General features: G+C 42.5%; 6 protein-coding genes and 2 pseudogenes across 17 annotated transcripts; 4 read left to right on the top strand and 4 right to left on the bottom strand.

The window, feature by feature from the left end:
- Nucleotides 1-1,385, bottom strand: part of LOC111957609 (outer dense fiber protein 2-like) — a 2,434-nt pseudogene extending 1,049 nt beyond the window's left edge.
- Nucleotides 1,386-3,252: 1,867 nt separating this feature from the next.
- On the bottom strand, nt 3,253-10,218 carry seta (SET nuclear proto-oncogene a). The gene is made up of 8 exons (XM_023978842.2): nt 9,858-10,218; nt 8,678-8,735; nt 6,639-6,781; nt 6,445-6,548; nt 6,229-6,342; nt 5,042-5,212; nt 4,182-4,310; nt 3,253-4,082 (listed from the first exon to the last, which is right to left on the bottom strand). Exons 1-8 carry the CDS (start codon nt 9,928-9,930, stop codon nt 4,059-4,061), a joined length of 816 nt encoding a protein of 271 aa, XP_023834610.1. The 5' UTR covers nt 9,931-10,218; the 3' UTR covers nt 3,253-4,058.
- A 5,266-nt stretch (nt 10,219-15,484) lies between these two features.
- Nucleotides 15,485-22,935, top strand: LOC111958129 (serine/threonine-protein kinase N2-like; annotated as a pseudogene).
- An 18,658-nt stretch (nt 22,936-41,593) lies between these two features.
- slc25a25a (solute carrier family 25 member 25a) lies at nt 41,594-48,402 on the bottom strand. Its single transcript, XM_023979130.2, has 10 exons — nt 48,103-48,402; nt 46,011-46,137; nt 45,804-45,891; nt 45,560-45,674; nt 44,059-44,217; nt 43,182-43,334; nt 42,885-42,992; nt 42,549-42,716; nt 42,296-42,446; nt 41,594-42,150 (listed from the first exon to the last, which is right to left on the bottom strand). Exons 1-10 carry the CDS (start codon nt 48,259-48,261, stop codon nt 41,966-41,968), a joined length of 1,413 nt encoding a protein of 470 aa, XP_023834898.1. The 5' UTR covers nt 48,262-48,402; the 3' UTR covers nt 41,594-41,965.
- Nucleotides 48,403-59,712: 11,310 nt separating this feature from the next.
- On the top strand, nt 59,713-84,761 carry eeig1a (estrogen-induced osteoclastogenesis regulator 1a). Of its 2 annotated transcripts, none has more exons than XM_070436870.1 (12): nt 59,713-60,022; nt 60,206-60,374; nt 77,354-77,474; nt 77,729-77,758; nt 78,549-78,665; nt 80,607-80,653; nt 80,780-80,925; nt 81,068-81,175; nt 81,273-81,468; nt 81,640-81,761; nt 81,880-81,949; nt 82,917-84,761. In XM_070436870.1, the coding sequence occupies exons 2-12, from the start codon at nt 60,229-60,231 to the stop codon at nt 82,960-82,962; spliced, it is 1,149 nt and encodes a 382-aa protein (XP_070292971.1). In that variant the 5' UTR covers nt 59,713-60,022; nt 60,206-60,228; the 3' UTR covers nt 82,963-84,761. The 2 variants fall into 2 exon arrangements, with proteins under 2 accessions (XP_070292971.1, XP_023834798.1); XM_023979030.1 differs by lacking the exon at nt 82,917-84,761 and adding an exon at nt 82,039-82,843.
- Nucleotides 83,953-87,088, bottom strand: LOC111957927 (uncharacterized). The gene is made up of 4 exons (XM_023979031.2): nt 85,690-87,088; nt 85,423-85,532; nt 85,125-85,340; nt 83,953-84,993 (listed from the first exon to the last, which is right to left on the bottom strand). The coding sequence occupies exons 1-4, from the start codon at nt 86,028-86,030 to the stop codon at nt 84,845-84,847; spliced, it is 816 nt and encodes a 271-aa protein (XP_023834799.1). The 5' UTR covers nt 86,031-87,088; the 3' UTR covers nt 83,953-84,844.
- Nucleotides 87,089-104,052: 16,964 nt separating this feature from the next.
- On the top strand, nt 104,053-124,349 carry LOC111957361 (phosphatidylinositol 4-phosphate 5-kinase-like protein 1). 4 transcript variants are annotated; one of them, XM_023978137.2, is made up of 11 exons: nt 104,053-104,380; nt 120,556-120,607; nt 121,206-121,433; nt 121,649-121,699; nt 121,828-121,982; nt 122,096-122,220; nt 122,760-122,794; nt 122,874-122,929; nt 123,032-123,144; nt 123,260-123,422; nt 123,628-124,349. In XM_023978137.2, exons 3-11 carry the CDS (start codon nt 121,206-121,208, stop codon nt 124,064-124,066), a joined length of 1,365 nt encoding a protein of 454 aa, XP_023833905.1. In that variant the 5' UTR covers nt 104,053-104,380; nt 120,556-120,607; the 3' UTR covers nt 124,067-124,349. The 4 variants fall into 4 exon arrangements, with proteins under 4 accessions (XP_023833905.1, XP_023833907.2, XP_070293057.1 ...); XM_070436956.1 differs by having other exon boundaries at nt 104,104-104,380; nt 120,556-120,602; XM_023978139.2 differs by lacking the exon at nt 120,556-120,607 and having other exon boundaries at nt 104,103-104,380.
- Nucleotides 124,350-124,413: 64 nt separating this feature from the next.
- On the top strand, nt 124,414-140,735 carry sh3glb2a (SH3-domain GRB2-like endophilin B2a). 8 transcript variants are annotated; one of them, XM_023978143.2, is made up of 13 exons: nt 124,414-124,571; nt 125,545-125,686; nt 126,463-126,591; nt 130,019-130,152; nt 130,374-130,466; nt 130,589-130,600; nt 132,713-132,775; nt 134,085-134,108; nt 138,077-138,166; nt 138,355-138,455; nt 138,614-138,628; nt 138,768-138,990; nt 139,166-140,735. In XM_023978143.2, exons 1-13 carry the CDS (start codon nt 124,509-124,511, stop codon nt 139,271-139,273), a joined length of 1,197 nt encoding a protein of 398 aa, XP_023833911.1. In that variant the 5' UTR covers nt 124,414-124,508; the 3' UTR covers nt 139,274-140,735. The 8 variants fall into 8 exon arrangements, with proteins under 8 accessions (XP_023833911.1, XP_023833914.1, XP_070293060.1 ...); XM_023978146.2 differs by lacking the exon at nt 130,589-130,600; XM_070436959.1 differs by lacking the exon at nt 134,085-134,108.
- Nucleotides 140,736-144,179: the final 3,444 nt, after the last annotated feature.

The following is a 144,179-nucleotide window of genomic DNA, read 5'->3' as shown; positions in this document are numbered from 1 at the left end:
AAACATGTCTTGAATGCCTCATGGTAGTCACAATTACTCACTTCTTGAAAACAGTGATTTCCACTTCAAGATGCCTTTTTGCAGTCATCTCTTTGGAGTGGCGGGTACACCAGCTCTCAGCTGAAAAAAGGGCCTCTGCCACCTTAGTATCCTGAATGATGGCACACAAATACATAGGGCAGTGTGACACTTGGACCGCTTGTTAATAGTGTGACACTTGGACCGCTCGATAATGTACAGTGGGGCAAAAAAGTATTTAGTCAGCCACCAATTGTGCAAGTTCTCCCACTTAAAAAGATGAGAGAGGCCTGTAATTTTCATCATAGGTACACTTCAACTATGACAGACAAAATGAGAAAAAAAATCCAGATAATCACATTGTAGGATTTCTTATGAATTTATTTGCAAATTATGGTGGAAAATAAGTATTTACCCACCCATAGCCTCATTCAGGGCTGTCAACTGTGTGGCCACTGCCACCCCATCAATATCTGCTTCTACCAGCTTCCTCAGTAGCATGTCTCTTTCCCCATGTAGAGTCCCCGACTCAGCCCTGCACGAAATGGAAAGATTAAAACCAAGCTAGTCCTAAACTGCCTCACACATTTTTACATTGTCTTGTGAATGTTTGTAAACGTATGCATGATGACTAAATGTGCTCATGTCATGATATTACTCCACACCTGTTGTGGCCAGTCTCCCACCTCTTCCTTTGGGAGTGCTGGAGGGAGATGTTCTCTCGTTTTCCAAGGTCTAGGTCTTTGGTGGAATCCAGCAGATCCTCCTCCTGCTCATCGATGACATGCTGGCATGCACCCAGATACTCAGACTGGTGCGCCAGCAGACGCTCCTTCTTCCGCAGCCTAATCTGATCATCAAAAGCAGACAGAAACACACACACACACCCACAGTTTCTTTGTTTACAGGACACATTTATGCAACAAACAATAAGGCACTGGATATTGCTGATTGCCAGTTAGATCTTTGCTCTGTATGTTGTGATAGTGGGATAGCCTCTTCTAGGGTTTGTTGGGTAAGGGGCAAACATTGAACTGTACACACTATACATTATCAACTGACATACCTCATTCTTCAGAGATCAAACATCCATCATGAGTCTATCAATCTTTTTTCCATATTTGTTACGCTGGGCATGTTCTCTGCTCTTGTTCATCCTCATGAGACAGGTCAGCCAACTGCTCCAGACAGTAGGCCCCTGAGAGACATGAAAATCAATATTGGTAGTATATCTAATGATATCATGCGTGATATACCTTTGGGAATAGTGAGCAATGATGTATGTTTATAAATGTGAAATGTAAGCAATGTCCATTGCACTGGATGAAAATGTATCTGTGAGGAGCAGATCAATTACTTGCAGGACCTCCCACTTGTGTCTTCCGGAGTAGAGGTTCTTCCTGGGTCCAGCACCCAGGGGACCATGGCACATAGGTGCCCAATATGACCTTTGATGTGTACCTCTTTGATTGGCAGTCATTGCTTAACTGTTATAGGCCCACTTAATTTCAAAGGTTGAATCAGTGTTTAGAACTCTATTGACTAAACGTTTACTAACCTGTGGCGTCTTTTCAGTACAGCTCTTCTGACACATCTTCAGGTGTACATTGTACAGGTCTGGTCTCTGGCACGTGGACATGCAATGCCAATGGTGGTGAAGAATCACGCGTTTTCAACCAATAACTTAATCTAGAATTGGAGCACACGATAGAGCATAATTTGCACTAGTAGGCCATCTAGCTGCTAGAAATTCACACAAGACAACCTGAGATAATCATACCACGATAAGAACAGTACCCGGGAGGGAGCATGTTCATGATCACTCCATGCATGTCCAGCAAGCTAAATCTCAACAGATGTTCTTTATTCATAACCGGATTATGAATAAAAAAACGGGTTTGGCAAAAGTGAGTGATTTGTTAACCTGCTAAATCTCTACCGACGGGATCGGATCCGGATCCGGTCATCTCTAAAGATATCGGTCTGGTGATTGGAGAACATTCCTTGGACCCGCGTTTTAATTCGCGTTGCCAATAGCAACGGGAAATCCTCTGCAACATGTAAAATTACCGCAAAATATTTCCTGCCTGTAGACGGAGACATGCGATAACTCATTTGACCATCCTTGTAAACATGACGTAGTTTTCCAGGCCATGGGGTGCTCAAACGAACCAAATTTGAGGGGTACATTTCGAATATTATATGAATTGGTTGGTAACGTCCTAAGCAAGCACCATTTATTTTCTTAACTGTTTCGTCCGATCTCGCTCGTTCCTGATCTGCATGACTGCACACATATGAAAGAGTAACTAGTATCATTGCATAAGTAAGTTGGCGGGCAGAGACAACCGTCGGAACTTCGGCTGCAAACACTTGTTTCACTGTATTTGTGTGTGATAATGCTCGTCGAAGCCTGTGTTGTGGATGGATTCGGTGACTTGTTCTAGTTAAAGCGTAAATAAAAGTGTTTACTTGTTCTGCAGGTCCAGCGGACAAGAATTGGCTTTTGAGAAAGATGACAACTTTATCCACTGTCGAATTGCGCCCTCTCACATGATACTGTTATAGGGAAACTAGGAGTGCCCGTGGAGCTGTTCGAACCCCCTCAGGGCTAACAGACATGACTTTCGGCGGAGACATTTCATCTGGTGTACTGGACAGTCGTCACGCGCACCTTGGTGGGTTGGGAGTTAAGATAGACTTCGGCATATGATTTTGGTGTGTCTAGTCTCATCCATCAAACGTGTCTGGCAACCAAGTGGGGGGTTTCTAAATTGAAGGAACCAATGCCATACACCTATCTACCTTATGCTGTTTGTTATGTAACGGCTTAAGTCTAACCAAAAAGCAATTCGAGGAATCGGCGCAGACATTTGGGGCTTTGATAACTAACCGATTGCTAAATTATTGTACCATCAACACTTCCTATGACTTTAAACATTCAGAAGTGGACAACTCCTGCATTCAAAGTTACAAAAGGATACCTGGCTCAGCTGGCTCTACCAATTAACTTTTGCATTTCATAATAAGTGGCGCCAACACAGCATGTAGTATTCTATGTGATTGTATACACTTCTAAAATAAACTGGTCATTAACACTAATATATACTGGTCCAGTAACACAAGTACACTATTTTAGTCATAACCACCAGACATTTAACATCCATGTAGTTTGCTGATTCTAGATAAATCGCTACAATTTACTACTATGGTTGGTTAGAAGAGTCACACACATTTGTGTACACATTAAGTTTTATTGTAACAAAACAACTTGTACACCGCTAAGTTTAAAACATGATTATTTCCCCCCCAGCGGAAAATAAAACTTTGATTAGATGTAAATTCCATGAGATAACAGGTTCTATTCCATGAAGCAGTGGGAGGCCCAAATTTACAAGCATTTTTTTTACATTTTTGTTTTGTTTATTAAAAATGTAATTTCACATCTCATGAATGTCTGTAAAACAATAATAAAAAAAATGATATAGTAATGGTGTCAAAATGCCCACCCCCCCCAAGAAATCCCTTCACCCTACCCCAGCATTGACCCCAAACATTACAGGTGATGGGAATAAGCTGGTATTTTCTGTTAACTTTTAACCACATAGGGGGGGACATTATTTGCAGGGATCTACTCGCCAACTGAACAAAATTATAAAAACTATAGAGGGGTCTGCTAGCGCTAGGTCACTGCACCATGGCTTTTGTTCATTTATCACAACCTCTAACAGCAAGAAAATTATATATATAAATTGCTATTTAATTCTACTCAAGATGGCATGCTGAATCTATTTTTTTGTAAGTTTTTATTTTTCTTCAGATGAATTTGGGAATTGGGGTGGTACATACAATTCAAGGCAGGAATTTGCCATTGGTTTTTAGATGAGACAAAGAAACTTAACATGGCACAGACAGGAGTGAGGCTTCAGAATGAGACAGCGAAGCACAAAATAAAAATACAAAATCTTGCTCCCAAATATGGGTGGATAACCAAATTGGGTGAAAATAGGAAAGGGTATTGGTAGATGTCATTTTTCAGTTTAGTCATCTTCTCCTTCTTCATCCTAAATAAAATAAAGGAACAATCATCAACACCATAAAAACAAATCTCACTATTCAATATAGCCAATTAAGAGGAAATTAAGCAATTATCTAGGGCATACCTCCCCCTCGTCTCCGTCATCCTCATCTTCCTCTCCATCATCTTCATCACCCTCCTCATCAATGTCCTCAAGACCTTCCTCGTCATCATCATCTTCACCTTCTGCCTCCTCATCATCCATGTCAGGAACCTGCCAATCAAATTAGCCAACATTTTAACTATAAATTCTTCATCTACACACGAGACTTAATCTCCTGGGTGACATCCAGAGAAGGAATAATAAAGTTGCACAATGGACATAGAAGTCAAAGAGCTGAGAACATCGATAACAGGGTGTGCTAGGCATTGGAGACCAGCGTTGGAAAAAGTACCCAACTGTCATACTTGAGTAAAAGTAAAGATATCTTCATAAGAAATGACGCAAGTAAGTCACCCAGTAAAATACTACTTGAGTAAAAGCCTAAAAGTATTTGGTTTTAAATCTACCTAAGTATCAAAAGTAAACGTAATTGCTAAAATATACTTAAGTATGAATCTTTTCAAAATCTATATATTAAAACAAACCAGACAGCACGATTGTTGTTTTTAAAATGTACGGATAGCCAGGGGCACAGTCCAACCCTCACACATAATTTACAAACTAAGCATGTGTTTAGTGAGTCCGCCAGATCAGAGGCAGTAGGGATGACCAGGCATGTTTTCTTGATAAGTGTGTAAATTGGACAATTTTTCTGTCCTGCTAATAAGCATTGGGTGTCAGGGAAAATGTATGGAATAAAAAGTACATAATTTTCTTTAAGAATGTAGTGAAGTAAAAGTTATCAAAAATATAAATAGTAAAGGAATGTACAGATACCACAACAACAAAAAACGACGTAAGTAGTACTTTAAAGTATTTTTACACCACTGTTGGAGACTTACCAGGTAGTACTGCAGGGGGTTTGGCCAGATGTCATCCTTGATGACCTCTCCCAGCTCATCTGCCCCAGCATCTGAGTGATCAGTGAACCAGGTGAAGAAGCTCTCTGGCTCTTCATGCTGCCTCTTCTTGCCGGCTTTATTCTGCGTCTGGCTGGAGCGCTTTGTCAGGTCCTTCAGAGACGTCACAGGGGTAACAAACCAACTTAGGTATTTGTTGTGAAACTGTTAGATATTACTTGTTAGATATTGCTGCATTGTTGGAACTAGAAGCACAAGCATTTCACTACACTCGCAATAACAACAACCAGGCATGAAAACCAAAATGATCTATATACACTGAAGTACAACATTCAGGTTAGGGCTGGGAATTTCCAGGGACTTCATGATACGATATGTATTTTGAAACTAAATTTATTGCGAATAAATACTGCGATTTGATGTTCCAAGCATATTGCCCACTAAAGAGGGAGCACGAACGAGAAAGTGAGTTTTGATCAGTCAGGGTAATAAGTGACAAAAACATGTTGGTTCACTATTTAAAAAGATGGAGAGCAAGCTAGCTATATGATTAAAAAAAACAGAGTTTTGGCATAAGTACAGCCAGCTAACGCTACCCACAGTAGAATTCTACATAGTTTTCACCTGAAATCAATACTTATGACAAAATGTATATTATCCTAAAATAATTTTGCTATATGCAACTGCAGAGATATTTCCCCCTCATATTCAGGTACGTAGTGTTAAAAAAGTCTGGTCAACATACTGGTTTAAGTGCCCTACTCGTTTCTGCCAAATGCTGTGCTTTTAAAGCAGCAATATGTAACTTTTTGGGCAACCAGACCAATTTCACATAGAAATGTGAGTTATTGATCTGTCACTCATTGAAAGCTAGTCTAAAAAGCCGTAGATATGTTCTATTTGAGCCATTTCTATGCTACACATTCGTGAGTTTAGTTTTTACGTCTTACTTTGTAGTTGTTTTTTTACACCAGCTGAAAATACACTGTTGGGTTACTGAATATATATTTCACATCATTTTAGATTGTATAATGATTCTCTACACATTACTTGTTTAGTCAAACTAAAATGATTTAGCAACCAGGAAATAGCAGAGCGATTTCCGCATATTGCACATTCAGAGAATCTCCAATATGTCCATGCATGTGAAAAGAGGTGATGTGAAATACCTTTCCTGATTTCCATTTGATTTCTGTTGACTTTGATGATGGGTCTCCACTCTCATTCAGATGGAACTCTTTGGAAAGGACTTTGTTTTCAAAGTATGGGTTTTCATCAAAATACTAGAAGACAAAATAAATAAATGTAATTAAGCCAATAAATGACATATTGCTGCCATTAATGCAATATCCTATGAATGCAATATGATGGTAACCTTCACGTACAAAATCTATTCTGTAGCCTGACTTGATATCTTCAAATTCTGTAACCTCCACCCTGGTCAGATAGTGAAGTGCCTCCTCATCTTCCTCACCAAGAAGGGCAGAAACTGTAGGGGGAAGAATTAAAACAGTCAGAACGTCTGAGCATTCTAGGTTCCAGCGGTAAAATCCTGTGAGAGCCTACTAAAGAAACGCACCTTGCGGATGGTTGACGAACGTTGTGACCCAGAAGTTGGGGATTTTGGCGATCAGTTCTGACCTCTTCTGAAAGAATGGCTGACGGAGTTTGTTGTATTTCTGTTCTACCTTCAATATCTCCTCACTCGCCTGCTCATTCAGTCTGTGGAGAAGAGATTGCATATCAGCGTTTTTCCTGGATCAAAAAGGGCTTAGGTGGCGTTTCTCTTCCCGAAAGTTGTGTATATAGATTTTTTTTGCGTTTTACGTGAATTTCCTGAAATTAACAAAATTACTCTATGGAGACAAGAAATGTTTGCCATTTTAACACGAATTTCCTGAAATTCTAAACACTGTGCCATGGAGCTGAGAGAAAATTGTGCAGTTTTAAAGCTAATGTAAACGGAATTGTACATGTTCTGCCATGTAGCTGAGCGAAGTCATTTTAAAAGATAATTTCCTGCAATTCTATGCATTTTGCCATGGCTAATGTTTTTGCTCAAACGTAACAAAATCAATACTGTTAAATGAATTATAGGTCCTTTCTCTTTTCTACATACTTTATATTTGGTTTCAGTCATTTAAGTTTACACCGAAAGAGTTTACAAAAAAAATCGGCATGGCTGATTATTAGGGGGATTTTTGGACGCTGATCATGGCCGATTACATTGCAATCCACAAGGAGACTGTGTGGCAGGCTGACCACCTGTTACGCGAGCGCAGCGTCAAAAGGACCCTGTGGCTGCAAGGAGCCACGGTAAGTTGCTAGCTAGCATTATGTATCATATTAAAAAAATAATAATAATTCTTCACATAATCACTAGTTAACTACACATGGTTGATGATATTACTAGGTTAACTAGCTTGTCCTGCGTTGCATATAATCAATGCGGTGCCTGTATCATCGAATCACAGCCTACTTCAACTTCGCCAAACAGGTGATGATTTTAAAAAAGCACAATCTTTGCACAAATGTACATAACCATAAACATCAATGCCTTTCTTAAAATCAATACACAGTAGTATATAAAAATTTAAAAAAACTGCATATTACGTTAAGAAATTCATGTTAGCAGGCAATATTAACTAGGGAAATTGTGTCACTGCTCTTGCTTTCAGCGCAAGCAGAGTCAGGGTATACGTGAAAATTTCTTCATAAAAAAGAAAGTAATTAATTTTCCAGAATTATGACATAACATTGAAAGTTCTGCAATGTAAAAGCAATATTTAGACTTAGGGTTGCCACCCGTTCGATAAAATACGAAACGGTTCCATATTTCACTGAAATAATAAAACGGTTTATTTTCTAAATGATAGTTTCCGGATTTGACCATATTAATGACCTACAGCTTGTATTTCTGTGTTTATTATATTATAATTAAGTCTGATTTGATAGAGCAGGCCGACTGAGCGGTGTATGGCAGCAGCAAGCTCGTAAGCATTCATTCAAACAGCACTTGCCAGCAGCTCTTCGCAATGCTTCAAGCATTGAGCTGTTTATGACTTCAAGCCTATCAACTCCTGAGATTAGGCTGGCAATACTAAAGTGCCTATAAGAACATCCAATAGTCAAAGGTATATGAAATACAAATGGTAGAGAGAAACAGCCGACAAGTCACATTTCCTATAACTACAACCTAAAACGTCTTAATTGGGAATATTGAACCACCAGCTTTCATATGTTCTCATGTTCTGAGCAAGGAACTTAAACGCTAGCTTTTTTACATGGCATATATTGCACTTTTACTTTCTTCTCCAACACGGTTTTGCCTTATTTAAACCAAATTGAACATGTTTCATTATTTATTGAGACTAAATATATTTTATTTATGTATTATATTAAGTTAAAATAAGTGTTCATTCAGTATTGTTGTAATTGTCATTATTACAAATATATACAATTCAGCCGATTAATAAATCGGTATCATCTTTTTTTTGGTCCTCCAATAATCGGTATCTGCGTTGAAAAAGGTCAACCGCTAATATATAGCACATTGTTACACCTTTAAACACAAATGTGTTTAATACTGATACATATGCACTAACTTGAGTGGCTTACCTGTCAATTTCATTTTGAACTTCATCAATGTGTTCAATAGCTTCCTGTTGCTCTTTTTCTGTAATGAGAAATGCAATAATGTCAGAAAATATTGTAGTGACTCTCGGTGCAGTGCATTGGTGATATACATCAACATTAAATAGTAACTACCAAGTTCCTGCACATTTACCTGCCAATAGTCAAAGATGTAGCTATATCCAACAAAGAAAGTTACGAGCTAATGTTCTTGTTTTGAAATTGACCCTGAACTCCCAAGCTTCACTCAGGTCCATGGATGGAAAAGCGTTGCAGGAGTGAGCCGGTAACGATTTGTAGTCTGAATAAAGGGGTGCAAAATGGGCGAAAACATCCATCTTAATCAACAAATTGTTTTTGCCATGCATGACTGAAAGTGTTAGCAACACCTCTGCAACTAGCGATTTCAGAGCAGCTTGTAAACGGCGGTTCTTCCTGCTGGCTACAGCGAGGGCCGCGTGGTTTGAATGTGGGAGTCCGCACACTGCACTCTGTGCCTCCTTTTCCCAACACTGACTTACAGCTAGGTAACTAACGTTAGCTGCATTGCATCGAAACTATGCACAAGTTATTTGTTTATAACTAACCCTGCATTGTTGAATCAACGCATGTAATGCTTCCAATGGCATACTTCTCGAAAACAACGGCTCACTAACTATAGGTTAAGCTAGTTAGCCATGTTTCAAATAACACCCTCTCTGGCTAGTTTCATGGCGGATATGCACAACAACAAAGTAACGTTAACAAGGCCACGGTGGTTTCATTCAACATAGAATGCATGACTTCTCAATCAAAAATGCACTGTCTATTATACAAATGGTTGTACAATTGCTTTTACAGTACCAAGGACTAGACTTGCGAAATAAAATACTGAACAGGACATTCAGTGATTAAACAATTAGCTAGGTAACGTTAGCTAGCTATGAAATGTTGCTAACGTAGTTAGCTAACATGGCCTCCATCACCGGTCTAACGTAGTAGAACCTAGAACTACGCACTCACGGCAGACAATAGAGACTGCACCCAGAATCGGGCATATTCATATGGAAAAGCACAAGGACAACACATTACTGGCTGTGAACTCATTTGCATTCAAGTTGTACATTTCAATAGAACTAATAAAGAAAGTGAAAATGGCGGTTAACTGGAGGCCGCCATTCCTTACCGGAGGTCTCGTCCGCGCCGTCATAGTTTGAGTTCAGCTCCTTTTTACTCACTTTTGCCGCCGATGCCGACATGTTTTTCGAAGGCTGTGAATAACAGACTTCGGAAAAGAACACTGAATTCGTTATTTTCTGTTCTCTCCGAACAGGAGATGATTATTTCTACCTACGATTTCGGTGTGCCGTTACAACGTGTGCAGCCCTCCTCTACACAATAAAAAGCGAGTAAGCCAGACACCACGAAGCTCAAGGCAAGCCCACTCACGCGCTCCCTTTCACTACGAACGCGCCTCAGCAAATGGAACCAACCGGGCTCCGCCTCTCGAGGACAAGTCTACTTGCTCGATTCTAGTGTTGCTTTCTGATTGGCGAGGTCGCACACGGGCTGGCATATACTAAGGTGATTCGATTAATCTGGCCCGGGAAGGCGTGTTTTACACCGGGTGAAAGTTGATTGCATTCGTTTAGGAACCAGGCATCTAGTTCAAAGCCCAGGCGAGGACGGCTCAAAACAAAAGTGACGTAAAGAGTAGGATTCTGTTTTCACATGCAAAAGTGATTGCTTTTGATAACGTTTTATCTACCTTCCCAATGAAAACTAGTTTGAAAATGCAAACATATTTAATATAAAATACATGTATGTTTCTGGACGATGCAACAAAAACTGCCTTGTTGACAACATGACCGAGCGGTGCAGATTACTGTTCTATTTGAGAAAGCCACTCCCCCCTCACCGTTTTTGCCCGTTCAAGGCACGGGCCATAAACCGCTGCCCTGCAGGTCAGCATAATCAAATCCCCCCACTAACAAAAAAAGGCGGGATTTTGTTGAAAAAAACATCAACATCTTTGTAACATTTTGTATGTATTTACATAATCATTTTTACACGATCACAGCTAACAGTTTCTTCTCTTTTAAATATATAGTTATTTACTTGCTGTATAGCATTTTCCCTCTCAACTCTACCCTGCTACAAAGGGAAGGTAGGCTACTGCTATTGCAGAAAAAAATGTTTGTTATTTTCAGTTTTTTATTTATTTTTATTCACCTTTATTTAACAAGGTAGGCCAGTTGAGAACAAGTTCTCATTTACAACTGCGACCTGGCCAAGATAAAGCAAAGCAGTGCAACAAAAACAACAACACAGAGTTACACAAAAACAAACACAGTCAATAACACAATATAAAAATCTATGTACAGTGTGTGCAAATGTAGAAGAGCAGGGAGGTAAGGCAATAAATAGGCAATAGAGGCGAAATAATGACAAATTAGCATTAACACTGGAGTGATAGATGTGCAGATGATGATGATAGAGATACTGGGGTACAAAAGAGCAAGAGTATAAAAAACAATATGGGAATGAGGTAGTTGGGTGTGCTATTTACAGATTAGCTGTGTACAGGTACAGTGAGCGGTAAGCTGCTCTGACAGCTTATGCTTAAAGTTAGAGAGGGAGATATAAGACTCCAGCTTCAGTGATTTTTGTAATTCGTTCCAGTCATTGGCAGCAGAGAACTGGAAGGAGAGGCGGCCAAAGGAAGTGTTGGCTTTGGGGATGACAAGTGAAATATACCTGCTGGAGCCCGTGCTACGGGTGGGTGTTGTTATGGTGACCAGGGAGCTAAGATAAGGTGGGGCTTTACCAAGCAAAGACTTATCGATGACCTGGAGCCAGTGGGTTTGGCCACGAATATGTAGTGAGGGACAGCCAACGAGAGCATATAGGTCGCAGTGGTGGGTAATGTATGGGGCTTTGGTGACAAAACGGATGGCACTGTGATAGACTGCATCCAGTTTGCTGAGTAGAGTGTTGGAGGCTATTTCGTAAATTACATCGCCGAAGTCGAGGATCGGTAGGATAGTCAGTTTTACAAGGGCATGTTTGGCAGCATGAGTGAAAGAGGCCTTTTGGATTGGAGATGCGTAATGTGAGTCTGGAAGGAGAGTTTACAGTCTAACCAGACACCTAGGTATTTGTAGTTGTCCACATATTCTAAGTCAGAACTGTCCAGAGTAGTGATGCTAGTCAGGCGGGCGGGTGAGGACAACAATCAGTTGAAGAGCATGCATTTAGTTTTACAAGCATTTAAAAGCAGTTGGAGGCCACGGAAGGAGTGTATGACATTGAAGCTTGCTTGGAGGTTTGTTAACACAGTGTCCAAAGAAGGGCCAGATGTGTACAGAATGGTGTCGTCTGCGTAGAGGTGGATCAGAGAATCACCAGCAGCAAGAGCGACATCATTGATATATACAGAGAAAAGAGTCGGCCCGAGAATTTAACCCTGTGGAACCCCCATAGAGACTGCCAGAGGTCTGGACAACAGTCCCTCCGGTTTGACATACTGAACTCTATCTGAGAAGTAGTTGGTGAACCAGACAAGGCAGTCATTTGAGAAACCAAGGCTATTGAGTCTGCTGATAAGAATGCGGTGATTGACAGAGTCAAAAGCCTTGGCCAGGTCGATGAAGATGCAGTACTGTCTTTTATCGATGGCGGTTATGATATCGTTTAGGACCTTAAGCGTGGCTGAGGTGCACCCATGACCAGCTTGGAAACCAGATTGCATAGTAGAGAAGGTACGGTGGGATTTAAAATGGTCGGTGATCTGTTTGTTAACTTGGCTTCCAAGATTTTAGAAAGGCAGGGCATGATGGATATAGGTCTATAACAGTTTGGGTCTAGAGTGTCTCCCCCTTTGGGGATCTCAGATGATACGAAAGAGAGGTTGAACAGGCTAGTAATAGGGGTTGCAACAATTTCAGCGGATAATTTTAGAAAGAGAGGGTCCAGATTGTCTAGCCCAGCTGATTTGGCCATGTTTGGGGTAGCCAGGTGGAAAGCATGGCCAGCCGTAGAAAAATGCTTATTGAAATGATTGATTATCGTAGATTTTTACAGTGGCGACAGTGTTTCCTAGCCTCAGTGCAGTGGGCAGCTGGGAGGAGGTGCTCTTATTCTCTATAGACTTTACAGTGTCCCAAAACTTTTTGGAATTAGTGCTACAGGATGCACATTTCTGTTTGAAAAAGCTAGCCTTGAAACAGCTAGCCCTAACTGACTGAGTATATTGGTTCCTGACTTCCCTGCCAGCTTGTGATAGCTTTGACGTCATCACTGAGTTCTTAAAAGAACAGGCTTTCTTACACAGCCGCCCCGAATGTCTGCTACAACATTCTAACCAGATAGAAAGTCTGTTCTAGGTGACCAGGTTCTTCTGCATCGTAATCGAGGATGGCTGGGAGCTGCACCAGCCGGGCCACTGGTCGTAGGTAAGTCTAACCCTTAACCTGGATAGCAGCAGTCCAAATACGTCCATCAGCTCCAGGGTAAGTTTGAGTCACCTTCCCGACCAGAGAGCTCGAGGGAGCTGAGTGTTCATGATGAGAACCCACAGGGTTCACAGGAAGTTCGCTTCCATCCTTACCCCACCTCTGTCTTTCCTGTAGACTGGGCAAGTAATAGAGAATGAACTGGGACCAAATGTGATCGGCAAGGACTTGGCTATGCCTCCAGTGGCGTTTCACTAGGATGTTACTGGAGTCATACAAAACCTGAGGAAGAGATGCGTCATAGCGTCCCATGAGTAGGAGGCTCGATGTGACGGGATCTGGTTCCGCGACATCGGAGATGTTCCTTCAGGTGGGGGGCCATCACTTTGAAGGGCTCTCGCAGTTCTCTGTCTCTTCCAACGAAGTTCATACCATTGTCCGAAAGAAGCTTAAAAGGCTTGCCTCGAAGTGCAATGAAGCGTCTTAGAGACATCAGGTAGGCCTTGGCATTCAGGCTCTCCAGGAGGTCCAGGTAGGTGCAGCGGCTGGTCATGCATTTGTAGACGATGCCCCATCAGTTTTCGTTGCGACGTCCGATTTTTATGTTGAATGGTCCGGAACAATCCACTCCGGGACAGTAGAAAGGTGGCTTATACAGTCGCAGAAGAGCAGGAGGTAGGTCTGCCATTTGTATTTGTATTTATTATGGATCTCCATTAGCCAAGGCAGCAGCTATTCTTCCTGTGTTTTGCCAAGATTAAGGCAGTTATACAATTTTAAAAACATTACAATACATTCATAACAAAATTCACAACACACTAAGTGGAACATAAGGTTTTACACGCTCTCTTTGGCATTGCAAACAGGTGTGCTGAAACTCCCAGATGGCTTCCCTTCCCCGCAGAATCCAGTATCTATGATGCAGTTCCGCCAGAACCCTCTCTGGGCCGGGATGGAGGAGAGTCTTGTCGAACTCTTGAATGAGTAGGGGATGAAGGAGAGTCTTGTCGAAATCTTGAATGAGTAGCTTGGTCAGCGGATCCAAGACGATGGGGTGCATACCATCCATCTCCAGGTGCTCTGCTCTTCATAGTCTACCGTCAACTCTAAGGAGTCCTGAATCCTTATCATACTGGGGAGACAAGGGACCCAGATGACTGTTAGAAGACCGGTTTGACATGTTGGCCTTGACCTCTTCAGGAAACGATTCCATCTGAGCTTGCTTCAGGAGGAGGTTCTCTATGTAGTCTGCTGCTTCGCTAGGTGAACTGGAGAGTGGATTGGCCGTGCCGTGTAGGGATCTAGTTGTTGCCTTCATGAGGTCTTTCCATGTATCAAACTTGCTGATATCTGGGAGCTGAGGACTAGGACTGACAGACATGTCCGCAGAAGGCTGATTTCTTCAGTTCGCTGTCATCAGGCTCCGGGTAAGCAACAGACATTGAAGGCCACTGATCTGTTGGAGGAACTCAGGGCCTTGGTGCCATCGATCTGGTTGGGCCAGCTCTTTCAAGGTCTTGCCCCGAGTGACGTCATCAGCCAGGTTGTTCGCGATATCCATATACCTCCAGTTGGCTACATCCTTAAGGTTCTGAACCTCTGCAACACAGAGACATATCCTCTCTCTGATGCATAACAGAATATGTGGAGGTCTCTGGTCGACTTTGTATTGTCAGCATATGGTGGTGTATAAGTTCTGGGGAGTTCCATCTGGACAAGGTCAGGAATGTCTTGTTCCCAGACAAGCCATCTGTCCAGCAGGCTCTGAGGTTGAATGGGGTCGTCCCAACCTATCCCTTCCTTCCACAGGTCCTGGATGAGTACCTTGGCTCAGGTTGTGAAAGGCCTAATGGGTCGTATTGATGGGCGAGCATGCTGTAGATATTACTCATTGTAGGTTTGGAGCTCTCCGCAGTGCAGTGCTTGTATCCCAAGGAGTCTCTGAGGCAGTTCCAACGTAGCCCCAGGGTTGGTTCCTGGAGATCCGTGTTACTTTGGGAAAGCCACAGTTCGCTTCTTTCCTATCTTGCCTCGGGCAGTAGGTGCTCGATGACAGCTGGTACATTGCTAGCCCACTGGTGTATCTCAAAGCCTCCAGTATGGAGCCACTGCCGCAGTCCATTAACAATGTTTCTTGCTTCATCGGCAGAGGGTATGCTTCAAAGGCAGTTGTCCACATAGAATGACTCCTCGGCGGGCTTCACAAGTTCTTGGTTGACTCCAATGTTGTCCTGAATGTGTCCTTGCAGAGCGTAGATGGCGCAACAGGGACTACAAGTCGTGCTGAATGGCAAGACCTGCCACTCATAGATGCTTAGTTCTTCAGTTCTATTCATGTTCCGAGGTGAGCTGGGGGTTCATGTTCCGAGGTGAGCCGGGGGATGTCTTTCTCTCTGTGAACGGGGCCGCACGGATGGGTCAGGTGCGTTCGTATGTGTTGGATCCATATCTTCGGGTTGTTAACTCAATCCGGCTTGAAGAACCATGAATTAAAGGATGATGGCTCTGGAATTTTTACACTGATTGAGTAGTAAGTTATGGAGATTGTACTCTTATTAGAGAGACGGTGAGAGAGACAGTTCCTCAGTATGTGGACGATGGTTCTTTAATGTTGATTGGAGATTTACAATGTATGTTTTCTGATATGATCTGTGCTTGAAATCTGTGCTTTTTTTCTCATGCACCATTGACTCAGGAAGATGTGCCCTAGTGGGTGTCAATCCCCTGGACATTCGTGTGGCAGAGTTAAAATACTATGTCCAGAGAGAGACAGAGGTGGTGAAGGTGGCTAGGGATGTGGTGAAGGAGCTTGAGGAGCTGTCATCTCACGGCCAACTGGCCCTGGCTGAGGTGGGCTAGCTTGGTTATTTCTAGAAACACTTGAAACATTTTTTTTTACTATTCTATTAGAAAACAGTACAAAATTAGTATCAATTCACAGGGACTAAGGAACCTTTCGTAAAATGAGTTTAAGATTGGAAAAACATCATCAGGTTATTGGTTTTTACATTGGAACATTTGTTTTTGTTTCTATGCTATGTGTGTTTGAGGAATTGCATACAGTATATCTCTACCAGACCCGATTCCATGTGTAAGATTTGTCTCAGAAGCTACATCTTCTGCGTCTTTCTCTGGAGTATCGCCTGAGGGAGTCCTCCCAGGAAGCTGTCCAGGAGCCTGTCACCAAAGAGGGGCTCCCTACAGGATCCCCTCCCCCTGGGGGACAATGACAAAGTTGTTTACTCTTCTCCCTTTCCTCCTCAATCTCCTCATCCTTACTTAAGCCGGCCTCCCTAACAGGTAACCACTCTCTTCAAACCTTACAGATATTTTATGTATGTTTATGGATCTGAGGTAAAATCAGAATGATAATATTTATTTTAAGGTCTGTTCTCCTGATAAATGTAACATTTTACAGGCACAATTGAGGTCAGGCTTCTGGGATGTGAGGACTTGTTGAAATCCTTGCCAGGACGAGGCCAAATAACCAGTGCATCTTCTGCTCCGGATAGCCCAACAGATTCCAAAGTTGACAGCCAACCTGATCACACAGAAGACCTCTTCTGTAAGTTCCTGTATAAAGGACCTTAGCCCTACTCATCCTTAGTGCTATATTGAACATCCACTACCTCCTCCTCTCCTGCGGGGAGTGTACTGTGTATGTATGGTATTAAGTGCCCAGAGGGCTTGTGACTTCTTTGTTGAAGCTGTGGTTGTCGTGTTTGAATATCCCAAGTACTGTACCTGTAGAACCAGCTCTTCTACATGTTATTGTAGTCAAGGAAATACAGGACAGTAATATCTGACTTTGTGTCTGGCAGTGGAGATGAGTGCAGTGTTGAAACTGGATAACAGAATGGTGGGTTGCACCCACTGCAAACCCCTGAACAAGCAGGCCTGGAGACAAAGCTTCAGCATCCAACTGGAGCGGGCAAGTAGTGTCAATAGAGTGGGTGATTGATATTCTCATTGAAGTGGAAAGGGTGACTAGTAGAGCTAGTTCTTATACAGAACACCAGGAGGAGCCATTGTACTGCCCCTACCTGGTTGTATGGGAACTCAAAGGAATGTGTTGTACATAGTCTGAACATGTCTATATTGGTAAAAGGTCATATTAATTCTCAGTTGGGAGATTATAAATATATTTCATATTTGGACCCCCACAGTCTCGGGAGCTGGGGATTGGGCTCTTCTGGCAAAAATGGAGGGCGACGTATGCAGTCAAGTACCTGCGCCTGGAAGAGTTCCTGGACAACCAACAACATTTTCTGTGTTTGTGCCTGGAGCCCCAGGGTACACTGTTCACTGAGGTGTGATTTGTTTATAGTTCCGAATATGAGATGGCATAGCCACAGTGCGGCCTATCAATCAGATATCCATATGTAACACACTACTTGTTATTTTTCTGGTGGCTTTGCAGATTAATTTAGTCAAACCTGTTATTGAGCGCCAACCCAATGAAAGGTGGATTTTCTCAAAAGAGAAAGTTACTCTATGTCACCTGCCTTGGTCCTTTAGTCACAGATCGAATAGGCCTACTCCTGTTACTGTTGATGATAGGTACAGTATATTGGGTTGATGGATTGAACTCAGCGTTCTTTTCCCTCCACTCAGGGAAGAACTTCCTACGTGTTGCCCAGATGAACAGGAACTTTGCTACATGGGGCCATCTGATGATGAGTGTCCTGCCTCAATGCAGTTCCTTCACCACTTTGAGTCTGTTTACTTCCTCTGATGTTGTGGTCAACCCGCCACTTTCCACCAATAAGGCCACTCTCAACCCCCTTTCTGCCAGGGTGAGAGAAAGCACAGTGCTGCCCATGGAAACACAATACAGACAATGTGTGCATTAAGAACATCAATTGTAAAACAGGTATTGTGTGTTGTGTATTTATAAGAATATTTGGTTATGGGACTATATGTAATATCACTTTCACTGCATGATTTCCCTGACTATATACATGACCATCACTGTGTTTCTCTTGATCTGCAGTGACGTGCCGGTGATTAGGCTGAACATAAGTGAAGAGCAGTAATCTAAAACGTCTAGCACTGACCAGGGAAGATGCATCCCCAACATGATCTCAACAGCACAGAAAACACCACAAATTCCTACTCTGACAGAAAAAGTGGTGAACACCTTTATCAGCTCCACCGAACAGAAAACTGTGGTAGTCAAATGTCATTTTGGTAAAGTCATGTGCATAGAGTCCTTTAGAAGACTTTGATGAAATGTTATTCAAATGAATGACTGGTTTTGTGGAAATTCTTACATAGGGACACTCAGTCAATCTTAAACCAATTGTTTATTGATTTAAGATTGTTTATTGTTTATTGTCAGTGCGCTGGAGAGGGTCCAACAAACTTAATGCACCATAGTGAATGTCTGTCAGGAGCTCTGCTGGTGCAGTCCCAGCGGTTGTCTTATACAGTGGGGCAAAAAAGTATTTAGTCAGCCACCAATTGTGCAAGGCCTGTAATTTTCATCATAGGTACACTTCAACCATGACAGACAAAATTAGAATTTTTTTTCCAGAAAATCACATTGTAGGATTTTTAATGAATTTATTTGCAAATTATGGTGGAAAATAAGTATTTGGTCACCTACAAACAAGCAAGATTTCTGGCTCTCACAGACCTGTAACTTCTTCTTTAAGAGGCTCCTCTGTCCTCCACTCGTTACCTGTATTAATGGCACCTGTTTGAACTTGTTATCAGTATAAAAGACACCTGTCCACAACCTCAAACAGTCACACTCCAAACTCCACTATGGCCAAGACCAAAGAGCTGTCAAAGGACACCAGAAACAAAATTGTAGACCTGCACSAGGCTGGGAAGACTGAATCTGCAATAGGTAAGCAGCTTGGTTAGAAGAAATCAACTGTGGGAGCAATTATTAGGAAATGGAAGACATACAAGATCACTGATAATCTCCCTCGATCTGGGGCTCCACGCAAGATCTCACCCCGTGGGGTCAAAATGATCACAAGAACGGTGAGCAAAAATCCCAGAACCACACGGGGGGACCTAGTGAATGACCTGCAGAGAGCTGGGACCAAAGTAACAAAGCCTACCATCAGTAACACACTACGCCGCCAGGGACTCAAATCCTGCAGTGCCAGACGTGTCCCCCTGCTTAAGCCAGTACATGTCCAGGCCCGTCTGAAGTTTGCTAGAGAGCATTTGGATGATCCAGAAGAAGATTGGGAGAATGTCATATGGTCAGATGAAACCAAAATAKAACTTTTTGGTAAAAACTCAACTCGTCGTGTTTGGAGGACAAAGAATGCTGAGTTGCATCCAAAGAACACCATACCTACTGTGAAGCATGGGGGTGGAAACATCATGCTTTGGGGCTGTTTTTCTGCAAAGGGACCAGGACGACTGATCCGTGTAAAGGAAAGAACGAATGGGGCCATGTATCGTGAGATTTTGAGTGAAAACCTCCTTCCATCAGCAAGGGCATTGAAGATGAAACGTGGCTGAGTCTTTCAGCATGACAATGATCCCAAACACACCGCCCGGGCAACGAAGGAGTGGCTTCGTAAGAAGCATTTCAAGGTCCTGGAGTGGCCTAGCCAGTCTCCAGATCTCAACCCCATAGAAAATCTTTGGAGGGAGTTGAAAGTCCGTGTTGCCCAGCAACAGCCCCAAAACATCACTGCTCTAGAGGAGATCTGCATGGAGGAATGGGCCAAAATACCAGCAACAGTGTGTGAAAACCTCGTGAAGACTTACAGAAAACGTTTGACCTCTGTCATTGCCAACAAAGGGTATATAACAAAGTATTGAGATAAACTTTTGTTATTGACCAAATACTTATTTTCCACCATAATTTGCAAATAAATTCATTAAAAATCCTACAATGTGATTTTCTGGATTTTTCCCCCTAATTTTGTCTGTCATAGTTGAAGTGTACCTATGATGAAAATTACAGCCCTCTCTCATCTTTTTAAGTGGGAGAACTTGCACAATTGGTGGCTGACTAAATACTTTTTTGCCCCACTGTATATGGCTATACACAGACAAGTTATATTTGCATAATTTAGCTTAATTAATTCATCATTACTGTTTTGTTTCATTCATGTGACATACCAATACTGGTTCATAACATGTGACAGACCAATACTTCACGAGGCTTCTTCTCTCTAAACTGAGACCTTGAAACGGAGATATCTTTCGTTCTGAAAACAAGGTCTGGGTGTACTGCCAAATTGCAGCTACTGTTAGTAAGGATTTGTTCTGTCAGTCACTTGCATGAACACAAAAATTGGTTTATAGTAAAGCACAAACATAGAACATAGAAATTGGTAAATAGAAAAGCACAAGTATGACATTTCCATCACACTGGCCTTGGTGTCCATGGTTCTAGCTTTGTAGCATATCTGTCTGCCCCTTTTCAGCCCTCCATTGAAAACTACACAACAGAGAGAGCAAATGTATCTCTGTCCTGGGAAGGGGACACTTTGGAAAGGTCCAGTGTTTTTTGCCAACACAACATGATGTTAGAGTATTATATGATTTTGTAATAGCCCACTGCACTATGTACTCCAATATTCACCCTATCCAGGTACTTCTAGCTGACTTTAAGAAGACAGGAAAACTCTACGTCTTCAAAGCCTTGAAGAAGAGGAACATTGTGACCTGTGATGAAGACAGGTTAGTGTTCTTTAAGAATAGGAGACATAATGATACAGTATACCAATGGATAGGCTTGCTCACTTAACACAAATACAGTAGTACAGTAGTGATACCCACAGATAATAACTTATTTACAGTAAGAAATGCTCTCTCTGATGGCTTGACAGCCTTATGTGTGAGAGGAGGATCTTCGAGATAATCAACGCGTCGAGGCACCCTTTTCTGGTCAACCTGCACGGCTGCTTCCAGACCAGTGAGCATGCGTGTTTTGTCATGGAGTACTCACCAGGGGGTCATGATCCATATCCATAATAACGCCTTCTCTGAGGTGCAAACCAGGTGAGTTGTACCTTACACACTTAACAGTGCAAATTTGGATTGTCATGACTTCTCTTAGATTTTCTTGACTTTTCTTTAGGTTACAGGTTCTACTCAGCCTGTGTTTTGCTGGGTCTAGAGTTCCTGCATCTGAATAAGATAGTTTATCGGTAAGTCGTGTCTGAGTCATTTGACTCACGGGTGTTATAAACCAGCCCTAAATACAGCTATAGCTTGCATCTGCAGCTTATTTAAATTGGATGTGTTTTACACAGGAATTTGAAGTTGGACAACTTGCTGATAGACGCAGACGGATTTGTTAAAATCACAGACTTTGGACTTTGTAAAGAAGGTAAATTATGGTTTATCGTATCTCAGACAGAGTATGTGGGTATGTGTGGAAATGACATATTACAAACTGTATGTGTGTGTGTGTGTGTGTGTGTGCTCTATCTGCTGTTGACCTGGCAGGGATGGGGCATGGCGACCGGAGGTCAACATTCTGTGGAACTCCAGAGTTCCTGGGCCCAGATTCGCAAAACCTTCTTCAGAAGAAATGTCTTCTTAACTGCCATTTTAGACTAATGAAGAAAGTTAAGCAAAGTTGATATTCCTCATAAAGGTTGTTATTGGAAATGTTCTTGCGCTATTTCTTATGTTTCTCCTTAAGCAAAAAGTTAAGAACAAATTGGATTATTTTAAATAAGGTTTTTGAATTTGTTCTTAATTCTAAGATAGCTGAACCCTTGTCTTAAACTCAGGGTAGTGAGAGAATACGCTCATGAAAGCAATTGAAAGCAATTCACTCACAAACTTCATCTGAAAGCTTCAGTATTGATTATTTTAAACCCAATAATATGTTTTAGAACTAGTCTCTGAAGGAAATATGCTAACATGATTGCCATTGCTAGCTAGATAGCTAAATCAGTTGCCTAGCAACACACATCTTAAGAAGATTCGGAATAAGATATTTGAGAAGTTTGTAAGAAAATCATTGATTCTTAAGATATTGTTGAGGAATTGCACTTACGAACTATCTTATGAACTTCACATTTTTTTTCTTAAGAAGCTTCTTAAGTAATTGCGTAAGAAGTGTTTTGTGAATTTGGGCCCTGGCGCCTGAGGTGCTTACTGAAGATAACTGCACACGAATGCACTCCCTAAAACACAGACAGACTAAACAGTTTGTCACAAACAAGCAACACAAACATAGACATATGCATACAAACACACAATAACACACACACTTTACACATGTACACATGGATTTTGTGTTATAGATATGTAGTAGTAGAGTAGAGGTATGAGGGGGCACACTTAATATGTTGTGAAATCTGTTGTGAATGTATTGTAATGTTTTTAAAATGTATAACTGCCTTAATTTTGCTGGACCCCAGGAAGAGTAATGGGGATCCATAATAAATACAAATGAATAACCACAAATACACAGATATGTAATGTTATATAGTTTCAATGACTGGCCATAAAACAGAATAAAGCCTTCCCTCTATCAATCTTTTGCCAGTCTCCATTCCCAGGAGAAGATGAAGAGGAGGTGCATGGCAGCATAGTTAATGATGATGTTCATTATCCTGGATGCCTCTCTCCAGACTCCATCTCCATCACTCAAAAGGTAACCACCCTCCTTTCTCTTCTCATTTTGTCTCTCATATTTGTATATATTTGGAAACCGTTCAGAAAGAGTTTTGTTATGAAGATACCAGCGTTTGTTTTGAACCCTCAACCTGTCTGTACATGCAGCTTCTTAAGAGGAATACAGAGAAAAAACTGGGAGCCGGAGAGGGGGACGCAAATGAAGTTAAGGGCGAGCAATTTTTCAAGCTAGTTTAGTTCAAGTCATTTTCAATCAATGCTTTTAGATATACACTACTGTTCAAAATTGTTTATCATATCTCAGACAGAGCATCCCGGAGTTGCGTCTTCACTGTTGACGTTGAGGCTGGTGTTTTGCGGGTACTATTTAATGAAGCTGCCAGTTGAGGACTTGTGAGGCATCTGTTTCTCAAACTATACACTCTAATGTACTTGTTCTCTTGCTCAGTTGTTTCTTGGCAATTTCTCGCATAGAATAGCCTTCATTTCTCAGAACAAGAACAGACTGACGAGTTTCAGAAGAAAGTTCTTTGTTTCTGGCCATTCTGTAATCGAACCCACAAATGATGATGCTCTAAATACGCAACTAGTCTAAAGAAGGCCACTTTTATTGCTTCTTTAATCAGCACAACAGTTTTCAGCTGTGCTAACATAATTGCAAAAGTGTTTTCTAATGATCAATTAGCCTTTTAAAATGATAAACTTCGATTAGCTAACACAACGTGCAATTGGAACACAAGAGTGATGATTGCTGATAATGGGCCTCTGTACGCCTATGTAGATATTCCATTAAAAATCAGCCGTTTCCAGCTACAATAGTCATTTACAACATTAACAATGTCTACACTGTATTCCTGATCAATTTGATGTTATTTTAATGGACAAAAAATTTGCTTTTCTTTCAATAACAAGGACATTTTTAAGTGACAACTTTTGAACGGTAGTGTAGATGCATCAACCATATCTTTGAGATGCTTGTGGGAGAATAAGTTATATTTTGTAACTTAACCCATATGTACCATATCTATTTTTCCTGACAAAAATCACGGAGTCTGTGGACGTCAGTAACTTTGATAGCGAGTTCACGACTCTCCAGCCAACCCTGGCACCTCCTCCCGTGTCCTGCAGCCTCTCCCCTGAGCAGCAGGATGCTTTCACAGACTGACTTCTCAGCTCTGCATGGATGAAGCAGTCAGAGACAGAGGGTTGCATCCAGGTCATGAAACGGTTGCATGAACAGTTTCCTAGCACAACCTTGACTGACATTAACTGAATGCATGACACCCTAATGGTACATAGATGAAGCAGACTGTCATCAAAGTCAACAAACCCAAATAAGCAGGATAAATGAATGCAACCCTGGTATTGTTGTGCCATGAATGAGTCTGACGTTCTGGTTCTATGACTGTTTCATTGTTTATAGTACCCAGTGAAATCCAAAAATGAACACTACTGTGTAATGCTCTTTTGAATGGATTTCACTCAAATGAAAATGGCTGCCATCTACAAAACATAAAGGAATTTGATGAGAGGTCTATGGGGACAGAATTTGGCATGCTTTGTGGCCTTTGCTTATTTTGCTATTATAATGGGGACCACTCTGTCCCCATCAGAAAGATACACGCTGCTGTTTCTATGCTTCACTGTGAGAGGCTTTGCCCACTGCCTGACTGAGCAAATGAAAAAGGCTGTTTATTCTTGTTACAATACGTCCTTTTCAAAAAATAAATTGCGTCTTTAGATGAAAAATGCCATGTTCTCATACAATGGCAAGAAAAAGTATGTGAACCCTTTGGAATTTGCTGGATTTCTGCATACATTTTACATACAATTTGATCTGATCTTCATCTAAGTCACAACATTAGACAAACACAGTCTGCTTAAACTAATAACACACAAACAATTATAATTTTTCATGTCTATATTGAATACATCATTTAAACATTCACAGTGTAGGTTGGAAAAAGTATGTGAACCCCTAGGCTAATGACTTCTCCAAAAGATAATTGGAGTCAGGAGTCAACTAACCTGGAGTCGAATCAATGAGACGAGATTGGAGATTTTGGTTAGAGCTGCCCCGCCCCATAAAAAACACTCATAAAATTAGAGTTTGCTATTCACAAGAAGCATTGCCTGATGTGAACCATGCCTCGAACAAAAGAGATCTCAGATCTAAGAATTGTTGCCTTGCATAAAGCTGGAAATTACAAATAAATTAAACAAATTGGCAGATTAATCGGTATCGGTGTAACGTTCGTTCTCCTCCTCGTCTGAGGAGGAGCATGGATCGGACCAAAACGCAGCTTGGGTAGAATACATGTTTGATTTATTAACGAAAGACGAAGACGGAAAAACTCTTAACAAACTACAAAACAATAAACGACGTAAACAGACCTGAACATGAGAACTTACAGACAACGAAGAACGCACGAACAGGAACAAACTAACAAACGAAACAGTCCCGTGTGGCACAAACACTGACACAGGAACAGGAACAATCACCCACAAACAAACAGTGTGAACAGCCTACCTTAATATGGTTCTCAATCAGAGGAAACGTAAAACACCTGCCCCTGATTGAGAACCATATCAGGCTAATTGAAAAGAACCCAACATAGAAACACATAACATAGAATGCCCACCCAGCTCACGCCCTGACCATACTAAACAAAGACAAAATAAAGGAAATAAGGTCAGGAACGTGACAATCGGCTTATTTTGGTCCTCCAATAATCGGTATCGGCATTGAAAAATCATAATCGGTCGACCTCTACTCTGTAGTACATCTGGTAGCAGAACATGAACTGGGACATGAACTCCCAGGCGTTGGAGTTGATGGAGATCAGATAGAGGTGGCAGCCCAGGAGCAGGACCACCACCAAGTACAACACACAGCGCCGCCAGCAGAAACCCATTCACACTGAGCCACAGTTTCCAAGTGGCGGCTGAATGGAAACCTGACCTGAAAGACAAAACATCTGTCATTTAACAGTACATCAAATTATATTTACAGCAATAATACAACAAGGGAACCATTGTGTATGTTGGACCAAAAGCATTTCAACACATCTCAGGTTAAATCACCCACACTCACCAAGCAATCTGATGGGCCCAGAGTAGAGCAAGCAGCTGCACAGCCAGATAGATGATGAACCTGCAGTAGTTCCTCTCACCCACACAATTCTCTATCCATGGACAGTGATGGTCAAACCCCCATATACAGTGTTTACAGGTCTGGCAGTACTTAGCTCTCATGGGCTGCTGCTTGAGACCAAGGGGAGAGAAGAAGCCATACATACTAACAACAACATAACACACACCCAATATGTTATTTAATCTGTGATCTGAGATTGTGGTAATGTAAGTATATAAGTTATTCCCCATGTAATGATCTAACTGCAATTGGATGGTAATCTACCCGCTGTCCTACCTGTTAGTAAAAAGGAGCCACACCGGCACAGACAAGGAGTGGGGTTTTGAGGTATCATCTCCAATTCTTCACTTGAGCCCTGAGCACACTAACACATTCAAGGGCAACGATAATGTAATAGCAGAAAGGAATACATATTATAAGAAGGGTTTTTGGGTGGTTGGTTGAGGATATTGCTCACCTTGACACAGAGTGAACAAAGCCCAGGTGCATCAGAGAGAGTGTAATACAGCATCACTGACAGCAGGACCAGCAAGGAAAACACCACATGCTACATAAACTCTCCACTCTCCTCTTGTCTTTGCATATCTTAACAGGCAAGATATAAATTCACCAAAACACCACAGAAATCCAGCACAGCAACAAGTGGAAGGTTGTTAAAATTGCTATTGTATTCACTTTGGCTAAATTATAAGGCTGGCTAGCCTGCAAGCTATCACTAGCTTTTATTGTTGTCATAATGTGACAGTCTCCCAGTCGGTCTTGCCTGGCATGCTAACGTTAGCTAGCTAGCTAAATGGCAAATTAAATTGTTTTGTCTCAAAGAGTAATTTGCCAGTGTCCTGTAAGAATAGTATCAGTGTGATAACCCATGTAAGGATGACATGTACGGTCCTAATTAGTCAACCAAATCGAAACACGTTTTTAAACATCATGGCACAATCGAAGTCGAACACTAGCTAACTAACTTCAGCTAGCAAAGTTATTCGTCTTCGATGAGGTTTAACGGCGGTTGGCATCCAATAAATGTTGCCTTACTACCACCAACTAGACTGGGGTATTAACCCATAATACTTTGCATGGAAAAAGGGGAAACAAAATCAAATCTACGCTACACTCATAAAAATAAAAAAAACACCACCCTATTCCACCATTTAAACCGGCCTGAGAGGACTGGACTCCACTAGTCAACACACCCTGTAACTCTTGACACCAAGTCTCGTACATCCAAATACTTTTCTGCAGCTGCTGCCACAACTTCTATTTTCTGCAACTTTACGTTCCATCCCTGCGGTACAGTTGATAACCATTACTATGAACTAGGGCTGACCCCAATTTAGTCAACTGGTCGATTGTTTGGTTGTTAGGCTGTTGGTCTACCAAGATTGTTTTATGCGCCCATCTCAGGAACTAATCCATTGCAGAGGCCTAGACTAAAAGATCGATCTGCTTTCATGAAAATGTGGTCAGAAGCTGCATATGGAGGATGTAACGCAATTGCAGAGGCTTCAGACGCATGCAGAGGCCAATTCGAGCTCCGTGCCGCATCGTCATGTGCTCCACATTGACAAGATTGGTTGGCGGTAGAAAACACAAACTCACTTCCTTGGCAACAGCTCTGCACTGCTCCGGGAAGCGCAAGAAGTATAAATGCCCTGACTTCTGCTGAGGCCATATCACTGTAAATGCTGCATGGCCAATGCAGACGTCAGATAGACCATGCGCTCAAATCAAATCAAATGTATTTATATAGCCCTTCTTACATCAGCTGATATATCAAAGTGCTGTACAGAAACCCAGCCTAAAACCCCAAACAGCAAGCAATGCAGGTGTAGAAGCACGTGGCTAGGAAAAACTCCCTAGAAAGGCCAAAACCTAGGAAGAAACCTAAAGAGGAACCAGGCTATGAGGGGTGGCCAGTCCTCTTCTGGCTGTGCCGGGTGGAGATTATAACAGAACATGGCCAAGATGAGAACATGGCCAAGATGCACAATGCAGTTCTCTCCAGAATGCGCTCTCTCCTGACAATTTGTGCACATTCATTGTTTCATAACTTCATTGTGTGAGTTGTTTGGGTTTGATTGTCAGTCTATATCAATTCCCCATTACATATATCACCAGCAGTATATTTACCGTTAATTCCTAATCTACAATGTTTGTTACTTTGGTTATGGTCATTTCTGTTAATGCATTCAATATTATTATTCCAGGCTTCCAGTTATTGTTGGAATAGAAACATTGTTTGCAGACCTATGCTACACTTGTGAGAAACAAGTTTTGGTTTATTTCATTTAATTTGAGTTTTGTCAATTTAGTTGGAGCGCTCCTGTCAATGTTGAGTAAGGACACACACACATAGAAGTAGGTTTATAGGCTACCTGGCCTGCGTGCAAATGTAGGCATATAAATGTTCTCATTTGGGGATCTGATAGTATTTCTGATTGGCTTAATGCACCACCACTAATGACCTGTGGAGCTTCTCAAAGTAATGTTTTCTTCACCTCAAACAACAAGCAAACAAAGTCTGTTTTTACATCCATTGAAAATTACAATAGTTCCTCGTTAACCACTCAGCGTGATTGGGAAAAATGTCATGCTCTGATTCAGTGAAAACGTCACAAAATAGGCCTACCTGATTACTTCTTATCAGTGCTTGACCTGGACTGAAATAGGTTCCGGTATTCATTTTGGGTGCTGGTACTGTTTATTTTTAGGTGCAAAGGAGTGCCACAATACTTTTGAGCTAATATTCTATAAGAGGGAACAGGAGCTCAAGCAGTAGAACATTTTAGGTGCTGGTACTCAGCTCCAGTGAGCTCCTGCCCAAGTCAAGCAAATGCTTATCCCTTGTGCAAATAGCCTACAGCTGTGTCTGTTCGGAGTTCACTGGTGCTGGAAACCCTGAGGGCCCAGAATATTTTGTACAATGTTGCAAGTTCACTAGTGCAAGCTTCAGGCAAGACCCACATTAATAGTTGATACAATGTTTCAAGTTATTTGCAAACAGGCCATATGTAGCCAATGCGATTTATTGGATATTTATACCTGCAGGCTGCAATGTTTTTATTTGTTGGCTTTATGTAGGCTATTTTTATATAGTTGGCAATAACAATAGAATTAACTTTTTAGGCTTGTATCATTTTCATTTAGACTTGGATAGAATTTTGATTAACCACATGAAATTGACAGAGATATGAAGACGTTATTATAAATTAAATTGTTTCACACAAATGTGCATAGGAAAACCATAACTTCACGGAAATCGGTAGAAATTGTAAGATAAATTGGCATTCCACATGAGAAAGGTTGCCGATTCCTTACCGGAAACTTCAGGAGAGTAAAGGCAGAATCTGTGAAAGCCAGCAGGAGCGGGAGGAGAATAGCTGGGTCATCTTACTGAAGACTGAAGCATATATCACTTGTTGGCCTATCCCTCTGTGCTGGAACAGATCTACTACTCATGAGAATCCTCTCAGGATCCTTCCCCCTTGACCCATCTTCCTCTAATTTCTTCACGGTTTCAGCATATGACATCATATGCACTACTCTAACACTGGTAACCTCAACCTGCCTCTCTCTCACCGTCACTTCTGACCCCCAACCCCATGGGCACTCCTACAACTAACACATACCGCTTCTTTCCCAAATACTACACAATCTTTCTCATGCCCTTCTGCACACTTCTCACACCTAGGAACCTCTGTGCTCCTGTAACAGACGTTAATAGCACTCTCCTTGCGTTGTGTTTAGTTCAAATAAATCACCCTAGCCAGTGGTTCCAGTTGAGCGTTATTTATTATGTGATTAAATAGGAAACAGCATGTTAGTTGTGCAGGGCTTAATGATGTTGATGGCTGTCGATGGTAAAATACCTTGCATCACATTTTCATACTGGGGAGACCTGACGTTCGCGATATTCCCCTATCTACAAGCGGGGCCAATAACAACATGGCTTATTGTCATCGGAATTGAACCAATCAATAAGAGTGCTTGAACATTAAATACACATTTCTTCAGAGGCAAGTGGAAACATAACTAACCCTGTTACATTCTGCCCTGCTGAATTCCACTTGCATACTATAAAGAAATAAAAACAAAATGAGGTATGCAATACACATATAACTCAGCAAAAAAGAAACGTCCTCTCACTGTCAACTGCGTTTATTTTCAGCAAACTTAACATGTGTAAATATTTGTATGAACATAACAAGATTCAACAACTGAGACAAACTGAACTAGTTCCACAGACATGTGACTAACATAAATTGAATAATGTGTCCCTGAACAAAGAGGGGGGGGTTAAAAGTAACAGTCAGTATCTGGTGTGACCACCAGCTGCATTAAGTACTACAGTGCATCTCCTCATGGACTGCACCAGATTTGCCAGTTCTTGCTGTGAGATGTTACCCCACTCTTCCATGTCACGAACCGGCTCGAAGCCCGTAACAAAAAGGGAGACAACGTGGAGATAAGGAATAACAAAATATCTTTATTAACTTAGGTAACCTATATACAAATAAACAATAGTGTGTCTGCATGGAGAGAGTCTCCCAATGAATGTGGAAGAGGTCCATTTATCCTGGGACACACCCGGGCCCAGGTGTTTCCCATGTCGCTGACGACCCTCCCGGCTCCGCCCACCGGCATCCTAATAAGGAAACAAGAGCAAAAGAGACAGAGTGGGAGGGTAGACAGAGTGGGAGGGTCGTCACATCCACCAAAGCACCTGTAAGTTCCCGGACATTTCTGGAGAGAATGGCCCTAGCCCTCACCCTCCGATCCAAAAGGTCCCAGACGTGCTCAATGGGATTGAGATCTGGGCTCTTCACTGGCCATGGCAGAACACTGACATTCCTGTCTTGAAGGAAATCACGCACAGAACGAGCAGTATGGCTGGTGGCATTGTCATGCTGGAGGGTCATGTCAGGATGAGCCTGCAGGAAGGGTACCGCATGAGGGTGGAGGATGTCTTCCCTGTAACACATAGCGTTGAGATTGCCTGCAATGACAACAAGCTCAGTCTGATGATGCTGTGACACACCGCCCTAGACCATGACGGACCCTCGACCTCCAAATCGATACCGCTCCAGAGTACAGGCCTTGGTGTAACGCTCATTCCTTCGACGATAAACACGAATCCGACCATCACCCCTGGTGAGACAAAACCGCGACTCGTCAGTGAAGAGCACTTTTTGCCAGTCCTGTCTGGTCCAGCAACGGTGGGTTTGTGCCCATAGGTGCCGTTGTTGCCGGTGAAGTCTGGTGAGGACCTGCATTACAACGGGGTACAAGCCCTCAGTCCAGCCTCGGACAGTCTGAGCACTGATGTGCGTTCCTGGTGTAACTCGGGCAGTTGTTGTTGCCATCCTGTACCTGTCCCGCAGGTGTGATGTTCGGATGTACCAATCCGGTGCAGGTGTTGTTACACGTGGTCTGCCACTGCGAGAACGATCAGCTGTCCGTCCTGTCTCCCTGTAACGCTGTCTTAGGCTTCTCACAGTACAGACATTGCAATTTATTGCACTGGCCACGTCTGCAGTCCTCATGCCTCCTTGCAGCATGCCTAAGGCACATTCACGCAGAAGAGCAGGGACCCTAGGCATCTTTCTTTTGGTATTTTTCAGAGTCAGTTGAAAGGCCTCTTTAGTGTCCAAAGTTTTCATAACTGTGATCTTAATTGCCTACCTTCTGTAAGCTGTTAGTGTCTTAACGACCGTTCCACAGGTGCATGTTCATTAATTGTTTAGGGTTCACTGAAAAAGCATGGGAAACAGTGTTTAAACCCTTTACAATGAAGATCTGTGAAGTTATTTGGATTTTTACGAATTATCTTTGAAAGTAAGGGTCCTGAAAAAGGGACTATTCTTTTTTGGCTGAGATATATATATATAACCAAATATTCTAGTGCAAAGACTATTCTCTAAAGAGAATTAGGGGAATTTAAAGACCCTGTAGGAAAACATGCCTGTTACATGTTCAGTACACTCAGTGACAATAAGAACCTCAGACAGAAAAACCTTGGCCTACTTGACCCCTGACCCATTACCTCCATGGGGTCTCTTGAAGGTAAAACCAAAAAATGGGCTAAAGATCTGGAAATCTACAGGCCAACTTGGATTCTAATCCTACACTCACACAGGTATTCCAATGAACTCTGTATGAAAAACCCTGTCAGCATAGTCTCTATGAGTCTCACTGGGCGTTTCCTAACCCAACCAGCCGCTGACCTGACAGGCCTAACTGAGTTATCATTACGGTTAAGCTGTTTAACTACAACCACCATTGGTGGGTAACTGTCCACAGTCAGTGGATAGTCAAGGTCAAAGGTTATGTGACGGTTGCTGGAGCTTGTGCTATCAGTGGCATCTTCAGAATGCCTTTCTTCTTCAGAGGGTTCGGACATTTCTTCTCTAAAGGTTAGCTCTGACACACTTGCGCCACCAGTGGCACCCTCAGAATGTGGTGAGTTCTGAGGTTCCCTCGCCAGTGGCCCATCTTCCAGCACATCTGGGGTCTCTTCTTCAGAGGGGTCTGACTGTGTTTCACCAGAGGTCTGCTCGGATACCCACACACTAGTCCTCTCACCCAAGTCCATTTCTGGTATATCATTCATGGATGAGGCCGCCATCTCTTCACTCTGATCCTCACTGTCTCCCGTATTAGGTGTCTCCAAGGAAGTGTCAGGGAGAGGCAAGAGGTTTACAGGCATTATCAGATTACGGTGGACTGTTTTCTCCTGGCTAGTCGACATGTTCTGTATCTTGAAGATGTGGATGTCACTATTCTTTCCCGTAACAATATAGAGGTTGTTCTCCCAACGATCAGCCAGCTTCCTCTTTCCAAGTTCACCCTTATTCGCCAGCAGCACCCGATCACTGACCTCCACAGGAGCTCCTCTGATCTTCCTGTTGTAGAGGCCTGCATGCCTCTTCAGCTGTTTGGTTGCCGACACCTGTACTGTCTCCATGGCCTCCCTCAGGTCTCTCGTTAGGGACTTGACGTACTCGTCATAGTCTACAACCTCTGAGTCTTGCAGCATGGTACCAAACAGCATGTTGACAGGCAGACATGAGGTTCTCCCAAACATCAACTGGAATGGGGCGTGGCCCGTGGTTGCATGGACTGTACAGTTGTAGGCGAAGGTCAACGACTTCTGCTTCGCTCTCGTAGGTAAGGCCCTGATCATGTTTCCCAGCATTTTGTTGAACCTTTCAACTCCCCCTTTCCCCATCGGATAGTAGGGAGTCATGTGCGATTTCTGGACTCCTGCAGCACTTAAAAACTCAGCAATCAATTTACTTTCGAAGTTGGTCCCTTGGTCAGAGTGGATACGAGGAAAACCAAAACACACAGAAGATGTTGTTCCACAGCTGAAGGGCCACTGCTTTAGCTGATTGGTTCGAACACAAGAAGGCATGGGCCATCTTAGTAAAATGGTCAGTAACGACCAGAACATCCAAGGACTTGATGTTGGAGTCTTCAGCAGACCAGAAGTCCACACACACCAACTCGAGGGGCTCAGTCACAATGATGTTCTACAATGGAGCTCTGGTCTCTTGCTCGGGGGCCTTACTGAACACACACCCCTTGAAGCTCTTGATGTACTCTCTCACATCAGACTCCAGACTATGCCAGAAGAACCTCGTCTCGTCAGGTACAACGTCCGCTGTTGCCCCTGATGACCGGCTTCATCGTGGACACCCTTCCAGACTGTCGCCCTTATGGAGGTGGGTACTACATATTGGTATGTCTTCTTTGACAGTGAACTTTTGGTAACACGATATAGTACACACATTTTCAGAGTGAGCTTCTCCCAGGTCTTCAGAATCTGCAGCCTCGATTGGTTCATGGCCACGTTCCCTCCTAGAGGTCTCCAGCCCATGTCCACGTAGAAGACAACTATGGCTAGTGTGTCATCTTGACGCTGCTTTGATATCAGGTCATCATAGGATAGCACTCACATCTGACATCTCAGATGGCACCAGTGACTGAGTGAGCTGAGGCAGTAGCAGTGCACAGTCCTGTAGACCAGCCTTCCCTTGCGACTTCAGGACTGCTGACACCGCTTCCTCTGACAGAGAACCAGGAGAGGGATAGGAGGTAGTTTGGCAGCTCATTACAATTTCACAGGAATATGCCTCAATTGACGGTGAGCAGCTCTCGAGGTCAAATGGGTGGTTCGACCAGTGGAACACATCTTGCACCTTCTCAGCATGTACTCCCATAGCTTCTTCCAGCAACGCCTTGTATGGAACCCTTGTGATGCGGTGGAGAGCGCTCTGCTGCACAAATGGCTGTTTACTGAGTGCATCAGCAATAAAATTCTTGGAGCCAGGGATGTTCTTGATGTCCAACTCGAATGGAGCGAGCTTAGCAACCCATCTCTGTTCAGATGTCCAATTTGGGCTGGGAAAGGATTACGTTAATGGGTTGTTGTCTGTCCATACAGTAAAATACTTGCCCCTTAGCCAATGACTAAACCTCTTACAGACAGCCCAGCATAAAGCAAAAAACTCTAACCTATGGGCAGGATACTTTGACTGTGCACAAGTAAGTGATTTACATTTACATTTTACATTTAAGTCATTTAGCAGACGCTCTTATCCAGAGCGACTTACAAATTGGTGCATTCACCTTATGATATCCAGTGGAACAACCACTTTACAATAGTGCATCTAACTCTTTTAAGGGGGGGGGGGGGTTAGAAGGATACTTTATCCTATCCTAGGTATTCCTAAAGAGGTGGGGTTTCAGGTGTCTCCGGAAGGTGGTGATTGACTCCGCTGACCTGGCGTCGTGAGGGAGTTTGTTCCACCATTGGGGTGCCAGAGCAGCGAACAGTTTTGACTGGGCTGAGCGGGAACTGTACTTCCTCAGAGGTAGGGAGGCGAGCAGGCCAGAGGTGGATGAACGCAGTGCCCTTGTTTGGGTGTAGGGCCTGATCAGAGCCTGAAGGTACGGAGGTGCCGTTCCCCTCACAGCTCCGTAGGCAAGCACCATGGTCTTGTAGCGGATGCGAGCTTCAACTGGAAGCCAGTGGAGAGAGCGGAGGAGCGGGGTGACGTGAGAGAACTTGGGAAAGTTGAACACCAGACGGGCTGCGGCGTTCTGGATGAGTTGTGGGGTTAATGGCACAGGCAGGGAGCCCAGCCAACAGCGAGTTGCAGTAATCCAGACGGGAGATGACAAGTGCCTGGATTAGGACCTGCGCCGCTTCCTGCGTGAGCAGGGTCGTACTCTGCGAATGTTGTAGAGCATGAACCTACAGGAACGGGTCACCGCCTTGATGTTAGTTGAGAACATTAGTTAGAATTATTAGAATTAGTTGAGAGATTTGCTAGCGAATACTACCAGTCTGGCTGCAGACCCTTCCTCTGGCACCTGGGAGAGGACAGCCATTACTAGATGCATCTACAGACCACAAAGAAAGGTCTACTAAAGTCAGGGTGGGCTAGCATGACCTGATCGAGGAGAGCTTGTTTCAACTGACTGAAGGCCTGTTTGCACTCACCAGTCCAGTCGCTGCAAGTTTCCTATTGATAGGAGAATTTTGTTCTCCAGGTACATAACACAATTCAATTATTATTACTCAGTCTGCAAACCAGAATTTGTAAGATCCTGGTCGAATGAAACAGACGGAGGCCCAGCTAAAATAGATAGTCAAAAAGGTTTATTCACGGGAACGTTCTAAAATCAAGAATAGAAAACAATACATTTTATACTGACTTCTCACGCCCACACACACACAAACAGACGCACACACATACACACAAACAGACGCACACACATACACACAAACAGACGCACACACGTCCTGCTACCCAGCCGACAGAGATTAGTGACCTTGTACTTGACACGTACTCCCTGTTCTCTCCCAAATCTCTAGTCAGGTCGGCACCAAGCTCAGACAGTCTGTGTTTAAAATACCATAAAGACATGTTGTCTTTACCCTAATTCTGACTAGGACTACACATTTATTGATTATGATTTTATACATTCTAATCAATTCCATACAATTATATGTTTCAGAGCGGAATATTCTAATCATTCAATTAACAGATAATTCTCAACTAACACCTATGTATTCCTTGTTTTTTCTTGCCTTTTCCATAGCGTGGCGCCTTCATTCCAGTTGTCAGCTCATGCAGCAGCTTAGCGATGGTGGAGCACCCCTCAATGAACTGCTGGTAATAGACTATCATTCCGAGAAAGGACCGAATCTTCCCCTGGGAGGGCACGTCCGTGTTATCCTCAATGAGATCCTCCTCTGTCTGGCAACACCTCCTTCACTGATGACATGCCCCAAGAACCGCACTGACCTCTTCATGAAATTAAATTTCTTTGGAGTCAATTCCAGATCATGGGCTTTGAGACGCTCAAAAACGGACTCCAAGCGTTTCAATCAAAGTTCTTCAGTCGGGGCAAAAACCAGGACATCGTCCAGGTAACAAAGAAGGCTAGAAACATGTTGATCCCCAAAAATGCTCAACATCATCGTCATGAATGTAGCTGGACTATTGCAAAGGCCCTGTGGAAGATGGCTATATTCATATAACCCAGAAGGAGAAGTGAAGGGTGTAAACTTCTTGTCGTCTTCATGCACCTCAACATTGTAGTAGCCAAGAGGTCAAATCCATCGTAGAGAAGAAGACATTGCCACCCAGGGCCGCCAGAGCATCAACTTGGTGAGGTCGCGGCCTCCCGGGTGCCGCAGTGGTCTAAGGCACTGCATCGCAGTGTTAGCTGTGCCACCAGAGATTCTGGGTTCGAGCCCAGGCTCTGTCGCAGCCGGCAGCGACCGGGAGGTCCATGGGGCGACGGACAATTGGCGCAGCGTCGTCCGGGTTAGGGAGGGTTTGGCCGGCAGGGATATCCTTGTCTCATCACGCACTTGCAACTCCTGTGGTGGGCCGGGCGCAGTGCACGCTGACCAGGTCGCCAGGTGTACGGTGTTTCCTCCGACACATTGGTGCAGCTGGCTTCCGGGTTGGATGTGCGTTGTGTCAAGAAGCAGTGTGGCTAGGTTGGGTTGTGTTTCGGAGGACGCATGGCTCTCGACCTTCGCCTCTCCCGAGTCCGTACGGGAGCTGCAGCGATGAGACAAGACTGTAACTACTACCACCAATTGGACACCACGGAATTGGGAAGGGAGAAAAATACAAAATAAAAACTTTGTGAGGTCGAGGGTGAGCCTCCTTTACGGTGCAAGCATTGAGCCATTGGAAATCTGTACACAGTCTCAGATCGCCAGACTTCTTCCAGACCAGCACGAGCGGGGAGGTATACTCACTGCTGGATTTCCTGATTATCTCTCGCTCTTCCATCTCATCCAAGGCCTGTCTGAGCTTGTCATAATGGTTAGGGGAGAGCGTATGGTAAGGTAGGCTAAAAGGCTTGGTGTCACTGAGTCTGTTGCGATGGACATAACCAGTAGCCATCCCGTAATCTAGTTTGTGCCGGGAGAAGATAGACTCGTAGCGGGCTAAAAGATGAACTAGCTTGGCCTTACACTATTGTGACACCTGAGTGGACTCAATGTCAATGTCACCTAGCCCTAACTCGCGCAACACCTCACTTGTCACTCTGTGCGGTTTGAAGTCAGTCAATGGTCAAGCTATCTGCACTACCAGTGAGGGATTGAGGGATTGACAGGAACCCAGCCATTGCTCCACAATGTCGCTTCTGTTCTCCCCACTAGAATGTTTTTCGGTCTTGATCGTGCCCTCGTAGGCTCAGCAACAACAGCACTGCCCGCGGATACATTTCGAGGCGTACACAGCCGGCCCCAGACCAAATGCTCCTGCATAGGCTCCAATGTGACTGCCCGCTTCAGCCTTACCGTGCCCACTCTTTCTGGCACTTCGGTTCCTTTCCATCTCTCTACATTAGCCAGCAGACAGAACAGCTTGTCATCTCCATTGTGTTCAGATGATGACATCTTCTCCCAGAAGTCACTGGTTGTCTTCAGCTCCCTGATGAGGTGTTTTATCAAGTTGCTGCCTGGGATGAGCTCATCACGTTGGTCATCCACTACTAGAACAGGGACAGAAACACTGCTGCCATACACAGACAGATTCAATTTGCCCACACCTACAGGGTGGTCTTCAACCCCCCCGCAGCCAACCAACACCACTTCGGTCGTACTGAGGGAGCTAGTTTTCCTGCCGCTGAGCAGTGTTGCTGTTTGATGGAATGACGGGAGTTACTGATGAAGCGCGTGGACATTCTTGACATGTGTGCCCAGCTGTATAACAGAGGAAGCAGAGGTGGTGTGAATAACAATGATCTATTGTGCTGTGATTTGCATCCCCACACACTTTTCATTGCAAAGATGGATTCGCCCTTCTCCTGGGCCTCCTCTGGAAACAGTTATCATAGGTTGCTGTGGCCTCTGCTCCAAGTCCCGTTCAAGCATGGCAATCAAACAATCCAATGCCTTGGATGAGCCATTTGTGGGCTGTGGCAAGGGCTCCGGACAGTTTGCAACAGCCGACACTGGCCTACTTACTTCCTGCATCAGTGTGTTGACCAGTGGTGGCAGGCGCAAGGGACGTAGAGCCTTGCACTTCCTCTGGTACTCTTCCAGCCTGCCATGGACCTCTGCAGCCGTCTACTCATGCAATGGTTTGCACATGACTATCAATGACAGCTCTGGGTTCAGACAGTGCTTGATAAACATGACAGTCAGAACACGTGATGGATTGTCTAGCTCCTTGTTCTGCCTCTTCAAACAGTCCTCTGCCACCTCTCTGCCTTGTTCAGTCTAATCCAGTAGTCAAATGGAGTCTTCCCTTCCATTGGCAACGTAGAATAAACATCAGCTGGGGACATGTCAGAGTTGTGTCGCTAAAGTGATGCTTCAGAATGTCAAAAACCAGTCTAGGGCCCTGGCTTAAGTCAACTGGGTTACTGTGTAGGATTACTCTTACCACATCCCGTGCCCGTCCCGTCAACTTGCACAAAACTTAATCTGACCTCTCCTGCCCACCATAGCCCTTCATCTGCATGTACACTAATATGATCTTCTCCCACTCATGTACTGTGCATTTCTCTGAACAATCCCCCCTAAAACACACTGGTTCCCTGACATAATTTTTCACCACAACATTTAGAGTAGAGCTGGCCCCAACCTTGGTACCCCCAACATTATCATCCTCCTGAAGTTCCACTTTATCTCCCACAGCCTTTGATTCCAAAGAGGTAATATTTTCACCTATGGAGTGACCTATCTGCTTAACAATGCCTGCAAAGAAATCCATAGACACATCCCCATTTCTAGGACTAGGTCAATTAGCTTGAATGCACTGAGTTGAGATAGCTCTAAATCACGTGGAAGGTGCACACTTGCCTGTGCAGTTGACCTGGCCAGAGGTGTAGAAGTGGAGAAATAGTTGCCCCTCTACCCACTGACGGTGAAGGGTTAAACATAAGAACTCCCCTATCTCTCCCAAAACCAAACTCTTATTGTTTTTGTTGTTGATGGAAATAAAAATCAATATCAATATCAACACACATAAAATAATGCACTCAAAACAAAAGTTAAATGGAAGTTGCACCCGTCTCTAACAAGACCAAGAATCGACACAGAAAAGTATAAAAAGAAACGTACTTATAAATAGCTCTGTCGCCACCGTTTGGCGAAAAGTGGCGTCGTACTCACGTTCATTGGCGTGGGAAAGTTACTAGCGTAACAGCGTCACTAAATAATCATACTATCACCACATACAAGTAATGAACAGTATATTATATTTACCCCACTCACTCATGCAGGAGCCTCCTGAAAATTCCGCTCGTGCAGAATGCGAAACAGTTAATATGCACACGCTAGGCCTCCGGTGTGCATCAGCAACCACCGTACTTCTTGAAGCCGGTTCGCGGATCCCTCCACGCGACGTCCAGCGAAGACAAGACGAGTCTTGGCACCAGTGTAGCAGATGTTAATCGTGCTCTCCTTGCGTTCTGTTTAGTTCAAATAAATCACCCACACCCCGTGGTTTCAGTTGAGCGTTATGTGATTAAATAGGAAACAGCACGTTCGTTGTGCAGGGCTTAATGTTGATGGCTGTCGATCCCTTGCGTCACATTTTCATGCTGGAGGGGCCTTCTGTTCGCGATTTTCCCCCATCTGCAAGCAGGGCCAATAACACACCTTATTGTCATTGGAATTGAACCAACCAATAAGAGTGCGTGAACATTAAATACACATTTCTTTAGAGGCAAGTGGAAGCCTAACACGGAACCCAAACCGGCTGCGCGCGTGCGCCATCGTGCATAAATGTATTTTGATATTTTAACCTGCGTGTCGTGATTGCGTTGTGTAGGGGGACAAAATACATTTATGCATGATAGCGCACCTGCGCAGGCGGTTTGTGTTCCGTCGCAAGCGCTCGTTGGCGCGCGCAATAATTGAATAACATGGATTTCTAAATGTATTTTGCGACGCTCGCGCACGCGACGTGTCCGGTCTGGTCAGCATGTAACCAACCCTTTTACATGCCCATAAGCTCGACACCTGTAAAATAATAGTCGGCTCAAGCTATTATGGGATAACTGAAATATCCTCACTTTAGTCAGGCAAAGCCTCAACATCAAAACATAATGAATCTTGTTTCGCCACAGTACCAAACAAGCATCACAAACACCAGGAATCTTCCCCTTCAATTGGTCAATTTTCAGCTACCCCAGGTTTTATTCCTTTCAATGGCACCCTTTTCTTGATAAAGCAATAACCAATACAATGTATGTTTCACACAAATAAACTCAACATTAATTTAAAAAAAGTATAAACACTGAATCTTTGAAATATCTTATTGAACATCCACGTCCAAGTGAAGGGACACACTCAAGGAGTCAAGAAATACACCAAAGACGTGAATATTACATATCCTTTTAATTTATTTGCTCAAAGAACATTGTACCAAATGGTCCATAAAAAAAAAAGGTTTAACCAAAGTTGAAGTGGTTTCCAACTGTGTATCTAAAGTTAATGCAAAACCTTCAAATGTGTCTCCAGCATTATTAAAGTGCATTAGTGTTAATCTACTCAAAGCTCTAAAATCAAGTTTTGGTTTTAGGTACAAAGACATTGATTAAGTGACCTGACAACCAAAACAGAAGCAATTCATTTCGATAACAAAACAACCAACGTAAACTAACAAACTATTCAAATATATATAGAGGACAAATAGGCAAAATTGACTCAATTTAAAGCTTTGCAAACATACCCACTTCTTAATACATAAATGGTAAATATGGCTCTTCAGTTAGTTTTCCATAACAAGTCAAACTTATGAGCATAAAGCCAGTTACTGCCGTGTTCTGAACAGAAACTTAACGCCATCATCTTCGCTCAAAAGAAAAAGAAAAAAAAGAATAAATATTAGATCGATATGGACATCAATAAATACTTCACTCAATCAGAAATACAGCATCATTCAGTCAGAAATGGCAGTGCGAATAAATTGTTCATCTGTAACGATTGAGAAGGGAAAATATTCACCACATGTGCTTTTGTCCTATTGCCTACATACAGGGAAGGGAACACTAATTAATATAAATGTTCATATCAGGCAAAGACAAAAGCAGGTGTGGGGAAAGAACCAATAACTACTCAGAAAACCTGTTAATGCTAAGGAAAATGTCTGAAAACATCATGTTAGATTGGGCATAACTGAAGTAGTTTCTACTTAAGGGGACTGGTGCAGTTTGAACTGTTGCTTAACCTGATTTACTGAGTGAAGCCATAGAAACAGGAACATTTTCAGAGGCACTATACCACAAAGTGGCAACAAGAACAAGAATTGGTCCCCAATTATGGAGTTACTCACTCAGTTGGGTAGATATTTAACCAACATTCAATATAGAATTCTGGTCCTAACTCAATAATTGAGCTTCTAAATAAACTATTAAATAATAGCAGCAATAGCAATACTGAGAGAAGCTCCCCTTTCCCTCTGTTTCAGCTCACAGATTTGATACCATTTCATTCTGTTGTCCCTTGTTCTCCATCTTCTGGCATTCACAGAATGAGATGGCTCCATAAACCTCAAGTACCAAGAGTCTCAGATTCCTTAGCCTCAACTGAGGGGTTGAAGATCCATTCAGATGTGAGTCACCTCATCGCGACTTAACTCCCAGCGATGTCTTCAGGTTCTCGTACACCACATAGCTGATGCTGACAGCTGGAATGACCTTCAGGAAGTTGGGGGCCAGGCCCCTGTAGAGACCAGTGGCCCCTTCTGTCTGGATGATTTGTTTGAAGAGCCCTGACATTGTCATCTGTGGGCTGCCCTCCAGCATGGCTATAGGAGATAAATGACAGTCAGCATTAGAGCCAAGGAACAGCAAAACTTGTAGTCATTTATAACCTCATCTAAATAAAATGAGGAAAATATTATATATTCCAATAAGCAGTGTAAATTAAGTGTGCATTGTTGAAGGTCTCACCTTGTGCCTGCATGCGGGTTCTGACAAGGGCCAGGGGGTAGCTGGCCAGCTGACCACAGGTGCTGGACACTGTGCCACATCCAAGCAGAACTAACACTCCCGGGTCAGTACTGTTGGCACCATACTTCTCTAACCAAGAGTTCTTCAATGTCTGTAGAAAAAGGAACATATTCAGAGGCTATTCCAAATGGAGCATCCAATGCAGTGAAAACATGTAACTAGAGATTTGTAAAGCCTTCTCTGGGTCTCTTACCTCATACACAGCCAGGTCCATTCCAGCATAGGGGATGATGCCCATCATGTTGGGGATGAAGCCCTTGTAAAAGGCACCTAGTCCCTCTCTCCTGAAGATGCTCTTTGCACAGTCAGAGATGCCAGAGCACTGACCTGTCTTTCGCAGGGCAAGCCGTGTTTTCAGAACCTGGTGAGCAGAAATAAACTGAAAATCTAGCAGGTGGCATGTAATCGAAACAAAAACATTACGAACTTTAAAATCATAAGTGTTTGTCCTCATCCTGATAACAATCACAGATGTAATCGTCCCAGATCTAATCGTAATGCTAGAGGGTGATGACTGACGGCTGCTCACCTCCATGGGGTAGATGGTGCTCTGAGCGATGACTCCAGCCATAGAGCCAGCTACAAAACGCTCCAGGATGCCAAGTGTCTCCTTATCACTGCCAATCAAACGCTTGATCTACACAAGAGAGTGTCCGTTGAAAGAAAAGTAAGGGGATGAGATAAGACAGGACAGACACTGTTAGAACATAAACTTGATCGTCACAGACAGAATTTAGATGGAGTTATAATTAACGGTATACGAGTCCAAACTCTCTCTACATTAAGAAAAATGATACAGGAGTAAGTGTTGCACTGCATGTAGTACCTGCTCATAGGCCATGAACTTGATGGCGGATTCAGGGGCGATTTTGATAATGTTGATTCCGTTCCCTCTCCACAGCGACCTCATCCCACCTTCTTTGATCATCTGGGTGAGCCCACTCATGATGCACATGTTGTTGCTACGGGAACCGTGGACCTGACAAATCAAGAATATAAAATGTTTCTCATGCAGAAGTCAAACGACCAATTAGATAATTAGGGCCGTATTCCGATTTGATCTGTGCGCTTAACTGAAATGTTCAGCCAAGTCTCCCATTGACGTCAATTAATGATTTAGATGAACGTTTACGTTGTGCAAGCTTATTATAAAACTCTGAATCGGCCCTTCCTTCTCAAAACATTTATTCAGTTATTTAAGTAATGAGGCATTAGCTCTGGGAATGTGAGTACAATGTGGAACAAGTCAAAGTGTACTGGGGTCAGTTGCACCAACCCACAGATGACTTGTTCAAACAGACCCACTGACGTCAATCGGGGGTCCACACTTTGCTATCACATAAAATCCTATCTACGCACTCCTGACTTATCTGCCACTGCAGCCAATCACATCTCAACAGAGAAGGTGTGCTGGCTCTCTGCCACAGTCATTGGTCGGCTGGATGAGCCAGGGAAAAACAAACAGCCCCTAGGACTCTTGACCCCATGTTTTGGCACATTTACATACTCATTAACCCATGTATGACGCTTAGGTAATCGCTCTTGCAACAGTTCTGTTATTTGCCTACAAGTTATGCAAGAAGCCCACTATCACTCAATGAATAGGTAATTGAGGGCAAGGTGTACCATTCCTAGGACTTCAAGTGTTGTTGGGAATACAGGGCTGAGGTGGTATCTAAGACAGTAGATCAAGGGCTTCTTACCTGCATGAGTACTTTGAGTCGGTCTAAGGGGGCGGTGAATGTTCGGGACACTGCTCCTGCACCTCCACCTGCTACCAGATGCCTCCACCACATCCCTGTCAGTTTCTCCTCTGTCGTGAAGTCATCAGGCACCATCAGATTGTCGCCTACGTCAAACAGCTAGACAGCAGACCGATTGAACATTAGTATAATTATCCACTACTAGCCCATTTATTTTGTCCCAATATACATTAGTTATCCAAGAGCAGCTGCAACAAGATGTTTAGTCAAGCTATAAGGGGTGAGCTGACATTTTCAGTGTGTGGGATTTCTAAGGCCTCATGTTCACACAAACCATTCACCTAGAGGTGACGAGGGACAAGCAGTATTGACAGCTAAATGTGCGTCAGAGAAGACTCTGCCCTCATCCCTTTAGAGCAAAAGTCACAGGTTATGAGGCTTTAGGTCAGTTGACTTAATGTTCCGAGTTAGGAAGCAAGTTGGATTCTATACGTTTCCTGTTCTGTTATTTCTGGGACACTGGTGTGTAATCAGACATTAAACCAGTTAAAACATAAGGGTGCTTCTGCTTTAATGCAGTGGTTCGGACTTGACATGCACTCCTGATATTATGAGGGTAAAGACTGAGGGAAATGTTCCCTCCTTGTAACATTGTTTGTTGCACAATGACCATCTAGGTCAGCCAGGGAGACTCCAGACATAGTTTAAGTCTCTAGAGAGGTGCCTTTGCAAAATCCATACCAGAGTACAGGCTCTATCCTTCTTTACCATGCCAGCACCAAATCACTAACTGAAAACTATTTAATGATAAGCAAGAACTTAGAAAATGTGAAATTGCCAGCACCTGTTATGTAAGTGTAATTAATACTACTGCCACATGTTAGTCTGGCCAAAGTGACTCTAGAGTGAATGCTGCTTGACATTTTGCCTGGCCTTTGTTAGGTGGTCATCTCATCTCCAAGGGAATACTTCTGAATATTTTTAGCCCCAGCTCAACCTACACAAGCTGTTCTGTAGCTTTTGGCACATTGGAGAGGTAAGCAGGCTAAGATTTAGAAGCAGCGTCGCTCATTCAGGCGTACAGTATTTCAATACCCCACCCACATGCTGCCCAAGATCATACTGTCCCGTGAAGGTGGTTCTAGGAACGCAGGGGATCATTTTATTCTCCTCCTACCACTTTACAAACATGATGATCTTACATAAGGGATAATTCAATTGGTATCGACATTTTATATAAGGGGTAATTAATTCAACCAGTAAATCTTTTAATTATAATCTTGTATTCAGAGATTCTGTCCTACCCTAATTAAGTCACGAATAAGATTAATTGGTGACACACCTCCATTGGTGTTGATCTATGTCATAGGATTAACATCCCCATTCACAATATTGAACTTTAAAGGCTTTTGTCAGTGGATACAGAGTGTACTCAAATTCATGTTAAATATAATTAAATTCTCTGCTTTGTGGATAGCTATTTCACATCCTCCCTCCTCACCGTGGAGTGTTTCCAGTATAGGGTGATCTCAGGGATGTTGTTCTCTTTGGGCTGTAGCAGAGGGTAGTTGCTCCACTCATTCCAATCAATGGTCATTGTTCCATTCTTATCCATGCTATTTAAAAAAAACATAAAAAGAAAACCATAAACTCTTGAGAATATGAATCAAACCAGTAATAATAGCTATATACAGACAACATTGACCAAAACCATAAGGAAACACTGTTTCATCCTAATATCTTACCTCTGTAGGACCTTCTCTGCATGCTGCTGGGATATGTGAACACCAAGGTCCTGGAGAGACTGCATGATCTCCTTAGAATCCATTTTATCTGAATCACAATGGAAGACAATTTATCATAATTCCACCTGAATCCAAATAAAAATGTGTATTTTATGGTAGCTTAGGCATGTTCTGAAACTAAGTTCGGATTTGTGCATAATAGCATACCAGTTCTTCTTCTGTCCAGGTTCTTGAAGACGAGTTTCAGATCTTTCTCCTGATCTTGTAAATAGTGAACAAACTCCTCAAAGACCATCTGCCCATCCAGGTCATTGTCTGCACTTTTCACCACTTTCTGCAGGGGCAAAAAAAACTAAATGATCAACAAAATAGCTTTCTTATAACAGACACCATGGAGGACAATAGAAAAGCAATCGACAAAAGTAAACCCAAGACTGGGGCTTATCTGGAGCTGACAGGAGGGTAAGGTGACCGTTGTGTGAATAATGTCAAACAGTGCATTCCTCAATGGTGTCATCACCTCAATATCCAGCCAAGACAAAGCACTTCAACAATGTCTCTGATAGGGCCTTGGTTCTTTGCCTCTGTTGAAAGCCATTGACTCAAACCTAGGCTAACATGTCCTTTATTTTAAACTAGTTTGTCCCATGTTTAAATGCCATTCTATGTGAGAGAGAACAACGTGTATTCACTTTCAAAATGTGACATTAGGCCTGTAACATGGACAGAAAGAATGCTCTCAATGGGAGCATTGTCACAGGTAACTGACAAAATAAAGGGAACATTTGAGTAAATGAGGGACACAAAGCATATTGAAAACAGGAGCATTCCACACAGGTGTGGTTCCTGAGTTAATTAATCCGTTAACATCCCATCATGATTTGGGTCATGTATAAAAATACGCAGTTGCCCATTATTTTGGCAACCATGGCTAAGAGATCAGTGACTTTGAAAGAGCGGTCTCAAAGGAGCATAGGGGGGTTAAAGGATGTGTGTGTCAGTCACCAGATCAACCAAATTGAACATTTATGGGAGATCCTGGAGCGGTGCCTGAGACAGCGTTTTCCACTGCCATCAACTCTCCAATAGAGTTACAGACACTTGTAGAATCTATGCCAAGGCGCATTGAAGCTGTTCTGGCGGCTTGTGGTGGCCCAACGCGCTATTAAGACGCTATGTTGGGGTTTCCTTTATTTTGGTAGATGCCTGTAGTTCAAGACAGTAGAGCAAATATCAACACCAGGCCAGCAACTCAACTGCTGATGCCTCAGTCTATTTTAGACCAGGTAGGTCGACAGGCTTAGCACAAGTTGGCAGGTCAACTTGTCATTAAGGATATAGATACATGTCCACGACACTAATACCCATGCTTGAAGACACGAGGGCTCAAATCACGATGCCAACCTCGGCCAAGAACATCATGTCTTGCCTCTGTGGGTCACGCAGTCTTGAGCGTCAAGAAACTCTAGTCTTGCATGCATGGGGCGGCAGGTAGCCGACTGGTAGAGCGTTGAACAAGGCAGTTCCAAGGCTGTCATTGAAAATAAGAATTTGTTCTTAACTGACTTGCCTAGTTAAATAAAGGTAAAATAAAATAATTGTAATTTAACAATTCCATCATGTTTCAGTGATTTCTTCATGTGCCTAATTGACAACACTGAATCTGCTGGTTTAGTGCTTAAGGTCACTGATATGCAATTAGACTATTAAGAGGCAAATTTAAACTTAAACTAGAAGCGGTTGCCAGCCAATAGTTTGAATGTGCAAGCCCAATGCACCATCACTGTAGAGAACAATAATAAATTGTCTATGCCTTCAGTGTTAGATTACAGTTAATGAATTATAAAACTGAGTCATTCAAAGAATTCTAACACTGATGAAGCAAATGCAATTCATTTTTCAAATATATTAATGAATATCAGGGGCCACATTCATCCCTCGGGGAACTCCTTGAGTAGGGGCTTAGAGTTTTTTAAAGCCTGTCTACATAATGTTATATGAAATGATGCGTTCTATCTTGATTTCCATGGGTCTGAATCATTGTTGCATTCAATTCCTGCTGAAACTTTTATGCATTATGGTCTGATGTGGTGGATTACATGCAACACTATGCAGTAGGTGAGACAAACCCTGACTACAGGAAGGAGGGGGTTGTACTTACAGGAAAGTACGACAGAATTGTTAAAAAAACGTATAGTTTAGGAAAAGCCTAATTAAATCACTCAAAATGTAAAACTTGCTGTGAAGTTCGCAGATGCATATAAATACATATGTTAAAAGAATAGAGTGCAAGTCTTACCTTTCGCCATTTCCGATAAATTGAACATTCTTGGGACGGTAGAAACACACTCAATTTGAAGAGCGATTTCAGCTCCGATGGTAGTCCATTGGACTCATAATACTCGAATTCAATAGGATCCGAATTCGGAACAGGCACATAAAGGCACAGGCCAAGCATGTTTAAATTTAAGATAAAGCCACTCCACAATAAATAAATAAATAGTACACCAAAGATTGATAAATTCCCTAGGCGTGTTACTACTAAAACGCCGGTAATGGAGTGCCTCGTGTTATAGAAATCTATGAAACCACACCCTTCTGAAAATAGACCAATTTTATTGGCTCCTATGATGATTTTTTGCCCCCCTGTCTCGGTAACGTCATTTGCTATCGACCAGTCACTGCATCATTCAATTGACAAGCCTTGATCTTGCGTAAAAGCTGCTCAATGACCCCCACCCCCTCCCTCAGACTATTGTTCCACATTCATGTCCTAGTCAGGAACTAAGAAACTCGGAAATGTCAGACTTGCGAACTGGTTGAAGTTACAAGCGTACTGCGTTCAACCAGTTAGCAAGTCGGATATTGCCGAGTTTCCTAGTTCTGACTATTTTAATTTTATTTTAATTTTATTTTTTATTAACAAATCAATACAGAAAGTACATAAGGGAACACAAGTATATATAGATTATATATAATGGACAATCGAGCTAGGGGGTACAAATATCACATTACAATTACACAAGGACCTTAAGGGACATACATACATTTACAATTCTAACAGCCTTTTTGTTAGTAGAGTATTTAATAGTCTTAAAATACAGTTCAATTTCTTTTTGTAGGGTAAGAAAATGTGTTTTTTTTGTTAGTAAATTTACATTTGTGTATATGAAATTTGGCCAAAAGAATAATGAAATTAATTACATAAAAATGTTTCAGCTTATTTTTATCGTATGTAAAGAATCCAAGCAGTACATCTCTCCACAATAGTGTAAAATCTTCATAAATGTGTTCAATTATAAATCTACTGATGTCTTGCCACAGTTTTCTTACATGTATATAATGCCAAAAAAGATGCAACACTGTTTCTGGGTGGTCATTACAAAAGGAGCAATTTGAATTTATGTTTTCCTTAAACTTCTTCATATAGTGGTTGGCAGGGTAATATTTATGAACAATTTAAAAGGAAACCTCCTTAATTTTGTTAACCAGTAGGTATGTGTGTGGCAACATCCAAACTTTTTTCCAACAGATATTATCAATAAATCCATTCCAATAAGGCATGACATAAGGTATAGATACAACATCCTGCTGAAACAAGGTTCGTATCGTTCTGTTGTTGAATGGACCAGAAGAGAAACAAATCTTTCCTACTGATGAGTCAACAGGGTCAATAGAAGGTAGGCTCTGAGGGTCAGGTCTTGACACGTTCCTGAATAACAGAGCAACACCTGAGGGAATGGCGTCTAAAACAATTGCAAAATCTTTAGGTGTTACAGGGACCTTGTAAAGAGATAAGAATTCCTTATAACTGAGTAAAAGACCCTCTGCATTTACCAGTTGGCTCACCAATAGGATATTATTTCGGAACCAATATTCTAAAAACAAAGAAGTATTTTTATACAATATATCCCGATTATTCCATATATAATATCTGTGTGGTGAAAAATTGTGTTTATAAATTAAGGACCATGACAAGAAAACCTGCCGATGAAAAGCAGAAAGTTTCACTGGAATTTTGTCAATATTATAATTGCACAACAACATGAAGTTAAGGCCATCAAAGTAGAGAAGACATGATGAGGAATACAATTCCAGATAGAAGTGGGTCTTCTTAGGAATTGTTTTATCCAAATTATCTCAAAAGTATTATTTAAAGTAGTAAAGTCCAGAAAATTCAGTCCATCATTCTCATAAGTGTTCATTACAACAGTTTTCCTAATGTAATGGGTACGGTTTCTCCCCTAGTTCTGACTACCGTTTGTTAGTCTACCCCTATGTGACGTATTATAGTGAGACTCGCTAGGCTAAATTTGGGGAAAATAACAAACATTTCCTGTTTGGAGATTCATCATGCCTTGATTGGAATTTGTGATATGTCAGTACTACAGGTTTTATAAGCAGAGTTTTACAAGAGGAAGGCTGCTTTGCAGTCTACCTCTACAATACATCATATATATGAGGTTATTAAATTGAAATTCATTCAATTCTTTATTTTCATCAATATTTGTCATTCTATATTGTCATTTAAAGCTGATTGATTCTACCAGCAAGATGGTCTGAGTTCAGCCAACACATCATAATAGCAACTTTCTGAGAATTTCCGGCTAAGACAGAACAAGCAGATCCTTAGATTGTTCCTTAGATTGTTATTTAGCCTTGTAGTAACAATGTTAACAACTGCAGGAATTATGAGATAACAAACTGTGCCTTTTATCAAATCAAATCAAATTGTATTTGTCACATGCACCGAATACAACACCTTACAGTGAAACGCTTACTTAAAAGCTCTTAACCAACAATTTAATTGTTTTTGGTTCAATAGAGATGAATTACATACATCTTTATGTGCACTAACCAATATCATAGGCTAATTCATTTGGGGTTCAACACATGAGGAAGTGGAAACACAAAACACATTAACTATAATACCCACTGCTAGTAGGCATTTTTCATCCAACAGCAAATGTAATGTCCTAAAAAAAACATTGCAGTTGTAGGCTACTACCCATGAGACATTTTGTGCGCCACTCCATATCTCAAAGCCATATTAAATATCTTGGTTGTAAAATACTTGCTACTGAGCTGTATATTGAGAGTTGAGAAATAAAAAATACCTACGGAAAGCTGATACCCTCCCCTCTCTTCGACAGGGACAAGGGGACGAAGCTTCCTAAACTGTGTGTTTCACGTAACTGCCTTTTGAAATGTTATACAATCAGAATGCATTTTTTTCTCGAGCGGGCCCCAGCAAGGGCACCTGCACAGGGGCAGACACATTCATTACAGGAATCATGAGGATAATATAATTTACTGTTTGATCAAATAATGCTTTTAGCTAGTTTTTATATTTTTTTAATAGTATTTTATTAGGATCCCCATTAGCTGTTGCTGAAGCAGAAGCTATGCATCCTGAGGTCCACACAAAACATAAAATATGACATAATACAGAACATCAATAGACAAGAACACCTCAAGGAATGAACTACACAAATTTAAAATAAGAACAATAGAACCAAAAAAGGTCCTACGGACACACATACATACACTAGTATATATAAAGTACTAGTCAAAAGTTTGGACACACCAACTCATTCAAGGGTTTTTCTTTATGTTTTACTATTTTCTAAATTGAAGAATAATAGTGAAGACATAAAAATTATGAAATAACACATATGGAATCATGTAGTAACCAAAAAAGTGTTAAACAAATAAAAATATGTTTGATATATTCTTCAAAGTAGCCACCCTTTGCCTTGATGACAGCTTTACACACTTTTGGCATTCTCTCAACCAGCTTCATGAGGTAGTCACCTGGAATGTATTTCAATTAACAGGTGTGCCTTGTTAAAAGTTAATGTGTAGAATTGATTTCCTTCTTAATGCGTTTGAGCCAATCAGTTGTGTTGTGACAAGGTAGAGGTGATAGAGAAGATAGCCCTATTTGGTAAAATATCAAGTCCATATTATGGCAAGAACAGCTCAAATAAGCAAAGAGAAAATGATAGTCCATCAATACTTTAAGACATGAAGTACATGAAGTAAGACAGGTCAGTCAATATGGAAAATTTCAAGAACTTTGAACTTTTCTTCAAGTGCAGTTGCAAAAACCATCAAGCGCTATGATGGCTCTCATGAGGACCGCCACAGGAAAGAAAGAAGTTCATTAGAGTTAACTGCACCTCAGATTGCAGCCCAAATCAATGCTTCACAGACTTCAAGTAACAGACACATCTCAACATCAACTGTTCAGAAGAGACTGCGTGAATCAGGCCTTCATGGTCGAATTGCTGCAAAGAGACTTGCTTGGGCCAAGAAACACGAGCAATGGACATTAGACCGGAGGACATCTGTCCGTTGGTCTGATGAGTCCAAATTTGAGAGTTTTGGATCCAACCGCCGTGTCTTTGTGAGACACAGAGTAGGTGAACGGATGATTTCCGCATGTGTGGTTCGCATCCGTGAATCATGGAGGAGGAGGTGTGATGGTGTGGGGGTGCTTTGCTGGTGACACTGTCAGTGATTTATTTAGAATTCAAGGCACACTTAACAAGCATGGCTACCACAGCATTCTGCAGCGATACGCCATCCCATCTGGTTTGCGCTTAGTGGGACTATCATTTGTTTTTCAACAGGACAATGACCCAACACACTTTCAGCCTGTGTAAGGGCTATTTGACCAATAAGGAGCGTGATGGACGGCTGCATCAGATGACCTGGCCTGCACAATCACTTGACCTCAACCCAATTGAGATGGTTTGGGATGAGTTGGACCGCAGAGGGAAGGAAATGCAGCCAACAAGTGCTCAGCATATGTGGGAACTCCTTCAAGATGGTTGTAAAAAGCATTCCTGATGAAGCTGGTTGAGAGAATAACAAGAGTGTGCAAAGCCGTCATCAAGGTAAAGGGTAGCTACTTTGAAGAATATAAAATCTAAAATACATTTTAATTTGTTGAATACTTTTTTGGTTACTACATGATTCCATATGTGTTATTTCATGGTTTTGATGTCTTCACTATTTTTTCTACAATGTAGAAAATATTAAAATAAAGAAAAACCCTTGAATGAGTAGGTGAGTCCAAACTTTTGTACATACAGTGCGTTCGAAAAATATTCAGACCCTTCACATTTTCCACATTTTGTTACGTTACAGCCTATTTCTAAAATGTATTCAATAGCTTTTTTCTCCTCATCAACCTACACACAATACCCCATAATGACAAAGCAAAAATTGGTTTTTAGAAATGTTTGGAAATATCACATTTACATAAGTATTCATACCATTTACTAAGTACTTTGTTGAAGCACCTTTGGCAGCGATTACAGCCTTGGGTCTTCTTGGGTATGATGCTACAAGCTACAAGCTTGGCACACCTGTATTTGGAGAGTTTTTCCCATTCTTCTCTGCAGATCCTCTGAAGCTCTGGCTGGGCCACTCAAGTACCTTCAGAGACTTGTCCCGAAGCCACTCCTGTGTTGTCTTGGCTGTGTGCTTAAGGTTGTTGTCCGGTGGGAAGGTGAACCTTCATCCCAGTCTGAGGTCCTGAGCACTCTGGAGCTGGTTTTCATCAATGATCTCTCTGTACTTTGTTCTGTTCATCTTTGCCTTGATCCTAACTAGTCTCCCAGTCCTTACCGCTGAAAAACATCCCCACTGTATGATGCTGCCACCACCATGCTTCAAGGTAGGGATGGTGCCAGATTTCCTCTCGACGTGACGCTTGGCATTCAGGCCAACGAGTTCAATCTTGGTTTCATCAGCCCAGAGAATGATGTTTTTCATGGTCAGAGAGTCTTTAGGTGCCTTTTAGCAAACTCCAAGCAGGCTGTCATGTGTCTTTCACTGAGGAGTGGCTTCGGTCTGGCCACTTCACCATAAAGGCCTGATTGGTGGAGTGCTGCAGAGATGGTTGTCCTTCTGGAAGGTTCTCCCATCTTCACAGAGGAACTCTAGAGCTCTGTCAGAGTGACCATTGGGTTCTTGGTCACCCACCTGACCAAGGCCCTTCTCCCCCGATTGCTCTGTTTGGCCGGGTGACCAGCTGTAGGAAGAGTCTTGGTGGTTCCAAACTTCTTCAATTTTAGAATGATGAGGCCACTGTGTTCTTGGGGACCTTCAATGATGCAGACATTTTTTGGTATCCTTCCCCAGATCTGCGCCTCGACACAATCTTGTCTCTGAGCTCTACGGACAAATCCTTCAACCTCATGGCTTGGTTTTTGCTCTGACGTGCACTGTCAACTTTCGGACCTTGTACTGAATACCATCTGAAGACCCTGTATATGTCATACATTACCATAACTGTTCCTGTATACTGCTGTATAAACTTACCTCAGTCTCCAGAGCAAATATATTGACAGACTAATCTACTTTTCTATTGAAACATGTTTCCTTGCCAACAAATCAAGTTTAAATGATACACCAACTCCCTGCGTCATTTGTTTGAGCAGTTAGACTGAAGCTAGTATATCCAAATGTATTTAATGAAAATCACAATTAATTGATCCAGGAGTTGAAGTCAACACTATATTCGTTTCTGATGCAGCTGGAATCATTTAGTCACTTGTCAGTACACTTGTAAAAAACAAGATTATATAAAACACTACTATATGCATATGTACAACAGCTAGCAATATCTATGCCACAATGCAGTTGAGAGCATACTAGGTATTATATATTATACAAAATCATCAAACTGAACATGGATGTTGTGTTAGTGTAATGTTCCAGGTAGGTTCCAGTCTGCTCTTCAGCTTGTGACCACAGATTTGTTTTGTGGCCTGCCGGAGGTCATTTTTCAGGGCTCTGGCAGTGCTCCTCCTTGCACAAAKGCGGAGGTAGCGGTCCTGCTGCTGGGTTGTTGCCCTCCTACGGCCTCCTCCACGTCTCCTGATGTACTGGCCTGTCTCCTGGTAGCGCCTCCATGCTCTGGACACTACGCTGACAGACACAGCAAACCTTCTTGCCACAGCTCGCATTGATGTGCCATCCTGGATGAGCTGCACTACCTGAGCCACTTGTGTGGGTTGTAGACTCCGTCTCATGCTACCACTAGAGTGAAAGCACCGCCAGCATTCAAAAGTGACCCAAACACAGCCAGGAAGCATAGGAACTGAGAAGTGGTCTGTGGTCACACCTGCAGAACCACTCCTTTATTGGGGTGTCTTGCTAATTGCCTATAATTTCCACCTTTTGTCTATTCCATTTGCACAACAGCATGTGAAATGTATTGTCAATCAGTGTTGCTTCCTAAGTGGACAGTTTGATTTCACAGAAGTGTGATTGACTTGGAGTTACATTGTGTTGTTTAAGTGTTCCCTTTATTTTTTTGAGCAGTGTATATACAATTTTTTTTAGCCTCCTGAGGGTGAAAAGGCACTGTTGCGCCTTCTTCACCACACTGTCTGTGTGGATGGACCATTTCAGTTTGTCAGTGAAATGTACGCCGAGGAACTTGAAGCTTTCCACCTTCTCCACTGTTGTCCCAAAAATGTGGATAGTGGGGTGCTCCCTATGCTGTTTCCTGAAGTCCACGATCATCTCCTTAGTTTTGTTGACATTGAGTGAGGAGGTTATTTTCTGGCACCACACGAGCCCTCACCTCCTCCCTGTAGGCTGTCTCATCGTTGTTGGTAATTAAGCCTGCTACTGGTTGTCGTCTGCAAACTTGATGATTGAGTTGGAGGCGTGCTTGGCCACGCAGTCATGGGTGAACAGGGAGTACAGGAGGGGGCTGAGCACGCACCCTTGTGGGGCCCCAGTGTTGAGGATCAGCGAAGAGGTGTTGTTAACTACCTTCACCACCTGCGGGCGACCCGTCAGGAAGTCCAGGACCAAGTTGCACAGGGCGGGGTTCAGACCCAGGGCCTCAAGCTCGATGATGAGCTATGGTCAATGAACAGCATTCTTACATAGGTATGCCTCTTGTCCAGATGGGACAGGGCAGTGTGCAGTGTGGTGGCTATTGCATCGTCTGGATCTATAGGGCGGTAAGCAAGTGGGTCTCGGGTGGCAGCTAAGTTGGAGGTGATATGATCCTTGACTAGTCTCTCAAAGCACTTCATGATGACAGAGGTAAGTGCTATGGGGCGATAGTAATTTACTTCAATTAACTTTGCTTTCTTAGGTACAGGGACAATGGTGGTCATCTTGAAGCATGTGGGGACAACAGACTGGGATAGGGAGAGATTGAATATATCTGTGAACACACCAGCCAGCTGGTCTGCGCAAGCTCTGTGGACGCGGCTAGGGATACCATCTGGGCCGGCAGCCTTGCGAGGGTTAACACGCTTAAATGTCTTACTCACGTCGGCCACAGAGAAGGAGAGCCCACAGTCCTTGATAGCGGGCCATATTGGTGGCACTGTATTATCCTCAAAGTGAGCGAAGAAGGTATTCAGCCTGTCCGGAAGCAAGACGTCGGTGTCCGTGACGTGGCTGGTTTTCCTTTTATAATCCATGATTGTCTATAGACCCTGCCACATACGTCTCGTGTCTGAGCCATTGACCTGGGACTTTGTCCCTATACCGACGTTTAGCCTGCTTGATTGCTTTACAGAGGGAATAACTACACTGTTTGTATTCTTCCATATTCCCAGTCTTTTTGCCCTCGTTAAATGTGGTGGTTAAATGTGGTGGTTCGCGCTTTCAATTTTGCGCGAATGCTCCCATCTATCCACGGTTTCTGGTTGGGGTAGGTTTTAATAGTCACAGTGGGTACAACATATCCTATGCACTTCCTGATAAACTCATTCACCGTATCGGTATATGTGTCGATATTATTTTCTGAAGCTACTCTGAACATATATCCAGTCCTCGTGATCAAAAAAAACATTGAGAGAATGCCAAGAGTGTGCAAAGCTGTCATCAAGGAAAAGGGTGGCTATTTGAAGAATCTCAAATATAAAATATATTTTGATTTGTTTAACACTTTATTGGTTACTACATGATTCCATATGTGTAATTTCATAGTTTTGATGTCATCACTATTATTATACAATGTATAAAATAGTCAAAATAAAGAAAAACCCTTAGTAGGTGTTCTAAAACTTTTGACCGGTAGTGTACAGAAGTATGTGGACACCACTTCAAATTAGTCGATTCGTCTATTTCAGCCACACCCGTTGCTGACAGGTGTATAAAATAGAGCACACAGCAATGCAATCTCCATAGATACACATTGGCAGTAGACTGGCCTTACTGAAGAGCTTAGTGACTTTCAACGTGGCACCGTCATAAGATGCCACCCTTCCAGCAACTCAGTTCATCAATTTCCTGCCCTGCTAGAGCTGCCCGGTCAACTGAAAGTGCTGTTATTGTGAACTGGAAAGTCTAGGAGCAACAAAGGCTCAATTGTGAAGTGGTAGGCCACACAAGCTCACAGAACGGGACTGCCGAGTGCTGAAGCGCGTAGCGCGTAAAAATTGTCTGTCTTTGGTTGCAACACTCACTACTGAGTTCCAAAATGCCTCTGAAAGCACGTCAGCACAAGAACTGTTTGTCGGGAGCTTCATGAAATGGGTTTCCATGGCCAATCAGCTGCACACAAGCCTAAGCTCACCATGCGCAATGCCAAGTGTTGGCTAGAGTGGTGTAAAGCTCACCGCTATTGGACTCTGGAGCAGTGGAAACGCGTTCTCCGGAGTGATGAATCATGCTTCACCATCTGGCAATCTGATTGACAAATCTGAGTTTGGCAGATGCCAAGAGAATGCTACCTGCCCGAATGCATAGTGCCAACTGTAAAGTTTGGTGGAGGAGGAATAATAGTCTGAGGCTGTTTTTCATGGTTCGGGCTAGGCCCCTTAGTTCCAGTGAAGGGAAATCTTAATGCTGCAGCATACAATGACATTCTAGACGATTCTGTGCTTCCAACTTTGTGGCAACAGTTTGAGGAAGGCCCTTTCCTGTTTCAGCATGACAATGCCCATGTGCACAAAGCGAGGTCCATACAGAAATGGTTTGTTGAGATTGATGTGGAAGAACTTGACTGGCCTGCACAGAGCCCTGACCTCAACCCCATCAAACACCTTTAGGATGAATTGGAACACTGACTACGGGCCAGGCCCAATTGCTCAAAATCAGTGCCCGACCTCATTAATGTTCTTGTTGCTGAAAGGAAGCAAATCCCTGCAGCAATGTTCCAACATCTAGTGGAAAGCCTTCCCAGAAGTGTGGAGGCTGTTATAGCAGCAAAGGGGGGAGCAACTCCATATTAATGCCCATGATTTTGGAATGAGATGTTCGATGAACAGGTGTCCACATACTTTTGGTCATGTAGTGTATATTAGTGATTTATTTTTCATTCATCTTAAAGAATTGTTAGAATGTTTCTTACAGTTTGACAGAGTATTTTGTGTAGATCATTGACCATTATTTTATTATATGCATTTTAATCCCACTTTGTAACATATTAAAATATGAAGATATCCAAGGGGGTGAATACTTATGATAGGCAGTGTACCTACCAAATACTGTATATATGAGGAACATACCCACCTCTGCAACGTGGTCTCAGAGCATTTCATATTATTTTGTACGTAAATCTGAGAGACTTCATTTAGTATGATATGTTCATTTTCGTATGGTATGTATTAATTTGTTTATGTCTATCATCCATTTCATTTGTACAATATGTTACAAATTTGCATAATGTACAATATGCTACAAATTTGCAAAACATATGATATGTTGTGAATTCCAATTTGATATGGTTGACACTAGCTAGGTGGCTAGGTAGCTAACACTAATTTTAGCTATCACTAGTGGTTAGAGTTTTAGGTTTTAGGTTAAAGGGTTAAGGTTAGGGTTAGGCGAAGGTTTAGTTAACATGCTAGGTTGTTGCAAAGTAGCTAAAAAGTAGTAAGTTGTTGCAAAGTTGCTAATAGCTAAAATGCTAAAGTTGTCTGTGATGAGATTAAAACATGCAACCTTTGGGTTGCTAGACGTTCGTGTTATAAGTCCACCATGCAACCTTGTGGATGCTGACGTTTGCTTTATACTCCCACCCATCCACCCCCTTAAGTAACCTTCTATCAAATCAAATCAAATTTTATTGGTCACATATACATATTTAGCAGATGTTATTGCGGGTGTAGCAAAATGCTTGTGATCGTATGTAACCCAGTGGAGGGTGCTGAGGGGAGGATGGCTCATAATATTAACCTGGAAACCATGTGTTTGATGTATTCGATACCATTCCACTTATTCCATTCAAGCCATTACCACGAGCCTGTCCTCCCAAATTAGTGTTCCACCAACCTCCTGTGATGTAACCATACCAAACGTAACATATTATACTAATTTGCATGTCTCGGATTTACATTTACTATGTTAAATCTAGTCTATGACACCAGTCCGACCTCTTATGCATAGCCACAAGGGGTCGTATTCAGGTCGTTCGATGGGAGCACGAGCCAACACTGTCAATGACGCCTGACCATACAGGGGCGGAGCTAATTAAACAATAAAGGGATTCGATTATTTGGTTGGGCTATCCCAGTGAGAGGAGTTTGCTCAGGTAAAAAGTGATTGCATTCGTTTTGGAACCGGGCAGCCAGATTCCACGTTCAAAGCCCACGGCTAAATCTGCTCAAAACAAAAGTTATGTAGCCTAGGCACCTGGAGAAATTAGTAGGATTGTGTGTTTTCACTTGCAAAAGTGAGTGCTTTTGATAAAAACTCGTTGCCAATGAAAACTTGTTAGAAAATTCAAAAATATATTTTCTGGAAAAGAAATGTAGGTTTCTGTATGATGCACCATATTGCCTTCTTAACAACATTGACGCAGATTACTGTTTCTTTTGAGAAGGGCGCTCCTCCCTCGCCGTTTTTTCCCGTCACGTCACCGGCCATAGACCGGTACACCGTGGCTCAGGTATTATTACTCCATCAACGGTATTGTTTCGGGGTAATAATACTGACCATTAGGGTTGTCTTTCTTTATGAGTGTGGGTCACCAATGGCATGTGAATTGTCTCTTTCCTAGCTTTAGCTGGCGATGTGTGAAAAAGAGATACATGTCAGGATTTGTATTTCATATAGCATCAGAAGCTGGTTTGAACAGAAAAGTTTCAGACAAATGTGTTGCTTGTTCTACTATGGTTTGTTCTCCAAGCTGGCGGGTCGTTAGCCCAACAGCATTTGAGCCCGCATTGCATCAAGCGCACAAGAAAAAAGTTGTGAGGTGACAATCTAAACTGTGGTTCGGTCTCAAGGTATGTAATTCATGTTTTGGGATGATCATTTTGTCAGTTTGCAAGTTTGTTTCAATGTGCTATATTCACCACATCGGTTTAGAATTTAATATGAATTAATATGTTATGTAGGCTGTCGAGTTTTTAATCTATGAACGAGGCTTATCAGCACCTTAATCATGTGTTTTTTATCATTGTTTATAGGTTCATTAAAATATCCTTCATCAATGGCTTTTTTTGTGAAAAAGAAGAAATTCAAGTTTCAGACACATTTGACATTGGAGGAGCTGACCGCTGTGCCTTTTGTCAACGGAGTATTGTTCTGCAAGCTGAGATTGTTGGACGGTGGAGACTTTGTTGCAACTTCATCAAGGTAAAATGTTATTTTGTGCTTGCTGTGGGCATGAATTGTGCGCATGTCGCATGGGCAATACAGTAGCCTACATAATAACCAAACTGCTGTCATAATGTTATAACTTGTTAAATGCCTCACACCACTCTTACTCTATCATAACCCAAAACACAATGTTGTTTTACTGCATTGTTTGTAAACAATGTCTTTGTAAACAAATCATGTTTAGATTCAAAGTAGCCTAGGCCTGACTAACATTGTCATGTTGGTCTTATACACTGTCAGTCCTTGCATCCATAGCTTCATCTATACATTTTAGTTGTTAACCAACCTTCAGCTTTATATCAGTGATTCCTCACGAAACAGTAGAAAAGAATAACATGATTTTGGGGATTTTCACGAAATGTAATCCATAGAATAGTGCATTGGAGAAAGTATTTTTGACAGACATTTGTATCTAAAAGCATGAATGAAATATAATTAATACAAGTTGGCATATGTATTACATTTTGGCCTTACCCAGGCCTCCTTTAAGACTCCATAATGTTTCATCTGTAGATGCCAAAAATGCAGAGTTGGCTTTACCACTTGCTCTGTAATATGAGTAGTATTATTATTTCAATAAAAATAATTTTGACATTAATATATGGAAGAATATAAACATGAATATTGAAAATATACCAAACTGTTCTATATATTGTTGAACATAACTGTACTGGCACACCAACGTTCCAGAGTGCGATCTCTGCTAGTTTTAAAGTTATGGTCCATTTTATACAGAGTAATTAGCATAGTAGGCAATGTAACCAATCACAGCCCTCCTTTTAACTATATCATTGCACATCCTACAAATCACCAGCAGAGGGACATCATTTTGAATCAATTTAAATAATTGGTATTCAAAGTCGGGGTCGTGACCGGAACTGCAGTGGGTTTGCTAAAATGTAAACCAAACAATCTTCTTTTTTTTTGAGTGGCGACTACAAATTAAAAGTACAGGTCATTGGACAATATACACACGTTTTTGAGAAAGATAATTTGAAAGATACATTTACTCAATAAAAATTGTATTTATTGGTTTCTCTTCATTTTGATGAGATGAAAATGCAATGAATTGAAGGTTATTTGTTGATGTAAAAATCTAAATTGATTGATTTTGAAGGTTTTGTAATAAGATTTGGGGTGGGGTCGCAAGAAATACGTAACAAAAAATGGGGTCCCCAGAAATTCTGGTGGAAAAAATGGGGTCCCTGCTGAAAAAGTTTAAATACCACTGATTTAAACATTCACTCTGTTGGTAATGCTTACAAATTAGACAATAACCGTAAAAGTAACAGGGACCCCATCCAACAGGGATCCCACTATTATGTTCAACAATATATAGAAAAATGATCAAAATCCCAAATATTATATTTTCAATATTCATGTTTTATCTTTCTATACTCATAAATTAATGTAAAAATTAGTTTTTTAAATGAAAGTACTACTCATATTACAGAGCAAGCGGTACAGCTTCATATGACACCAATGTTTGCTTTGTAGCACCTACAGATGAAACACTATGGACTATTAACCTTTCTAGCGCAGACGTTCCGCTAGCGGAACCCCTCGACAACATTCCGCTGAAAAGGCAGCGCGGGAAATTCAAAAATATTTTTTAGAAATATGTAACTTTCACACATTAACAAGTCCAATACAGCAAATGAAAGATAAACATCTTGTTAATCTACCCATCGTGTCCGATTTCAAAAAGGCTTTAGAGCGAAAGCACAACATATGATTATGTTAGTTCAGAGCCAAGTCAAAAAACACACAGCCATTTTCCAGCCAAAGATAGGAGTCACAAAAAGCAGAAATATAGATAAAATGAATCACTAACCTTTGATGATCTTCAGATGACGCTCATAGGACATCATGTTACACAATACATGTATGTTTTGTTCGATAATGTGCATATTTATATCCAAAAATCTCAGTTTACATTGGCGCGTTACGTGCAATAATGTTTCGATTCCAAAACATCCGGTGATCTTGCAGATAGCCACAGAAATCCCAGAAATACTCATAATAAACATCGATAAAAGATACAAGTGTTATTCACAGAATTAAAGATAGACTTCTCCTTAATGCAACCGCTGTGTCAGATTTCAAAAAAACTTTACGGAAAAAGCATAATCTGAGTACGGTGCTCAGAGCCAAATCCAGCCAAAGAAATTTCGGCCATGTTGGAGTCAACAGAAGTTAGAAATAACATGATAAATATTCACTTACCTTTGATGATCTTCATCAGAATGCACTCCCAGGAAACCCAGTTCGACAATAAATGACTGATTTGTTCCATAAAGTCCATCTTTTATGTCCAAATAGCCACTAGTTGTTAGTGTGTTCAGCCCAGTAATCCATCTTCATGAGCACTAGGTCCAGACAAAAACTCGAAAAGTTCCATTACAGGTCGTAGAAACATATCAAACGATGTATGGAATCAATCTTTAGGATGTTTTTAACATAAATCATCAATAATGTTCCAACCGGAGAATTCCATTGTCTGTAGCAAAGGACTGGAACGAGAGCTAACTCTGTCGGGAGCGCGCGTCACGAGCCTGAGACACTCTGCCAGACCACTGACTCATTCAGCTCCCATTCCCCCCTCCTTTATAGCAGAAGCCTGAAACAAGTTTCTAAAGATGGTTGACATCTAGTGGAAGCCTTAGGAAGTGCAACTTAACCCCATAGACACTGTGTATTCGGTAGGCCAAGCTTTGAAAAACTACAAACCTCAGATTTCGCACTTCCAGGTTTCTCAGGTTTTCGCCTGCCATATGAGTTCTGTTATACTCACAGACATCATTCAAACAGTTTTAGAAACTTGAGTTTTTTTTTATCCAATACTACTAATAATATGCATATATTAGCATCTGGGACAGAGTAGCAGGCAGTTTACTCTGGGCACGCATTTCATGCAAAAGTGAAAATGCTGCCCCCTATCCCAAACAGGTTTTAAAGGAGGACTGGGTAAGGCCAAAATGTCCAAAATTTGCCAACTTTGATAAATTATTTCTCAATTATGCTTTTGGATCTAAATGTCAAATATATGTCAACAATCCTTCCTCCAAATGACAATTCTATGGACAAAATGTTGTGAAAATCACCAAAATCATTGTCTCTTGTGTGCGTGGGGGGGGATCGTGAGGAATAACTCCGCAAACCAAATGGCTAAAAAACAAATGAACCTCTACAGGATCGGTGGGTCCCCCGCGGGACGAGTGAGCTAACGTAGGCTAATGCGATTAACAAGAATTTACACTTTGTGCCAATATCAGATATGTTTATGTCCTTGGAAATGTTATTGTTAATTTACACTTTGTGCCAATATCAGATATGTTTATGTCCTGGGAAATGTTATTGTTACTTACAACCTCATGCTAGTCTAAATGCACTGTCCAATTTACAGTAGCAATTACAGTGAAAGAATACCATGCTACTGTTTGAGAGTGCACAGGTATGAACTTAAAGTTATTAATAAACCAATTAGGCACATTTGAGCAGTCTTAATACAACATTTTCAACAGAAATGCAATGGATCATTGGATCAGTCTAAAACTTTGCACATACACTGCTGCCATCTAGTGGCCAAAATCTAAATTGTGCTTGGGCTGGAATAGTACATTATGGCCTTTCTCTTGCATTTCAAAGATGGTACAAAAAAAATAGCAAAAAAACGCATGTTTTATCTTTTACCAGATCTAATGTGTTAAATTCTGCTACATTCATTTCACATTTCCACAAACGTCAAAGTGTTTCCTTTCAAATGGTATCAAGAATATGCATATCCTTGCTTCAGGTCCTGAGCTACCCAAATCTATCTGCCTGTATGTCATTTTAGGCAAAAATTGAAAGAAGGGGGCAGATCCTTAAAATGAAGGGTTTGTGTCTTGAATATGGCAGGCCACTGATACACCATTAACCTCCAAGCTCTGGTTTAGAACCAAGCCAAGTGGGTCAGACTGGTAACTGGGTCATAAGAAAGAATTGAGTTGGAGAAAAGCCCTCTGCAGACATTTGTCTAAGCTCTCTGTCCTCCAAGTTGTACATTTCCATTCAAGTCACATACAATCCTTCCCCTCCCCAACCTCAACACATCAACAGCTTTTGTGTCTTTTCCATGTTGCCCCAGACAGAGTGGAGTGTAGTGGTTGGAGTTAGAGGACATTTACCAGGAGGAATTAGCTCACTTTGGGCAGACAGGGTGACTTGTAATGGTCTGGATCTGACACCCTTTGTGAAAACTGACACCACTACTGACTCCTTCCCTAAAGCACACAACATTAATTGTACAGAGATGGGAAAGCTTTTAGGAAAAATTATGGAAGTAGAGATTGTAGAATGTTGTTGCTCTTCCTCTCCTTCAGCTACACACCCAAACACGGGCATACTAACACCTGGTGAAATAAAACACATGTTTATGTGAGGGGGCATTGTTTACTTTAGTAATATAAATGGGAACACACAAGGAGTCCGGTATTTGATCTGGGAGTGTTTGTTGAAAAGTAGGCTGGAGAGGAAAGTGATGCTTCTCCGGGGCTTTCGCAGTGTTAGGTAGAGAGGGTTGTGTGACATCAGATGAAGGGTAGCTGTGCAAAAACATGATTAAGGGAACCTGAGTTATGTCTCAAAGAAAACTGTTTGGATCTGAGTTCATAAGCATTTGTCACGCCACATTTTTACTTTTGGTTATGTGGACACCAGCTTGTCAAACATCTCGTTCCAAAATCATGGGAATTAATATTCAGTTGGTCCCTCTTTGCTGCTATAACAGCTGTCACTCTTCTGGGAAGGCTTTCCACTAGATGTTGAAACATTGTTGCAGGGACTTGCTTCCATTCAGCCACAAGAGCATTTAGTGAGGTTGGGCACTGATGTTGGGCGATTAGGCCTGGCTCGCAGTCGGTGTTCCAATTCATCCCAAAGGTATTCGATGGGGTTAAAATCAGGGCTCTGTGCAGGCCAGTCAAGTGTTCTTCCAGCCGAATACACTAATTTGAAGGGGTGTCCATATACGTTTGTGTATATATATAGAGAACAGTAACTGTTCATGTCAGCCTCATTTTACACTACCAGCAGGACTGCACACAGTCTTCCAGGACATTTCCAAGATGTATATTTTATTAATATACAGCTGAGTTTCCTTTCAAACTTTGAATTTGTTATTGATTCCATATTACCAGTCAGGTTCTTCCACATCAGAATAGCTGGAGCATGTCCCGTCTGGTTGACCTGTGAGGAAACCATTTTTCTGGGCTTTCAGATAAGAGCTCATCTCTCTCCCCACTATGGAGAACCTTATGATGCAGTATGTCCTAACTGAACTTCCGAACTGTGGCCACCCTGTGTCCCAGGACTGTGTATGGCTTTTGTTTCTCTCCTATGCCTGTCATCATTGATAAACACACTTTTTTAACTCTGTTGCCCTCCACTTCCTTTTGCATGCAATGATACAAGACCTTGGTGTGCTGTGCACACATGAAGCCTGTTTTTGAGCATTATATAACCGGTTGTCTCCATCCAATCTGCTTGAGTTATCTGGCAACTCTGTCTCTGATTATCTCTGTTACCCGAGTGCAGAAAACAAGGGCTTCTTAGAAAAAGAGACTAATTTGGGAGGGTCCCACTGTCTCTGCTAGAGATGTCGTGTTATGTCACAGGGCCTGGGGAGTACAGTACACACAACTCCCTTTGTTCTGTTGTTGTGTCTGAAATAGTTCTGAAATCCATGGAGTTTGACCAATGAGCCATGCTCCTTAGTGTGGAAATGCTTCAGTCCTAATGGTTGTAACACAAGCCGTAAGCAAGGGGGATCACATGCTGTTAATGTGACTCTGGAAGCTCATTTTTGGGTCTTCTGATGTAGGTCTTGCTAAGAGCTACACTACATACTGTATATTAATTTCTGTGCTGAATAACCACTGTTCTTCATGCCAAATGTAGAAGGGAAAACAGCCCAGCCATTTGTACTCCCTGCATGAGTTTGTGTTTTAGCACCCATATCTGTTTTGTTCGAGTCTAGCTTTAAGAGCCAGCAGTGAGCAGAGCGTGTTTGATGTGGCAGTGGGGCCTGATTAGATCCATTTCCTGAACTGGATAAGATTTGGCCTGGGCTGCATGGTACAGACATGGTGGGGAATGTTCAGGTTCCCTCTTCCCTGCCTGGATGCCTGTTGCCTGCTGCACACAGACTGCTCTCCTTCCTGATTAACAGAGGACACATCTGATCATGGAGGGGGTTATAGGGACAACTAGATGGAAGAAGCAACACTCATGCCCCGCCCACACGAGTGGCATAGCAGTCTAAGGCACTGCATCTCAGTGCTAGAGGCGTCACTATAGACCCTGGTTCAATTCCAGGCTGTATCACAACCGGCTGTGATTGGGAGTCCCATAGGGCGGGGCACAATCGGCCCAGCGTCGTCTGGGTTAGGGTTTGGCCGGGGTAGGCCGTCATTGTAAATAAGAATTGGTTCTTAACTGACTTGCCTAGTTAAAAAATCAATAAAAATACATCTCTTTTTCAGCTATCTATTTCCTGTGTTTTGAGGGGTGCAAAATCAACTTGTCACTTAAATCATGCTGGATTGATTACTTTAATTTTACTCCTGCGACTCTTTCATACTCTTGCTTATACCTATTGTTTTTTCCCGTCAACGTTACGACAACGGAAATGTTTGTAATGACGTGTCAAACACACCCCAGTAATGGCTGAAATGGGCTCAATGGAATACATTGTCTTTCCGTTGCATCTATAAGAACGCTAACACTTCGTCTGGGATTTAACGCATCATCTCAACAATTACATCACAAGAAAGATCACTTTATTTTGATGGGTGTTAATTTTTTGTGTAATTGAAAAAGTAATAATTTATTACAGTTGAAATATTTGCAGTAAAATGTTTTATGTGCTGTAATTCAGTCAGTATCTGATGGATTGACAGGTTTGGAGTATCTTCATACATTGTCCAACTGTTGCATTTATTACAATTGTTTTATAAACGTTTTTTTTTTTTTTTTACAATTTTGATGACTGTTGTTAATGGAAGAATGAGTGAAGTAGAGAGTGGGGGAATTGGAAGAAGAGTAAAATTAGCGGATGTGGAGGTTGACTCACTGGGACGGGCTGCTGTCCAGCTGTTTCCTGTTTTCCCATCACCTCTTTTGCCCCATCCATAGAACAGAGACGAGGGTCTGCCACACCTCTTCTGGTCTTTGACCAGGTAATCAAGGAGCATCCTGTTTTAAAATGGCCTTCACTTTCAATGAATGTACAGTGTACATGCTAATTTAGGATTAGTGCAGGCTACTGACTGTATTTTGTATTGAAATGCCACATTGCCTACATTTGATAACTGCATTAATGGCCTGGACTGGAGCCTCATACGCCTTGATTAGACAAGGGCATTTCCATGTAAAAGGACCATAAGCACCAACATGTAAAGTTCAAAGGAGCATGTCATCATATCAGCTAGGATTGTATTTATATATTTTTTTTATACATTTTATACATTTTTCAAACATTTTCTATCCAAAATATTAAGAATAAGCAAAGGATTTGATTTCTCGTCACACAGATGGAAAAGGGGTATTGGAAAACATCTACCAGAACATGTTTTAAAGGGTGTTTATAAATACATCAAAACACAATCCTGTTGAAGTAAAGGCCCCTGCCAACTAATATCAACACTTATACTTAGTTTTGGATAAATTATTTGCCTTGTTTAAGAATTGGTAACAGAATTTCTGAAAAATCACTAACTGATTTACTGCATTTGAATTGGCTACAATGGGAAATCATATTAGTCACAAACCACAGTTGGGTCACCTGCAAAGCAAGTGTTAAAACAGTCTGGACAACCCCTCCCTCCACCTTTCTTCTCTCTCTAGTTAATGTCATCTCTCCCAGCTCTTACTGACACCTACCCATGAGCCCCCTCTTTGCATTTACTGTAACCAGCATCCTTATCCACTGTGCACCGACCGATACCGGACGTCCATGGATGTTGAAAAGTAGTTGATATTTGGTCAGTCCGCCCTGCCTTGTTTTCAACATCCACAGATGTAGTTTTTGGTCCGGGCGGCCTTGATTTGGCCCAAACATAGACGTCAATGAGTACGGTTACATTCACACAATAATGTAATTTATTGTGGATAGATTAATATAATAGTTCGATTTAAAATGTTTACATGCTTTGCAATAACGATTCCCCTAATAATCCTGTTTACATGGATTATCTGAAATCAGGCTACCTGATGGCACTTATAAATGCAGAAAATTGCCAATCAAGATGACGTTCTACCACAGCGAACATGTTATTTTTGGGGAGCATATTTGATTCTGAGTTCATGCATGTTAAGTTTGTATGTGAAAACTAATTCTACTACGCATACATTAATTTGTTCCGAACACACTTCACTTGCGCTAAAGAGGGAGGCTCGATCGGATGCCGCAAGCACATGCCCAGATCAAATACACTGCTGGAACACGAATAAAAAAATAAAAAAAAGTATTTATTTATTTTTATTTCATTTTTTAAAGATGTTTACATGTCATAATCATTTGAAAGATTGCTCAGAAAAACAGGTGTTTTAATCGGTTTATGCTTTGATTTTGACCTTATGACGATAAACAGAGTGTTGCATAATCTGCCTACTGCCATAATCCATTTAATATCAAACTATTAGTGTGCTTGTAAACTTACTCAAAGATTGGTTCAGGTTTGGACCGGACAAAATCTGAACCAATGATAGAAGTCTGTTTCACAAGTTTTTAAAATGTCAGTAGAGTTGAGTACACTAACTTATTGAACTGTACTGAACTCTACTCTGCTGAACTGTACTCTAGTTTGATGTCCAAAACTGTGTTACTTACACTGAACAAAAATATAAACGTAACATGTATAGTGTTAATCCCATGTTTCATGAGTGAAATACAACAAATCCCAGAAATGTTCCATACGCACAGAACTCTTTTTTTCTCTCAGTTTGTGCACAAATGTGTTTACATCCCTGTTAGTGAGCATTTCTCCTTTGCAAAGATAATCCCTCCACCTGACAAGGGTGGCACATCAAGAAGCTGATTAAACAGTAAAATTCATTACACAGGTGTACTTTGTGCTGGGGACAATAAAAGTCCACTTTTTTTAATGTGCAGTTTTGTCACAACACTATCACAGACGCCTCAAGCTTTGAGGTTGCATGCAATTGGCATGCTACCTGCAGGAATGTCCACCAGAGCTGTTGTCAGAGAATTTAATGTTAATTTCTCTACCATAAGCTGCCTCCAACATTATTTTTGAGAATTTGTCAGTACGTCCAACCAGCCTCCAACCGCAGACCACGTGTAACCACGCCAGCCCAGGACCTCCACATCTGGCTTCTTCACCTGCGGGATCGCCTGAGACCAGCCACCCAGACATCTGATGAAATTGAGGAGTATTTCTGTCTGGAATAAAGCCCTTTTGTGGGGAAAAATGAATTCTGATTGGCTTGGCCCAGTGGGTGGGCAGATGTCCTCCCAGGGCTGCTCCCCTGCCCAGTCAGGAAATCCATAGATTAGGGCCTAATGCATTTATTTCAATTGACTGATTTCCTTATATGAACTGTAATTCAGTAAAATTGTTGCATATTGTGTTTATATTTTTGTTCAGTATAGATATCATATTTGGTCCGGACCAGCCACATTTTTTTTTTTTGTGGGGCGGAGTTCATTAAAATAATAGCCAGTGTGTAGAATGATACCCTATATGCAGCGGAGGATATTGCATATTTCTAACTTTGTGTACATATTTAGAATATATCACCATGAAGAGAATGACATTCATATCCATAATAACACATTTCTGTGTAGTACCGATCAGGGACCCATGATGCAATTCTGTTACCGCAATTCTGTTACCGGGTGTAAATCCACTTCACTTACTGTAGTTCAATAACCAAAATAGATTTTTCAAAGTCAAGTGTAGGCTCAGTGTACTGTTTCTACCATGGCCTGAAGTCATCGTTCACTGCAGCTTCCTCAGCTCTCCACACTGCTCTCCCAGGGCTAGGCTGTTTATCCGAGTCCTGTCAGGGGCCAGTGGCTGACACAGGCCTGCTGCTATTTTGTGTTGCTACTGGAGAGGGCCTGAGGACAGCACCCAGCCTCTGAGACAGGATGGGAGATAAGAATCCCATAGTAAAGCATGCCTGACTGAGTCATCCTAAACTGGGGCACAGTAGGGGGTGACGGTGTACTGTAGCTCTCAAATAAACAAATTCCTTTTGATATAGCTACTAGTGGATATGACTGTGATTTCAATGTGGTGAACAACTTTTTGTTCCACTGACTTATTTCCTTTTTTGACAACAACATCTGCCCGTTGTGTAAACTTTCAATCCCTTTCAGTCAATAGTCATAGTTCTCACCCTTTTCCTTTTCCTGTGTGGTTTTATTGCCACAACTCCTGCATTTTCCTTTTTAAGTTTTGTTATCTGATGTTTGTGTTGTTTTGTGATCACTTTAACTCGCTCTGGGTCTGGATGTAACAGGTCATGCTGGTGTTGAGAACTGGGCTGGCCTCAATGAGGATTGTCTTTCAACATTGTTCAGATATTGTATATCTCCCCTTGTTTTCTCAGTGCGGTGTGTTGCGTTTCCTTGGTGAGGTCCCTGTTGATTACTCCCTGTGGCCTTGTGTATCTGTGAACTGACTCCGAGAATGTCTCAGATACTGCTGTTACAATGAGTTTGGTTGTTAAGTGTTGTCTCCAGACCCCCTCCCCCCCGTCTCTCTCCTCAGTGCTCTAGCTCTTTCACTCCTGTTTTGAATGAACGCTGTAGTCGGGGGTTTGAGGCGTGTGGTTGCCATGGTGGTTGAATAAAGCCATCTGGTATGTGGAATGTGGCTGAGAACGTTTTCAGAGACAGACCAAAGGGGGGCAGTGATTAGTGTGGCGCTCCTGATAAGAGCTAAACAAGTGTGTGTGGCACAGCATTAAGAACCAAGGCAAAACATGAAGGGATGACTATATAAAGAACCTATTAGAGAAGAAAAATCTAAAATGGTAGTGAACAAAAACACTTGCATAAAAAGTGTTTTAAAACATTTATAGAATGTACAAGATGAATCATTGAGAGAGGAAATGGGGAACACATGTATGTTAGACATTTAAGTATGACTGAAGGTTTATAGTCATGCAAGTTGTTGGCGTTTGTGTAGGCCTACTATTACTAAAGGTTTGTAGCCAATCAATTAGCTGGAATCTGTTTTTGTAATTCAAAGCAGCAGTAGTGGAGTTATGACTTGTTTTTTAATAGATTCTCCAGTAAACAACTATTTTATTTGGCCAATTGGCTTAACACACCATAGCTGGGTTTCAGTCATTCCTGACCTAAAGTGAGAGATGCATAAAAAGAAAAAAGAGAGACTGGGAAGGGAGGAAAAAGTGTTACTGGACATGCAGTGTTGGTGAGAGTTGCAAAAAATATAATGGGTGAAGGGGAGGGGAGTGTTAGCAGCAGCTGCCACCAGTTTGCGCTGATCCATAACTGGCCGTTAACGCTATACAAGTGGCACTTGCCTAGCAACGCTAGCCTCGCCATTGTCAGCCAATCTATTAGGAGCTTCGATTGGTCTCTCCCGTCGCAATATCGCAGATGATTTACAGTTGAAGTCGGAAGTTTACATACACCTTAGCCAAATACATTTAAACTCAGTTTTTCACAATTCCTGACATGTAATCCTAGGAGAAATTCCCTGTCTTAGGTCAGTTAGGATCACCACTTTATTTTAAGAATGTGAAATGTCAGAATAATAGTAGAGAGAATGATTTATTTCAGCTTTTGTTTCTTTCATGACATTCCCAGTGGGTCAGAAGTTTACATACATTCAATTAGTATTTGGTAGCATTGCCTTTAAATAGTTTAATTTGGGTCAAACGTTTCGGGTAGCCTTCCACAACCTTCCCACAATAGGTTGGGTGAAATTTGGCCCATTCCTCCTGACAGAGCTTGTGTAACTGAGTCAAGTTTGTAGGCCTCCTTGCTCACACACGCTTCTTCAGTTCTGCTCACAAATTTTCAATAGGTTTGAGGTCAGGGCTTTGTGATGGCCACTCCAATACCTTGACTTTGTTGTCCTTAAGCCATTTTGCCACAACTTTGGAAGTATGCTTGTGGTCATTGTCCATTTGGAAGACCCATTTGCAACCAAGCTTTAACTTCCTGACTGATGTCTTGATGTTGCTTCAATATATCCACATACTTTTCCTCCCTTATGATGCCATCTATTTTGTGAAGTGCACCAGTCCCTCCTGCAACAAAGCATCACCACAACATGATGCTGCCACCGCCGTGCTTCACAGTTGGGATGGTGTTCTTCGGCTTGCAAGCGTCCCCCTTTTTCCTCCGAACATAACGAAGGTCATTATGGCCAAACAGTTCTATTTTTGTTTATACTACGTTCATCTCTAGGAGACAGAACGTGTCTCCTTCCTGAGCGGTATGACGGCTGCGTGGTCCCATGGTGTTTATACTTGCGTACTATTGTTTGTACAGATGAACGTGGTACCTTCAGGCGTTTGGAAATTGCTCCCAAGGATGAACCAGACTTGTGGAGGTCTACAATTTTTTTTTTCTGATGTCTTGGCGGATTTTCTTTTGATTTTTCCCATGATGTCAAGCAAAGAGGCACTGAGTTTGAAGGTCGGCCTTGAAATACATACACAGGTACACTTCCATTTGACTCAAATTATGTAAATTAGCCTATCAGAAGCTTCTAAAGCCATGACATCATTTTCTGGAATACTCCAAGCTGTTTAAAGGCACAGTCAACTTAGTGTATGTTAACTTCTGACCCACTGGAATTGTGATACAGTGAGTTGTATTTGAAATAATCTGTCTGTAAACAATTGTTGGAAAAATGACTTGTGTCATGCACAAAGTTGATGTCCTAACCGACTTGCCAAAACTATAGTTTATTGACAAGAAATTTGTGGAGTGGTTGAAAAATGAGTTTTAATGACTCCAACCTAAGTGTATGTAAACTTCCGACTTCAACTGTAAATAAAGTTCAGCTTTCTCGAACTTTAGTCCCGGCTTACTCAGCTCCCTTACCCATGCTCGCATCGCTTTTACCGGTCCCCTCCTCTTCTCTCGCTTTCCTTCCATTGAAAATGTATGACTTCCGATGTTTCACCGCACGATGATAGATCCTAGTGTAAATCTAAAATGCTTGCTGTGGTGGGGTTCAGTTTTTGTCGAACCGACACTCATACTAAAGAAGGGAAGAATTTGTATAAACTTAAACAGTGCTATATATTCATTATGTGGAAGGCTGGATCACATCTCTTGCATTTTAGCCATTTGCCAATGCAGAGGGGACAGCCATGTACTAGTCAAGCAGTGTATAAAGTGTCACTGTCAGTCATGTGACTTCAGATAGTATGCCTAAAGTGTGGAATTGATACTCGGGGTCTACATCGTAAAAGCCATGTGTGCAGTTGGGGACATGCTGTCCCTGATGTAGAGGTACTGTAGGGATCACATGTGGCTCACCTGGAACTTTTCTTTGGGCAGATGATCCTATGACGTCACTCCCTTGCATGGCATGGAGTAGGAACACGTGCCTTGGCTTTGTGCCCTGCAAGGAGCCAACGACTACCCACCACTATACTGAAGCCCCTCTGCAGCTCCTATAGTTAATCAAATGTGTCAGCTGGTTAGGGACCATGTGCTAACTGACCGCTGTTCACATGGCAAATTCTTCCTCTTTGCACAACACCCAACCTGAATGGCAGTGAGTTTATTTTCTGTTGCTTGACAAAAGGGACTGTAGTACTCCCCTGTGCTTATTTCAGAACAGTGATGGTCAGTCTTAGGTACAGTGCCTTCAGAAAGTATTCATACCCCCTGACTTATTCCACATTTTGTTGTTAGTCTCAATTCAAAATGTATTAAATATATTTTTTCTTCTCACCAATCTACACGCAACACCCCATAAGTGAAAACGTTTTTAGAAATTTGAGCAAATTTTATTGAAAATGAAATGAAGAAATACCCCTGAGTCAATACTTTGTAGAAGCACCTTTGGTGGCGATTTACAGCTGTAAGTCTTTAAGAGCTTTGCACATCTGGATTGTACAATATTTGCCCATTATTCTTTAAATAAATCTTCAAGCTCTGTCGTTGATTGTTGCTCATTGCTAGACAGCCTTGCCATAGATTTTGCAAGACGATTTTAGGTCAAAACTGTAACTAGGCCACTCAGGAACATTCAATGTCGTCTTGGTAAGCAATTCCGGTGTAGATTTGGCCCGTGTGTTTCAGGTTATTGTCCTGCTGAAAGGTGAATTCATCTCCCAGTGTCTGAAAACCAACTGAACCAGGTTTTCCTCTAGGATTTTGCCTGCGCTTATAGCTGTATTCTGTTTCTTTTTATCCTAAAAAACCTCCCTAGTCCTTGCCAAGCATACCCATAACATGATGCAGCCACCACCATGCTTGAAAATATAAACAGTGGTACTCCGTGATATGTTTTGTTGGATTTGTCCCAAACACAACACTTTGTATTCAGGACAAAACTTTTATTTCTTTGCATAACGCAACCACTCTGTAACGGCGTTCCTCCTCCTCTTCATCCGAAGAGGAGGAGCAGGGATTAAACCAAAATGCAGCGTCTTGATATGACATGATTTATTTTAGTAAAGACGAAAACACGAACTTCACTTGAAACTAAACAAAACAACAAACGGAGTAGACGAACCTGAACATAAGAACTTACATAACACGATGAACTCACAAACAGGAAAATGACTACACAAAACGACGAACGAACGAAACAGTCCCGTATGGTGCAAACAAACACAGACACAGGAGACAATCACCCACAAACAAACAGTGTGAACAGCCAACCTATATATGGTTCTCAATCAGAGGAAAACGTCAAACACCTGTCTCTGATTGAGAACCATATAAGGCTAATTACAAGTGACCTAAACATAGAAACACAAAACATAGAATGCCCACCCCAACTCACGCCCTGACCAACTAAACACATACAAAAAGAACATAAAACAGGTCAGGAACGTGACACACTCAATTTTTCTTAACTGCATTCTTGGTTTAGGGCTTGTAAGCGTTTCATGGAAAGGTCTACACCTGTTCTTTGCTAGGCATTGGAAAAACCTCCCTGGTCTTTGTGGTTGAATCTGTGATTTGAAATTCACTCCTTGATTGAGGGACCTTTACAATTATCTGTATGTGTGGGGTACAGAGATGGTGTAGTCATTTAAAAATCATGTTAACCACTATTATTGAACACGGAATGAGTCCATGCAACTTATGTGATTTGTTAAGCACATTTTTACTCCAGAACTCGAGGGTGCCAGGTTGCCCTTCATTACGCATACCTGTCACCATCATTACGCACAGCTGCGCAATATTGGTCTCACCTGGACTCCTTTTACTTTGTTCATTGCCTCGTCTATATCTGTCTGTTCCTCAGTTGGTTCCCCGTGTCAGCATTATTTTCGTTGATGTCGTTATTTTTCCCCTGTCCAGGCGCTGTTCCTGTTCTGTTTCATGTCCGTTGTTTATTAAATGCTCACACCCTGTACCTGCTTCTCGTCTCCAGCGTTGATTGTTACAGAATGCTGACGCCACTAATGGAAGCATCTGGGAGTTTTTGGTTTTTGTTTTGGTTGGTGATGTCGGGTCCGGGTGCAGTCGCCGATGGAAACGGGGGTGCCTCAGCTAGCACGTCGGGCTTCCACACCTTACCTGGCTCGAGAGGTCTTCATGCCTCGGTGGGTTGTCGTGGGCTCCCCTCCCCGCGACGGCCTAGATCTGCCCTCTCTCCCCCCCTTTGTCCCCCGTCCAGACGCTGTTCCTGTACTGTTTCATGTCCATTGTTTATTAAATGTTCACTCCCTGTACCTGCTTCTCGTCTCCAGCGTCAATCCTTACAAATTCCTCTTTGACGTTGTGGGGTATTGTGTGTAAATCAGTGACACAAAATCTCAATTGAACTATTTTAAATTCAGTCTGTAACACAACAAAACGTGGAAAAGTAAAGGGAATACTTTCTGAAGGCACTTTACTTCTCTGTTGGATCAACCGCTCAGGAAGCCTGCTGCATTTACTGCCTTCTCACTTGTACAGGGTGCTTGGGTTTTGCCTAATTTTAAAGGATAGTTATGTTTCACTGAGTATCCTCTGGTGTAGTTGACTGCAGTCTGGTAATACCTGATTGTTTGAGCACTCCCAGAAGGTGGTACACACTACAGTACCCAGGCTGATCTGTCCACCATGGCTGTGTGTTTGCATTGAAGATGATGGGTTATGCATATCTAGCCCTATACATTTAGCTCCTCTTGCTCTGCAAGTTATTTATTCTTTCCATAGTCCACATTAAGCACTGAATTCACTACAGTTTCTACTGTGCATTCTGAGTGGCTGGATACTGGGTCCATGCCGTGGCATGACTGTGGTACTGTCAAAGCTTGCACTCAGTCCATCTGTCCAGTTGGGAGAAGGAGGGTTTGAAGCATGTTAAAATGGGAAGTAGATTATCACCAGGAATGTTTTATGCCAACCACTCTGTATTCTCAGCCATTTTCCTCAACGTATGAATGGACAGGGTGACATCAGGCACTGGCCTAATTACATCAACTTTCTTTTTACAGAAGCCTGCAGATTATTGTTCACCGTTTCCTCGACAACAAGTTTACTTTCTCTAAAACTGGAGCAAGACATTGAAGAGAGGCCAAATGCACAAGTGATGTCATATGCTACGTTGAATTAGTGACTTCTTTTTTTGAGATCACTCAAACAGTAATGACTGTCATTCACTCTCCACTTTCGATTTCTCTTGACACTAATAACAGACGTGTTAACCGATTCCTTTTTTATTGAGATTGATGCATCTGTGCTGTAGTGCCATCCCCTTGTTGATCCCTGTCCTCTTGTCACACAGAGTGGAGGTTCAGGAGAACTGTGTTCGATGGAAGAAGAGGTTCACCTTTTTGTGTAAAATGAGTGCCAACCCCACGACTGGAGTGCTGGATCCCTCGATCTGTCGGGTTTCTGTGCGGAAGGTCTGTGTTGACTGATTGGAGACTTTTCTCTTACCAACACACAGCTCTATGCTGTTATCTCTGTGAACATCCAGAGCTACAGTTTCCTGCATGTAATAATGGATTATGCATCTTTCCATGTACAATTAACACCCCCTAACTCTCTGTAGCCTCTATAATCTGATGGTAGAGCAGTGCTGAACACACACACTCCACTGCATGCCTGACTGTCAAAATCCTCAGGAGTCATCTCCCTCTTCCTGTTTTCCCTACAGGAACTCAAAGGAGGAAAAACGTATTCAAAGGTAAGAGCCCACTCCTCCTGAGCACTACATCCTATATCCATAAACACATTTAAACAATTTACTGTAGCCTGATGTCAACACACACAAACACTCCTGTTACTCCATTTAAACAGGAACATTAGTCACCCCACTTCTACAAACACAAGCAACAACTTTGGCACTCCTGTATAAGCATATGTAAACTATACCATGTTAGATGGGGAAAGTTTACAGAGAATGCACACTCAGGTTGCCAGGGACCCTTCCTGTGTTTTCTCACGTTCTGCTTCTGGATTTCCTTAAGCTAAATATAACCCCTTTCCTCCTTGGAAGTAGGCTTCCTTAAATACACACATCTGTAAACAGTAGCTTCGAGGAAATGAAACCTGGAGAAAGGGAAATGAGAGTCATCTCCTCTTGGATAACCTGAGATTAAAATGAGAAACAGTAGGGCTAAGTGTCTGGAGCATATACAGTCTGTCTCTACATCCAGATGGCTACATGTATGTCACAGTATATGAAAGTTTAAAACTACTGTACTTAAAGGTAGACTCAGTGAAATGACGTTGCCACAAGCAGCACCGCAGATATTGAGATGAGCGAGATGCAAGACCTTGCTCTCACACAGTTTCGGCTCATGTGCACGGGTTTGCTTCACGCTGTACACAGCGTGGTAGCCAGGGCAACAACACAGCGGAGAAATTGAGCCTCACTCTTCAGCACTCTTAGTTTGACCCACAATGCTGTTTACTTTCTTTATCTACGTCATATCGCTGAGTCTACCTTTAATGTAACTGTTGCTCTCCCTCAGCTGGGTTTTACTGACCTAAACATGGCAGAGTTCGCTGGCTCAGGCTCTGCGGTGCGCTGTTGTCTACTGGAGGGATACGACACCAAGAATACCAGACAGGACAACTCCATACTGAAGGTAAGTGACTGAGCTTGGGTGGATAGGAGTCGACTGTTGACCTTGGGACCTTTTCAGGGTTGGGTTTGGTTGAACAGAACAACTAATATATACTGAACAAAAATATAAAGTCAACATGCAACAAAGGCATAGGCCCACCCACTGGGGAGCCAGGCCCAGCCAATCAGAATTCGTTTTTCCCCAGAAAGGTGCTTTATTACAGACAGAAATACTCCTCAGTTTCATCAGCTGTCCGGGTGGTTGGTCTCAGACCATCCCGCAGGTGAAGAAGCCGGATGTGGAGGTCCTGGGCTGGCGTGGTTACATGTGGTCTGCGGTTGCAAAATTCTCTAAAACAAAATTGGATGCGGCTTATGGTAGAGAAATTAACATTAAATTCTCTGGCAACAGCTCTGGTGAACATTCTAGCTATGAAGTTGACACATCAGTCCAATCAAAGTTGGCGGGCATAAGACGTTGATTTATCTGTCGTTAACAGTGATGCCAACTTACCAATTTTGTTGCTAGATTTGGCAACTTTTCAGACTACCCTGGCAACTCTTTTTTTCAAACAGCACCTAGCAACAAATTTAGCTACTTTAAAACATTTATTTAGAACTTTTAGCAACTTTTGAAAAATGACTCAAATGCTAAAATGCACGCATTTTCCCTCTAAATGACACAAAGACGATTTTCTCTGTCACAACTCACGTGCCTGGCTGCAAAAGTGCATTGTGAGTGATGTCAGCAGCAGGCGCTCAGCTCGTGCACAGGCAGCAGCAGGCCAGCAGCAAATTGCAAATCATTGTTGGCTGACTGCAGCAGCAGTAGTACGGGTTCGATGAGCCAAACCCAATGAATATAGTTGGTCACGAATGTTTGATCTTGAACAGAACTTACAACATCAATCAACATGTCTCAATCAAAATTGTACAGCCAGAAGAACAGAAAAGAGTGGGAGTCTGTACCTGAACAAATGTCAAATCATATTTTTCGTTGAGATGGCCAGTCAATTTGAGTAACGTTATTGTGTATTCTACGCAATGACGCAGTTTTACGTTATCACGCAATGACATCACAATGTCATTTAGCAACTTTTAGCAACAAATCAACCTGCCTCTAGCAACTTACCCTGAAAATTAGTTGGCAACACTGGTTGCTAATGTCAAAGAGCCTTTTTGGGCGAGCACAAGCAGCAACAACGGAATCACGGAATCCAAAAACATGGCAGACATTGGATGAATATAAAATTGTAATTGTGAGAGATTAAAAAAATTCTAATAAACGTCCTCAGTGACAATTATTTGAATAATTCAATGGATGTTTTGTGCAAAGAGGTGATGACTATAGTGTCTTATTAAGAATTTTCAAATCTGACTTCCATCTATGGAAATTGTCTTTTGCCGGGCGTCAGTTAAACTGCAGTACCGAAGCAAAACTGTAGGAGTAGTTGAAACTGTGCTTCTAGACCAGAACCCTGGCCCCTGGGCACCGAAGAGGGGCTTTTGCTGGCTAGCTCTCCCAGCAGGTGCTGCGGTGATGTAGTGACCCCATGAGTGACCGCACCCTGTGCCAACGATACCTATGCTCTGTGCTTTCTCTGTCTGCCTGAAACTGCTGCATTTTTGAGCAGTCTTATTCAATAAAAATTTACCAAAACAACAATGCAATCGGAAAGCAACCACGTATGCTTTATTAGATCAACCTATGTAAAAAATATATATAACCAATGTTTGCTAACTGATATGTTTTGTTGTGACATGAAATACCAGAATTGCATGCAAATATCCTGGATATTGGTGGGGCTCTGGACCACTTGGGACACATGACAACTGATCACCCAGAGCTGTTGATGCCCAGCACCTCAGCAGAACTTTTGATATAGCTCCTGCAAACATGACTCACTGTCTTTTACTTTTTATATTGTAATAAAAGTTGTCTTTGTCTGGATCTTCTCTGAAGGTGACTATTGGGATGACCCTCCTCTCTGGAGATCCGTGCTTTAAAACGTGAGTGACCTGATAGATGTTCAAATCTCTGATCTGTCATTCATCATCATACATTTAGTAAACCTGATGCTGTCGCCACTTTTCCCACAGTATAACATGTGGACTGACCAGTCATGTTTTTTGCAGCGCCCCCAGCACAGCCAAGTCCATCTCGATCTCAGGCCAGGACCATACCCTGCAGCTAGACTGCAAGGGTGAGGGCACTGGAACCCCTAACCGGCCCCCTTCTTTGGGCCGGTCCATGAAGCCCAGACCCTCTGTCATCAGCTCAGGTATGACATGCAAGAAGGATCTGATTAAACCTGGTAACTGTGGGTGTTTTATGATTATCTCATCAACACTAAACAGTTAACCCAGGTCTGGGAGACATGGTGAGGGACTGACTAATTGAGGTGTGGTTCTGGTTGGTGTCAGGACTTCCAGAGGAGCCAGACCAGACCCAGGTGGCCAGCCCAGGAGAAGTGTTCCAGTCGGGTCACTCTCGCAACTCCAGCTACGCCAGCCAGCTGAGCAGGATCTCAGGTGTGTATTCCTGTTCCCCGTCTTCCCTCTCCAGAGGTCATATTTCTTTGTTACTGTAATTGCACCAATGGCAGTAATGTAAACTCTTGTTCCGCAGGCTACAGCACAGAGCACTCCTGCTCCTCCAGTCTGTCTGATCTCACACACCGGAGGAACACCTCCACAGGAAGCAGCACCTCTGGGGGCCTGAGTGTGACCGTAGACACCCCCCCAGAGAGGGAGAGCGACATCTGCCGGCCAGAGAGACCCCCTCGCCCCCCACGACCCATCCTGCCATCCAACAGACCCCCCAGGCAAGACCTATCTCCCACCCACCAGATGTGTTTAGCCCAATGTGTCTGTTTTGACAATCTATGAAACACTCCAATCCATCAGTGAAACACTACTGATATTGTTCTTTGTATGACTGCTGTTTGTCACCTTGCTGTTGAATGACTGGACCTTTCCCCTTCACCCTGTGACAGGAGGAAGCAGGATTCTGTGGAGAGCCATCCCTCCTGGGTGAATGACACCCGCATCGATGCTGACGATATAGTTGAAAAGATCGTCCAGAGCCAGAACTTTGGTGACATAAGTAACACTGAAGGTATGAAGCCTGCCCTTTCACTTGTCCAGCACATTTTTGCAATCTCTTTTGTACATAACTGCCTCTATTGTACTGTGTTTCATTTGGCTCTCTCTTGGTGTGATTGTTTCCTCTTCAGACAGTAACCTGCGACTGTTTGTCAGTAGAGACGGCACCACATCCCTGAATGGTTTACTGCGCAGTAACAGGTGAGAAACCAGAAAGGGTACACGCACACACAATAGTAATACATCAAACGTACACACAGGTCTTACTCTGCCACTTTTCATTCTTTCAGGGTGTGTGTGGGTGTCTATGAGCAAGTTGTGATAGAGAGCCATTACGACTGGTGAAGATTAATTTTAATTGAGGCCTCTGCAATGAAGCTTGTGGACTAACTCTAAAAATATATTGCAGTCATCCTGGAGCACTGGCTGAGCTGTGAGCCATGAGGAGGACCGTACCGCACAGTTTTCACAAATATGAATAAATAACTATCGGACAAATGTATTGGTATTTTCTTTAAAGTACTAAAAAAAAATTAAACGCTACTTTGTAATGTATTTTTCCCTTACATGACCCAAGGCACCAGATCCTCTCTGTGATGACCGTGCTAGTCTAGTCACTACTGAAGGAGACCTGGTGATGGAGAAAGTCCTCAGCACTGTCTGACTGGTGTTTGTCCAATTTAGACTGTAGTACTCTGGCTCTCCCTTGTGGAGAAATGGTTTACTGAGCGATCAGTCTCTTTCCTTCAACCAACTATCTCAATTGCATACTCCCAAGTTTCCTCTCCACTCGTTTCCTTCTCAAAACCCATTGGATGAGAAAGCCAGAGGTCCCTCCCTTCTGACCTTCTCTTCCAATGGGGTTTGAGAAGGAAACGAGTGAGGATTATGTTCCCAAATACAGACATCTCCTATTCTGTCCATTATTTTGTAATTACAGATCTCAAGGAACTGGATAGGTGTAGCAGTTTTGGGAAGTTTTATATGCTATAAGTTCTAAACCCATTTGATGGTTATTTGGTGCAAACACCAGAGGTAAGAAGCTAGGTGGTGTTCTCAGATTTGGGCATACATATTCAGCATACTTTTACACTAGTAGATGTNACACACACACACACACACACACACACACACACACCTCTTACTCTCCTACTTTTCGTTCTTTCAGGGTGTCCGCCGGTGTCTATGAGCCCGTTGTGATTGAGAGCCATTAGGACTGGTGAAGATGTGAGTTTAAGTTGAGGCCTCTGTGGTCAAGCTTGTGGACTAACTCTAGAAACATATGGTAGTCATCCTGGAGCACCAGCTGAGCTGGTTGCCATGAGAGGAGGACTGTACCGCACAGTTTTCATGTTTAGTTGTGGATCTGTTTACCCTATGGGGTCTGATTGATTGTAAACTGTTCAGTTTTTGTCTGGTCATTTTGCACTTTATTTCTAATGTGTTGTACCCCCAGAAGATGTGGCTTAAGTCTGAACTCATTTCAGCTGTATGTTGTTGCAGTATCTTTGTTTCCATGGTATATTTCTTGTCCTGTTGATCAGGAAGTGACATCATGCATTTCTCTATCCTCAGCCTTTCCACAAATATTGAGAAATAACGATTGGACAAATGTAATACTGTAAAGAAAATACACAATACACATTATATGCGCTACTTTAGAATGTATTTTTCTCATACATGACCCAAAGCACCAGATCATCTCTGTGATGACAGTGCTAGTCACTATTGGAGAGCTGGTGATGGAGAAGAGGGAAAGTTCTCAGCAAGGTCTGACTGGTTTCAATCCCATTTAGATTGTAGTACTCTGGCGCCCCCTTGTGAAGAAATGGCCTGCTGAGGGATCAGTCTCTGATCTTCAATCATGTCCCCAAAAAACTGGTAGGTCCTAGCCTGTCATTTTTAGTGTGTACAGATCTCAAGTAACTGGGTAGGTGTAGTAATATGGGGGAAGTTTTATATGCTATAAGTTCTAAACCCATTAGATGGCTATTTGGTACTGTCTGATTCTCTCAGATCTGCAAACACCAAAGGGGTAAGAAGCTAGGGGCCAGACTTGACTATACATATTCAGCAGTCTTTTACACTGGCAGATGTCTTCAAACATTATTATCTTATGAAGGATCATTCATCATTTGTTTGTTTTTCCAACCAGCTTGCTGGTTTGTTAGATTTTTTAAATGGAATTTATCAAGCACTACAGGTTTGGAAGGTTCCCTGTTTATTGTTTTTATAGAATTACATTCTCAGTGATGTTGAAAAATACAGAACAAATTGTTTTCCTACATATCTGAATGTAAACTGGGATATACTTTTTCTGTCATATGTGACTAATAGAGCTGTTATGGACTGAATTCTTGGAGGTTTGATACACTTGTTCAGAGTTAACATTTTGCAATGTGCTGATACATATTATCTGTCAGTTGTCTGCCTATGAATGTCTTAAATGAGATTCTGTATTTATTGCTGTGCATTATGTACAAAATATCAGTTATCACATGGGCTAATATTGAGCACAGCTGGGTTTACATTGAATGGTCTCAGGTGATGTGTGACGTTCATTGCGACAGCACTTTAGATTGAATTCTTTTTTTTTCCCGTTCTTATTTCCTATTTGAAGAGGGGTTTAAGCTATACACACAACCCCAGTGTCCTACACATAAATTAGCATTTTGTCTAATCTTGTTAAAACATTTATTAATCTTAGATTGTCATTTTAACAAATGCACATGTATACTAGATTTTAAAATGAACAGTAATTCTAGTCTATTTTTGTGATCCTCCCTAAATGTTTCATGAACAATAAAAATGTATTTGATTTTTTTTCTTCTGTTTTCAATCTTTATTAAACTAAATGGAGCAATAACTTTGTTTAAAATGTTAGTCTGGTTCTTAGTTATGCTGTTCAATGCTATCCCACTGCTATTAACCCCACTCATTAACATATACATGCAGGAGACATGATTTTCTATATCAGTCAAATCATTGGAAATATAATCGATCTCAAGCCCAAGTTTCCCTCAGCGTCATTTCATATGCAGTAGCTTTGTGTCATCTTCCACTTTCTCATTCCCCATTTATCCGATATCCCATGCTTCACAGGGTTTCCTCTTGCAGGGAGATGTATCTTCTCCTCCTACCCCCTCTGCGTTCAGTGAACATGTAACAGAGCATGCACCACAGACTTTCCTCTGGAGCGATCTGCACTCCACTGCCTGCCCTGAATGGCCGCAAAGCACAGGACCCTGTAGAAAGGAGCACAGAGAGGGAAGGAGCACAGAGGAGAGGTTAGAAGGGGCTCAAGAGGGCACACGGTAATATAGTAAGGCACCTGCTGTCACCAGTCTGTATCTACATGTGGATACACTGTATTTACCCAGGATAAAGTAGGCAGTGGCGCTGAGGGAGAGGATGATGAGGAAGATGGTGCCAGGACCCACGTCCCCCAGGGCACAGGCGTTTGGACATGCACAGGGACTCTCCACCCAGATTTGCAGGGGAATGTCTCCATTAAAGTGTAGGGCGAAAGAAGTGGATCTGTTGGGACTACAACGGTAGTGTACTACTGTCAGGGGTTGGGTGTACTCTAGGACTAGAGAAAGGGAAAGGTGATATCAATGTTGAGCGCACGGACCACAATAATAATGACGCTTCTGATTTACACTTCTGCTTACCAGAATATGAAACAGACAGTGTCTGCAAGCTGTTGTTGTAATGGAATTCGTTGCCCTCATGTCTCCCATAGTTTATGTAATGACTGATGTATCTGTTATTTCTGTAAAACCTGCTCAGTAAATGAATCATTTGATTAATCTTTGGGATCCTTTGTAAATACTTAGGCCTATATCGATGCTTCGCAGAATGTAATATTGTCCAAAACAAAAGACTGCCACTACTGTGTTTTTTTTTTTTGCTGTTAAGATTAACAAAAAAGTACATACCTGACTGTCAAACAGGCAGCCACATCTGTGCAGTCTGTCCCTGCGAGGTCCTCTGGCTCAGAGAACGGTTGACAGGGGCTGAAGGAGAGGAGGATTTCTGCATCTGGTGGTGCGTTCTCCGAGGGCACAGGCTTTAGGTGTCCCAAGAATCCGTCTGAATCCGCCATGGCTACCAGGTTTATCACCCCTGAGCCGTCCTTCATGATGCATCTACAGTTACTCATTTTTAAACAGCCTGTCTTTCTCTTCAAGTCCGAGGGCAAAGGGTTGGACATGGAGGGAGACGATGAAACGGCACCAAAGCAGATGGATAAAGTCAAGAGAACCATTTGAAACCTCATCTTGACAATGTTGAAGTGTAGACCTCGAGCTAGTTGTCTGTTTAGGAAGGTTCATTAAGGCAGCCATTTGTAATGTAGCAGCACAATGCCACTGACAAACTCATTAGAGCCCAACTGCTGACGCATTCCAGGCGGTTCACAAAGCTCACTCTGCTCCCAGACCACATAAATGACCATTGACACCACACACACAAACCCATGCACACAATTTGTTTTAGACTACTTCTGTATGGTGTATTACATCGACCCTCATACATAGAATCATACATTGAATGATTCCCCCATATAATGAGCAATTGTTGCAGCGTTACACTTTTCAGCTGGATGGAGGGAGGCAAAGCCAGACAGAGTAGGCTAGTGTATGGGGGTATTGAAAACACAGCTGGGACAGGGACTGGATAGATTAAAACTATTCAACAAATTTCAAATGGATTGTGAAAATAATAGTGCAGAAGACAGACTTCCCATTGAGCACATGTGTTTTTGTTTTTTTAAATCTCATTTCAACCAGTGTTGTAAACATTGAAATTAGGGTCAAATGTCAATTTAAATTCAATGAAAATCTGAATCAACGTCATTGTTTCAACATCATGCCATCAACTATTCAATGTTATTTAGGTAGTCTACGCAAATGAGTTTGGAAGCTGATCAATGCCTAAAGGTGTTTACATTAATGCTGAAACCAACACAGCTTATTTTCAAAGTTAAGCAGGGTAACGTTACCCAGACATGCATCTGGATGGTAAACTTGTTCTCACTGAAGTGCATTACCCCTCATACCAGTAGGAGTCATTGTTCAGGGATGAATCGCTGTTAGCTAGCAAGCTAATTTAGCAAGTGCTCTGTGATGCTAGCATAGCAGGCTAAAAACATACTTTTTTTTCCAGTCCGCTTACTAGCCAGTCCATCTAGTTACATAGACAATGAGCACACTGAGGCTGCGTGCAGACTGACCAGACCGACCAGACCGACCAGACCGACCAGACTGACCAGACCGCCCAGACTGACCAGACCGCCCAGAATGACCAGACCGCCCAGACGCACCAGCCCGCCCAGACCGACCAGACCGACCAGACCGACCACACCGCCCAGAATGACCAGACCGCCCAGAATGACCAGACCGCCCAGAATGACCAGACCGCCCAGAATGACCAGAATGACAAGAATGCCCAGACTGCCCACCACCAGACTGCCCAGACTGACCAGAATGCCCAGACCGCCACTGACCAGAATGCCCAGACCACCTTTGATCAGACTGTCCAGACCGCCACCTCCTATAGTGCCAACGACCACACCGCTGTCAACCAGGACGCTGACGACCCGATCAACCACAACGCCCTCAAACAGACCGCCATCGACCAGACCGCCCAGAACATCGACCACATTGCTGACCACACCCCTGACCACTACAGCAACGACAACATCTGGCATTCCTCAGATGGCCATAATGGGTCTGTGGCTGGAGAGCCTGTGTGATTAGGTCCAGAACCAGGCAAGCTACACAGAGCCTGTGTGATTAGGTCCAGAACCAGGCAAGCTACACAGAGCCTGTGTGAGCAGGTCCAGAACCAGGCCAGCTACAACGGAGCCTGTGGTGATCAGGTCCAGAACCAGGCAAGCTCACAAGAGCCTGTGTGATAGGTCCAGAACCAGGCAAAGCTACACAGAGCCTGTGTATCAGGTTCAGAACCAGGCAAGCTACACAGAGCCTGTGTGATCAGGTCCAGAACCAGGCAAGCTACACAGACCCTGTGTGATCAGGTCCAGAACCAGGCAAGCTACACAGAGCCTGTGTGATCAGGTCCAGAACCAGGCAAGCTACACAGAGCCTGTGTGATTCAGGTCCAGAACCAGGCAAGCTACACAGAGCCTGTGGGTGAATCAGGTCCAGAACCAGGCAAGCTACACAGAGCCTGTGTGATCAGGTCCAGAACCAGGCAAGCTACAAGGCAGCGATGCGCTGCCTAGAGAGGACCTGCACAGTAAGATTGCCACTGCTCTGCAGGGACTGGGGATGGTAGAAATCCCAAGCCAGGAGGGTCTGAGGTGTGCAAACTCAACAACAAAAAAGTCCTCATCCTCGATGTGTTCAGAGAACTAAATACCTGCCAAGTTACCCGTATGGATAGTGACAGTTAAAACTGAATTTTTTTGTTGAGTTTATTGCTCTAGCACAGTATAGGTCATGACATGGCTTTTGTTACTATGGTGTTATGTTTAGCATAGGACTACTTTCTACTCTTTTTGGTGCCGAAGGGACTCAGCACAGCAAAGGGAGGTAGTGAGTGTAGCGATTGTACAATCATTGCACCTCTGTGCTCACCCTGTGTGTGTGTGTGTGTGTGTGTGTGTGTGTGTGTGTGTGTGTGTGTGTGTGTGTGTGTGTGTGTGTGTGTGTGTGCGCACATTTGTGTGTAATCCTATTGGCTACTGTTGGTCATGGGTATTTCATATAGAGGGCATGCGCTCAGTGATGATCAGTTAACAGACGGATTGCTTGATGGTTTAACGACATGGGCCTGGTGCACTGCTCGTCTTGTGCCAATCCTAAAGCGTCCTAGCTAGCTAACTCATTGAAGTTTCACCCTAATTGGAATATTTACAACACTGGTTGAATTTAGATGAAAACAGTACTGATTGATGACTTTTTGCAAATCCAAATGTGTTTTCCATGTAGATTCCACGTCATAATAGGTTGACAAATGACGTTGAAACGATGAGTGGGTTCTTTGTTTATTCAGCTTTGTTTTTGTAGAGGTTCATAAGGTAGTGTGCTTGCCCTCATGCCCTGAAACAACAGGTTCAAACCAAGTTGTCAGTCCCCTGTATAAGTCACTACAATGGGAGGTAAGTTGATGCCCTCACTTAATTTTTTTTATTTACTTTTTATTTAACCAGAGCACATCACTGCACACACCTTTTGAGCCTCTGCACTGCAGGTGTAGAATCTTGCATTACTTCTCTGGACTGGAAAAATAGGTAAAAGAAGATCGACCATTGTCACGAAAATGTGCTTATTTTCTTTATATGAAAATTATGAATAGACTTCAAATACATCTCCAATGATTTTCACAGAATTCAGGTATATCCCTTGTACAGGAAGGCATCAAAAGATAAGACAACATCAGGAAACTAGGTTAAGGTAAGAACTGCCGTGAACACTGGGCACAGACATCAGTTCAACATCTATTTTTGATTTACATTTGCTTGAGTTGTCAATTAATGGGAATTCAAAGTGAAATCAACAAAAAAAAATGATTTAGGTTGAAAGATAGGTGAAAGAAGACATAATTTCATTGCGTTGATGATTTTTTGCAAATCCTATAAGTTTTCCATGTTGACTCAGTGTCATAAAATATTTTTGGTTGAAATGATCTGTAAATAACGTTGATTCAACCAGTTTCTGCCTAGTGGGTGGCTATCAGCGTTTGTCAGTTACAACAGTTAGCAATGTCTGAGCGTAATGAATATAATTGTGTCCATGTTATACCTAAAAGACAAGATATATTTCCAATTTATTCAAATAAAATAAACTCTCTAACTTGAAATTGAGCTATACAATATACACTGAGTGTAGAAAACATTAGGAACACCTTCCTAATATTGAGTTGCAACCCCCTTTGCCCTCAGAACAGCCTCAATTCATCGGGGCTTGGAGAAGGTGTCAAGCATTCCACAGGGATGCTGGCCCATGTTGACTGCAATGCTTCCCACAGTTGTGTCAAGTTGGCTGGATGTCCTTTGGGTGGTGGACCATTCTTGATACACACAAGAAACTGTTGATTGTGGAAAAACCCAGCATCGTTGCAGTTCTGAACACACTCAAACCGCTGCGCCTGGCACCTACTTCCGTACACCATTCAAAGGCACTTAAATATTTTGTCTTGCCCATTCACCCTCTGAATGGCACACATACACAATCCATGTGTCAACTGTCTCAACACTTAAAAATCCTTCTTTACCCTGTCTCCTCCCCATCATCTACACTGATTGAAGTGGATTTAACAAGTGACATCAATAAGGGATCATAGCTTTCACCTGGTCAGTCTGTCATGGAAAGAGCAGGTGTTCATAAAGTTTTGTACACTGAGTGTAGATCCACCTGTGTTTGCTGTGGCTTGGTTTATGTGTTTCCTTTGTGGTGACTGTGAGTTGAGTTTGTGTGTGTGTATGTGTGTGTGTGTGTGTGTGTGTGTCAGATGGAGAAGAGGAGGGGTCTGCCTCACTCTGGGACAGCCAGGTGGAGGCATTGGTGGGGTCTGAGGAGGTACAGGAGGATGCTAGGACTGTTTGAGATCAACCAGGAACATGACTTCTACAGCCTCACCTGTCTGATGAAAGAGGGCCTCCATGCTGCACAACACACCAGCATCGACACACCAGCACCTGTAAGCAAAACTATAGACTACACAACATTATTCACACTATTTAAACTGTCACTCAGAATACATTTAATTGCCATTGGAACATACGGCATTGACCCACCTCTGAGAAAAGTACACCTTACAGTACTTGCACTGTACATACCGGTAGTTTTTCCTTATTTGGTATGCCCTATATCTGCCGGCACCTGAGGGAATGGATACATTCATATTTATTTGTATTGTGTTGTTTCCTTGTCTATTAGGACTTTGTTGTGGCAGAATTGGGGTGAGCTGTTGTAACTTCTCAAGGGTTATGCTCTGTTCTGTGTTGGACTGTGATGTTATGTTTATAGACGCCTGTTATGTTTGCACCCTAACACAAGGCCATTTGTGTTCTGGAACTGTTGTTTCTATAAAATAACTTGTGTAACAATATGATTGTTTTATCACCTCTCACTATATAAGGGCATGTAACCATTTACTCTTCCAGCTCCTTCCCTGACTGAGATCAGAGGAATTACCTATCAGCAGCTTGTATTAAAGATTCACCATTATAGAACTAAATTAGTCTCTGCCTAATCTTTGAATGGAACTTTCCACAACATTTGGTGCCGTAACCCGGATGAGAGCGACCTGACTTTTTGATCTATTCTCTTGGCTTGGAACCAGACAACCCTCTGGCCACAAAAGGTAAGAGACCTTATTAAAAAATCTGTGAGGGACGTCTGTTTTCTAGCCAAGCCTTGATGTGAAAAGATCTCTTCCATGACATTTTGGGGTTCAATTTGGCAGAACTATTCACCTATAATAATGAATCTGGCCAGTGAACAGTATAACCTAAGGAAATTGGTTAAGAGGATCTAAGGAAATTGATCCAGAGTTAACACTGTGTCACGCCCTGACCTTAGAGATCCTTTTTATGTCTCTATTTGGTTTGGTCGGGCGTGAGTTGGGGTGGGTATTCTATGTTCTATGTTTTCTATTTCTTTGTGTTTGGCCGGGTGTGGTTCTCATCAGAGGCAGCTGTCTATCGTTGTCTCTGATTGAGAACCATACTCAGGTAGCTCTTTTTTCACCTGTCTTGGTGGGAAGGTGACTTTGTTTGGGCACATAGCCTTTGAGCTTCACGGTTTGTTTTTGTAGTGTTATTGTTTTGTTCGGCGTCATTTTGATTAAATAAAAGAAAATGTACGCTCACTACGCTGCACCTTGGTCCTCTCCTGTCCAGCCGTGACACACTGACAATGGGGGAACAGTAAAACCTAAGGAAACGGATTTAGAGAACCTGAGGAAATAGGTTCAGGATCTAAGAAATTGTTCCAGAGAGTAAATCTAACGAAACTGATTTACATTAAGTGTCTCCAATAATCAAATCAAAGTTTATTTGTCACGTGCGCCAAATACAACAGGTGTAGACCTTAGTGAAATGCTTACTTACAGGCTCTAACCAATAGTGCAAAAGGTATTAGGTGAACAATAGGTAAGTAAAGAAATAAAAACACAGTAAAAAGGCAGTGAAAAAAGTAGCGAGGCTATATACAGTAGAGAGGCTATACAAGTAGCGAGGCTACATACAGACACGGTTAGTCAGACTGATTGAGGTAGTATGTACATGTAGATATGGTTAAAGTGACTATGCATATATATGAACAGAGAGTAGCAGTAGCGTAAGAGGGTGTGGCGGGTGGTGGTGGCGGGTGGCGGGACACAATGCAGATAGCCCGGTTAGCCAATGTGCGGGAGCACTGGTTGGTCGGGCCAATTGAGATAGTATGTACATATGTACATGAATGTATAGTTAAAGTGACTGTGCATATCTGGGGGGGGGGGGGGGCACAATGGACAATTAGTCCGGGTAGCCATTTGATTACCTGTTTCAGAGTCTTCATGGCTTGGGGGTAAAACTGTTGAGAATCCTTTTTGTCCTAGACTTGGCACTCCGGTATCGCTTGCCATCATGCAGTAGTAGAGAAAACAGTCTAAGGCTGGGGTCTTTGACAATTTTTAGGGCCTTCCTCTGACACCGCCTGGTGTAGAGGTCCTGGATGGCAGGCAGCTTAGCCCCAGTGATGTACTGGGCCGTACGCACTACCCTCTGTAGTGCCTTGTGGTCGGAGGCCAAGCAATTGCCGTACCAGGCAGTGATGCAACCAGTCAGGATGCTCTCGATGTTGCAGCTGTAGAACCTTTTGAGGATCTCAGGACCCATGCCAAATCTTTTTAGTTTCCTGAGGGGGAATGGGCTTTGTCGTGCCCTCTTCACAACTGTCTTGGTGTGTTTGGACCATTCTAGTTTGTTGGTGATGTGGACACCAAGGAACTTGAAGCTCTCAACCTGCTCCACTACAGCCCTGTCGATGAGAATGGGGGCGTACTCTGTCCTCCTTTTCCTGTAGTCCACAATAATCTCCTTAGTCTTGGTTACGTTGAGGGATAGGTTGTTATTCTGGCACCACCTGGCCAAGTCTCTGACCTCCTCCCTATAGGCGGTCTCGTCGTTGTCGGTGATCAGGCCTACCACTGTTGTGTCGTCTGCAAACTTAATGATGGTGTTGGAGTCGTGCCTGACCATGCAGTCGTGTGTGATTAGGGAGTACAGGAGGGGACTGAGCACGCACCCCTGGGGGGCTCCAGTGTTGAGGATCAGCGTGGCAGATGTGTTGCTACCTACCCTCACCACCTGGGGGTGGCCCGTCAGGAAGTCCAGGATCCAGTTGCAGAGGGAGGTGTTTAGTCCCAGGATCCTTAACTTAGTGATGAGCTTTGAGGGTACTATGGTTTTTAACGCTGAGCTGTAGTCAATGAATAGCATTCTCACATAAGTGTTCCTTAGTCCAGGTGGGAAAGGGCAGTGTGGAGTGCAATAGAGATTGCATCATCTGTGGATCTGTTTGGGCGGTATGCAAATTGGAGTGGGTCTAGGGTTTCTGGGATAATGATGTTGATGTGAGCCATTACCAGCCTTTCAAAGCACTTCATGGCTACGGACGTGAGTGCTACGGGTCTGTAGTCATTTAGGCAGGTTGCCTTTGTGTTCTTGGGCACAGGAACTATGGTGGTCTGCTTGAAACATGTTAGTATTACAGACTCAATCAGGGACATGTTGAAAATGTCAGTGAAGACACCTGCCAGTTGGTTAGCAAATGCCCGGAGCACACGTCCTGGTAATCCATCTGGCCCCGCAGCCTTGTGTATGTTGACCTGTTTAAAGGTCTTACTCACGTCGGCTACGGAGAGCGTGATCACACAGTCGTCCAGAACAGCTGATGCTCTCATGCATGCCTCAGTGTTGCTTGCCTCAAAGCGAGCATAGAAGTGATTTAGCTCGTCTGGTAGGCTCGTGTCACTGGGCAGCTCGAGGCTGTGCTTCCCTTTGTAGTCTGTAATAGTTTGCAAGCCCTACCACATAAGACGAGCGTCGGAGCCGGTGTAGTATGATTCAATCTTAGCCCTGTATTGACGCTTTGCCTGTTTGATGGTTCATCGCAGGGCATAGCAGGATTTCTTGTAAGCTTCCGGGATAGAGTCCCGCACCTTGAAAGAGGCAGCTCTGCCCTTTAGCTCAGTGCGAATGTCGCCTGTAATCCATGGCTTCTGGTTGAGATATGTACGTACAGTCACTGTGGGGACGACGTCCTCGATGCACTTATTTATAAAGCCAGTGACTGATGTGGTGTATTCCTCAATGCCATCGGAAGAATCCCGGAACATGTTCCAGTCTGTGACTGCAAAACAGTCCTGTAGTTTAGCATCTGCTTCATCTGACCACTTTTTTATTGACAGAGTGCTTCCTACTTAAATTTTTTGCTTGAAAGCAGGAATCGGGAGGATAGAGTTGTGGTCGGATTTACCAAATGGAGGGCGAGGGAGAGTTTTGTACGCGTCTCTGTGTGTGGAGTACAGGTGATCTAGAATTTCTTCCCCTCTGGTTGCACATGTAACATGTTAATAGAAATTTGGTAGAACTGATGGGTAGGGATGGGTTTACCTACAATGACTTGAAAAATACTATTGGAACAGCATATTAGCAGGCCTGCAAGTAGGAATTGGATTCCCTACAATTAAATACAAATATAATATATACAGTGCATTCAGAAAGTATTCAGACCCATTGACTTTTTGAACATTTTGTTACGTTATAGCCTTATTCTAAAATGGATTAAATAAAACAAATCCTCAGCAATCTACACACAATACCCATAGTGACAAAAAGAAAACAGGTTTTTAGAATTTTTTGCTAATTTATAAAAAAGAAAAAGTTATTTACATAAGTACTCAGACCGTTTGCTATGAGACACAAAATTGAGCTCAGTTGCATCCTGTTGCCATTGATCATCCTTGATGTTTCTACAACTTGATTGGAGTCCACCTGTGGTAAATTCAATTGATTGGACATGATTTAGAAAGGTACACACCTGTCTACAGTTGAAGTCGGAAGTTTACATACACCTTAGCCAAATACATTTAAACTCAGTTTTTCACAATTCCTGACATTTAATCCAAGTAAAAATTCCCTGTCTTAGGTCAGTTAGGATCACCACTTTATTTTAAGAATGTGAAATGTCAGAATAATAGTAGAGAGAATGATTTATTTCAGCTTTTATTTCTTTCATCACATTCCCAGTGGGTCAGAAGTTTACCTCAATTAGTATTTGGTAGCATTGCCTTTAAATTGTTTAATTTGGGTCAAACGTTTCAGGTAGCCTTCCACAAAGCTTCCACAATAAGTTGGGTGAGTTTTGGCCCATTCCTCCTGACAGAGCTGGTGTAACTGAGTCAGGTTTGTAGGCCTCCTTGCTCACACACGCTTTTTCAGTTCTGCCCACAAATTTGCAATGGGATTGAGGTCAGGGCTTTGTGATGGCCACTCCAATACCTTGAATTTGTTGTACTTAAGCCATTTTGCCACAACTTTGGAAGTATGCTTGGGGTCATTGTCCATTTGGAAGACACATTTGCGACCAAGCTTTAACTTCCTGACTGATGTCTTGAGATGTTGCTTCAATATATCCACAGAATTTTCCTCCCTCATGATGCCATCTATTTTGTGAAGTGCACCAGTCCCTCCTGCAGCAAAGCACCCCCACAACATGATGCTGCTACCCCTGTGCTTCACGGTTGGGATGGTGTTCTTTGGCTTGCAAACTTCCCCCTTTTTCCTCCAAACATAATGATGGTTATTATGGCCAAACAGTTCTATTTTTGGTTCATCAGACCAGATTACATTTCTCCTAAAGGTACGATCTTTGTCCCCATGTGCAGTTGCAAACCGTAGTCTGGCTTTTTTATGGCAGTTTTGGAGCAGTGGCTTCTTCCTTGCTGAGCGGCCTTTCAGGTTATGTCGATATAGGACTAGTTTTACTGTGGATATAGATACTTTTGTACCTGTTTCCTCCAGCATCTTCACAAGGTCCTTTGCTGTTGTTCTGGGATTGATTTGCATCCCTGACTCCTCCATCAATGCCTCTGGTCCCGAGAGCTACCTTAAAAAACAAGCTCACCCAAAGTTTATCTATCCCCTTCTGAATTGGCTGATGAATTTTTATAATTTGGGCACATTGAATATTACTCTCAAAATAAAGTGAATATCCAACGGAAATTGATAAGAAATATAATATTGTTAGGGTAGACTAAAATACAAACAATGCCTTCCAATAAGGAGAAAGTAAAAGGGGAAAGTGGCATCCCGGTGAACAGAAGTTATCATATCTGTTTTGCAGAACATTGTTTGAGAGTGATCCGTGTGTATTAGTAGTAGTGATTGAGAGGGTTTTCCTATTGGAAAGAGTAGAAGGGTCCTAGTTGAAGGAAACAGACATGGAGACTAGTGAAAGTAAAGACAATGATAATGGAAAGATTCATGGTACTCATGGTCTATCAAATGTAATGAGTGTTGACAGTATGGTGAATGGTAATATGTTATTAGTAGCTTTCAGATAGCACTCTATTAATGCAATATTTTTGTAATTTGAAGAGCTACAGTTTCACTACAAGGTCACATGAAAAATATGAGTGTGAACAGCATTTGGTTGCCATTGCGAACAGAGGGATTGAGCCTTGGGACTGATATTGAATTAGAGGCTGCCGTCTGGTGTTTGGGTTAAACATAAGCTTCCTGTGGCCGGATAGATAAGCGGCCATTAACAGTGAGTGAACTCAAACAGGCTGTAAGGGACACAGTGGAAAAATTTGGAACAGAGGTATGAATAATAGAATAGGATACATTTGACAATTTCCAATTATTTCTCAATTCGATAGAGTTTGAATAAGTAAATAAGAAGGTAACGTCATCTAAAAACACTCTGTATTACGTGGAACACTGTCCAAAATTGAAGTGAGTAGATACAAATACATTTTTTAGTATGAAAGAGCTGATAAACCAGCACCAACTTTCTGAAGGCCCTAGCAGATTTGTTGAACAACAGGTTTCATATTTTGACTAGTTGATGTCCCAGGGACAGAAAGTACAGAACACAAGCCATATGTCAATTCAACAGGTCTAGATGATAATATTACAAGAAAGGGGCTCTGGGATTGTTTACTTTAGAAGATTCCTATTTCGCATAATGGGACCCTGTATCATCTGGGTCTCCAGTATGATTATATGTAGTATGCATGTTTTTATCGAGGCTTCCTCCCCAAAATGCAGTGAGCTCGATTGAAAATGAGAGGGAGGTAGATAGGCATAGTAGTACCACAAATTGCATTTTTAGGATTGATTAAGATGTAGAATAGTGAAAATTAATTACATGTTTATTTTCTCTTTCTGGACCACTACCAAGTTTTCTGATGAGTTTTAAAATTATTCTGTATTTCTTCCTTTGTAGTGTTTTCTGAGGCAGGTGCCTTGGGAAAGCAGTTAGTGAAATTCTGCAGTACTATAAAGTATAAAGGTACCTGGATCCGGCTGTTAAAGGAGCTCCCAAATGAAGTAAGGCCTGGCCATTTGTTTGTTTTTGCCCTATGTTTTACCGCACACACACACACCTGCATACACACACAAACCAACCGTCTATACTTATGAATATTTGTTAGTGCTGTTAATACTGTGTCTGATTTATTGTGTGGGGTTTTCTATTTGGTTTTAGTGGGTTCTTCACGGGTTAGAAATGATGCACCAAAACATGTACTTAGTCATTCTGTATTATGTTTCATGTTTTGTGTGGACCCCAGGAAGAGTAGCTGCTGCTTTTCCAACAGCTAATGGGGATCCTAATAAAATACCAAATACCAAAATACCTTAAAGGGCACACAAAGGACATTTTCTGAAGTATCTATTGTCGGAATTTTGGTTGCACACATTTAAGTTGAGAAATGTACTGAAACACCCAATGTAAACCTGGTATAGATAATATTTAACATGTTTTAAAACAATAAGTCTGAAGTACAGGGAAAGAAAAGGGAAAGAACAGACTCACTGGAAGGTTTTGAATGACCTCTGTTCTGACGAGGTCACCCTCACTAGAAAGATCAGTATATTTAAATATAATATGTAAACGCTGATAAGTATGAGGAAGTGTATTGTTGTTGAAACAAATATCACCTTTTTTTCTTTACCTTTATAATTCATTGATTAGTTCTGATTTGGATGGGCGAGAAGGAGAGAGACAGAGCGCTGCCCCTGAACTGTGAAGAAAGCACACAGGAAGGGGGCGGGTGAGCTACTCACACACAAGTACACAGTGTGAGTCAAGTGTCCAAAGGGGCAATGGTGGTGGCTGTAGAAAAGAATGTGCCCAATGTTTAATTTGTCAAGATCACCGCAGGAAAGGAAGTACCAACCTATTTGTCAAGACTACCAGTCCCCTGGGGCCCTTTGGTAAATATGCAAATTGATTTTGTTCACACGCCTGCCTTTAAAAGAAAAAAAGAGATGTTGGTAATGGTTGACAGCCACTTAAAATGGATTGAAGCCTTCCCCACATCTAATGAGGAAGCAAAGACTGTGCCTAAATGCCTGTTACATATTGTTGCACAATATGTAACAATATGTACAATAAAGTTTAGATAGCGATTGGGGTTAACATTTCAAGTCGAAGATAAAGAAAGAACTGTGAGACCTGACGCAAGTTAAGATATTTTTATGTACTGTCTCACCCGGAAGGTTCTGGACTTGTGGAACGCTATAATGGCGTTCTGAAAAATAAACTGGCAAAAATATGTGCCCAAACAGGACTTATCTGTGTGGATGCGCTACTCAGTTTTCAATGCGTTCCACCCCAGTCAGGAAAAGTTTCTGATGGCCCGTCCCATGACAACCCCTGTGTCACCACCAGCTGCAGTCCCAGATCTGCATTTGTTGGATGACACTATGATGAAGTACTGACTAACTGTATTCGTGCTGTTCACTCACGGGTCTCTGCTGCCCAAACTCGCCCAGACGACCGTCCCCATCACAATCTCCAACCTGGAGATTGGGTAATGGTCAGGAGAAACAACAGAGGTAAAGAACCTTTGGAAGCCAGGTGGAAAAGACCACATCAGATCACCCTCACCACCCCAACGGCAGTAAAAAGCTTAGGGAAACACCTGGATCCACGCCTCCCACTGTAAGCATGTAGCAGAGCCGGAAGAAGATGTTACTCCTACAACCCAGTAGAGGCACTCTGCTTACCCTGGGACCTCCTACAACCCAGTAGAGGCACTCTGCTTACCCTGGGATCTCCTACAACCCAGTAGAGGCACTCTGCTTACCCTGGGATCTCCTACAACCCAGTAGAGGCACTCTGCTTACCCTGGGACCTCCTACAACCCAGTAGAGGCACTCTGCTTACCCTGGGACCTCCTACAACCCAGTGAGAGGCCACTCTGCTTACCCTGGGACCTCCTACAACCCAGTAGAGGCACTCTGCTTACCCTGGGACCTCTACCCAGTAGAGCACTCTGCTTACCCTGGACCTCCCTACCAGTAGAGGCACTCTGCTTACCCTGGACCTCCTACCCAGTAGAGGCACTCTGCTTACCCTGGGACCTCCTACAACCCAGTAGGCACTCTGCTTACCCTGGGACCTCCTACCAGTAGAGGCACTCTGCTTACCCTGGGACCTCCTACAACCCAGTAGGGGCACTCTGCTTACCCTGGGACCTCCTACAACCCATAGGGCCCTCTGCTTACCCTGGGACCTCCTACAACCCAGTAGGCACTCTGCTTACCCTGGGACCTCCTACCAGTAGAGGCACTCTGCTTACCCTGGGACCTCCTACAACCCAGTAGAGGCACTCTACTTACCCTGGGACTCGCAGCCATTGTGGCTGTGGGCATCCTCTGGGTGGTAGCGGATTACAAGCCAGAGGCGGGTTAACTTCCTTTAACCTCTCCCTGACCTCTCCGCTCCAAAGAGGCCCGGCTTCCACAGGGTTAAACCCAGAAGTAGATGACCCCGCTGACTTGGACCTGGACTCTGATGACCCTGCAGACCTGAAGAGAAGAAAGAGAGGACATGAACATTATGGGGTTTCCCCCGGGTCAAACACTTTCTTACAATTAGCTAGTAATGTCTCTGTACTACAGAATGTATCAGATTGTTGTGGATGGTTACCAGACAGTGCTGAGACTATGCCATTACTAGCTATACCCCTCGGTGTTTATGAAATATTAATGTGGACCAAAGCAGTTACCTTACATACCGAGAGCTCGATTCAGTGGAGGATAAGGTGTTTTATATGAGAAGGTTTTAATAATCCCACCTCTGCCCAAGCAACCCATCACCCTGGCCTACTCTTCCCCAGGTTATTTGTGTTATATAGCAAATGGAACCGGTCTCCAGTTGGGGGAAAGTCATTGTAAGTATAACCTTTCTGTCTACAATAACATAATCCTGCCCTTACTGTTGAGAAATGGATCGGAACCCTAACATGTCATAGGGAATGCTAAACCTACTTCCTCAGTAAGTGGAACTACTGTATGTACGTGTGTGGGGGGGAAAGCCTACTATTATCTGCCTACAAACTGGTCAGGATCCTGCTATGCTGCCTATGTTGTTCCTGTGTGTACTATCCCAGTATCCCCAAATCACCCTTTTCTCCCGGCCCTGCAAAACTGTTTTTTTCTCTGCATTAATTCCCAATTATGGCATGACAACTGTGCTTGATTCCTTTAGAGAACTAGCAAATGTAGAAAGAAGGGGTAATGCTACTGCTATTGAATAATGAACCGTTGAACTTGTATAAGGGAGGGGTTTGTGCATTGGTGGGTCAAGAATGCTGAGTCAGTTGCCACTATCAGACAGGTGGTTTCTTTTGCAAACAAGCAAGATAACAAGTTGGGTTGGGATGTGTTTGCACGGAGTGAAAACTAGCCTGTGGAACTTTTGTTGCAATGTCCCCTGGTACTAGTTGGAGTCCTTTTGCTATCTTTTCTCAAGACGGACGACCTTGGTGAGGAGATTGTGTGAAACAGCAGTATCTCCTCCCCACCAGATCGTCATGACCACAGAAGTTAACTTAAATGACCTGACAGACCTCGTCACCGTTTCACCCTTCATTGGGTATCCAGATGGCCCTATTGGGGACAATAAAGCCTACTCGAAATGACCCCGATCCCTATGAACCTCCCTTTCCCCCAGATTATTATTATTTAGTTACGTTTCAGGAGTTCCATTCAGACCACCCCTTTCCGTGTAAAATACCAATTTCCCAGAAACCAAAAGGTTTTAAGTAATGTCTGACAACAGCTCGGGTATATAATGTAGGGTGATGCTTATGTTTCCCGTAGCATCAAAGGGGGAATTGTTGTGGCAGAATTGGGGTGAGATCTGTTCTGTGTTGGACTTTGATGCTATGCATTTCATAGACTCCTGTTATGTCTGCACCCTAACACAAGGCCATTGTGTTCTGGAACTGTTGTTTCTATAAAATAACTGTTGTGTAACAATATGATTGTTTTATCACCTCTCACTATATAAGGGCATGTAACCATTTACTCTTCCAGCTCCTTCCCTGACTGAGATCAGAGAGGAATCTACCTATCAGCAGCTTGTATTAAAGATTCACCATTATAGAACTAAATTAGTCTCTGCCTAATCTAATCTTTGGATCAAATGAACCACAACAATTTGAACAGAAAGTGAGATTAAGTGGTATTCACAAAGGTAAAAATCTGTCACGTATTAACAGATCAGCAGCGGTCCTGGCTTGTAGCTTACATTGAACTAGACTGTGCCTCCCTCCGTAGCCTCAATGTGCTTGACTACAGTATCCTGCCCATCAACCCTTCCACCAAGACATGCTGGACAGGAAGCACTCGGAGACTGTCAAATGAATAATCAAACAGCATTTTGTTCTGTTTGTGTCAGTGAACATTCTGTCTGTGTAATTACTTTATAAAACGCTTACATTCTCTGTAAAACAAGATTAAGAACAGTAGGTGGCATCACATATAGCTCCTGCTGCAGTGGTAGCCTATAGATATTTACTGTACATACACTTTTTGTCATTTAACTGTTATTCTATTTGTTCATAACATGGTATTTTGTGTGTTTTATGATTTAATAAATATTCTCAGGAATTTGACTGAAGAGACATTTCACCTGAAAATAATCTGGCATAGTTCTCATAAAAATAATTCATGCATGAATGCTTTTTGGGGGGGGAATAACTTGTTAATAGAGAATCAATAATAAAACAAATCACAGAGTGAGTGTGATGGGTATTGAAAACACAGCTGGGACAGGGACTGGGTAGAGTAAAACTATTCAACACACTTAAAATAGATTATGAAAATAATAGTGCAGAAGACAGACTTCTTTGTTCAGCTTTAGTTGTGTAGTTTAGGTTCATAAATCCTGTAAGAGATCAATGGCAAACAGTATAATTTGAGTCTGTATACAGTAGTTATGCCCGGATCAAATCAATTTGTCAGTGTCATGAAGGAGGAATCTTCTATTGATGTTTTATATTGCCAGAAAGATTACATTCTCAACTTTCAGCTAAAAATATGAATTTATGTCTGTGTATCGATAAACTTTTCAGTGTATTCTGACACACATACAAAAACACCCACACGACACACACCCACTGATTGACAGGGTTGTTAACTGATATCTGCATAGGGAGTGTTAGCTAGCTGAGAGTCTGAAGGGGTTTGGAGCCTCTCTGGTTGTTCCCTCAGTAATCTATGGAAGAGTATTAGGGCCAAGTGAAGAGAAAAAACAGCAACAGGTGGTGGTACTTTGACCGTTGAGCATTTTTGGGATGCTCTGGATCAACATGTACAACAGCATGATCCAGTTTCTGCCAATATCCAGCAACTTTGCACCGCCATTGATGAGGAGTGGGACAACATTCCACAGGCCACAATCAACAACCTGATCAACTTAAAAGGAGATGTTAAGTTGCATGAGGCAAATAGAGGTCACACCAGATACTGACTGGTTTTCTGATCCAAGGCCCTACCTTATTTTTTGTTAAGGTATCCGTGACCAACAGATGCATATCTGTATTCCCAGTCATGTGAAATTGGTCCCCCTTTGAGACTATAACAGCCTCCACTATTCTGGGAAGGCTTTCCACTAGATGTTGGAACATTGCTGCGGGGACTTGCTTCAATTCAGCCACAAAAGCATTAGTGAGGTCGGGGACTGATGTTGGGCGATTAGGCCTGGCTCGCAGTCGGCATTCCAATTCATCCCAAAGGTGATCGATGGGGTTAAAATCAGGGCTCTGTGCAGGCCAGTCAAGTTCCACACCGATCTCGACAAACCATTTCTGTATGGACCTCGCTTTGTGCACAGGGGCATTGTCATGCTGAAACAAAAAAGGGCCTTCCCCAAACTGTTGCCAGAAAGTTGGAAGCACAGACTCATCTAGAATGTCATTGTATGCTGTAGCGTTAAGATTTCCCTTCACTGGAACTAAGGGACCTAGCCCAAACCATGAAAAACAGCCCCACATCATTATTCCTCCTCCACCAAACTTTACAGTTGACACTATGCATTCAGGCAGGTAGCGTTCTCCTGACATCCATCAAACCCAGATTAGTCTGTCGGACTGCCAGATGGTGAAGCGTGATTCATCACTCTAGAGAACACGTTTACACTGCTCCAGAGTCCAATGGCGGCGAGCTTTACACCACTCCAGCCGACGTTTGGCATTGCTCATGGTGATCTTAGGCTTGTGGGCGGCTGCTCAGCCATGGAAACCCATTTCATGAAACTCCAGACTAACAGTTATTGTGCTGACGTTGTTTCTAGAGGCAGTTTGGAACTTGGTTTTATTTTTCTAACTTTAGTCTATTTAGTAAATATTTTCTTAACTCTTATTTTTCTTAAAACTGCATTGTTGGTTAAGGGCTTGGAAGTAAGCATTTCACGGTAAGGTCTACACCTGTTGTATTCAGCGCAAGTGACAAACACATTTTTATTTTATTTGATATGCCCCCTTTATTTATCCTACGATTCTGACTTGGTGTACAGTGGTGTTGGCTCCTCTGAGGAGGAAGGGGAGGACTATCCTTCCCAGTGGATTTCAGTATTTTTTTTAAATTGTAAAACATTTAGAAAGTTATACTTTTAGATAAAACTATACTAAATATAATCATGTCACCAAATAACTGATTAAAACACACTATTATGCAAAGAAGGTCTACAGTAGCCTCAACAGCACTGTAGGGTAGCATTATGGTGTAGCCTATCAGAGCTCTTGCAGCATGAAATGACATGTTGTCAACCCAATCAAAGGATTAATCTAGTACTGAAAGCATAAGCTACAGCTATCTTCTAGCACTGCAGTGTATAAAATGTGGTCAGTAGTTGACTCAGAGAGAAAGAATAGTTTAACAGTTTTGAACAAATGAATTTCTTCCAAAATGAAGGAGAAGCAAGAGACAAATAGAGAGACAAAAAAAAATCACTTTCAGTTTCACTTACTTAGCTAGCAAATGCAACTAGCTAGTTTAGCCTACTGAAACACCCTGCTCAAACAGAGGGATGCTATTTTAGCTAGCTGGCTATGACTTTCCACACAACACTGGAACTCTTCCAAGGCAAGGTAAGCTTTTGGTATTACTCATTTATTGCCACCGGGACCCGCTGGTGTAACTGCTTACTGACTATACACTGATGTTACTGCATGATTGTAGCGGTTTACTAAAGTGTTAACTTTAGTTCTATTAGCTACTCTAACTATGACGTTACTTTAGCTAAAATGGTGACAATGCTGTAGGCTGTGTGTAGCGGTTTGGTTTGGAAAGGTTATTTCACCTGGTCACATACAGCTGATGTGTTGCGCATTGAAGTCCACAATCGAAGGGAAGAGGTGAGAGGAGGAGAGTTCATGGATGCGAGAAGGAATACAATGTGGCTGCTATGAAAGTGAACTGTGTTTACGCGTGATCAGGGGTGCGATTCTGTTGAAAAAGTTTCTTAAAAGGAAGCAAACGGAACAAAACGTGGATAAACATACCTGAATTTGTCGAATAGAAACTCCTGTTTGCAACTGTTGGACTAATGATTCCCCCCTATATCAGCTAGATGCAGGCAAGAGCGTGCAAGGCTGAACTGGATGTTGTTGTCTTTCACCTCAAATGTGTCTCTCGACCTGTGTGCACACCTATATTGTAAACTTTCATTCAGAGGCTAGGTTGTAGCCACCTCATGATGGGTAAAGGGAAAATTTGAGTATCATGTAGTAGCCTAAACCTATCGCTGTTACATTGAACTGGGTGAATGGAATAAGAATAAGAGTCATCCAACATGCTGTAATAGAAATAAGGCCATGCTCATGAAAAGAAAATAACCTCACCAGTATACCGTATTTTATGACATACCGGTATTGACGCAGGGACCGATTTGGGTTTTTACTTTACCATCTATACCGGTATTTGAATGTTTGGTTTGTTAAATGTGATACGACATGTGTAATGTCCATTTGTTGAGTTTACTTCGATACTTGAGTCATCTCTCTCCGCGCCACTTTCCACACAGACCTAGCCACGCCCCCTGTCACTCAAGGAGCGCATTTGATGTTCCTCAACAATGAGACCCTTTAGTTCGGTCTGCATGGTCAATGCAGCACATGCAACAATGATGATAACAATGCTGTTTTCACTTTGCTTCTTAATATAAATCCACTAACCTTCTATAATGACACTATTCGTTTGTGTTTCTTACATCAGCAAACAGCTAGTTTGTCTTTTTTTAGCAAGTTGCCCTAAATCTTGTGAGATGCTAATTGTTAGCCGCTAATGCTAGCTAGCTAAAAAATGTACTGGGTGAGAGCAAACGTAGCTAGCTAATACAGCCTGATAATACCAGTGATGGTGTAGATCTAAATCAGCTTGTTGTTTGTGCAACAGTATCTTCTAAATCAAAGAGGAAAATGCAAAGCAAGAATATGTTAGCTACATGAAGTAGCCAAAGCTTATAGGGTCCCCTAGGAAACACTTATCAATACTTTAGTTTCTACCCTGTCACAATAACTCCTCCCTGGCATTTTAATTCGTTGTCATCTCAAACACTGTATTCAAAGTGCTCACTATTCTAACTATAGAATTAGAATAATCATTCTATTTCCATCATTCCAACATTTTGCTCTAATTCACAAGTCAAATCAGTTAAAAATAAACTAGATTATTTACCCATATCGTGCAGCCCTACGTGCAGCCCCACGTCTCAATTGATCAGTGGTGTCAAAGTATTTAAGTAAAAATACTTTCAAGTACTACTTAAGTCGTTTTTTTGGTGTCTGTACTTTACTATTTTTATTTTTGACAACTTTTACTTCACTACATTCCTAAAGAAAATACTGTACTTTTTACTCCATACACCCTTGACACCTAAAAGTACTTGTTACATTTTGAATGCTTAGCAGGACAGGAAAATGGTCCAATTCAGGCACTTGTCGAGAACATCCCTGGTCATCTACTGCCTAGCGATACTAACCATCTTCTGGTAGTTTTTTTTTGAGAAAGCCGTTTCTTCTCAATTAAATGGTAATGCTACAAAGTAGCCTATGCCTACCTGGAAGACGGATATCATGATTATTTGCATCAATCCAGTGGCCAATTGTTTTGCAAACTCCACCTCATGTGCACTGCAGAAATACAGCTAACCAAACAGTAGTGCCTGCACAGTTGAATTAAATGGTAACTACACTCAAAATCTAAATTTCTTAGATTTTTCCCAGACCTCAAAAGTGGTCTCTTGATGTGTTTAAGTATTGTTGTGGACTTAGAACATCCCATGTTTATGTTAAGAAAGTGTGATTTTGAGGGCGAAAACCAGAATATATATATATTAGCTAGTTGGCTTGCTATTGCAAGCTAATTTGTCCTGGGTTATAAACTTTGGGTTGTTATTTTACCTGAATTGCACAAGGTCCTCTACTCCAACAATTAATCCACAGATAAAAGGGTAGACTGAGTTTGTTTCTAGTAATCTCTCAATCTTCAGGCTTCTTCTTCTTTGGACTTTATATGTCACCCAGTAAAATACTACTTGAATAAAAGTCGAAAAGTATTTGGTTTTAAATATACTTAAGTATCAAAGTAAATGTAATTGATCAAATGTACTTAAGTATCAAAAGTAAAAGTATAAATAATTTCAAATTCCGTATATTAAGCAAACCAGATGGCACCATTTTCTTGTTTATTTTTTATTTACGGATAGCCAGGGGCACACTCTAACATTCAGACATAATTTACAAACAAAGTATTTGTGTTTAGAGAGTCCTCCACATCAGAGCTATTTTTCCTGTTGCTTAATTGTTTGAAACCATATTATGAAGCATGTCTAAGCTTGCTTCAAAGTACCCTATAGCCAAAATCCCACCATAGAAATGTGGAGGCAATTATTTTATAAAGACTGCCTCATATTGCCCTCCTGTTCTAATGGTTTTCAAATCAACTTTATTTCATTGTCTAGCAGCCAAAGGTATTATCGTAGTTATATTAGCAAACCATGAAAGGTGTGATAGCCACGGGAAGTAGGGATGCTGGGGGTGCTACAGGACCATCTGTTAGTTTTTATTTAAATTCTCATTTACAATGACAGCCTACCCCAGCCAAACGCTAACCCGGACGACGCTAGGCCAATTGTGCGCCGCCCTATGGGACTCCCAATCCCGGCCGAATGTGATACAGCCTGGAATCGAACCAGGGTCTGTAGTGACGCCTCTAGCACTGAGATTTTGTGCCTTTGACCGCTGCGCCACTCGGGTGGTGAGATGTTAAAACTGCAAATAATGTGTAGTTGCAATAAAAAAACGATTAAACAATTTTTCCCATTGCATTATTGATATAAAGGATAATGGGATTGGGGTAGGTGAGAGAAAAAAAAACATGGGGTATTTACATACAGTGCCTTCGGAAATTATTCAGACCCCTTGATTTTTTCCACATTTTGTTAGGTTACAGCCTTATTCTAAAATTGATAAAATTGTCCCCCCCCCCCCCCCCCCCTCATCAATATACACACACTACCCCATAATGACATTTTTGCAATTTATAAAAAATAAAATATATAATATTTACATAAGTATTCAGACCCTTTACTCAGTACTTTGAAGCACCTTTGGCAGCGATTACAACCTTGAGTCTTCTTGGGTATGACGCTACAAGCTTGGCACACCTGTATTTGGGGAGTTTCTCCTATTCTTCTCTGCAGATCCTCTCAAGCTCTGTCAGGTTGGATGGGGAGCGTAGTTCGATGTTCGATTGGGTTCAAGTCTGGGCCCTGGCTGGGCCACTCAAGGACATTCAGAAACTTGTCCTGAAGCCACTCCTGTGTTGTCTTGGCTGTCTGCTTAGGGTCATTGTCCTGTTAGAAGTCTTAGGTCCTGAGTGCTCTGGAGAAAATTTCATCAAGGATCTCTCTGTACTTTGCTCTGTTCATCTTTGCCTTGATCGTGACTAGTCTCCCAGTCCCTGCCACTGAAAAACATCCCCACAGCATGATGCTGCCACCACCATGCTTCACCGTAGGGATGGTGCCAGGTTTCCTCCAGATGTGACGCTTGGCATTCAGGCCAAAGAGTTCAATCTTGGTTTCATCAGACCAGAGAATCTTGTTTCTCATGGTCTGAGAGTCTTTACGTGCCTTTTGGCAAACTCCAAGCGGGTTGTCATGTGCCTTTTACTGAGGAGTGGCTTCGGTCTGGCCATTCTACCATAAAGGCCTGATTGGTGGAGTGCTGAAGAGATGGTTGTCCTTCTGGAAGGTTCTCCCATCTCCACAGAGGAACTCTAGAGCTCTGTCAGAGTGACCATCGGGTTCTTGGTCACCTCCCTGACCAAGGTTCTTCTCCCCCGATTGCTCAGTTTAGCCCGGATGGCCAGCTCTAGGAAGAGTATTGGTGGTTCCAAACATCTTCCATTTAAAATGATGGAAGCCACTGTGTTCTTGGGGACCTTCAATGCTGCAGAAATATTTGAGTACCCTTCCCCAGACCTGTGCCTCGACACAATCCTGTCTCAGAGCTCTACGGACAATTCCTTCAACCTCATGACTTGGTTTTTGCTCTGACATGCACTATCACGTGTGGGACCTTATATAGACCGGTGTGTGCCTTTCCAAATCATGTCCAATTAATTGAATTGACCACAGGTGGACTCCAAGTTGTAGAAACATCTCAAGGATGATCAATGGAAACAGCAAAGTGTCAGCAAAGGGTCTGAATACTTATGTAAATAAGGTATTTCTGTTTTTTGGTTTTTAATACATTTGCAAAAATGTCTAAACCTGTTTTTTTTGCTTTGTCATTATGGGGTATTGTGTGTAGATTGCTGAGGAAATTGTTTTATTTAATCAATTTTAGAATAAGGCTAACGTAGCAAAATGTGGAAAATGTCGAGGGGTTTGAATACTTTCCGAAGGCACTGTATTGTCCCAATTCTGCATGGAGAGCTCTCCCGTACACTCTGCTGTATGATAGACAGTTTAGTTTGAGTTAAGTCGGGTCTCTCTCTCTCTCTCCCTCGTCTCTTCTCTCCCCCTTGTGGTGGAGATCAAGTGATCTGGAGCAATACTCTTCCACTTCTATTTTCTATTAGTTTACCATTCTAAACTTGGCGAAAAGAGAATGGGAACAATATCAAATAAGGAGCATGGCATTCTCTCGCCCTTGGTTCGAAGGCCTGCTCCTGCCCATGTCAAACACGTAGGCGTACTAACCTACGAGTCTACCAAGCGACACAGTTCTGGCCGAGGCCCAGCGAGTGGCGCTTTCCACCCACTGGTGAACGATGGATCGCATAGCTGTCCATTTGTGCTCAGTTTTAATAGATACAATCTTAGTTATAATACCACTTTCTTTAGCTCTCTCTCTCTCTCTCTCACACAGACACACCCTTTGTAATTATGCAGTACAAATAAATGTGCACTCTGTTCACAACGCTCTTTTCCTAGGCAGCGAGTGAGTTTCAAGTTTGGGAGTTTCAAGTTTGGGGAAGCTTACAATTTATCCAACCATTTAACTACCGATCTGCGTGCCAGTTTTGATTTTCATATGCACGTTTTCGTGGAACAGTTTAATTTCAATAATAACATTTTAATTTCTCTGAATTATTGTCATGTGGTTAATAACACAAATTGGATTTTAAAATGATAAAAGTCTAAAAGTAAAAATTCCATGGACACATTGATTCACTGTAAGCCGCTGGCGGCTAAATAAATGAGTGCATGGAACTAAGAGATACCTTATATAGGCCAATGTAGCAGTAGGCCTATAACTTCCATTGTCAACTAAGTAAAAATACATCAAGCCGACAAAAAAATATATATATATCCTGATGAAAATGCTGGTTCTTTCAATTGCATTCATCTCTCTACTCCATCTGCCTGCCTCCCTTTCTATTTGTCTTGACTTGAGCTATCGCTAGTGAAGTGCAACATTGTATCAAATCAATCAACTGTGTCCACCCAATGACTGTATATATGAAGGTCTGGCCGGAAGCTTTTGCTAGCAAACTTACCACATTGTATCAACTAGCCTATTCTGGGCCCCCAGAGTTTCCTGCACCTGTGAGCTCGGGACAGACACAGCCGTTTTTGTGCAAAGGGAAATGTGTTCAGGTATTTTATGACGTTTCCACTGGATATATAGTATCCCAAGAGCATGACATTTTGCTCTTTCACAACGAGGCCTGGTGATAATCAGTATTTTTCAAATAATGTGAGGAACTATTATCATTCACAAAGGATGTAATAAAAAGAGACTTGACTTACTGTGTGAGGTTAAAAAAAAATGATGAGATGCTCCGCTGATTAGTGGTGGTGAGTTAAGACAATCAGAAATCAGACATCCCCAAAAGGGCACTTTCCTACTTTTGCGCACAGCAGGCCAGTTAGCCTACTGCTATGCCTGCTCAGGTGCGCGAGCTCCCTTCACATTAAGAGGACAGAGAAACCAGACACATGCTCATTGCTCACATGGAGCGCTCCAAACAAAATACAATGACAAAATTGAAAAAGCTCGTAAATGATGGTATGAAATAAATCCCAAATGCTTTCCCACAAGAAAGAGTAGCAGGTTGTGAACTCTGTAAACAATGTTTCCACTCTGAGAATAAGAACGGTAAATTACCTAATTAATCCATGCATTAACAGAAATGAATGTAACCAAATTAATGGTAAATGTTTTACTAGTGACATATGCAATAAGGAAATGATCAAAATAAACAAAGGACAAACAATTAACACAATAAAACAATGCATGCGCAAGAATTGGTGTGAGACAGCTTAGCGCATTCTGGAGAGAGACACGGCAATATCTTCGCCACTGTCTTGCCCGACTCAAGCATCTCCTTGAGAGTAATGAGCTAGCCTAAATTATCCCTGCTTCAGGTTTATTACCAACGGGTGTTGCCGTTCCAGCCCAGTCCCGATCCTAGAGACTTGCTGATACCAACCGCGGCACCGGCTTCCAACTCGGCTGCCGACGGCTGGGGTGGTAGTAACCTTTATTAAAAACCACTCAGCGAGACGTCTAGATCAGGGGTTGGGTGACCCATAGTTCATCAGGCTCTCCTAGGAATATAAGACCAGGATCATTCGAGTGGTGAGTATACTTTCTCAGCTCGGCAACTTACATTAAATAAATATTAGTTTTACACCCACGGGTGCGTGTCACAAACCCTTCACTTGTGGACCTGGAGTTACTCACCGTAATGGGACCTAGTGTCCCACAAGACAAAGAGGTATAGTCACCAATACGAAGAGGTATAGACATTTCTATACACACACCAAGCATGGACCCCACCGGTAGCAAGAAAGAGGAGACTCAGCTCTATTTCGGGTCAGTGGCCCCAGTCGGGAAAATCCATTAAAGGAAAGCCCTTTCCAATGACTCTAATTATCCCCAAAAATATCCTGTCTCTCATTTTTTTACATGACCTAAAACATTAACCTATTAAAAACAGTACTGTAGTAATGACGTTTGTGTAGTAGGCTATAGGCCCAAAACATTATCACAGCATATCAGTGTGGATGACGGATCACCACCTCAAGCTGAACCTCGGCAAGACGGAGCTGCTCTTCCTCCCGGGGAAGGACTGCCCGTTCCATGATCTCGCCATCACGGTTGACAACTCCATTGTGTCCTCCTCCCAGAGCGCTAAGAACCTTGGCGTGATCCTGGACAACACCCTGTCGTTCTCCTGTCTCTTATACACATCTAGATGTGTATAAGAGACAGGAGTACGACCCTGCCTCACACAGGAAGCGGCGCAGGTCCTAATCCAGGCACTTGTCATCTCCCGTCTGGATTACTGCAACTCGCTGCTGGCTGGGCTCCCTGCCTGTGCCATTAAACCCCTACAACTCATCCAGAACGCCGCAGCCCGTCTGGTGTTCAACCTTCCCAAGTTCTCTCACGTCACCCCGCTCCTCCGCTCTCTCCACTGGCTTCCAGTTGAAGCTCGCATCCGCTACAAGACCATGGTGCTTGCCTACGGAGCTGTGAGGGGAACGGCACCTCAGTACCTCCAGGCTCTGATCAGGCCCTACACCCAAACAAGGGCACTGCGTTCATCCACCTCTGGCCTGCTCGCCTCCCTACCACTGAGGAAGTACAGTTCCCGCTCAGCCCAGTCAAAACTGTTCGCTGCTCTGGCCCCCCAATGGTGGAACAAACTCCCTCACGACGCCAGGACAGCGGAGTCAATCACCACCTTCCGGAGACACCTGAAACCCCACCTCTTTAAGGAATACCTAGGATAGGATAAAGTAATCCTTCTCASCCCCCCCCCCCCTTAAAAGATTTAGATGCACTATTGTAAAGTGGCTGTTCCACTGGATGTCATAAGGTGAATGCACCAATTTGTAAGTCGCTCTGGATAAGAGCGTCTGCTAAATGACTTAAATGTAAATATTGACTTTGCTTGAATTGCCCTCCCAATGCATTGTTGTTCTTCTCAGACCATAAAAAATTATCAACATTTGAGGTAGGCTATATGATCACACTGGTAATAGATCAGTTGTTGTATTACTTGTGAGGCACAGCTGAGTGAGAATATATTTGAATAATTTGCTTTTTTTTACTTTACTGGGCTGATGGAGCCTGCATCTGATGGTCAGTCTCAGCGGAGGGAGAGGGCAGCAGACTGGTTCCACCTCTCAATGTCCCTCTGCTCTCCCTTTCCTCCGCTGACACTGACCAAAAAGGGACACCGGCTTTCAGCTGCTAGCGAAACTCGAGTTGCACTGGATTATTTCTACCTCGTGCACAAATTCATGTTGTTACGCCTATGACCAGAGAAAGTGAAATATTCCTAGATATTAAAAAAAATACCCAAGCCACTAATAATACCAATGCAAGCCTATGGATACACTTTCCTACTCATTCATTGCAGCTGCAGTGCTGATTGTAGCGTGAGTGGAAGTAGGGAGAACGCACATTTTATGGCTTATAAAAGTGTTGAATAGAAAGTGTTGACAGTGCTGAGGAAAAACTTAAACATGAACTCACTCATAAAAACAGCAGCTCTTTGCTGTTTTCGTTGACAGTCTCTCTCTTTAGTCATGGTTTTAAAACCTCAGAGCGTCAACTTTGCTTAAGCTTTCTTTTACGCCTGCTGCGTTACTGCAGGCGCGGTAATATGAGTCATCTGATTGGCCAGTGGTAGGCCTATACTGCACTTGATTTGCTTCCCCCGGGCCTGCCGGGAAGGCAGTTGTACCTTCAGACATATGAAATGGTTGAAAATGGGAACACTGCGCCTACCCCGTGCGCAAGGCATTTGAATCGGGTCCACCTAAAAATAGGAATGCAAGGCTTATCGTTGTTTTTTTACAGAAATGTTTGGCAATCGACTAGGAATGCCTTTGCAATCGACCGGTTGGTGACTACTGCCTTAAATCATGACTTACATACTGTCATATTCTCCCGACACAACTCCTCCTTCAAAACTGGCTACATCAGATTCATACAATACTATAATTTCCCCTTATTCAATCACTCCCTTAAAACCGGTTACATCTGGTCCATACTGGACTCCCCCTCCCCAAACTCCCAGCCCTTGTTGCTTGTCATCTACCAGAAGGACGTCAAAGAAGGGGTTTGTGGAAGTTCATGTTTCATCACACTTCCCTCTGCCTCCTGTTCTGGTAATTCCCCCAGCTCTACCTTTGGCTCGGCTGATGCTGGCCTCATTGGCAAAGTTGCTGACGACGACAGTAAGCATGCTGACTCGACCTTGCCCTTCCTGTTTTTCTTCTTTTCACAACAAGTCATGTCTTTTTAGCCTCCTGTTCCCTCCGACCCAGAATTAGCTGTATTGAAGGCAGGAGGGAGACCTACATCCAACCCCCAGGTCACGACGCCTGCTCCATGGATTAACTCTCTCTCCTGGTAGAAAACCTTTCCATCCGCCAAGTGAATGGTACGGATTCTGCCCCCACCTGGCCTTCCCCATGACTTCACCCTCCCCTCATGAATATATCCCAACCTTAACCCTCGAGCTCCCTCAGGCACTGGGAGGTAGGCTCCTCTCCACAGCACATTCCATCCTTGCTTAACGTTCCTACTATGCCCTGTTGCTGCACATTCTTGTTGCCCATATTCACACACACACACACACACACACACCACCAGGTATAGTCCTAAGTGCACCCCTACCTAGCGAGGTACCTAGTAAAACCCTCCAGTACGACGTGCCCCCATATCTCTAACGATACAGTGCAGGCCCTCGCTTCTTCACAGGTAGCATTAGTGTAAATCCTGTTAGAACCAACCCAGTCACTCAGCCACTCATTCATCCATTCCTGTGTGAACGTCTGACCAATCAGACCTCCACTCACATAGCCGCGGCATGAAAGTTTCCTTATTACCATTCAAACCCTACCTCCACCGGCTAACCTCTTCCACCTGGTTTCCTCGGGTGCCCTTTTTTTTCAAGTTTCCCTCTAGCTTCCTTTAGACTGAAACAATTCAGCTTGACCCTGGCTCATGCTATAACGGTCACATCCTTCTCCTTAGTTAACACTCAGGGGGATGGTCCTACACTCAGAGCATAGGGTACCTTAATCACTTGGTCCCATGTGTCTCCTGCTGAATAAACCATGGCCAGATACTGGTATCTATCCAGTAATTGTTTCTCCAATCCAGTTTATTCAGGCATGGTTTCATATAGTTCAGCACCTCCCTGGTTTGCAGACCGCACCATACACAAGCCTTATCAATGACAAACACCTGGGTAAACGATTTCAGTGCACCGTGTCCGATCCTCGTAGCCTTGTGCAATTATATCGCCATAATCCCTTCTCCCAGGCTCCACCTGGTGTAAAGAGAACCTAGAAGTTCCCCAGGACTTCCTGTCTCCATCCAAGGTGAAGTCCTTGCCTTACTCACACACTTATCCAGTTCCGCAAAGTGAGTTCGATTCACCCCCTCCAAATCCCCGGAGGTAGGTTGGGACTGTACCCACATTTCTATTCCCACCTCTCCAGGGGGTCGTTCACACCTAATGTGTACAGTGTAACAGGCCTCTTTCATACCCAAGGCAAGGTTTCATTAATCTCTCTATCGACCCCTACCTCAGTTATACTGCAGCAGGGACATTTTACACATGAGCCACTACCCGAGTCATAACTTTGGACATGACCTCCCATCCACGCATGAGCCTGGGTCCATGTCCAGTATCTTCGTCACACACTGTTCATAGTATCTATAGAGCCTGAGGTATTTACTAACCTGCCTATGGGCCTGTGACCTTGGGTCTCCCTCAGGCCTTACAGCCGAGGTGGTCTCTCTTGACCCGGGGCATGTCAACTCTAGTTCTCCCCAGAACCGGCTATCTTGGTGTATGCTCACAATGCATTCCGACCTCCACCCTGATCCACTGTTTCCACACACTCTCTTTCCCAGAGCGGTGTGTCAGTATCTCCCCTGGGGTTCTTAATACACCAGTCAGCATACTGACGAGGTAGTCCTCCCATTTCTCTAATCCAGTTCACCTGCATAGATCTGTCCTCCAGTTCGGACCATGACACGTGACCAAATACAAATATCTACGGTCCCAGTTCACATCCAAAATTCGGAAGCCAGTGTTATGATTCAGGTTGCCATCAGTGACCTAATTATCCAGCCATGATTACAGTTGTCAACCATTCTGTTCAACTCCTTCCCCACTACTTTGTTGAACCCACTCCACTTTTTGCTCACATTCCAGTGTCTGAATAAACAGCTACCATCTCCGAGGCCCCGGCCTTGTCCCCACCCACATACTGTATCATTGGTAGTGTGTATGCTTCAAACACAAGTTTATACTCCGTTCCATTAAATTGTCTACAGTAGCTGGCCTTATTCCTCCCCTAAAATGTGTGCATTCCCAACCAAGTGTCCCTATGATGTACAGCGTTACCATGAGCAGAGCCCTGAACAGCATGATCATGCTCATTTTGTACCCTCATTTACACCACTTCCTGCTTGGCTTTCCTTCGGGTCCAGATGGTAGGGAAGCTCCATCTTCCCTTTACCTCCATTCTTGCCATCTCTTAGTGTCCGCCGGGGGGCGTCCTTTTTTACCAGGTCAGTTCCAGCTCCTGGCCCTACCACTCTCACTTCTATCGAAAGAGAGCAGAAACCCGTTAACGCCACATAGACCGTCCTAAGCTTCTCCCCCAGCTGCGCAGGCTCCTTTCCTGCCAGTGGACCAGGCGCTCTGTCTGCCTGACTCCCAGGGACCTGCAGCACACCCTGTCTTGTTTCCTCGGCGACTGCCGTCAGACTCGCTTCCTTGCACCTTATTCGAGTTTCTCTACTCACTCAACCGTCTAATTTAGTAAGGACTTAGCGCAGCCTACTACTATTTTTCCCTTCCTCATCAGGAATTTGAATTCCCGTTTCCTCCCACGGGATTCGAGAATCCTTAATTATTTAATTTATTAACTGGTTCCAATGGTATAATTTGCATAGGACTGTCCAACCCTTAGCCATATCCTTATTAGCCACGGGGAGCAGGCTAAACTCCTCCCAAGCACCTTCCGGCCGATACATCCTGAACTGGGTCTCGGGCCTTTCCCAACCCAAGAGGACCTGGTTTACGTTGAACACACTGCTGGCCAGCAGCCATCGATGGCTTCTATCCAGTCGGTTAATTGTGTGACCCATATTTAGGTGTCTCCTCTCTGGGCACAGGGGTTCAGGCACTCCGTCCTGACGTGGCCTGGCCCACTGAGATACACCCCCCATTGAATCACCCCCAAGCCTCCTCCTGTGCTCGGAAGGGGTCTGGTAAATTTCCTAACCTGGTAACCATCAGCCAACTCGGCTGACATTAGCAGGCCTGCCCTTTTTAGATCACTGCATTCCTCACATCTCCCCAGCTGGGCCTCATCCCACTGACAGGAGCAGTCCTGGGGTCCTTTCTCCAGGCCCTCATTGCCACCCCGTCCTACCCACTGGGTGTACAACCTCAGCCGTAGAAGAAACTGGAGGCGGCAATAATGACAATATATGATCCTTCACCTTTACTGGACCTCATAAATTCCCGTCTAGATCATCAAATCAAATCAAATGTTATTTGTCACATGCGCCGAATACAACAACCTTAACGTCAAATGCTTACTTACAAGCCCTTAACCAACAATGCAGTTTTAAGAAAATAGAGTTATGAAAATATTTAGTAAATAAACTAAAGTGAAAAAATATACATTGAGGTGTAGTCAATGAACAGCATTCTCACAACCTAAGCCCTAGAAGAAACTGGAGGTGGCAATAATGACAGAATATGTGATCCATCACCTTTATTGGGCCTCATAAATTCCTGTCTATCCCATAGGCCACGTCCCTTTCTACACCAGGCATGACTGCAGGCCTTTTATTTCCTGGTCCTTCACATACATTGGGCAGGGCATATCCCAGGTAAACTGAGCATACTCCCCCAGCCAAAGGAACCCACCTAATTACTTCTTTCTCCCTGGTATCAATCCATTATTTGTCCTGTTCAGAAACCCCAACCCTCTACCGATCTATGCTTGGGTATACCCTCATCTCAACACTATGATCCCCTGTACAGTGGCCACCCCGGCCCAGGGGGAGTAGTGCTACAGTTTTCGCTGCCATATGCAGGGCCGTTGCCAGAACAAATCCGTTGGACGGCCATTTGATTTCCATAGAGCGGCAAAAAAAATTAAAGAAATACGGGACCTCCTATGTGGATATATATATATATATTAAAGGGTTCAGTGCAGTGCCTTTGCTACCACTATGAAACAGAAAGGATTGGTGTATAAGGTATAAGCTTATTTTTATCACAACAAAATACAAATAAATACCCCAACCACCAAGACACACGGTCAGCAAGATGCATGGTTGAATTGCAAACACATCAGTAGCCTAATCATCATTACAAGCGCCAAGTGTGCTTGATAATAGTGAACATCATCACAAAAGCAATAATGGCATTATAAATGTTATAAGTGTTGATATGACAGCAGTCAAAAAGTCAATGATCAGTTGGAGCATGTCCATGTCACATAGCCTAAACAGCGACAGCTGTTGAGTGCGTTGCTGATTTAGTTTCTTACTTGAGATGTAGGGCCTGCTCCCTCAGTGAGGACATTTTCTACTGATAATAGCCTGTAGAATTCTCACCGGCTTGTTCTATTCCAAACGGTGCCTTCCTCTTTCCGGTCTCACGGTTTCATTTGGTGGTGGTGTGAGCACTTCCTCAGTGCGCACAGTTCTGGCTTTTTTTGCGGTTAGGCCATGTAGGTTTAGGTTCAGGTTGAGGCAGGGACGCCATCATGATTCATGTCTTCCTCACCATTGGAGTAGTTTTCATTCATATTTTGTAGCAACGCTAACGAATATATATATATATATATATATATATATATATATATATATATATATATATATATATATATATATATATATATATATATATATATATATATATATATATATATATTAGGCTTAATCACTGTCGGAAACGGGGCCCTGCATTATTAGCAAGAAAGCATTTTACTGTAGGCCTACAGTGTGCACTTGATCAATAAACTTTGGTTTGATTAGAATACTAATTAGTTAGATCTCAATGAGGACATACCATAGAGATAAATAGAGGACTCATCATAGATATAACCTGTTTTAGCATGGACATTGCCATTGAGGACTTCCACCATTTTAAAGTAGTCAACTGTGTGGGGAATCCTATTGGTTGGGAGCAATCAGCGAATGATCAGAGCATTGTCTTCTTCTTCAAATTGGGTGTTATGGTTTGTAAATGGCTTTAACCTATATAACCGTCATCGAGTGGCCACAATAAATGAATTACACAAGATTTGGTTCAGGACTCCAGCACTGCAGGTGGGAGCAAATAACCAATATTAGCTTTACACTTTTTTTAAACACAAAAGAAGAAAACTGACTACTTTAAAATGGAGATAGCTTAAATACCTATGACTGTATATATGAATAGACAAAGCCATCGATCACGTGACACCATTAATTCCTATGTGAATACTCAATAGCACATTGAAGCCAAATTAAGTCGGTTAAGATGGCATGTCATAGAGACATAGTAACACAAAGGTTGCAAGATCGAATCCCCGAGCTGACAAGGTAAAAATCTGTTGTTCTGCCCCTGAACAAGGCAGTTAACCCACTGTTCCTAGGCCGTCTTTGAAAATAAGAATTTGTTCTTAACTGACTAAATTAAAATAAACATAACATACAGTTTGAGCTACTCCAAGAAGTCATGTTGCAGTCTTGGTCAGTGCTGCCCATCTCATTGAGGAACTCAAATTGAAGGGAACCGGGGTACTGCAGGCTGCAATTAGTAACTAAATTATCCTTAACTTCTTCTGTGCGATTTTAAAATAATCTGTTCAAGGACATACATCTGGTGTATTAGAAGCAATTATTGGTACCATGACTGTCTTCTAAAAACATTTTTATTTACACAAAGTTTTTTCCATTCACTATAGTGAATGTTTTAAGCTAACATGGCTTGCAGTATCGCCGTAGGCCTTGAACTTCCATTGCTTCAATGAAAGGGGGCACTCATTCCCCCTGGGCGCTGCCCAAGCGGTCACAAACGCTAGTAGCCTATAATTGCAGATACAGATACAAATCCTCTATCTATCTCTGGGACAAGCACCGAACAATGGACAACGTTCCTGAGATTCCAATCTTTACGGAGAATTTTTTAAAACAGAAATCAGACATTCATAAGTCAAATAAATAACATAGTAAAATCACAACCAGTTCAGTTTAGTTCCCGAATCCGGGCCTTTGTCATGATGACGATAACGTAGCAGTCTACTAACTGCAGTGGCAGATTCAAAAAGCATAAGTCATTACGACACACGTTTTACGCCTGCAGGGGTGTAATCATTAGTGCACACCTGAGTAAACAGTTGCCAATACAAAACGTTTTCCATAGAAAACAAGAGTTTCTATTGGGCAAATTCAGGTAGGTCACTACCAATGACGTGCGTCATTGGTCAGTTCCGTTCGCTTTTGTTGGCTGTTTGGTTTCCAGCTAGTAAATACAGCCCAGGTGTAACACACCCTGAAGATCTTGCCCAACCCGCTTACCATGGTATGCGGCACTCGGCCTACTCTTGGCTGGAAAAGGAGGCCGACCGCTGTCATGAAAATGTGTTTGTTTTTATCTTTTCGGTCCAAAATGCTAGCCACACGCATATGAAAATGGTAAAAGCATAGGCTTCAAATATATCTCCAATGATTTTCACTGAATTCAGATACTTCCCTTGTACAAGGCATCAAGGCATCAAAGCATAAAGGACAACACGAGGAAAGTAGGCTGGTAAGGTAAGAACGACGTGGTTGTCAGCTTTCATGACAGTTACAACAAATAACAATGTCTGAGTAGCTTCTCACATTCGATCAATGAATGTAATTATGTTGGTCAACTGTTTTTTTAATGTTATGTTGTCTCAGCCATGAGATGTAATTCCCATTTCTTAAAAAAAACATGTTAAGGGGAAATCTGCAGTTGTTACATCCATTTTTTGACTTGACTGTCACAACTCTATCAGAACCCAAAATATAAGCTTGTTTTATTCTGATGTTTGTAAACAAAGTAAATGTAAACAAACACTGTATAGCCCCAAAACATGGTTAAAACTATCATTTAGAAATCATGGAAGGTCAATCCTTGCATCTATAGCTCTGTCTATGAATTTGAGTGGTTACATTTCTCCAACCCCATCTGTCAGCTTCTTATGGAAACCGTGGCAGGTGTGTATTTTGTTATTGTTTTAACTGCACATTTTTAGCTATACAATGTAGATCCAGAAGTCTGTCTGTGTGTGTTGTGTCTGTCTGTCTGTGTACAGTCTATGTGTGTGGTACCCTCCTGGTGAGCCTCTGGTGACTGTGAGTTGTTTGTGGTGTGTGTGATTGTCAGATGGATAAGAGGAGCGGTCTGCGCCTGTGTCACTTTGGGACAGCCAGGCGAAGGCGATGGTGGGGTCTGAGGAGAAGATGGATTTACATTTACATCACATTTACATTTACATGGAGGATGCTAGGGGTGTTTAAGACCAACCAGGAACATGACTTATGCAGCCTCACCTGTCTTATGAAAGAGGGCCTGCATGCTGTCCTACAGACCAGCAACAACACAACAGTACCTGTGAGCAAACCTATAGACTACACAACAATATACACACTATTTCAACTGTCACATAGAATACAGTTTTATACCATTGGAACTTATGGCATTGACCCACCTCTGAGAAAATGACTCTACATACAGTACTTGCATTGTACATAGCTTTCCCTTAGTTACTTATATGACAAGAAACCTTTCATTGTGGTTTTATAATGAGTTGATCTTGTTTCAATCAGGATAAACTTTCTGCTGAACATTACAAATCGGCGGAGACTCAAGTCCATAAGGTGCTATTTAATCACTATTCAAACAAATATGTTAAACCAATCCCAACAGCATACTGCCTATTTGAGTAAATGTTTTTTGGGACACGTTTCAGTTTCGAACCATGGTCCTCTGTTGCCTCCCCCTGCAGGACTTGGAGATGCAGACGTTTGCAGGGCCTGTGTTTGCCGGCCTGCGGCGGTCCCTGGATATAACAGAGGAGGAGTACCACAGGTCCCTCTCTTCAGGCGGCTGCTATCTACAGTTCATCAGCAACTCCAAGAGCAAGGCTGACTTCTTCCTCACGTGAGTCCTGCTGGAGGACATCATAAACCTCATAAATGTACACACAACACACCTAATCTATGTCAACTCTACATAGTAGCACATCTAGTAAATGTCATTTTTTTCCTCTTTAGGAATGACAAGAGGTTCTTCCTAAAGACACAGAATACGCGGGAGGTTACGTTTTTTCTATCCAACCTGAAGGCATATATGGATCATTTGGAGAAATACCCCCACTCATTGGTGGTCAGGTTCCTGGGTGAGAGAGAAGTCCAACAGATTAAGATCAAAATATCAAATGACAGGGACTCCCGAGTGGTGCAGCTAGAGGCGTCACTACAGACTCAGGTTTGATCTCGGGCTGTATCACAACCGGCCGTGATCTGAAGTCCTATAGGGCGGCGCACAATTGGCCCAGCGTCGTCTGGGTTAGGAGAGGGTTGTGCCGGGGGGGGGGCTTTATTTGTCTCATCGCGCTCTAGCGACTCCTTGTGGCGGGCCGGGCGCCTGCAGGCGGACCTCAGTCATCAGTTGAACAGTGTTTCCTCCGACACATTGGTGCGGCTGGCTTCCGGGTTAAGCAGGTGGGTGTTAAGAAGCACGGTTTGGCAGGTCATGTTTCGGAGGACGCATGACTCAACCTTTGCCTCCCGAGCCCTTTTGTGGAGTTGCAACGATGAGACAAGATCAAAATTGGGGAGAAAAGGGGGTAAATTTTTTTTAAATTAAAAACAAAATATCACGAGAAATGGACTGTCACCTTTGTCAGATGTTCATATTCTTATTTTCTTATTTCAGGTCTCTATAGCATCCAAATTCCAAATAAAACAAAGGTAATTTTAATGAAACACCAAATTTCACAAACACAGTCGTTTTTTTACTTTAAGTAACTTTTCTCTCACTCTCCCTCAGAAGTATTTCATTGTGATGCAGAATGTGTTTTACCCGGACGAGAGGATTAATACCAGGTAAACATTGTTTGTATTGTAGTTATGTAGTTATGAAAGATGATAAAATAAATTAAATCTCTTTCTGGATTGTTTGTTGCCAATTTTGGCTTTGTCTCTTAGATATGACATCAAGGGCTGTGAGGTGGGTAGGTGGACTGACCCTGCATCTACGGGAAACCCAGTTACTAAGATTCTGAAGGATAACAACTTTGAAGGAAAGCACATCATTCTGGGTAAGAGTCTGGTATGTCCTATATCTGTCAGTACCTGAGGGGATGGATAAAGTCATATTGTGTTCTTTCCTTGTGTCTATTATCAATTGAAAGGTAAAAGCCCATGTGTTGACAGATAAGCAGCGCTCCTGGCTTGTGGATCAGGTTGAAATAGACTCAGCCTTCCTCCGTAGCCTCAATGTGCTTGACTACAGTATCCTGCTGGCCCATCAACCCTTGCACCAAGATGAGCTGGACAGGAAGCACTCCTTTAGTAACCTAACTATGCGCACTGTAAAGTAAGTGTTCAGTGGAGAACAATAATCTACTGTATGACAAAGTATGAAGAAAAAAGTAACACACTAGTTTTCTTTTGTGGACCTTCCAGACATGCAGCTAATGTAAAGTAACACAGTGAGAAGATAATTGGAAATCAGGTATTTTACTCTTAAGCTGATTGTTATCTCTTTGTTATTCAGTTCTTGAATGGTCTTTCCTCTGCAGGTCCATGGACCAAGACAGTCCCGCAGAGGAAGATCCCCCCACTATTCCGTTGTTGGAGGGGTACTCTGCTCGACTGGCATCAGATACAATAGACAGTGGGTCAGACCACGTCCAGAATACAGGAGAACACTCTGGCCATGGAATCCCCCTCCAGGAGATAAACCTACACTCCGTAAACTGTACAGATGCAGATCTCCTGGAGTTCCAAGCTCATCACCGTAGGCTGCTGCCTAATTTAAAAAACTCAGTGCATGTCATAGACGGACCAAAGCTGCGCTACTTTGTGGGTATTGTAGACTTTTTCACTGTGTACGGTGTGAAGAAAAGGCAGGAGAACCTGTGGAAGAGTCTGCGCTTCCCTGGCAGAGCCTTCTCCACTGTCAGCCCAGCTACCTACTCCCAGAGGTTCTGCCAGTGGGTAAAGGACCACACCAAGTAAAACAGGGGCACTGAAGCCCATTGAAAGACACAGAAGAGACTGTCAAGTGAATAATCAAACTTGTTTTGTGAACAGCATGAACAGTAGGTGGCACCAAATAGCTTCTGTTGCAGTGCTAGCCTATTATATAAAAAAATATCTAGAGGAATTTTACATTAGTGATATTTCCCCCAGACAATACTGTGGCAGGTTTCTCAAAAATCATGTATGAATGTGTATACAAATGTATTGGAAGAAATCGTGAATAGAGAATCAATAATAAAACCTGTCACTGCATAAGAAACCATAAACTCCATAAATTGGAAAATGGGTAGACGATCACTGATAGAATAATGATTCCAGGATGATGTGTAGATACCAGAGACAGTGACAGATACCGCTGACTGAATAACGTCTCCCTGGACATAGCTAGATGTGTGTTTAGCCAGATACTTACTACATAATGGATTTCAACGTGAAGAAATTAGCTTCGGATGCTGGAGTGTTTTTCACACGAGCTGTACAGGTAGGGTAATTTATGTCGTGTCTCCTATAAATTGACTAACGTTAAATGCTAGCTAGCTAATGTTCGCGAAATAGCTAGTAGCGTCTGGCTTAAATAAAAACTAGAAACGGCATGAGTTGGCATCATTGCCAAATACTTTAGCTTACGTTATTGGCAGAATACCCTCTATATCCTACACAAAACATTGGTTCAGCTGACGTTATCCTCCCTTTTTCATAGTAGCCATCGTACAGTACTGCTAGCTAGTTTTCCTGGCTTGTAACATAGACAGTTATATTGAAGGAAGGTTTCTATGCCATCTGTGATAGCCACTGCTAGCTTGATGCTATAGCTGACGTTCGCTAGTTGTGTTTTCGCAGAGGTCTTTCTTTGCTTTTCAGGTACGGTGTAGCTGTGGGGTCAGAGGTGACCTTTCGTGCCCCCTTTGCCCAACCCCCAAAAATTACAACACCAGATACACTGTCACAATAATGACAAATGTAACTAACAGGTCATGATGAAAATGTCAAGAGGGAATGACAGTGGGACTGATTTCCCAATGTCTACAGTAACGTTGCAAGGAAGCAATGGATGTCTGTTCAGCCCATAGAAATTCCATTCAGTTTGATTTCTCAGACTTTGTATCTAAACCCCTTGGCGGAGTATACTGGCAATGGGAAAAGACTGGTGAAACATTAATTAGACAGGGACTGGGAGACTAGCAGGTTTAGTGTTTCATGGCGTATGAGGGCGTGGTATTTAGTTAGATGGTTTCCAGTAGCGTATGAGGAGACGCATGGCGTGAAGAGCATCCCTACACCAGTGATAATGTTGAAGATTCAAGTGACATGGCATAGGGCAGCACCATGGACACTATAGAAAAGTTCCATTATACACAGAAACAGTGAAAATGCACTATTGATGTTGAGTCACTGCAATAGGCCTTGTTCACAGAGAAGTGAAAGTGATTCTTTCATTGTGTATTTTGACAAAGTTTACAGGGGAAAAGTTCGGACAGGTAGAGAAGACTGAGCTGGATGCCCATTTTGAGAATCTGCTCAGCCGTGCCGATTCCACAAAAAACTGGACAGAGAAAATCTTCAGGCAGACAGAGGTTCTGCTGCAGCCAAACCCAAGTAAGGCCCGGCATACACACTGAACTGATCAGGACAGAGGCCTCCACAACTCCCAACCCTACTTAATGCAGACACACACACAGGATAGAAGGACCAAAAACACATTAGATGAAAACCAATGAGTTTTTTTATGTGAAACATGGCGGTAGCATGGTGATAGAGAGCATTGTGCTCTAACCTGTGACTCTCTGATTCTCCATGCTACAGTTGACCACACTGGTGAGTATCCCTCCCTCCCATAGTGCCCTGTTGTGGAATCTTTTCATCCGTCTGGTCTGTAGTGCAGCAGACAAATGCTCTATGCAGTATTGGCTGTTTTCAAGCACCAGTCTGTTCTAGCGCTTGTTCTGTGGGTATGAAAACCTGTTGATTATCCTCTATTGCAAGCGGTAGCCTACTTATCAGTGAGCAGCTCAACAGCTCTGTGTGTTAAGCACACCAGACACTGACTCAGGCTTGTGGGTAACATGCAGCAATTCATTCCTCAGAAACATGCATTTACCGTGTGTGGGATAAATATGTTAATCTCTCTACAAATGCATTATCTGAGCGAAATAACATTTATCTCCACGACATCTTCATTCTACACCTCATTCCCACCATGTTGAACATACAATACTCTACTTTGTCATATTGGGCATTTTCTTACTTTCCTTTGGCATTCTTCTCTCCCACGAATTTCCATTCTCAGACTAGGTTTCATCGTGTCCATCTGTGACAACTGTTTTTGGCAAGTCCTCTCTTGAAGCAGGACATCCCCCTCTTTGTATCGGCAGGTGCCAGGATTGAGGAGTTCCTGTATGAGAAGCTTGACAGAACGATTCCATCCAGACCAAATAATGGAGAACTACTGGGTCATTACATGCAGGATGCGGCTAAAGATTTTGGACCTGGAACTCCATATGGTGTGTACTCAGGCTTTGTGTATACTTATTCTTCCCAGGTGGTCTAAATCTGGTTTGTTTGAGAGGATTGGCCAGTGATCATTTCATTTTTGAGAGAGGAAACCGAGACCGTGCCTTGAGCCCTAGTCAAGTCCATGAATTACATTTTCTGGAAAATGCATTTTCACACTTACCCAATACCTCTTCACCCTGTGCCCTCACCCTTGTGCTATAAGAAGTGCTCAAACCATTTGTGGTATATCCCTGTGAGAAAATATCTCCATAGTTGATACAGGATATTGATTTTAAATGACATTAGACGTTTAATGTACAGGGTTGCAGGTGTAATTACAGGGTACAGTGAACATCTTAACTTCCGAGCTTCAACATATGATCATTTTCCAGGAGTTTATAGTGTAGAACTCTTCCCAAAGCCTTTGTTTCTACTGATGATTTCACCCTAAGGTGAGTGAGCAGTGAGATTGGTGACGATAGCTGTTGTGAGCGTTAGTGAATTGGTCTCCTCCCGCCCCTGCCCTCCAGGCTGTCTCATGTTTGTCAGGCCAATAAATCAGCCTCTCTTTCACTGGCAGTCCTGAGGATCAATAGTTCGCGGTCGCTCTCTCTCTCTCTCTCCTATGTGAATGTTGTTGAGAGCTGCAGGCTTGGCTCTGATACGCAGAATGTTTATGCAGAAATTAGTTTATTAGGCTGCCTGTCTGGTGCTTTTCTCCTTCAGTTGGAATGGAGCTTATTCACAGAGACCTGAGTGCTGGGCCATGTACAGCTTAATGTAGAGCTCTGCAGTACTGCTGCTTAGCAAGGATTTGTTTTATACATTAATTCCATTATTTTAGAATGGCAAGCTGATGCCAATAAGTCCCCTTTTTGTTTTTTCCAAGAATAAAAATGCACACATACAGTAACCTATACTAAGTAAGAACAGGCATGTTTTAGTGATTTAAATAATTTGATTTCTAATTCATTCATTTGTACACCATGTCACAAAGCAGATAACTGTGTGGAGCAGTGGAAACCCCTTATTGGCGTACAGATCGATACATCAGTCATCAATCCCATTATTTCCTCTCCTGCAATAGTAGCTAGATGGGCACTCAGCTACTCTAATCAGGTCATTAGTGGCCTGTTTCTCAGTTGTGGGTTTTAGTGATGTAACCTTCTGTGTGTGTGGGTGTAGAAACTCTGTTGTAGTAGTGTCTCCTCACAGCAGTGACGTGTCGAAAACATGATTTCCTCAGTATACCAATTGCGGTCTGTCCATGCCTTCCAACAAGTAACCAACACAGATATGCATACTTCAAATTCCGCAAGTAGTAGGCCTGTTTGATGATATAATCCTTGCTGTGTGGTGTTATTCATCAGGTATTCCTGTACTCCTTTTGTCTGTTTTACATCTGGAGAAACCCCTACATTCGAAGGGGAAATTTGAGTTTCTGCCATGTCAAGAATGTTGCTACTCTAGGAATTCCCTCTCTGGTTCCGTTCCTCTTCATTCGCATGTATAAAGTAGTTGGGCACATAAAAAAAGACGCAAAAATGAAACTTAAGAACGGGAAGCATAGAAATATTGCACATAGAACAGATCTACCGCTTCTTAGACTTGCTTTCAATGAGAGTGACAGACTAATAACTCACATGTCTATGTGAATTTGGTTGAGTCACCCAAAAAGTAACATATTGCAGCTTTAATGTTTGAGATCCTGAACCGGTTGTGTTGCACTACCAAATCCTATTGGTCTTGACTTTGTCTGTCTGTAATCTTATGATAAGCATTAAGTCATTCCTAAGTAATAAGTTAGACTCTTATACCTACAATGGGTTCCAAAATTACTGGCACCCCTGACTGGCAATGCACAAGCAATACTTGAACTTAAAATATAAACAATATCATTATAGGGAGAAAATCAAAATAGCAACATGTGAAAAATACTGTACTTTATTAATGTTTCAATGGAAACAAAATCATTTATTGATTTAATTAAAAATCAATGTCCCCAAAAATCAACGTTTCACAATTAATGGCACCCTTAAAGATTATTGAAAATAACATCAACCAAAATTAAACCAGCAATTAAATTCTACTTATTTAAGTGTATCTATGACTTAAGGAACAATATTGAGCCATTACATCACTTTCTGTTTCATTAGGGTATAAAAATGAGGTAACACACGTGCAATATCCCGCTGTCATCCAACACCATGAAGAAAACAAAAGTAGTGGCAGTTCAAACGAGACAGATGGTCGTAGACCTTCATAAATCTGGTAATGCTACAAGAAGATCCACAAACGATTGAATATACCACTGAGCACTGCCAGGGCAATTATTAGAAAATTCAAAAGATATGGAACAGTTGAAAACCTCACGGGTAGAGGACGCAAATGCATTTCCCCCCCCCAAGATAGGGAGGGGGATGGTGAGAGACGCATCAAAATCCCCAAGAATCACTGTGAAAGAACTGCAGGCCTTGGTGATGTCTTTCAAAAAGCACCATCAGATGCCACAACCACAGGCTCTTTGGAAGGGTTGCCAAACGTCATTTGGAGTTTGCCAAACGTCATTTACATTATGACTGGGTGAAGGTGTTCTGGTCAGACGAGACCAAAATGGAACGTTTTGGTCAGATACAGCATCTGCACATTCGGTGTCGAAACAGAGATGCATACAAGGAGAGGCACCTCATACGCACGGTGAAATATGGTGGTGGGTCAGTGATGTTTTGGGGCTGTTTTAATTCCAGAGGTCCAGGGGCACTGGTTAAGATTGATGGCATAATGAATTCTACCAAGTATCAGGCAATTTTGGCTAACAATCTGGCTGCCTCTGCCAGAAGGCTGGGACTTGGCCGTAGGTGGACTTTCCAACAAGACAATGACGCAAACATACCTCAAGATCCACACAGAAATGGTTCTGTGACAGAATCAATGTTCTGCCGTGGCTATCTGTCGCCAAACCTCAATCCATTCGAAAACCTGTGGGCTGTGTTGAAGAGGGCAGTTGATAAGCACAAACCCAAGAATGTGAAGGATCTTGAAAGGATCTGCATAGAGGAATGGTCCAAAATCCCTCCAAATGTGTTCCTTAACCTTGTCAAACATTACAGGAAAAGACTCCATGCTGTTATCCTTGCCAGAGGTGGTGGCACTAAGTACTAAATGAGGAGTGCCAATAATTATGAAACCTTGATTTTGGTGAAATGTATTTTGTATTATATAATTGCATAATTTTGGTGGGTTCCATTGAAACATTAATAAAGTACAGTATTTCTCACATGTTGGTATTTTGAGTTTATCTCTATAATTATATTGTTTATTTTTTTAAGTATTGTTTGTGCATTGCCAGTCAGGGGTGACAGTAATTTTGGAGCCCACTGTATATTTCACATATTGTGTGTGGGTTCATCATATGCTCGTGTGTGTGTTCTGTAGGTAGCACCCTGATCAAGGTAGGTGACTGTGAGAGGAGACTAGGCGGTGCACAGAGAGAGTTCCTACAGACCTCCGCTATCAGCTTCCTTGCCCCACTCAGGAACTTTCTGGAAGGAGACTGGAGGACCATCTCAGTGAGTGGCTTTCTGGCCTCAGAGGGACATCATGAGATTGCATGCAGACCAGTGTATAGACCAGGATTTAATACAATGCTAATCAACACCTTGGGTTTTACTCTACTTCTTATTACTGTGTGGATGTAGCAGGGAATTAGGGCCTAGCCAAGTTAAACGTAGCCTGTATGTGTGGGGTCATGCCGTGCAGAGAGGTGCTGATCTTCTCCTCTCTGTCTCAGAAAGAGAGGCGTCTCCTGGAGAACCGCAGACTGGACCTGGACTCCAGTAAAGCACGACTGAAGAAAGCCAAACTAGCGGAGTCCAAGGCCGCGGTGAGTCTGCCCTCCACCACCTCTCGCTGTGCACCTTCAGCTGCATCATGTAACCAGGCTCCAGTTCAGAGTGAACTGCTACTGCTAACTAACATCTTTCTCTGTTCTAATTATGTTCACAGTGTGAGGGAGAAGTGAGTATTAGTGTAAAATATTGTCCACTTTTAGTTATTTTATTTTCCCTTTTTCTTTCTGACATGCTCATTGCCACCATGAAATCCAGTTAAGTGCATGTTTGTCTTCCAAGCTCAATGAGAAGCCAAGAGAGAGGGAGAGAGGGAAAAAAACAGACTAGAGTTCTCTTGAAAGTGAGTGAAATGAACTTGTGGCATGGTGTAGGGCCTTGTAAGAATTTTAAGCTTGTAAGTAAGCATTTAACGGTAAGGTCTGTATTCGGCACATGTGACAAAATAAACTTTGATTTGATTTACACTGGAGCAAACCCGTATATGACCCTAGAGTCAACAAAACTGAGTAGTACGCAAAAGTATTTGGAAAATGGTGAAACAAAAGTGGCTTTTAAATTAGACTCATTTGAGTCCGTGACAAATTGCATCCAATTACCAAATGTATCCCCTCATTAAATCACAAAGGCCTATTTGATAGCAGTAGTGAGAGGAGAGGCCCTGTCCCATGTGAGTGCAGATGACTGGAGTTGAGAGTCCTGATTGCTAACCTGCTTGCCCGATTATACCATGACCAACTTCTAGCTTCACTTCACATTCCCTGCTCCCATTCTATCAGAGCATTTCAAATGTTTAGATTTTTGGCTGAGTTTTTCCTTCAGGGCAAAGATCTGATTTGATAAGCCATTGTATTAGCCATTTGATTAGATCTTTTTTTCTGTAATAACATGAGTAAATAAACAGATGTATGTTCTTTCAGTTGTAGACTAATATCAAATCAGATATTTGAAACCTGTATGCATGGTGATTGCCACATGAACGCATGCTAATTTTGAAATATTTATGTATTTGTTTAGCCTACTTACACTATATATACAAAAGTATGTGGACACTCCTTCAAATTAGTAGATTTGGATATATCAGCTACACCCGTTGCCTACACGTGTATAAAATCGAGCACACAGCCATGCAATCTCCATAGAAACATTGGCAGTAGAATGGCCTTACTGAAGAGCTCAGTGACATAATGTGGCACCGTTATAGGATGCCACCTTAACAAGTCAGTTTGTCAAATTTCTGCCTTGCTAGAGCTGCCCCGGTCAACTATGTGCTGTTATTGTGAAGTGAAAAGGTCTAGAAGCAGCAATGGCTGAGCCGCAAAGTGGTCGGCCACACAAGCTCACAGAACGGGACCACCGAGTGCTGAAGCGCGTAGCATGTAAAAATCGTCTCTCCTTAGTTGCAACAATCACTACCAAGTTCCAAACTGCCTCTGGAGCAACGTCGGCACAATAACTGTTCGTTGGGAGCTTCATGAAATGGGTTTCCGTGGCCGAGCAGCTGCACACAAGCCTACGATCACCATGCACAATGCCAAGTGTCGGCTGGAGTGGTGTAAAGCTCACCTCCATTGGACTCTGGAGCAGTGGAAACGTGTTCTCTAGAGTGATATATCACGCTTCACCATCTGGCTGCCCGATGCCCAAATCTGTGTTTGGCGGATATCAGGAGAACGCTACCTGCCCAAATGCTAGTGCCAACTGTAAAGTTTATATTGTCCTCAGAAGAATAAATTATTTTCTACGTGCTCATACATTTACATAAAATATACATTTTAAAGATCAAACCAACAACTCATCACCCAGTATATAACATTCCAGTTACTCCATTATATTATAGTTTAGCCTCTGACAGGAAGACAGGAACTATTGTCTAGGTATACTTTGCAGGCTACACATTGTGTAAGCTAGTTTGAGGCTAAAATGGCGTAATGGTTGAAGGTCGGCTTCCTTTTTATGGGCTATGACACATGACAGGCTGTGTCCACACAATGATCTCACATCCTGCTGTGTTTATATACACATGCTGTATAGTCATTAACCTTCTAGTCTAACGCGGCTTGGGAATCACCAGGAGATATGCAGGTGTAGAAAGTTATTTGGACCGGTCTCAGACTTGTCTCTGTATATCAGCAAGCAAAGAACAAATGGTTTCGTTTTTGCTGTTGTGTGCTTTCCTGTCACATGACTTTATTATACTTTTTTTTGTTTTGTTTGATTTTGTTTCTTTGGTTTGGTGCACACCATACTGTATGTGTAAACTGCTCTGCCATGTCTGTAGGCTGTGCCTGATTTTCAGGAGACCAGACCCAGGAATTATGTCCTCTCTGCCAGTGCATCTGCGGTAAGGAGCTTAAACAGCCAGTCCACGCTACGCTAACACTACATGTAGCCTACTCTTGCTGACCTCAGTGTGCTCATAACCTCGAGCAGCCTCTCCATACACAGTGTCCACATGCGTCATGTTGCAGGCAGGTAGAGACTACAGCCATGTGTTGAGAGCCCCGCTCCCCCTAGAGGTCCTAGAGCAGTGTTTCCCAATCCTGGTCCTGCGGTTGCCTTGCGAGCCACCCTGATCTCACGAGCCATTCACGTAAGCTTGTGAGATATTCTCTACACAGATGCAGATATTTGTGTTGCGAACCATTTATGTAAGCTGACTGAGATCAGGGTGGCTGGCGAGGCTTGTCCTGGGGGGTCCAAAGGGGTGCACACTGTTTTTCCCTAGCACTAACACACTTGATTCAGCTGATCAACTCATCGTCAAGAATTTGATTATTTGAGTCCGGTGTGTTAGTGCTAGGGCAAAGACAACAATATGCACTGTCCCAGAGAGACTATTAAGAATTAACTTCATAGCCATTGAATATTGCTGTGCATTATAGGGAAATAATGCCTGCTCTAGAATGCGCTTCTAGCCAATCAGAATTGAGTATTCAACAATTCCATGGTATAATCCCAGTTTTAATTAAATAGAACGTTGTGGCCCCACCAACAACAAAAATGGACTATACAGCTACAACATGACGTGAATATCGACTTGGAGTATAAGTCACTATAATGTTAATCAGGTCTATCTTTGTGTTGTCACCCATGACAACCAGGGTTGTATACAAGACACACTATGAGACATTTTTTTATTCTAGACAATTCTGTGCTTCGACATCTGTAGCAACAGTTTATTTATTTAACTAGACAAGTCAGTTAAGAACAAATTCTTATTTACAATGACGGTCTATCGGGGAACAGTGGGTTAACTGCCTTGTTCAGGGGCAGAACGACAGATTTTTACCTTGACGGGGTTTCGATCCAGCAACCTTTCGGTTACTGGCCCAACGCTCGAACCACTTTATCACCAGATTGCTTTCGGCATAAAGTCCATTATCTATGTGACACTTTTCAGACACACCCACAAAAGTAGTGTAAAGATCTTCACATGTGTTTCACTTCAAATGATCCAGATAAGATTTACTCTGAGCACAGTACCAGAATATCTGGCAAATCTGCTGTCTTGAATGCACCCCTGGGTTGAAAACGTATGTTTCTTAACTGTCATGTCATCAGTCTCAATCTGAGAATGTGTGTGTCTCCCCTGTGATGTCATCAGAATGTGTGTCTCTCCCCCCCTCTCTTGTTGTCCTGCGGCTTTTCAGCTCTGGAGTGAGGAAGTGGACAAAGTGAGTACGACATGTTTGGATACCGTCCTCACATACTGTCTATATAAATTATATCTTTACTCTTTATCTTTTGTTTCTAGATAGTGTCTCTTTCCGCAAGTTATATCCCCCAGAGTACATACTGGTGGACACAAACAAAACAGCTGATAAAGGACAATGCTGTGAAGTAATATTACATGTAGCTATTACCGCCACACCAGCGTTCACGATTCATGAATGCAGTCAATTCCACGTGACTGTTTTAGTCATGGTAACTAGGCTTCTCCAAGCTCTGCTGCTGCTGTTCATTAGTAGCCTACCAACCTTCTAACTACCTGGTACTCCGCACTCTATTGTTCCTCTAATCACTCTGACATCAATGCAAATGTAATCGAAAATCTAATCAAATACTTCATGAGAGCTTGTGTTGCACAACATTTCTATAGGCTATGCAATTACGTGAGAAAACAGAGTGATGGCCTCTATTAAAAAGAGGAGGTTCCCATCAGCTTTCTATAGGCTAGGCCTACTATATTTATTTCTCAACTTTCCTAATATTAAGCACATTACTTATCTTTACAAAAGGAGTATAGCCTACCTGGGTTGCATGAAAATGAACCTTAGGAAAAGTGTCCTCCAATCGTTATTTAAGTGCATAGATGACATGTATTTTTTCTCGCTGCCCCTTTTTTGGGACAGGTGCATGATAATGGTCCATTCTAATTCAAATCAAATTTCACACACACACTATTTAATCTATAGTACCAGTCAAAAGTTTGGACACACCTACTCTATTAAGGGTTTTTCTTTATTTTTTAATTATTGTAATTAACAATAATAATATTTGTGGAGACATCAAAACTATGAAATAACACAGATGGAATCATGTAGTAACCAGAAAAGGGTTAAACAAATCAAAATATATTTGATATATTCTTCAAAGTAACCACCATTTGCCTTGATGACAGCTTTGCGCACACTTGGCATTCTCTCAACCAGCTTCATGATGTAGTCCCCTGGAATGCATTTAAATTAATTTGTGTGCCTTGTTAAGTTAATTTGTAGAATTTCTTTCATTAATGTGTTTGAGCCAGTAAGATGTGTTGTGACAAGGTATACAGAAATGGACCTATTTGGTAAAAGACCAAGTCCATATTATGGCAAGAACAGCTCAAATAAGCAAAGAGAAACGACAGGCCATCATTACTTCAAGACATGAAGATCAGTCAATCAGGAACATTTCAAGAACTTTGAACGTTTCTTCAAGTGCAGTCGCAAAAACCACCAAGCGCTATGATGAAACTGACTCTCATGAGGACCGCCACAGGAAACGAAGACCCAGAGTTACCTCTGCTGCAGAGGATAAGTTCATTAGAGTTAACTGCACCTCAGATTGCAGCCCAAATAAATGCTTCACACAGTTCCAAGTAACAGACACATCTCAACATCAACTGTTCAGAGAAGACTGCGTGAATCAGGCCTTCATGGTCGAATTGCTGCAAAGAAACTACTACTAAAGGACACCAATAAGAAGAAGAGACTTGGTTGGGCCAAGAAACACAAGCAATGGACATTAGATCGGTGGAAATCGGTCCTTTGGTCTGATGAGTCCAAATTTGAGAGTTTTGGTTCCAACTGCCGTGGCTTTGTGAGACGCAGAGTAGGTGAACAGATGATCTACGCATGTGTGGTTCCCACCGTGAAGCATGGAGGACGAGGTGTGATGGTGCTTGGCTGGTGACACTGTCGGTTATTTATTGAGAATTCAAGGCACACTTAACCAGCATGACTACCAGAGCATTCTGCAGCGATACGCCAACCCATTATGTTTGCGTTTAGTGGCACTATCATTTGTTTTTCAACAGGACAATGACCCAACACACCTCCAGGCTGTGTAAGGGCTATTTGACCAAGAAGGAGAGTGACGGAGTGCTGCATCAGATGACCTGGCCTCCACAATCACCCAACCTCAACCCAATTGAGATGGTTTGGAATAAGTTGGACCGCAGAGTGAAGGAAAAGCAGCCACAAAGTGCTCAGCAGATTGAGAGAATGTCAAGAGAGTGCAAATCTGTCATCAAGGCAAAGGGTGGCTATTTGAAGATTCTAAAATATACTTTTTTGGTTACTACATGATTCCATTTGTGTTATTTCATAGTTTTGATGTCTTCTGTTATTCTACAATGTAGAAAATAGTAAAAATAAAGGAAAACCCTTGAATGAGTAGGTGTGTCCAAACTTTTGACAGTACTGTATGTAAAGACAATATTAATTCAATAATAGTCTGATGGGTGACAATATTAGACTATCACTTATGAATTATAGATAATCACTTGTGAATGATGCCCAGCATAAGGCAAGAAATAATAAAACATTTTGGTGACTTTTTCTAATCATAGTCACACGCCTCATGTATCCTGGCCTATATGTTTTGATAAGATTTGTATCACAACTAAAGTGGCCAAATAACTTCTTAAAATTAAGCACATTAATCCGCTTTAGAGCCTAACTGGCATACATAATCAGCGTGTGAGTTTCAAGTTTGGGGAAGATCATTTTCACCATAAAAATGCACCTTTTTATAGAAGCATTACATGCATAATCACATTTGTGGTCACTTTAGACAATGGTGTTTTCCCGCTCATGGAACATTTGTGCTTCTAGCCTACTGACATGTGCGCATTGCTGCACTTATAATGTGAAGAAATAGCCTAATAGTTTATCAACATTTCAAGCTAAACGTTCTGATCTGGTACTTCAGCCACATTGCGTAAAAACGTTTTTTTGATGCTAGTGGTTGTTATAATTTTGGATATCACATCCCACAACTGTCCCAGACTATGTTTGAAATATTTATTTCTCGCACAGATAAGAATAGGTCACCTTTTGTACTATGAGGGTAGTAAATTGACGTAGGCTAGTGCTTTTGCTGTTCGTTAGACCTACTCATCTTGTTGGCTGACAAAGTAAATGTGAACAGTTCTTCCAGTATCTTCAATATGCACCTTGGAATTGGATAAGGATGTGTGAGTTGCGTCCCCAATGTGTCTGTCTTCACTTGTAGCCTGTGAGAAAGACCAGATCACTGCTGGAGAGCCATGTGAGTGAGAGGTTCATCGGTGCGCGCACCACTCGGAGAGAAGGGCACAACTGTCACTGGCCACAAAAGGCATGGATTTTTTTTTTTAGGGTGTGTAACGGCCACACACAGGGGATGCCACCATGAAATTCGAGGCATTATCAAGTGCTGTCAAATTATGAATGAGAGACTGATCGTGTGTACAGCCTGTCCAAAAAAAACAAAGCAGAGCTCAGGCTCTTCAAGCAAATTTTTTTTCAAATCATCATTAGTCGCATCATGCAGCCTTCATGCAGCATTCAAAATCAAAACATATAGCCCAACGTTTGTAGAACAACTAAATTTACATTAATAGTTCTAAGCATATAGTTGTACCTATTTCTTTGTTAACTGCTCAACACAGAATACCAGCACTCCCTCAAATCATTTGGAGAAAATATCCTTTCTATTTTATTCAACTTTGTTCAATTGTATTCTTCATACTATAAAACAATGCCACGGAATTCTAAGCAAATCTTGTCTGATAAATTAGTGTAGCTCACAGCCAAATGGCATATCAGGACCTAACAAGGACAACGCATAGTATGCTATTTTGATCTTTTGAAATAGACTACATTTTCTTCATATCTTGCTTCTTTAGACCTTTCTTTAATAAATAATGGATTTATTGTGAAGGTGTAGGCTATATTACATGGATTTATTAGACTTTAAAATGTAGATGTTCCAAAAGTTCTGCATCTGTGGCTTGTAGGTGATGTGTGGAAACCAGGAGATGCTAAATATGTTTGTTAATTAACGTCAATTACCGTGAGACCGACAGTTATTTGCTTGACAGTCACCGGCTGACCTAATTTCGTGACCGCCACAGCCCTAATTACATGTTATCTCATTCTGTGTTGTTGTTCTGTAGGCAGCGCATGAACTTCGAGTGGCCCAGACAGAGTTTGACAGACAGGCAGAGGTCACACGACTCCTGCTGGAGGGCATCAGCAGTACACACGTGAGTCATGAGGTCACACATATATAGAGAGGACAAACATGACCACTACACATAACCGTTCTCTTTAGCAAATGTACTGTCTACCGTGTATTGTGCTGTTTTAACATGGTGGTAACAGGGTATGTTGAGGAGGAACAAGTATTTCTAATGGAGTTGTCTTGTCTGTGTTTTGGATATGTTGTCTGTAGGTGAACCACCTGCGCTGCCTGCATGAGTTTGTGGAGGCACAGACAGCCTACTACAAGCAGTGTTACCTGCACATGCAGGACCTGCAGAAAGAGCTGGGCAGGTGAGGACTGGCTCTGGGTAGATGCACACATGTATATTGGGCATACTTAGCTGGGGTGTCTATGCCTGGCTTTCATTTGCTGCAATGTTTTGCTCTATTCAAATGGGTGTATGCTGTTTATCAATGACCATCTCCACTGTTATCTCTTATGCTCTCAGTTCCAATGGAGATGTGTAAGTAACATTTGATGGCGATTTACAGTAACATATTTATGTTAACCGCTTTTCTAAATCAAACATGGTGGAGTCTTATTTTTCCTTAAGGAATGTGCTGTGTACCTTATGACTGTCTTCTCTCCCGAAACCTCTGCAGGTTTCCCAACGCGTTTGCTGGTAACCCGGGTCTCTCCATGGCCTCCGGTGGCTCCTCTCCCCAGGGGAATGCCACCCTACCCCAGGACGCTGCCAGCGCTGTGGAGACAGACACACTGAAAATCGAAGAGGTACAGGCCCCCGCCACAGGCACACGCAAGGCCAAGGTCCTGTACGACTATGACGCTGCCGACACCAGTGAGCTCTCCCTACTGGCGGACGAGGTGAGCACACGCACACAATCCTTCCTTTGTGCACGCCAGTGATTTATTAGTTTAATCAGGTGTGTCCGTGCAAGGCTAGAATATGTGGACTGATTGCTGGCTCATGTACAGTTTAATTGTATTAACACTGCTGAATAACTATTAATACACTACTGTATGTTTTGTCTTTTCCCAGTTAATCACAGTTTACACAGTGCCAGGCATGGACTCTGACTGGCTCGTTGGCGAGAGAGGGAACCAGAAAGGGAGAGTGCCTGTCACATACCTGGAGCTGCTCAGCTAAAGAAACTACACTCAAAGAAATACATGGAGACACACACACACACACACACACAATTGCACTCACATGCCTTCAAACATGCAGACGTTGACGAATTCAAACAAGCAAACACACCCACTGTACATTCTGTACGCACCAGGACTGCATGAAATCATTGGTAATTATGAAGGCAAATGCGCTACATTGAATATGGAGGAATGGTTACCTTGGCTGAAAATTCTGAATTGTGAGATGTTTATAGATTTTAATTTCACCCTGCTTCTCACAGCAGGACAATAATCCTGCAGCTACAAGACATGTACATGATTATGTGGATTATAATTAAGGGACATGTTTGTAGGGGCTGATAAATTTTTTCAATAGGGCAAATCAAGTCTGACATTTTTTAAGTGGAAATTACAAACTTTAGAAGCCTTTTTAAATCTTGAATACACTACAATTTGCATTTCCTGCTCCGCTGGAAAATTCTCTGCGACAACGGAGTGGCCAAATTAAGATAGCAGATCTGTACATACTGAAATCCCCTGTATTATTCAGGCTTTTTGGTTTTATTTTAGGTGACCTTTCACAGCAGGTGTGAAGCTTCATACAGCCTGCCCACTCACTATCACCTGTTTAAACTATATGCACCAATGCACCAATTTTTTCCATTTCATACACCCTGTGCACCTGTAGTTAGACCACATTCCTATAATGTAATTTTCCTCTACCACTACCTGGAACTGAAACATTTCATGGTCGTATGCCCTGCTTAACGAACTGGGAATGTAATCACTCTTACAGCAAATATTTGAAGCACTCCTAGTCGTTTACTAGCTGCCTTACAATGATGCGAGAGAGCTGTTTCCATCTGCTATAACTAATAGAATGTATTGTACACACCACAAGGTCCACACACTCCTGTTTGCTTGGACACTTCCTTTGAAGAAGACAGGCCAGATCTAACACAGAACATACATTTTGGCATGCAAGACCATAACTTGTTATCATTTAAGTATCTGTGATTAGCTATATTCCCATTTGTCCCTTTTTTTGCTCTTCTGTTTCTTAAACATGTTACTGTTCCTTCAGTTGTCTTTGTTTCTTTTTAGTAAAATGTTTGTTTGATCTGATGTCTTTTCTGTGATCAAGTCTAAGTGTCTTCAGACAGGACCTAGGCTGCTGCATGTGCTACTGGCAGGAGTTGGTCAGAGTGTTCTGTCCACTGAAAAGCCTCTTAAAAAAAAAAAAAATGTAATCCAAAGTTTTAATGGTTGTATTTATTTATTTATTTTAGTACCAAAGCAAACAAGTATATGCATGCAATTCTGAATTGAGCCCAACCCTGGTTTGTACCATTGCTGCTGTGGCATGTCTTGTTTTGACCCTTTTCTGCCTTTTACTGTCAATGTATTTATTGCCTGTTTACAAGCCATGCTGAATGAATGAAAATATGTAGGATGTAATAAAAAAAAGTATGCTTTTATTTGGACACAATCCGGTCATGTGGTTGTCAGCTCAAGTTGTTCTTAAGCTAATATTCTGGTGTAGCAGTCAGATGGAAAGTAATCATTCTCTTCTAAATACATTTAATTTGAACTTTATGTCCAACATCCTGTAACACATCAAATCAAAGTTTATTGGTCTATTTGCAGGTGTTCCTGCAGATGCAGTGAAATGCATATGTTACTAGATCCTAAAGTGCAGTAGAATGTCTAGCAAATACACAAATAAGCAGAAGATCTAAACAAGAAATCAAATTTAACAATCCAAAGTAGATTATATTAGTGAGCAGTGTCAGAATCCAGAATACAAATACATGGTTTGTGTACACCATATGTGAACTGATTGCCCCCCATCTATCTTCAGAGCTCGTGCTGCTAGGCGACCTAAATTTGAACATGCTTAACACCCCAGCCATCCTACAATCTAAGCTTGATGCCCTCAATCTCACACAAATTATCAATGAACCTACCAGGTACCACCCCAATTCCGTAAACACGGGTACCCTCATAGATATCATCCTAACCAACTTGCCCTCCAAATACACCTCTGCTGTTTTCAACCAAGATCTCAGCGATCACTGCCTCATTGCCTGCATCCGTAATGGGTCAGCGGTCAAACGACCTCCACTCATCACTGTCAAACGCTCCCTGAAAAACTTACTTCAGCGAGCAGGCCTTTCTAATCGACCTGGCCGAGGTATCCTGGAAGGATTTAGATCCTCATCCCGTCAGTAGAGGATGCCTGGAATTTTAAAAAAATGCCTTCCTCACCATCTTGAATAAGCATGCCCATTAAAGAATTTTAGAACAGGAACAGATATAGCCCTTGGTCTCTTCCTGACCTGACTGCCTTAACCACAGAAAAAAACATAATATGGCGTTCTGCATTAATCGAAGCCCCCCGTGTATGCAACTTTCACAGGAAGCTAGAAACCAATATACACAGGCAAGTAGAAAAGCCAAGGCTAGGCTTTTTTCAAGCAAGAAATTTGCTTCCTGCAAACACAAATTCAAAAGTTCTGGGACACTGTAAGTCCATGGAGAATAAGAAACACCTCCCCTCCCAGCTTCCAACTGCACTTGAAGATAGGAAACACTGTCCACCCGACAATCCCACTATTTTGAGAATTTTCAAATAAGCATTTTTCTACGGCTGGCCATTGCTTTCCACCTGGCTACCCCTACCCCGGTCACACAGCACTGCCCCTCCCCTCTCTCCTCGCCCAAGCCTTCCCATTTCTCTTTCTCCCCAAAATACAGTCAGCTGATGTTCTGAAAAACTGCAAAATCTGGACCCTTTACAAATCAGCGGGCTAGATAATCTGGGACCCTTCTTTTCTAAAACTATTGCTTGAAATTTGTTGCCCCCCTATTACTAGCCTTTTCAAACCTCTCTTTCGTGTCGTCTGAGATTTCCCAAAGATTGGAAAGCAGCTGCGGTTATCCCCTCTTTCAAAGGGGGGGACACTCTTGACCCAACAGCTACAGACCTTTATCTATCCTACCCTGCCTTTCTAAGGTCTTCGAAAAGCCAAGTCACAAACAGATTACCGACCATTTCGAATCCCACCATACCTTTCCTCGCTATGCAATCTGGGTTTCAGAGCTGGTCATGGGTGCCACCTCAGCCACGTTCAAGGTCATAAACGATATCTTAACGCCATCGATAGGAAACAATACTGTGCAGCCGTATTCATTGACCTGGCCAAGGCTTTTGACTCTGTCAATCACCACACCCTCATCGCAGACTCGACAGCCTTGGTTTCTCTAATGATTGCCTCGCCTGGTTCACCAACTATCTTTCTGATCGAGTTCAGTGTGTCAAATCGGAGGGTCTGTTGTCCGGCCCTCTGGCAGTCTTTATGGGGGTGCCACGGGGTTCAATTCTTGGACCGACTCTCTTCCTGTATACATCAATGATGTGCTCTTGCTGCTGGTGATTCTCTGATCCACCTCTACGCAGACGACACTATTCTGTATACTTCTGGCCTTCTTTTGACGTGTTAAACCCTCCAGGCGAGCTTCAATGCCATACAACCTCACTTCCGTGGCCTCCCAATTGCTTTAAATACAAGTAAAACTAAATGCATGCTCTTCAACCGATCGCTGCCTGCCCTGCCCGCCTGTCCAACATCACTACTCTGGACGGCTCTGACTTAGAATATGTGGACAACTACAAATACCTAGGTGTCTGGTTAGACTGTAAACCTCTTTCCAGACTCACATCAAACATCTCCAATCCAAAGTTAAATCTAGAATTGGCTTCCTATTCCGCAACAAAGCATCCTTCACTCATGCTGCCAAACATACCCTTGTAAAACTGACCATCCTACCAATCCTCGACTTCGGTGATGTCATTTACAAAATAGCCTCCAAAACCCTACTCATAAAAATTGGATGCAGTCTATCAAGTGCCATCCGTTTTGTCACCAAAGCCCCATATACTACCACCACTGCGACCTGTACATCTCGTTGGCTGGCCCTCGCTTCATTCGTCGTCGCAAACCCACTGGCTCCAGGTCATCTACAAAGACCCTGCTAGGTAAAGTCCCCCTTATTCTCAGCTCGCTGGTCACCATAGCAGCACTACCTGTAGCACACGCTCCAGCAGGTATATCTCTCTGGTCACCCCAAAACCAATTCTTCCTTTGGCCGCCTCTCCTTCCAGTTTCTGCTGCCAATGACTGGAACGAACTACAAAATCTCTGAAACTGGAAACACTTATCTCCCTCCCTAGCTTAAGCACCAGCTGTCAGAGCAGCTCATAGATTACTGCCCTGTACATAGCCATCTATAATTTAGCCCAAACAACTACCTCTTTACTTACTGTATTTATTTTTTATTTTGCTCCTTTGCACCCCTTATTTTTTCTATCTCTACTTTACACTTCTTCCACTGCAAACCAACCATTCCAGTGTTTTTTTTTTTTATTTTTACTTGCTATATTGTATTTACTTCGCACCATGGCCTTTTTATATTTTTTATTTATTTATTATATATTTTTTGTTTGCCTTCACCTCCCTTATCTCACCTCACTTGCCTCACATGGTATATAGACTTAATTTTTTCCACTGTTATTCATTGACTGTGATGTTTTTGTTTTTAGTCCCATTGTGTTACTTACTGTGTTTGTTGTATGTGTCGAACTGCTTTGCTTTATCTTGGCCAGGTCGCAATTGTAAATGAGAACGTGTTCTCAATTTGCCTACCTGGTTAAATAAAGGTGAAATAAAAAAATAAAATAAAATAAAATAGACAGTATAATTTGGAATGGTATGGTATGTACAGTAGTAGGTATATTAGGATGAGCTATGTTGAGAATACAGTATACATACACAGTAAGTAAACAATATAATATATGCCACGCAGTCATGGGTGTATAGGGAGTACAGGAGGGGGCTGAACACACACCCCTGGAGGGCCCC

Source organism: Salvelinus sp. IW2-2015, linkage group LG33 (assembly GCF_002910315.2).
Source record: "Salvelinus sp. IW2-2015 linkage group LG33, ASM291031v2, whole genome shotgun sequence".
Taxonomy (NCBI): Eukaryota; Metazoa; Chordata; class Actinopteri; order Salmoniformes; family Salmonidae; genus Salvelinus; species Salvelinus sp. IW2-2015.
This window is presented reverse-complemented; position numbering and strand designations above follow the sequence as displayed.

Coding starts and splice junctions, on each gene's coding strand:
- sh3glb2a (XM_023978143.2), top strand. CDS start 124,509: ATGGATTTCAACGTGAAGAAATTAGCTTCGGATGCTGGAGTGTTTTTC. Junction 125,687..126,462: donor TCTGCTGCAGCCAAACCCAA/GTAAGGCCCGGC, acceptor TTGTATCGGCAG/GTGCCAGGATTGAGGAGTTC. Junction 138,167..138,354: donor AGGGCATCAGCAGTACACAC/GTGAGTCATGAG, acceptor TGTTGTCTGTAG/GTGAACCACCTGCGCTGCCT.
- LOC111957927 (XM_023979031.2), bottom strand. CDS start 86,030: ATGAGGTTTCAAATGGTTCTCTTGACTTTATCCATCTGCTTTGGTGCC. Junction 85,533..85,689: donor GCTGCCTGTTTGACAGTCAG/GTATGTACTTTT, acceptor TTTACTGAGCAG/GTTTTACAGAAATAACAGAT. Junction 84,994..85,124: donor CACTGCCTACTTTATCCTGG/GTAAATACAGTG, acceptor TCCTTTCTACAG/GGTCCTGTGCTTTGCGGCCA.
- LOC111957361 (XM_023978139.2), top strand. CDS start 104,342: ATGACTTTCCACACAACACTGGAACTCTTCCAAGGCAAG. Junction 122,221..122,759: donor ATTGGTGGTCAGGTTCCTGG/GTGAGAGAGAAG, acceptor TTCTTATTTCAG/GTCTCTATAGCATCCAAATT. Junction 123,423..123,627: donor CTAACTATGCGCACTGTAAA/GTAAGTGTTCAG, acceptor TTTCCTCTGCAG/GTCCATGGACCAAGACAGTC.
- eeig1a (XM_023979030.1), top strand. CDS start 60,229: ATGGCTTTTTTTGTGAAAAAGAAGAAATTCAAGTTTCAGACACATTTG. Junction 80,926..81,067: donor ACCCTCTGTCATCAGCTCAG/GTATGACATGCA, acceptor GGTTGGTGTCAG/GACTTCCAGAGGAGCCAGAC. Junction 81,176..81,272: donor CCAGCTGAGCAGGATCTCAG/GTGTGTATTCCT, acceptor CTTGTTCCGCAG/GCTACAGCACAGAGCACTCC.
- slc25a25a (XM_023979130.2), bottom strand. CDS start 48,261: ATGCTTGGCCTGTGCCTTTATGTGCCTGTTCCGAATTCGGATCCTATT. Junction 44,218..45,559: donor TATACTGGAAACACTCCACG/GTGAGGAGGGAG, acceptor TCTGCTGTCTAG/CTGTTTGACGTAGGCGACAA. Junction 43,335..44,058: donor GACTCAAAGTACTCATGCAG/GTAAGAAGCCCT, acceptor TTGATTTGTCAG/GTCCACGGTTCCCGTAGCAA.
- seta (XM_023978842.2), bottom strand. CDS start 9,930: ATGTCGGCATCGGCGGCAAAAGTGAGTAAAAAGGAGCTGAACTCAAAC. Junction 6,343..6,444: donor CAGGCTACAGAATAGATTTT/GTACGTGAAGGT, acceptor TTTGTCTTCTAG/TATTTTGATGAAAACCCATA. Junction 4,311..5,041: donor ACCCCCTGCAGTACTACCTG/GTAAGTCTCCAA, acceptor TTTGATTGGCAG/GTTCCTGACATGGATGATGA.